Here is a 127,457-nt window from a genome sequence, read left to right as displayed (position 1 = left end):
TTTCCTTGCTTCATTGTTGTAGGCCTTTAATTAGCAGCCTCCTGATAGACACCATAGCACGGACACAGTGCTATAACTCCAAGTGTGTGTGTGTGAGTGTGTGTGTGTGTGTGTGTGCGCACGTACATACCCATATATTTAGTGCTTAAATGAACTGTCTTAAAAGCATAAATAAAAATAAAGTAAAAGCATGTAAACAGTGACATGCCACCCCCGCAATTTAATATATATATATATTATATTTACTTGTATTATTCCTAATACTTCTCAGATTTTTTGATGCTATTGAGAATTAAACTGATGTGGTGAGAGTGCAGCTTATCATCCTCCCAAGTAAAGCAGAATGATAAAAGCTGCGTTCAGAAACACTTACCTGCTCATTACGTAGTTTTAGTTCACCCCTTTTTTTTACAAGGAGCTACCAGACACATTAGTATCAATTATCTCATATTGTATCATTAAGATGCATTTAACTTGTGGCTTTATGCCTTTCTGGAGAGAAATATCCACCCACCAGGACAAGTGAATTTATATTCTGTGTCTTGTATATGTAATCCATGATTTACCAGAATAACTGCACTCAACTGTTCCACAGATTAATGGTACATTTCAAATTAATTAGCAAAAGTGGTACAACTGTGCACAGCTTAATGTCTTTCTCGTACTTTGATGGTGAAAAGGCAGAAACATTAAGCTCACAGAAACCTAATAGATTTTTTTTCCAAGTAATCCACACAAATGAATAAATGAATTATATATGTTTTAATTGTGTCCCATTTCTCTTGATGAAAACTCTACTGTAGATGCCTCCTTCAACAATAACAACCAACAGAGAGGACTGCCCCCTAGTGCCACCAACTGAGTGTGACAGTGCACGGGGGGTGGGGTGGGGGAGAGAGCCTGCTTTGCTTTGAGGCATTAGCAGAATGCCAGCTTTTGAGCACCATCCAATCAGAGAGCGCCTTGGTAACGCGTTCATACATCCAGTGGAACTAGGTGGCGAATGCAAATGCTCCAGAGATCAAGGTTTCTCCTTGGCAATGGTGCAGCACTTGTTTCTCTCCTTTCATGTCCGAATGATGATGGTGATAATAAGAGGGGAGGACAGGCCTCAGATTGAGCCAAAGGGGGAACGGGAATCGATGAGATCTTTGATATGGAATGCTGCATCATATAATATTTGTGTCATTCATGTGGCAGTTTGATTGACAGTTTATTAGAAAAATTGTGAGAAATGCACCATTGTCTTCATCCATTTTTCATGTTTGAATTGCTGACACTTTGATGCACTTTTTGGCAAACGTGGTGCTCAAACTAGGACAAAGGGGCTGCAGCCTACATCACGTTTTCTTCTCAGGTTTTTTTTTTCTCCTTTCTATTCCAGAGAAATAATTAATACAGTAACAAACATATTTCTATAATTGCTTCCTTTGTGGTTCTACAATCTAACAAATGCACTTATATAAACATACACATATCAACACGCAGGCACACACAGGCAACCGAAAACCTGCATCATTTTGCTTCAGGGATCCTGTTGTTCTGCGTGCCTCAGGTCCGGCAGACTTAATTTTCATTGTTATATTCTATTAGGCTGATGATTCACATTGCATTCATGGGGAACTTCAACCTCCAGGTCCTCTCACGCATTGCTGTAAAGCCAGCCTATGTTCCTAATTAAGACAATGTAACTCTGTGCTGTTTTCAGGAAATGTAAAAGTGATTGGAATGAAGGTGGCAAATTCTGAGCATTACTCTGGAAAAAGGAAGACATTTATTTTAAACCCGTCAATTAGCTTGTACCTTAAATATGATGAACAGTTTCTGCATGACTGTATCTACTCTCCTTACAGATTCACTTCCAATTCTATTCATATACATGCAGTGTAGATGTAGAGATATTTCTTTTGGGAGATTAAAAAAATGGACATGTTTTTAAGGAACAATCACAGAGCATTGTCTTTGTCTTTCATTGGTTCTTGATGGAATATGGTGTAGTAATAAAGGGACATTTCAACAATATTATCCTATATAACCGTATTTTATGTTTGTTTTCACTTTAATTGTTTTTACCGTGACCTCCAGTCTGCTTGATTTGACCTAGTGAAGAGAAATAGAAAACATTCATTCATTATTATTTATTAACATTAAATGCATTCACTTGGCCTTTGTATATGTTCTTGGATATATGCAAAATAAGATCTGTTATATCTTGTCAGCAAAATTCAGGATCTAAATAACCATGGATAAGGTCACTTTCATAAAATTAGTAATCTTTTCAGTCCTTCAGCCAACATTCAAAACATGACCTTGTTCAGAGAGTTAATTTCCTGTTTGATCCTGTTTGTCTGTGGGAAGGTCACATATTGACACCCTGTTGCTTCAAACAACCTCTGACCTCTCCCTGCGACCTGCCGGAGCCTATGCCGACCACCGAGGAGGCCAGGAGGTCACCGGAGTCATTTAGAGTGGTCCCGAGGGAAACTGGCCCAATCCCTGGACACTGCTGGCCTCCAGCTTCTCTCAGTGCAGACACAAACACACACACACACACACACAAATACACATACTGTAGCCCCAGTCTCTTCTATTACACTGTCTGCCAGAGAGACATTGGATAGTGAACGTTAAAAAGAGAAATAGCTGTTTGTGACTGAGACATGGAATACATATTTATGCTGTATGTGCATCAAGAGTGGATGTTTTTGCAAAAGGCATTATTATTATTTGTGCACGCGCCTGCATGTGTGTGTGTGCGTGTGCGTGTTTGTTCCTTTTTTTAAGCCAGTTCTATACACACTCAGGAGACATACCTATGTGAAGAAAAAAAAAAAAAAACTTTTCTCACCCTGCAATATTTCACTTGAGAATATGAAAAAGGGTCTGCTATAGAAAACCTAGAACACTTTCATCATTATCAATTTTGTTTCTAATGAAAGACTGAGAATTATATATCACTTTTAGCACATTAGGGAGAGAATATAACATAAAAATGCTCAATTCCTTTTGAAGGTATTTCTTTTATTCTCCCTACAAAAAGACTATTATCTGGTAGGGTGTATGCATATTATGCAAGAAAAGCAACTATCATTCATCTTCTACAATGCATAGCTGTAAATTATGGCATTATCTCAGCTGGCATAGAGGGAAGACGTGGAGGAGAAAAGAAGGGCCAAGGTGGGGAAGAAGGAGGGTTGTTGAAAGTAAAGAAAAGGGTGTGCAAAAAAAAAAAAAAAAAAAAAGGACAAACCCATACACACACCCTTCAGCCCAGAGTCAATGAGAAAGATTATGCTCGGCCTTATCCAGTAGGGCCTGTCAGATTTATTTCCAACATCAAGGGGCTCTCTGCTGTCTCTGGCCCCATCCATCAGTGCCCTGTCTGGGTTTCTGTGTGGTCAGAGTCCTGGATGGAGGCTGGGAGCGGCGAGCTGAGGCAGGATGGAAGTGTTGTGTGCGTATGTATAGAAGGGTGGGGGGTGGGGGTGGGGTGGGGGACTTCTGAAACAGGAATGGTTGCCAGGGCACGCAGGCCCGTGGCATTCTCCACCGTCTGGCATCCCAGGGTGCAATGGGAGCACTAGTCCTCGGTAAGTCACCAGTGGAGGTGAAAGGCACTGTCACAGAGATGAAAGGGGGCTTCCCCCCGTCCTCTGATCTGTGAGAGAAAAATGAAAAAGACAGACGAATATGGGAAGAGAGCGAGGGAGAGGGAGAGAGCTAGAGAGAGTTTTAGAGAGCGTAAAATCGCTCTCACTGTATTTCATGTCAATATGTCTCACATTTGAAATCCTTATTATAGATTGGGTGTGGAAAAAGGGATGTGCTTTCATTGTTCAGGGACATGTCCCCTCTCTCACACACACATACACACATAGACATATACTCACACACACCAACACACACACACACACACACACACACACAACCACCATTCCCTCCGCATGGGCGCCTGTGCCACACCACCCACCCCTGTCGTTCTGCACGATGTAACCTAGCAACTATTTAATTAAAATAGCATCAGCAAGGATAGAGGCTTTTTTCCCTCCCTTGCAAGGATTTCCTCCAATCTCAGTGCTTTTCAGCACATCATGAATCAAAACTGACGCCGTGTCTGCCACTGTATTGTGCCCCTCACATCCCCTTCTTTGTTTCTACATTTGATTATTTCCACAAAACCTATAGCTTGCATCGTTGACACCTGATTGGTAGAAAGTACCTGATGTCATATATCTGCTGTGCTGGCACTAGATCTATGCTTTAACTGGCCAGAAATTTAATGCAGGACATTATTATGCCACAGAGTTGTACAAACAAGGCCATCACCTCTCTGTCCTTCAGAGTAGTCTATCAGGAATAATAGAATGCCTCCTCTTCAAACCCCTCTCCTCCTGCTGCTCTTCTTCCTCCCCCACCTCGTGCCTCCTTTTCTCTTTGTATGCCAAATCACAGCACCCTCTGTTTCAACCTAAAAAGAGGCGCCTCTTACCATGCTCTACATGTGTGCCAAGCTCGGGCAATACGGAGCAATTAGAGGAAATGTGAAGCAGCTCCACATGTCAGCGTACATCGGACTCACTGTCACTCAAACCACATCCATGACTTCTCTGCTCTGAAAAAACAAACAATGGAGCAGTATTCTGGTTCAGGGTTGTCAAAATAGAAGGCCCAGTCTCTCTTCTTCTCTCCCTCTCTCTGTCTTTTTCTCTCTTTAGTGCTCTTTCTGCAGCTAATGGATACCCTGATGTGTCATAGAGCAGAGAAGTTATCTGTCCTTTCTTGATTTCCCGTAATGTAACATTCTGTATAGTACAGGTGCAGCAGAAGGATAGACATAGCTCTTTTCAGTTGCTCTTGATAGGAGGACCTCTGTCATTACTTAAGAAGCAGCGTAGTGAAAGTCATGGTAAATGGCTTTAATGATCCTCCTTCCAAATGGGTACATTATAGGGTTGACCTCTGCTTCAGGTACTTTCATGCTTTCTGCCAAAAATGACATATTTCTACCTCTTACGTCCCTCTTCCCCTCTTTTCTCACGCACACTATTTCCATTTCTGCAGAAGCGCAAAACCACTCCAGATATTGCAATTCAAACACAGACATTTAAGACCAGTGAAAGACTTAAGAAATGTAAAAGAATAAAATCACATATGCACTTCTATCTAACAGTTACTGAGAAAATCACTTTAAACCCAATTTAAGGGGGTACTGGCATTGGACCATTAAGTATGATCTTTTCAATAAGAAGTATCAATGGAGGAAAATCCTCTTAACTTGAAGAATATATTCAAAATTCAGGCATGTGTCTGACTGACTTGAATGGGACTGGAGGCCAAAAAGATTTAGATTCAGTCATATATCTATTTGCTTCAAATTCTGATTTAAAGTTTGGATATTTTTTTAATTTCTATTTTTTGTGTAAAACCTTCTTCTTATATTGAGGAATTAAGACTAAACAATAGTCACTTTTTGAGCATAAGAAAATGTAAATAAGAATGTTGAATTTGAATTAATCAGCCTCTGTACAAGAATGAAAAACATTTTCTTTTTTCTTTTTTTTGTTAAAAATGACACATGTTAATGCAGTGATAATGTTTTAACCTTCAAGGGCAGATGTAAAATATGCCCCCATTTTCACAAATGTACATACGCACTATGCATCTCTAAGATTAATTCTGTAATCATCTGAATTCAGCATTGCCTGTAGCCCATATAGCCTATGTAAATCTTTGAAAGTGTGTGTTCACATGGTGATTTGCATAATGGCACATGATTTTGACAGGCAGGACGAGAGAGAGGGACCCCTTGACATTTTTATAATGGCACTTTACAGTGTGGACAAGGTTGGGGGTAGGGTAGGATATAGGAGGCAGTACTGATGGAACAAAATATAGGAATCTCCAGTGTATCTCACTCATGAAGCGAGACAGTGACCTACAGTACGTTCTGTTATCCAGCACACTGTGTTTCACACAGAGGCAGCTGCCTGAAGATGGACGTAGCAGAACTGCATGCAGTTTGTTGCCATCAGCAGCTGGAGAGTCTTTTATATTACAACAGAGAATTTATCTGCACTGCATCTACTGTTAATATTACTCCACTATTACATCAAACTTAAATTTTTGACTTTGTCATAACTTTTACTTGTACAGAAGATGAAACCTTAAACTGCACAGACCACACTCAAAGAGACTGTTAACAATGCATATAAGCTGATTGATGGAAAAAAGTAGAGCATATTTCATTAGTGTATCACATCAGTACTGGGTCACATCCACTGAGATATTCATGTTGATGCTGTAGAAAATCATTTTAATTCTTCAAAGATGACAATTTCACATTTCAGGCATAGTCATTATTTCCTCACAGGCCATAACCTCAGAGCATTTAACCTAATTTAATTGTGTAAAGAATATTTTCATGTGTCGGTAAAGCATTTTATAACAAACTTCTACTTATGGATTTTCCTCCTGGGTTACATCAGTCAAATTGAATCCAGCAAACATGTCCCTTGTCAATACCGATGAGATTGATAGAGTCCCAAATCACAGAACGGGGCATGTACGGCTGACACAGAGGTCTGTGGGAGAGGCCACCAGCAAATTAAAAGGTCATGGACTTGGATGGCTCTCCCTTTGCCCTGACACACGCCCCTACGTCTTGTCTGAGTGACACGTGCAACAATGCTATTTTTTTCTTCTTCTTTTTTTTTATCTTACCCAAACAGCTCAGACAATGCTGCGGCCTAAGGCCATATGCTGCGCCTATGGCCATCCACAAGTCCCCCACCACCACCAGCCCACCCCCATCTATTCGTCCGTGGGAACGCAGGGTAGACAGAGAGGGGCTGTCTGGGGTGAGACCCTTCACGGATCTTCAAAGATAATTTTTTTGTCAAATAGTCTGGGACATGACAAGACAAGAGCGCTGATAAACAGCAGTCAATGCGACACGGCTAGTCATGAGAAAGTAGATTCAGACGGGATTGTTTCCACCACGCAATGTTCGAGACAGTGCAGGTTGCAACTGAGGAAGTCCTTTTGATTCTATCCTTTAATGAATAATACTAGTGCTAATAAAAGTGATTAATTACAGTTTTAAGTCAAGATAAAATATACAGACTCTGCACACTTTTGGGGCTTATAACCAATGTAGAATCTATAGTAGCCCCTGTGTTGTTTTATTTGTACATTGTAGCTGAAAAACAAAAACATCTTATTATAAAGAGCAGATCTGAGTTAGAGTCTCAACTTCAGGTAATTCCCAACAAATTATTTCTACCTGGATGCATCTGCTGTGTTCTGCACTCTTGAGCCCCTATTTTTAAACCTGGTCGAACATCCGTCTCACTCCATGCTTCAAATCCCTGTCATCCTGACACGCATACACACTCTCACACGTACACAGACACCTCATTAAAATGCATAAAAACCCTCACTCGCACGCACACCCCTGCCGCATGCATTAATTAGCACGCTGGTAACAAGCTAGCCTCTCCATTCACACCCTGAGCCTCTTTCATTAGCATGACAGTGGCTAGCAGCGGCCAGGGGCCCATAGGCTGCAAGGTTCTCTCCTCGGGGCCTCTGATTAATGGGAGAACCCCCTAGGACGCAAAGCTCTCAATTCCTTTCATCATTGCACCCATGCAGCGTCTCTCAGATGATCCCCGGACCGCAAACTGTCAAGTGTACCTGTTTCTATGGGGCCGACCCCCTTCCCATCTCTTTGACTCTCTTCTCCATCTCACGACACTCCATCCTTCCTCAACTCACTCTGACCCACTCCAGCGTACTTTCTTCCATCTCTATCTAATTGTCACCTCCTATCTCTCCCCAGACCCTTATGGGCTTCTTTTTCCTAATACATGTATGCAAAAGGGGGAGGCCTGACTGGTGTCGGTCTTCTTCTTTGCACATAGATGCAGATCACACAGGCGTACCATTTCAGGTCGGCTCTTGGATTCACAATGCCAGCCCCAGGTGACCCAGAGAAGGGTGCTCATTTCTATGAAGGCTTATCCTTATTTCTCACTCCTATAGAATACCACCTTTCCCCTTCTCAGTGGCAAGAGATCCAGACAGCCTTACACCTGATGAACATGGCGGCTATCATCTCCAGGCCTCGCCCATCAGGGTCTCCCACCATCCAGCCTGGATTTCAAGGCAAAACGTCTCATTAGCTGTGGTCCTTGAAAGAAGGGCACTCAATTTCAAATTCAGTAACACATTCCCTTTGAATGGAACTAGGAGGCAAAGGAGAAGAGAGAGGGAGAGGAAGGAGAGAAAGAAGGCATGGGAGACGGTCTCTGTCGAAGGCTGAGGCCTTGGGCCCAGAGGGAGGGAGAGCAGAGAGGGGAATAAGGTCTGCTGAGGCAGCCATAATTTCATGCCATCATTACCTCTATGGGCTGGAGATTTATGCTAATGCCATTTCAGGAAAGAAGTGCTGGACAAAATGGGTTAAGGGGGTAAAAAGAAACCTGTGTAGCTGCTTGGCCACGGCACAGGCCTGTTTTTTTTTTTTTTTCTGCACTGAACATGCATGTCAGTATCTGGCTTTCAATTTGTTCAATTTGTATTGTTGACCATTTTAATTAAATTCAATTTCCACACTAACTTACTGTTAAGCAAGGATGTGCATATCTTGGTATACATTAAGTAAGATTAATAGGGGAAAAATGTGCAGAGAAATTTTATTTTGTACACTTTATTTTATGTAACACACTGGCAGAATTCCATGAGTGCAGTACCTTACCTAAACTTACATCCATTTTGTCACCCCCCCACCCCCCCACCCCCCATGACACTGCACTTCTCAAGCCAGTCAAAACTCCATCATAGCTTCACACCAGTCTAGACAGAGGTGAAAATCAGATTTGGCTCAACCTGGGTGCTCCTATCCTCTCCCCCCACAGAGCTGAGAGCTCAGGCGGATGTCTTGCTAAGCTCTATGGTGGACCAGGATGTGCTCTAAGCTGAGTGTTGGAGGATTTGTGATCTGGACCCCACATGGTTCCTGGGCAGCCACCCGGAGCTCAAGAATTCTGGTCTGAGAACCTTGTGGCATGGCAGCCACATGCAGCACTGTCACACTTTAATGATGGTTGTATGGCAGCGGCTGTGTGCAGCAGGGGGCGAGTTGACTTTCTCCTAACGAGGAACTGTCTCACAGAGAGGCAGGTCAGGGGTGCGAGGGCCAAGCGGATATTGTAACATAACACATCACATGAAGATGAAGAAAATGTCGTCGACCGCCCCTCCAGCCAGAGCGGAACTAATAATTAGGATTACTTGATGTTACTAAAGGCAGGCAGGGGTCCTGGCATCCTGCAGGGTTTAATACTTAATGACCAACATGCAACAGCTGAGAGGTTGCAGTGCAATAACATGGGAATCGATCTGCACTGACCTTTGGGCGATTCCTTATTCTGACCCATCGATTAGGACACCTATTGATCTGCCTTTCTGCTGTGTTCTGTTGCAAGCGTGGACATCAGAGATGAGATCAGTGGTTGAGACTTGCACCATGGAGAGATGGAAGGGGGTGGACGGATAGTTATCATCAAGCCCACCTGTCATTCCTCCAGCCTTCCTCGACAACCTGATCAGATCTCTCGATAAACACCACAGGAGGTCAGGCCACGGTAATAATAAACCAGTTGAAAGGATAAGGACACAGACAGAAAGGAAATAGGCTCCAACGGGTTTCACAAGCAAATGGCAAAAGCACCTGTGACAATATCAAGTGAGTGCAATTCTTCCATCTTATTAATGCAGCGGTTCAGATACACCTTGACAGTACTGGGTGATTATATAATATTGATCGTGCAAAGGGCGAAGGCATCGAAAAAATAAGATAGAGTAATACAGACTATGTGTAGTGACATGTTTCTGTAAACACTAGTGTTTAGCAGCCCAACCATGTCATTGCTTTTTACTCCACATGTATAGGTTTTGGTGAATAGTGTGCTCATGTGCTGATATTTATAATGACAAGGCTTGAGCTTCTATTCATTACTTCCCAAGGGTGGAAAAGTACCAATATTCAACAGCAGATTGCATTTAGGGCAAACCTACAGGGTCTCAGTTAGGGAGGATGAGATTATTCCACCAGTGCACCCCCACTTTGTGACTTAGGCCAAAATAACTGGCATATTTGAAAAAAAAAAAAAAAAATGTGTAGCTTTAGATTTTACCAGAAAATCTGCTTCGACTATTTTAAGAACACAGAGAAACCTTGGATAATTTCCCTTGATGTTTATTTAAAGTGATATTACTTCTGTGCACCTACTGAATAAAGCTATCCATGTCAGTGACAGTTTCCTTGAATTCATTTGTCAAATGAAATTTGATTGCCTGTCAGGGAGCCTGAATTGAGCACTAAGGATGTCTGCACTCAGTTTTCAATCAATGCATGACATTTGGCTTCACGATCAGCATGTTTTACTTACTATATTTCTTAGCTTTTGCACAACCAAGTGCCAATCAAGATGAGGCCATACATTAAGTAGATGATGTGATTTCCAGGCAAGAGAGTGCTCTTCACCTCCAGACACTGATACAAATTTGTGAAAGTGAGCATACTTTAATATAATGGCTGTCAAAAGTCAATTTCTCCCTCCTTAAGCCATCTCTCACTGCTGCAAATTGAACTGTGCCACACAGATACAGAGTGTAGAAAAGAGTCGCACACAAATGGTGAGAGCTGGGAGGAAACTGTGTTGGAACTGCACCAGGCAGCTGCTGTCTGTTAGCAGTACAGGAGAGTGAGCACTTGTGCCCTACGGCACACTGCAGGGGCTAAAACGTTCCTCCACATCTATGCAGGCAGCTAAGAGACTGGAGGCATACATGGGATTACATCCTGTGCTATTGCCCAAGGCAGTCGCCAGGAGAGGCCCTCACACATACAGTAAAAGCTGCATACACAAACACATGCAACACAGTAGCAGTGCAACCACACGCATGCTCACGAGCGCACACAGAAGTGCTAAATTGGTTGCTTACTGTATGCTACTTACGATGCTTTTCTCTGAGATACAAAGGAAATATCCACTTTCTGGTTTCTTTTGGTCATTAATGAAAAACTTAATATCACTCTCTTTCCCTGTGGCAGTCAGCAGGTTGCTAACTAAAGGAAACTCTCAGTGGAAGCAATGAATCTGTGAGTGTTAAAGAGGTTTGTTTTTATCTGAGAAACAGTTGATGCAAAGTGCAAACAGTCATTTAAATATTGTGAAATCTAAATAATCAAGTGTCAAATTAGGAATAGTTACTGTGTCTGCATACAAAAAAAAGTATGTTTCCTTTCTCTGTGCCCAAGGTGACATATCCCCCTCCTTTACCACTAAGACAAACACCACACACACACACAAATACACATGCACATATGCCCTCACACACACACACACATACACACACCCAGCAGGATCTCTGTGGTGAGCAGATGAAAGTGTCTTGCCTGCACTCTTCTTGGCATTGTGCAGTAGGACCCAGGGGGTGTTCTCGACAGTCTGGTACACATACAACACTCCCCAGACAAGCGCACATACTCGCTTATGCACACACAGTAATGTGTGTTGCATATTCAAGTACAGGAAAACTTACTCACAGCAAGTACTGAAAGGTCACATAAGGGCAAGAATGTGCTCCAGTTGCTAGTTCAGTCTGGAGAGAAAATTCTGCTCTGTATTTTAAACATACAAGCATTATGTAAGAAACTGTTCCCTGCAGACCATAAGATTAAAATCTAATGTAAAGTTTAAATTTTTTGGCTGTGATTTCAGGTACAGTTCAATATTGCACACCTTTGAAATCAATCCCCATTCAGGTTTAGGTTAGTTTATGCTTCACCTTACACCTTTTGATGTATTCTCATTCCAGCTCAAAGGGATATAAAAAGAAATGTCAGAAACATTTCTCTTACTCTTTCAACCCTTGTGCCCATTAACAGTTAGTGCTTGGAGTAATTGTGATTTGAATGTAACCCCAAATCTGTTTAATGAGAGCAATGATCCATAGAGGGAGCACAGGTAAAGTGCTTTTAACGAGAGGGCCCTTATTTTACCAGCCGAAGAGGAGCAGAGAGGAGCCGAGCCGCTATTTCACATTCAGCTTCAAAGCAGCGCTTCAAATTGTGCCGACGAGACTTCATTTCCTCTTATCTGCCAGTGTATAGGTCCTCTAGAGTGAGAGTGCACAGAGTGAAAATGTGGGGGAATGGTGGGTGAAGATGTATAGAGCACACAGCACCACAGAGAGACGGGAAGACTCAAATTAGCCGAATATGAGAAGGAAAAATGGAGGAAGTTGTTAGACATTACAGCTGCGCGCTCAGGAGTGGGGGCTCTATAGTTATGTCCTCCTCCAGACACACCTTGAAAGACACTTTATAGTGAGGGGGAAGTCCACGTTATTCATTTCACAGAGACACTGCTTGCACTAGTACTACATAGCCTGTATATCATAACTGCCTGGGCTCTGCTTTAAGTTTTTCATGCTTCTTAGCATCCCAAATAAACATGCTTTGTGTGTTTATTGGATATTTTAAAGTAAAAGGTCAAGGAGGGAGTGCTATCATGAAGCTGAAGAAGGCTGTATAACAACCTTCCTTTGCAAACAAGTATCCACCCTGAATGACCATATACTGTGGGTCATTTGCTCGTACATTCAGATAAGACCAATATGAGTGTCTCTTAAAATAGTGCCCCTGCCACGGTTACAATAATAAACACGAGGTTAAGTGTATGGAGCGATCACAGTTTGGTTAGGGTAAGTCACAAAAACTATGTGGTTAGGTTTAGTAAAAGATCATGATTAGAAAAAACAAGGGCCTTTGTCATCACCCCAACCTCCTTCCGAAGTGACTTGTAATAACTAACAATAGACGTTAACTATGGGTCATAATAAACTGCTAGCACAGATAATCTATAGGCTCTTTTTTTCTTTCTTTGAAGTAAATGTAAGTGAAAAAAGCATTTATATAAAAGACACAACTCCACTGGTCTACTAACCCTTTATATGCCTTAAAGTACTACACTTGATGTTTTAATCGGAAAATTTATATCTACAATGGTATGCATTATGCTTGGAATATGCTTTTACTGAAATAGACCCATTGTGGAAGAGTTTAACTAATCTCTGAGAATTTTACTTTGTTCTTTTGTATTTAAATCTATTCCTCACTTCATCAGCTGCTTCTCTTCTATAGTTTGCTTATTTGTATCAAATTGTAAGTCTGGCAAATCTGTCTCATCTAGTCTGACATTTATTCAGTGCCTACAATAAATGGTTCAAATAAAGTATGCTGGGTGATTTAGTAGCATTAAAGCTGCACAATGGGAGATTAGTTTGAATTGCTTTGCCTTTGTGGTCACTTTACCAGGTGAACTCAGTGGTTTCCCTCACTGAAAAAGCTACTTTGTCACTAATTCTTACAAAGTCTTTAAATATACTGGTAAAAGAAAACATTCCTGTTGAGCTTTCATACGATGTGATGTTTAATTTACAATCATTTAAAGTGTCACACAGCTGCTGCGACTTCATCTTAATATGTCATTCTCAAATAAATGTTGAGTATAATGGCTTTAAAATAAAGGGCTTCATGACATACGTTTTCTTCAGTACTGCAGTTTGAGTTTATTGTATTCGCTGCATGCAGGAGAGACTTCATGATACACAAAGAATTTAATAGTGCTGCCTCTGTGACATGTCAGATGTACCATAACTATAACCTGCATTGGAAATTCCATTGAATTTAGCTTATTGGTCATAACTACATGTGGAACCTGTGAATTTTGTGGCATCTGTGCAGAATCAACAATCCTCAGCTATAGATAGACTGAAAAAAAATATTGGAATTGATTGTAGATTATTGATTGTAAAATTGTAAAATGAAATTAGATGTGAATGCTGCATCAGCTTAGACAGGACAAGAATTGCCTCCCTTTGAATGAAAAGCTTGAAGCTATACTGACAGAAAAAAACCACAACGCAACTAGCAGCTGTGGCCTCTTCTATAAAATGCAGGGGGAAAAAAGCTTTCAAGCGAATAAAAAGCAAAACCAGAGTGACACAACCTGGAGGAAACCTGACAGAGTTAACCTTGTTTGACAGTACAAGACCCAGACTGAGTTTGCCTTCTCACTACTGCTGCTGTTAAGTTACTGATATAATGATGAAATCTGTTAGAGAAGCTTTTCAGTCAACAGTTTTTTTTTTTAATTTTATGACTGGCCTGTGGATTTTTAATCAGTGCACAATACAATTTACTATCTTTGTCATGTCCTCATAGCCACAAGCCCACATAGACTTAAACACTTACAGTGAATTTGCTACATTTAGCACATCAGGGGCAGTCATCTTCAATCCTCAATCTCTTCTCGATATTTGGGCCAAATAACAGATTTAAGATTTCCACCTCTTTTCATTTTCACAATTAAACTCTTAGAAGTGGGACATTGTTACTTTAAACTGCAAACAGAAAGAAAATCAGGCTACTTCTCTATGGTTGGTATGCATTTTGTGTTTGCTAGAGTAGAGGCTGGTATGTTTTAATCATGAAAGATGTTAACAGTCTTATTGCTTCACATCGACTATATTATCCAACAAACCAATTCTAGTGTTAGAGGTCAACAAACTTAGATATTTCATAGTCCCAGATCTGTAGTATACATGTTACAGCAAACGGGTTTTTAAGATCTTATGAAGATGGTGTAAACACTGAGCTGCAGTGTTGCCGAGTGACTATGGTTATGACGCAGTTAAGGTGAGTACACAAATCAGCCATCAATATCTAGCTTTGTATCTGTGAGTCCAGCTTTAGAAAAAGGAAGTAAATTGGAGCAATCTAGTCACCCAGGTCTATGCTTTAGTAGGCAAGACACATATAAAAATATATATTTTGTCGGTAACATCCTTGGCTAAATCTCCTGGTGTTCCATTACCCAGTGATAGAAATCCTAGTGGGGAACTACAGTCAACTTGAATGCCCCCCCCCCTCTCCCTCTTCCATACAACAAAGCATCTTGGACTAGAGAAATACTGCTCCAAACCTTTGAGGTTGGATTGAATGAATGAAAAAAGAGAAAATGTCATCTTCGAAGATTTCAGATAGAGAGTCTGACAATGAAAGTACATCAAAGGGAAATGCAGACCCCACAGTCTTCAAAAGGCACAGTGAGCAGCACATTCAGGGTTATTAAATAGATGAATATTGACAGGGTCTTTCCTATTCGAGGTGAACAGCACCTCGGCTATCTCCACAGATCCAACAGGACCGGAGAGGTGGCAAGCACAAGCGGGCGCTCTCCACCTCCCAGCCATTCACAGCAGCGTTAATTGACAGGCGAAACCCTACAACGGCTCTTTTTTTTTTTACCCCCACCTCCCCCACCCCCAACTCTCACCTCCTCGCTGCTAACTTTGCCCACTGGACCGAGCTGTTGCTGAGCCAATCAGGGGAGGTTTTGTTTGCTGAACTCCGATACGTCCTTCAGCACTTTGGCCCCATTCATCTCACCAAACAATCCCCCTAAGAATTTAACTGGTGGGCAAACACACAGCACATGGGTAATGACGGGGGCACCTTGGCTGTCTGTGTGAATATTTACCCTGTCATCAAAGGAGGGGCATGCATATAAATCTATGCCTGCACTCCCAAGTTCAGGTTCAGGCTTTGGGAGTGCAGGAGGCGAAGAGAGGGAAAGACAGCAAGTGAATAGTCCTCAGATCTAACAGCCTGTGGAACGTGATAGAGTCTTAAACCTATGGAATGTGGTAGAAAATTAGCTTGCTTTGTAACTCCGCAGGCACGCAGAGGTTGTTTAAAATGTCAGATCCATGAATAAATACATTTGAAAATAAAATGACACCCTCCCACGCATCAGAGCTATTCGACAAGAGATGTGTGGAAATGCTGTAGTGCATCCAAAGCACCCAGGACTCTTTTTTTTTTTTTCAGATCGAAAGGTTTAGTGCCCTCTTCCAGCAATGAAATTGAAACAAAGTTTGGTTTTGAGTTTTGTTTAAAAAAAAAAAAAAAAAAAAAAAAGTTGTGACCTTTTGCACAATATTCTATTCTGTTGTTTAACACCTGATAAACCATCCCTATTCCATTGTTCAACACCTGATAAACTCAATTCGTAAGGGCCAGGAAACAATTCTGCTAAAGAGAGAAGCAAGAAAATAGCTGCAATCAGCCACTAGATTGCAATGTTTTGTCTGCGATTTGGAAGAGTGGAGAGATTCTATCAGGCTACTTCTTGTGGCTGATATGCTACTGGTAATACGTTCAGCCCAGGTAAACTTACAATGGGATGAATAGACATTTTACTGAAACTTTTATATATAGCACTCAGGAGCTAGCACGGTCTATTGGAGACAAACAAACCGTGCCTCTCCGTTTTTCTCTGTGTGTAAAAATTCCAATCTCTGCCAGTGTTTTCCTTCTTTTTTTCCCCTCAAGCTTGAGCAGACTGTAGCTTTATCATTACATTGTGTCAGGGAGAGAGAGAGAAAAAACATGAATTAAATGCAGTTAATGAATAAGAAATGATGATTAACAGGAAAATATAACAAGAAAAGGAAACAAATCAAAGTTCAAGGTGTGTGGATTTTATTTCTATTTATCCTGCTCCACAGGGACGACCACAAAAAATGTGTGTGAAAGGGGCATAGGGAATCTTTAATGCATAAAAACAAAATGGCTGCCATTCATCACCACACATGCAAGCTGCACCAAGAGGAGAGAAATGGCACAGATCCTCCTCTGCACACACTGTACACCAGAGACCGCTTCTCCCTCAAGATCCTCTGCTGCTTCCAGCTTTGCACTCCACAGGAACAGGAGTAGTGGTAGTGGTGTGTGTGTGTGTGTGTGTGTGTGTGTGTGTGTGTTGGGGTGGAGGGGGTCTCTCTCTACCATCATCTCTCAAGACTAGCGAGCGCTCACCCCTCTCAGATCAACAAAGCCCCAGTTGCACATTACTGTACATGTCGATTCTGCTGCAAAAACAGACTCCTGAAAACCTGTCAGAGACCCTGAAGATACGAGCAGGCTAACATTAAAAAGGGATGACCTTATTATAAGTAGGAGTGCAGGTTATTTTATTTTTTTTCTGGCATGTAGACAGAGAAAAAGGTGATAATGGCAGGATGATATGTTTTATTTATTCATTTTGCTGATGTCTATTTATTATTCAATAGCTCAGTGTGTTAGCTTCAAATGACATCCTAGGACTACAAGAGGCAAAATGTAAATGCACATCTACTTAGTGAGGAAATGTGTAAGGAAGAAGGAATGTGTGTGTTAATATTGCAAGATCATGCTGTGATATAAATAAGCATATGGCATATTTACTAAAACAAACACAGAAAAAGTGTAAATGAATTATAATGAGAATATTCTCCATATTAGAAGTGTTTTGCCTCGTAAAACGTTCCAGCTTCTACACCAGTGATGGTGATTAAACTGGTTAATGAATCATTAAAGAAATGACCATGTGTAGCACAGTAGTTTTGTCTCGCAATGTAAATATTATATACTGTGACCTTTGAAATGAGTTCTCACATACAGAATTATTTTTGCTTCTTTGCATTCTACTTACATTATGTTGTTCTTAAATCACAAATGAGCTAAAATTATGTGACCGTCCCGACTGCTTGTCAGCAGCAGTATTATTGAATCACTCATGTTCTGTGATCACACACCTTGGTCAGTTTTTTTTTTAACACTAGTTGCTGCTAAAATCACCATGACATTATTCAGCTTCTTGCCCTTTGTCACAATTACTTCTTAATTAAAACAGAGACCAGAATTTATAGCCAACATATAAAATAATCATTTTGATACTCCTACAAACCTGCTGAGGTGTGTAGTCAGTCACACATCTCTCTTTCTTTATCTCTCTCTCTCTCTCACATACACACACACACACACACACACAAAGCCCTTTGTACCGTCTTCCACACCAGCACTCCTCCAGGGGCCAATACCGTGCTCCAAAGCTCTTTAGAGGGGCAGCAAGCCGGAAAATGACCCCATGCTGTCCCCGCTCGCCTCAGCCCCGCCTGGTTACGCCCGTTTCCCAGGGACCCGCTGAGGGTCCAATGCCCCTAGGCCTCCCTCTCACGCCACACTACCTCCCAGGGCCAAACGTTAACAGGGGCTCCTTGCCGCGGACAATGGGAGCCGGGAAACGTGGGAAAGAAATGTCACAAGGCTCTCTGACAACCGAAGTTCGACCCCCTGACCTCCAGGGCTGGTCCCACTGGGCCTCTTTATGTAAACACAGGGTGTCCAAACAAAAGCAAACCCTGTGTTAATCAGATTCATAACCTGTGTGAAAAGATGTATAGAAGCCAAGGTGTGGAAAGCTTGGATTTAGACCAGTCACTGATTAGTCACCAAAATTAAATTACCTATATGTATTTAATGTTTTTTCTTGCATTTCTATATATTTTTTAACATTAAAAACTGCTGGTGAAAGGTTTCATAATTTAGGCATTTACTGTTTTATTCTTTAGTTAATATTGCCATCCAGTAATAATTAAAATACATTATAGTCTTTGGTGGAGTCATTAACAGACTGAGGACAAAAGTGGACAAGTGTCTGCTGTTTGAACTCCCCACTGCCTTGTAAACAGTCCTGGTCATTTAACCCCTGACCTTACAACAGTGTCTCCTCTCAATCCGTCCACTGCCTCTCTCCATATGGGAGATGCAGGTCAAATGAGGATATGGTCAGCCACGCCGCGCCCTCCAAGGGGTCGGGGGTTGGGGTGGGGCGTTGCCGCACTGGGTGGACACAGGCAAAGTGGTTACTGGGCAATGGCAGGGGGGCAATTTGTTATGAAGTGGGGGGTTAACGAGGGAATGATTGGCACTGAGCAATGCTTGACTTAACCCCAGACGCAGTGGCTTTGATTGGTTTAGCTGGGATTAATGTGCGATTGGTGAAAGTCATATTTTAGTTTGTTGTGTGTTATTTTTTTAAATGCTATTTTGAACCACTGGATGTTACACAATATTATGTATTGCTTTATTTGCAGGATACTAGAAATCATTTTTTAGATTTGGCCTTAAACATGGCAAAAGCAAGAGCAAGAGCAGCCCTATGTTAAGTAAAGTATGTGTTAAATATTATGATAGGGCCAAAAAAAAAAAAAACAATCTTGACAAGTGATTCCTTTAAATGAGTATGATTACCACTTGATCTCCCAGTAAACTAGGCCTTGTGTCACTTCTTCTTCACGGGTCACATAATTATAGTGATGGGCAGTGAGGCAGCTGGTCATCCTATTTACAGACAAAGGGCCAAACCTGTTTGCTCAAGCCCCTTGACAAGGTCCCATTGATGACCTCATTGGTAGAAGAGCACATGTGCAGGTCAGACCGCCATGGTCACTAGAGGTCAGAGTTCGTGAACCAAACACTACGACCTCATTCCCAGGAGACTCTTGCTGATGGACTCCTGTGCTAGTTAGTGGACATCATTAAGGAATTAGGCTGGACAAGTGAGGGATTAATGACCCTGGACGTGATGAGCTGCTAACCTTGCAGTCACAGTTATGACCAAAAAAAAAAAAAAAAAACATGGCAAACCAGCAATAGTGATAGCAAATAATCAGGAGGTTATAGTCACAAATGCATGGAACTTGAGTGTATGCAACAATACCATCACACCAGTTGCACATATCCAATGGTAATGACAACAGGAACTATCAGTGACCTTGATATACGGTTATGTCGTGGTATAGGCAAATACATTGAGTTTGAACAAAGAGAAAGAATAAGGCCAAATTGTAGTCAACACATTCCCAGTTCAACACCTGCCAACATAAAGCACCATGATAGAAAGCATTTTAGTTTAAAAAGGGGGCAGAAATATGCACGGCAAGTCATTAACAATGCAGAACTGTGAGTGGAAAATGATAATTAACTCTCTAGATGGGGTCTTTAGAGGGACAGTCTTTGAGGATTGCATTTTCCAGTGTTGAGCACAAGGTTAACTACTCTGCATGGAAATAAGGGGCCAGAGGTGCAGCATTTCCTGACCATGAGCTACATCCAGGATTAGCATGTTAATATGCGTTTTGTATCCATATGAGCATTTGCATGGCGGTTTTCATATGAATTAGCACCGACTCGGTTGGGTTCTATTATCCACCCAAAAACATCATAACCGCAACCTCTTGCATAACAGCTTACTCGTTGCCCTTCTCCACCTTATTCCAGCCTCCTTATATTCCTCCACCTCCTCCTCTTCATCATCACCCTCATCATCACCATCATCACCACCACCATGACTGCATACGAACCTCAAACCTACATGACGGTCCTATTTATATGAGTACAGATGAGATGCTGCATTGTCCCACATCTCCTTGTAACCCCCATGATCATAACTCTGCCTGCATGGCCTGTGATCGTTTATGAGCACTTTACATGAAGATCACTCTCACAAACAGCGCCCTTCAGCCAGTAATGAAAGCCAACCGTCAAAGCTGAGGACCAATGTCAGGTTACGAGATTCATGACAGGGCCTGCTCGTATGCAGATGACCCCAACAGTAAAGAGGATCTCCAATGGTTCTAGATAGGGAACAATGTGGGATGAAGTGCGGTCCATTATCGTGGGTGACATTTTGCCCTATTAGATACTCAAGAAATGGCACATGAACACCTTTCTGAACTGAATTTCAGGTTCAGACAGCCAGAGAAAAAAGAGGGAATGGATAGTGTTGAGTGTGAAGGGTCATTCAAAATGATCTTAATTCAACATCCTTTTAGCATTTTTCAGACAACTGAGCAAACTCCATCAACAGATGAAGATCATGAGATGCGGCTGAAAACTCTAAAAAAAAAAAAAAAAAAAAAAAAGACTTGTAAGAGAAGTTATTTTGTCAAAAAAAGAGAAAACAACTACTCTAGAAAACTATATTTGTTTTGAAAAATGTGCTATGATTTGCTTAGCTTAAAGCTAAAAAATAAAATTTCTTGTACCATTTTTTGTTTGTCTAAATATACTATGATTTAGAGTTTTAAAAAAATGTTATTTCAAGCTTTAAAACTACCCATCCAGAGTAAAATGTGTGTCCAGGACTCGATATTGGTAAACCTTTTTGAAGCCACAGGCAAACTGAAATAAGCTGAATCCTCTGACTGTGACACTCAGCCAGTAGCTGAGGTCAAGGGTTAAATGACTGTGAGGTCAGAGAGTCTTGAACCTCTGTCGAGGGACCTCTCAGATCAATGAATGGGTGTTGAACATGAGCACTCATAATAGGGGATTGATTAGAGGACGGACAAGTGTCAGAGGGGTTGATTGGTGTCTGGTCAGTCTTACGAAGAATAGTGCTGCTTTCCTATCTTTATAAAAGAAAGAAAGGATCACATAAAAGAAAACAATAAAATGTCTCCACTGACTATTGAAAAAAATTACAAAATACATCATTTGTAATTGCTTTTTAGAACACATAAATGCATTTTCTGATCTGACGCTCATATCACTAAGATGACATCATCTGTTTTGTGGCCATCGAAACTTTACAATTCCGTGTCATCATGGGATAAGGCTTGGTTATGTTTTAGTAAAGGTCATGGTGTAGGTTAAAATAAGTTTTTAGGCAAGGTTGAGGACATATTGTGATTTGGGTTAAAATTAATATTTGTAGAGATAAAGGGCCATTCATTGTTTGGGTTGTAATAATTACAATAATTGGGATCAATACGATTGTGGTAAGGATTTTTTAAAATAGACAAGGTGTTGTTGGAAAGGGGAAACGCACCTTGCTGAGATCCGATGTCCGATGCTCTATAATAATGTCTGCCATGCTAGAGGGCTTCATCACTTGAACGTAAACATGCTGTATGTCATTTTTGGGAACTTGCTGAAACAACTTGTTTTTCTTGGAGGATGGTGTGGAAAAAACACCACAGAAAAAAACTAACTAACTTGACATTTAATACAGAAATACCTGTTCCACTTCTTCTGCCTCCTTCAAAACCTTGACTGCCTGGCGTTGACCTGATGCTGCGACCAGACTTTGGCCCCGGCTGTGCCCAGGCAGGTACCAGCTCAGATCAGCGCCCCAGCTCTCTGGCTTGGGCCACAAATTAAAACACGTCTCCCCCTTTGCCTACTTTCATCTACTGCCAACTGTCCAGCCAAGCATACCCTATGCCTCCTCACCCCTGCCTCCTCTTATCCTCTTCCTCCTCCTGCCTCTGCTTTCTCTCACATGCAGGAGACCAAGAGTGGCATGCAGGGACAAACCTGAGACCTTAAAAAAAAAAAGAAGAAGAAGAAAACGGGAGGGGACATTGAGGGGTGGGGATGGTGAGGAAGAAAGGAGGCGAGGAGAAAAAGAGAAACGCACATTGTACTTTTCAAATGGATGGGAAATGATTCGCTGGGATTTGCTGACAATTATACGGTGGGGTTTAATCAATTCGGACCATTCACAGCGTGGAGAGGGCTGATCCCCCAGTACAAAGGAACAGACCGTGGGAGGGCGGTACCTGAGAAAGCGCCGGCCTGGTGTAAGTAACATGAGGCAACACTCCCCTCCCCACACATTGCACCGCAGCATATGGCCCCTCTCTGAACTTATTAGCTGGCGGATTAAGGCCAATCGCAGAGACCCAAGGGCCTGTGGCTGCCTCCATCGCACCCTCCCTCACCCCTCTTCACCCCTAGGAATGAGGCTGACTGACAAGGGGCATTGTGTTGGGCACCTAGATCGCCACACCCCTCACTTACCCTGTCATGTGGTGCAGTTTGATGAGGTTATTTGGCAAAGGGAACGGCATCTGACCATTAACCTTACAGCCACAGAACACACTGTACATACGCTTAAAAATTACTACCTTGTGCTATATCAGAACAGCTCCCTTCAAACATGTCTACATCATAATATTTCATAAGATAATTTTACCCTTTCCCCCTGACCACTATGGTAATTCTACCTGCAAATTAGCAAGCTGCTCAGCTATGGAGTGGATTAAAAGCACCTGAATGTGAACACACAGATTAGCCCTGTAGATATGAAGTCTAATTAGCATCTCATTGCAACTCGACATGCGAGCTCAACATGAGTGCAGACACGCTGAGAGAAAAGGCTCCATTGGCCAGGGGTTGATTATAGGTCCATTATGCACACAGTACTTAGTGATGGGCTGAGAGTAGGAATTAAGAGCTTGATGGCTACTGCGAGGGGACCTGGGCTGAAGTACAGGGGTGTTAGCAGTCAACAGGGTCTCGGGTCTACAGGAGGCCAAGACAGGGGGAGGCTATACAGTAGTCCCTGGCCTTCCTGAGTATTCATGGAGAGAGATTTGACAAGAGAAGAGCCCCCTATTTAAGCCCTCATTTGATCTGGCAAGCGGCAGGTGATCCTCTGCCTCTTTTTGTGTCAGACCACAGGGGTTTGCCGACCCCTCGTGACCCTGTCTTACCTGGCGCCCTTCAGGACACCTCATTTAGAGAGGAAGAGAGGAGCTAATTCAGTCCTAGGTATCCACCCATCACGGATCTCCACCTGGCCACAGGGCTGCAGGGTCAGCTCCACGCTGAGACAGCGGGGGATGCTCGAGGCTGGCTTTGCTAATCCCCTCACATACTAGGGGGTTTTGGAGGACCCAAAGGTCAGAGATGGAGCAGAGGAGCCATCTTCCAGGTTTCTTTTGGACGGGATTAGAGGCCCAGCAGGGGTGGGTCTTCAGGAGCAAGGCCTCACGCTTGGGAATCATGGAGGCATTTCTAGTAGAAGATGGGGCAGCTTTGGTCCTCTCTCCTCCTGAGACCACCTGTGACCTATGACCTCAGGAGACAGCACTTGTCTCTCCAACTTATGCTGACGAGCACAGCAACGGTGAGTTTATGGGAGCTACTGAATTGACAGTTGCAGTATCACCTATTGTGGAAAAACTCTTCTCCTCTTTATGGTTCTCACCAAGTGAGTGTTTGTTTGTTTGCTTTCAAGAAGGAGTTCTCGTTAGGCGAGAGCCGAACACTTGATCTTTAATGAGAGGGGAAATCCTCTCCCCCTTCCCCCTGCAGGATGGTTCTCTATACCTTATCTTGAACCCCCCCCCACCCAGTTTGCTTTCATGTATGTCTCGTCATTCTGGGCCGAGTGACTGCTCCTCAGAGAGACTGTGTCTTTGAGAACCAATGATTAATGCTCTTTGAGGGTGGGAGGTGGGCGGATGGGGGAAGTGTGTGTGTGTATGTGTGTGTGGGGGGGTATGTTCACTGCACCTCACCAACTTTACATAAGAAGCAAAATACCCGCTTTTTCCTACACAAACAATGACGCCACAGAGAAATTGCTGGTAAGAGAAACATGCACAGGCAGCCAGTAGACTTCATAGACGTAGATATAATTCGGCATTCAAACAGTCAAATCTTCTTCTCCCAGATCTCCGGAGAAACCTACCTTGGCCCAATCAACACTTCTGCACTTTGTAACACTTCTGCACTTTGTATCTCACCATTTCACTCTCTCACCTCTGAAAACACCCCAGAAGCTCGGCCTCTCTCATCAAAAGCTTTTCTCACAACAAAATTAGCCACAGTATGGGCAAGCGAGAAAAAACTATTTGAAGGGTGAATATACCCAGTGCTAAACAAATATAGCAATAGAGATGAACATCCATGAGACAAGAAATACCATTAAACAAATAACACTCATAGGTAATTGGGTTTGGATTGCATTTGATACATTTCCTTTACTCTTTCCTTTAATGATAATAAAAATCAGGGAACCCTTTCAGAATGAGCTTATCGGTGATCACAACACTAAATGCTCGTAATGCTCAAGAGCATTTAGCAGAGGCTATTAGATAACCATAGTGATAAAACCTAGAATAGCATCAATGCAAGGGCAACTGTTAACATTTCAGATTAGCTCCGTACTGAACCTTGGGGTTCATTTGGTTACATTTGCTTCCATTATCAACTGAATAAGCAGATGTGGCTGGCAGAGATCCATTTCTCTCCACACACTGTAGCACTCTATCTCTGTCTGAGCCCACTCAAATCACGTTAGCCAGTCAAATCAGGTTAGCTCCTCTTTAGCGTCAAACGTACTTTTAATTCAAAGCATCACTTCATCGACACCAGACGTGTTGGCATGCCAGAGCCTGAGTTGTCAGTGCCTCTGCACTGATCCACATCCACCAGGGTCAGACAGATCAGGGTACTGAGCCAGTCTGTGTGTGTGAGTGTGTGTGTGAGAGAAAGGAGGAGGTGGGGGAGGTTGGACTATGAGATATTTTAGGGTTGGATGAGAAGAGTTACTGACAATCTGGCAGTCCTTCACACTGACATGTGTGTTTGATGGTACACACGGCCCGTCGTCGGCCTCCGTGACCCAGCGCTGTCACAGAGGGTCGAGTGTGTGACAACGTGCTGCTGTTTTGTGCCGCGGAGGGGACCACAGTTTGTTGAGGGTGGGTTGGTGCGGGCAAGGACGAGAGTGGGGGTTGGAGCTTGGGACAGAGGTGGTGTCGAGACTGCCAGTCTCTGTGGTTATTGTAGGGCATGGAAACACACACACACACACTAAAGTGTTTTGCCACTATCCTGCCTCCACATTGATTTGCAGATTTACCCCAGAAAACACATAAATCAGAACAATGTAATAATTTACACAGAGAACTTCTTATTTTTGAATGAACATGCATGAGAGACAACAGATGTCATTTTGGTAAAAATACCAAATATAGAGACAGGGAGCACAATATTGGACAGTACAGATGAAACTCATCAAAACTGACAGTTCTTATCCATATGTCACTCATCGTGTGTACTTTGTGATTCTTGTGATTGTTCACCTCTAACTCACTACAAATCCACACGAAAAGCAGCCTTGTAGGAAGAGAGCAACACTGTGTATTATCAGCAGGGTGAATGCAGAGCAGCAGCTGTACTCAGAAAAAACACTGCTTCATAGCTTTTCACTCCTAGGGTTTGGTGTCGACATTGTTAGAGTCCGTCTACAAACCAGGCTGGATTTATCAACAGACCCCTGCTCTTATCCTACTTGCTGCACGTCCATTTCTACAAGCAAAAAAAAGAGGGGGTTCCAAAGAGCAACGAGATGTACAAGGTGCAAATGAAAGAGAGATAGACTCTCTGTTAGAAGTAGAATTTTCCCTTTTCATGTGCCTGAGGCCACACTTGCCTCATGTAAGACTAAATAAGACTCCCTGACCATATATGAAATAAAAAAATCAGAGGGCTTAGGCTGAGCTGTGAAAAGGCTTCAAGTTGCAAGAATAAAAGCAAAACTCCTATAACTATATTTAAAAGCATATTGCACTGTGTGCTTTTTTAAAACCATATTGGAGATTTTATGATTCCTAAAGAACCTCTAATGACTTCAGTGTCTTAGACATTTTACTAATATCTAACTAATGTCTTTCTCCTGCACCATTTCTGTGATTTTACAGCGGCAATTTGTTGCACGCCACACACGCACCAAACAATTATGCTCTTGAAAATAAGCGAGACTTGCAGGTTGTTCTGACTCATATGCATGCCAGGAGGTGGAGTCAGGTAGTCTGATTGTCTGAGGCTAATAACAGTAGAGTGGGAGGAAGAGGTGCACACAGAGGAGATGTTAAAAAGGCTATAAGGCTTACAGTGGGTGTAGGCGGATGTCTGGGTCTAAACGTGTGTGTGTGTGTGTGTGTGTGTGTGTGTTTGTATGAGGGCACGGTGTAAGTGTAGGCACAGTGTGGTACGCTAACCCTATTCTGATAAATGTGTGGGATGTAAGGATGGTTTGCGGAGCCCCTGAGCCAATCTGCCCAGGACCCTCACTGTAGCCTGAGGGCCTCCTCAGTGCCCTCCTCTACCTGTCTGTCTCTATTTTTCACTCTCCTGCTATTCAAACACTCCTGGATTGTCTGAATAAAAAGGTTTCTCTTGATGTTTTGAGTGTGTGAATTTGTCATTGTTTTGCGAGGAAATTCCACAACTTTTTTTTTTTTAAAATCAACCAAATTATTCTGAAAATTGGCCATGGTTTGAAATATTAATGAATAAATAAAAGTTTGTGATTTGATGTTATGTTGCTTCTATTTGACTCGATTAGCTACAGGTAAAAAAAATATAATTAATCCAAATTAAATTCACACCAAACCAACTGTTCTCGAAAAAGTAAACCTTATCAACAATCAGCCAAAAACGATCTCTAATTAGACTTTTCCAGGCCGTTATTTTTGCTGACAAGTCCATCATTAAACGTGGCCTACTTTAAGCCAAAGGCATAATGCTCTCCTCTGTTGAAACTGCGAATTAGCTGCTTCGTTACAGCACAGTACAGAGAGAAGCCTCACGACAATCACTCTGCACCAACACTGTAATAACTGTGCTGTGCATCAACAAATAGACATTACAAAATGTGTGAAATATAGATGACACAAACACTTTGTAAATGTAATTTTTTGCATTTGAACTGATGAGTGGCGTAATATACAGAGCCGGAATCAAATAAAGATTGTGCGAGGAGGAAGAAGAGAGAGTGATGCAGAATCAGTGTGTGATGGAGCTGAGCAGCAGACAGAATAAGATGGTTTTGATCAGGAGTGTCTCTGGGATAATTGTCAGGATCTGCTGTTTGGAAGATGACTGACAAAAGGAAAAATATGACAGTGGAATTTGTTGAGGAAACATGAAAATGTGTCAAACATCCGTCAAACAAAGAAATGCAATATTTATGGATTCTTGAAGAACCTCTCTCTCTCTCTCTTTCTCTACACACACACACACACACATGCACGCATATTGTTAAAGTCTTCTCAGCGCCTTCTCCACAAATCATTTCCCATGTCGTCATGCGTCTCCCTAACGTTCTCTCATAAAAGGATTAACATGCAAAAAAGGCTGTTTACATAACAATGACAAGAGTGTTTAAAAATCCACACTTCAAAACATGATTATGATAAGCATGTGAAAGTTTCAACAGACCTCAAGCACACGGGAGAGGATTTTTATTCTTTTACTGCACATAATGGCACTGATGATTGAAAGACTACGGGTGTAGTACAATGCAAAATAATATAAACAGAGAATTGGACAAAACTGCAGCAATCCAGTTCAAAGGGTGTTTTTTAATATACCTTTTTTGCAGAAACTTGATTTTTTTAAAGAAATTATTATTATCAGAGTATATATAAAGTATATATAAATCCTGATACATGGTTGGTAAAAACAAGAAAAATACAATTTATTTAACCAATATCTTAGTTAAACGGATGACTTGATATATGCTATTAAACATAAATAGAATCCTGTATTTGTACTTAGGCCAGTTTTATTATCCCTGCTAATCAAGCTATTGACACATAGCACGCAGACATGCAAATGCACACACAGACATACACTCATTGCTAATAGAAATAGAGAGAAAGAAAGATTTTTTTGTTTTTTTTCTGTTGATTAATTAGAGCTATCTGTCTGAAGACCTCCTGGTACGGTTAGACAACCTCCCCTCACATCTCTCTCACTTTCTCTAACACACACTCACTCACTCACACACCTACTAAGAAAACAAAACCCCACTAATCATTTGAAGCCTGCGCCTTGTAGGTGGGGCCCAGTCATTATCAGGCCTCAGCAGTGTGGGTTTTTGTTGGTTTTAGCTTTGCATCCTCAATCAATCGCTAACAGGAAGAGCTTTAATCAGGGTTTTAATGCAGCTGTACAAGAGGTGGGCCGGCCCTTTGTCTGGGTCTGAAAAGCTGATCGGAGGGGAGTCCTTTCGCGTTTCTTTACATTCACCTGCTGGGCCCTATTGGGTCTCTTTCTGAAAGAAAAGGACAAGGGAAATGAATAAAGAACACAGGCAAAGTGTGGGCCTGCTCAACCAGCCTATGGGTTAATCAAGGAGCTACTTGTCATCTCCACAGAGCCTCACAGTTCTGGTAGTTAAGCTCTCCCCTTCTCTTTCCCATGCCAATTCAGACACACTGAGGAGCTGGGCTGGGACGAACAACAGCGGGCCATAACACAACCATGAGCTAATGATATGCTACTTTGAAATGAATGTATGAAGCAGGACGGGGGTGGGGTGGGGTGCTGAGAAAGGAGGAAGACAGAGGGGAGAAACTTTATGAATCGTGGCGAAACACAATTTTGAGAGTCTGGATATAGGGGAAAAAGAATGAAATGAAATCCAAAACAGATTCAAAAATATTGTACTGCAGGGAAATGTATTTTTGTTTAATACAAACACTAGTTACATGCCTGTTTAAACTGCAGCAGAAGCTCCATATTGAGCTTGCAAAACCACTAATGCAATCCAACACACACACACACACACACACACACACACACACACACACACACACACTGTATATATACATATGGGCTACTGTGTTCTTTTTTGTTGTTTTGATTTTTTCTTTGTATTCTTTCTCTTTGGTTTGTATTGCTTACACCCCAGCCACGCACATAAACAAACTGGGGGGCGGGGGGGGTCCTCTTCAGACACCTCCCTCAGAGCTTTAACACATGCACAAGCTGCTAAGGTGGCATAAGTTCATACCTCACCAAGACCCTGAATTTCTAGAAAATCTAAAAAGAAATACAACGCAGTTTTATCAAGAAATCGTTGTTTGCAACGGTGCAGTTGGGCAACATCTACTCAGGTTCAAAGCCTGGTAAATGATGCACTTACCCCATCTAGTGAAAAGAGAGAGTAATTCACGTTATCCTCACAAGTGTCTGTGTGTGTGTGTGTGTAGCATGTGGTTGTGTGTATTATATATATATATATATATATATATATATTATGCACTTCTGATTATATTAATTATATATTTGCTTCCCTTTAATATTCCTCACACAAAGACCACAAGAGGGCATTATTTAATCAGGGCACTGTGGCAAAATCTATTACAGATTACACTGCAGTTAAAAAAAATTAATATATGAGGCTTTAACCTGTTCAGATAAAGACTATAGCAGATAAAAACTGTGTTCAGTGACTGAAAAATAATCTGTTCCCTCATAAGTATTATTATTATTAATAGTAGTAGTATCTTATTAGTATTAGTATTGTTATTGTTGGTAGTGATGGTGTTGGTTATATTTCAATTAACAGTCATCGATTGATCACATCTCAGGAAAGCAGTAAATGTTATTTCATTACATAAAATGTGGTAAATATGAATTTAGAATTAGAAGTCCAAAGTCAACTTTGAAAAAAAGTATTTAAAAAATATTAATTGCCAAGCCATGCCAGCACCATATGATAACATTAATCATTGGCAACAATTACATGTATTTATTTATATATTTTCTATTCCCATTCATTTGTTGAAATCAGATTTAACTGAGCAAAGGTCCAAATCAACATTTTCTATCATCTGTTAAAAAAAAAAAAAAAAAAAAAAGAAAGAAAGAAAAAGAGAAAAAAAAATCAACGTAACATTTATGACATTTTCAGGATAAAACGTGTGCAATTTGTGGGGCACAGAGAGTGCTTTGGAATTATGCGTGTACTTTAAACGTCAGATTTGTCAGAGACAATGTACACTGGTGACTAATGGCTGATCCATCTGACAGGGCTTTTTGTTGAAGTCCGCAGGAAGTCCACAGGAAGCCTTCAGTGCTCTCCAACAGGGAGTGATGCACTTATAAGAATGCTCTCTAACAAAAGGCATGGCAGCAATTAGGAAAACAAAAGAGGGGAGGGTGCCAGTGATTATAGCAGGAGCACTCCAACAGCCAACACCCAGCTTTCACACTGTCAATTAGAGAAGCCATGAGGAGCATCAGAAAATATCCCTTCTAGTGGTTAATATTTGAGAAATATGTTTCAGTAAAAGGTCTGTGATTATATGTAGAGAAAATATGAATAAAAACATTACTCATTTAAAATATCTATTTGGGTATGATTACTGTACCAAGCTGGATGTTATGTTTATATAAGAAACGTGGAGAGAAAAATGTTTTGATATTTTTTTCCTTTGTCTGTTATTATATCTGCCTGTCATTATATTTGGTTTTATTTCCTGGAATAAACGAAGCATGCAAAGTGTGAACTTCTCTGAGTAGAAAATTGAGAATGAGCGTCGTGTTAAATTCATAATGACTGCGTTTAGACTCACTTAAGCATGCTCAATTAACAGAATTCCAAATGAGAGACTGTATGCACATGCCGGTTTAATTTTACACACTTAAATTTTTCACAAGATCCATTTTAGAAGCTTGTTTTGGCTGATTTGCGGTGTCTGAGTGTTGATTTTGACAAGCACTCACAGCAGAAGGTCAGCAATTCACCTGTAAGTCGAGAAATTACCCTGCCTAATTTTTGCTGTCCTTCAGGTGCAGCCTGACAGCCTCCTTTGCATTTTAATGCAGACAACCTGATTATTAAATCTTACAGGGCTTTTTTTGTTTGAAATAAATGGTTTGGGTTGCCGGGCAACCTGACTTGATCAAACACGGTTTCCCCTCCCCCATTTTGAAGCTCATAATTCTTCGTCTATATTCAGGCATCTAGTTCTTAATTAGATTAAGATGCATAACCCCCCCCACTGTGAGCAAATTCAGACTGTACTAATTCAGTACGAATCTCTCTCTCTCACTCACTCACACATACACGCGCACACACACACACACACACACACTATATATATTTATATATAGCTTTGCTTTAGTAACATACACACCCATTAAAAATGTAGCTTTCAGGGTGAAAGTGCAGATTTTTGGGGGTATCTAATTTCGAAACTAATTACTACGTTTGTAAAAAAAAAAATGCATTTGTTTTAAATGTAACATTTATGCTATAATGTTTTGTACAGGACATTGTGACATTAAAGATAACTTAGTATCAGAATTTCAATTGCAAGCAGAACTTTACTCTTGCAGTTCTGACAGAAATTATATGAATATAACAAACATTTCGAAAGGGGAAAAAAAAACCTGCCTCACAATTAAACAACACAACATACAGCCCAAATAGTAGGACACATTCATGTTACATTACACACAGTCCAGCTCTTTGGCAAGAAAAAGAGAACAGTGCCAACAGACCATACATTTCTCTCCCAGCAAACCACATGCACCCATTTCACCCAAATGGCCCGTCTATTTAGAAAGGTGAGGACATTGCATGTTGATATAAAGGGTCATTTGGAGGACTTGTTGGAGCTTTGTACTGTGAAGGATGGGATTTTCACAAGAATGGCTGCACTTTAACACCATTCTATCGGCCCTTCTCTGCATTTCACTCAAAGCTAAGGCTCTCCGAATGATGGAGCATGACGTGTGTTTTCCACTCTGCACTGATTTAAATCCTGGCAACCGTTTACAAATGAGCACAAATTACTTTGTTTTCTAAAAAAACATTTCCATCTAGACTCAACGAGGAGTGGGAAAAAAAATCAGAAACATTTTTGCACTGTTTGCATTTGTCTTCAAGGTAAAGTTAAAATGGGTCATCAAATTTCATCCAATTCTCACTGGTCTGACTGTGGAGGAAGAAGTTGTATGCATATAGCAAACCAAGGACAGTTGGATTTGCCATAAAGAGCATGCCATTTTTGCTCTCCCTAGAGCTATGGTTTTGATTGAATCCTGAAATGAGTTGAAATGTCACAAATCCCTACCAATATGCTAGAAATGAAAATTGGCCTTGGGGTTTTAAGGTTCCCATTAAAGGTGTGCTTAACACATTCTGTTAAGTGTGGTTGGAGTGCATCAAAAATACAACATAATTATGTGTCTCTATGCACTCAAGCAAAATGTCCCTAAAAATTCCTCGACGCTGAAGGAGGCTCACTGCCGCCGCAGAAGTGCAAAAGAGCACGGGATCAGGCCTCGACAGGACTGAAGCCAGAGAACAGCCGAGGGGCAGCCGGGTCCAAATTAAACCTGGTGATGTTTGAGCAAATTATCACGTCAGACTGCAGATTCTTCCTGCAGAATGTTTGTGATATGAACTTAAAGAAGAATATCCGAAAAAAAATCAGAAGCCACATTCAAATTGGAGCACCAAAACACTCATGTCTGAATACACACGTCTGTAAACCTGGCTTTCATCAGCAAATTCATTTGTATATCACAGTATATCTGCCTACTTTTATGTCAAATTATAGTGTATGATACCTTCTGCAATGTCTTGTTTCATTATAAATAATAAACTCTGCCTCTACATTGGCATCTCCTTTCAGACTGGTAATGCCTGCCTCGCTCTGAATGCACTGATTTGATACAACCGCCCTCCTTCCTCTCTATCCCTCATCTCTCAGGTAGCCGTATTTTCAGGAAACAGGAAAATGATTCTCCTTGCTGCTTGCTATTCACGTCACGTAAAGTGGGTCTGTGTTCCTCATTTAGTTCTGTACTGTACAGCTGGGGAGCTGTCCGGCACGGCGGCAGTATGCAAATGAGCCTGGATTTGAATGGAGATGGAGGTAGACACAAAGCTCAATTAGAGACAGAGAGACAGAGAGAGAGAGAGAGAGACGGTGGGGGAGCGTTGAGTGTCTGGAGGGAGGGGGGAGGGGGGAGGGGGAACTAAAACCCTGGGCTGTTTAATGCCAACCTGAGGAAACCAATGTACGGACACATTCAAACACAAAGGCACACGCAGGATGTGAATGCACTTAAATAACCAGACAGATTTCTGAATTCTGAGGCTGATCTCTGAGGGGCTCAGACAGCTCAGCTATGTGATGCATTTTGGTCACACCAATCACAGCGAGAATATCCCACATCATCCATATCACACATATCATCAAAACAAAAAAAGGGTATCAGGCAAGAACAGGTGCACTTCCTCTTTTGTTTAAAGCTCAAAGACAGACTCTCCCATGCGGCAAAAAAAAAAAAAAATGAAAAAGAAAAATGAAAGAAATATGAGGGGGCCGGCGGCCATTTTGTTCTTGGGTGTTAGTCGGTGCCCAGCAGCAGTACATATCACCTGACCCAGAGCCTGCATGAGTGTCCTTGGAGGAGTCTCTGACATCAGCACTGCCACCCCTGGTTGCCACAGCAACCACAGCACAATTGGGGTGGGGGAGGTGGGGCATTTGTGCAGGATGAAGGGCAGAATAATTAATATGCACATACAGGGCATTTGAATGAGGATTTAATTGTATTTGTTGGTGTGTGAAGCTGGAAATGGATTGAACGCTGCGGCAAAAAAAAAAGAGGAATATCAGAGAAGGGGAAAAAGAGATTAAGCGAGCTCATTGGTCAGAGAAATCATTTGCATCATCGTCAAGGTTATTTCCAAATTCTTTCCTTTCATACAAGAAAGTAACTTCGTAGATGAGACGGCGGGGAGGTGGACCACGGGGTGGGGATTATCCTCCTCCAGCTTCTCCCTCTCCTCCTCCTCATCCTCCTCCTCCTCAGCATTATCATCATCATGAATAGTTTACAAAGCTGTGTACAGCCAAGGTGATGCTTCACACAGCATAAATCTGTCGGTCAACGGTTGAATTTTAGCTGACTTTGTGCCCAAGAACTGCAATCGTTTTCCCCGTGCCTGCAGAGGTTTTCATATGCAGCTGAAATGTAACAGACAGGAGTGCAAACTTAACTCAAGGAGGGTGAGACTTAACTTGATCAGGGAGGCTCAAAGATCATTCAGCTGATCGGGTGACGCCACAAAATCACCCAAGTCTGATTTCCCATAAAACACTGCCTGTCAGATTATATAGGCAAAATCTTTACTCACAGTGACACACATGCCTGACTTAACATTTTGTGTTTCTCTTCAAAACCCCTCACGCACAGAAAAAGAGACTTTAATTTGCTGCCTCAGTGTCAATAGCATCCAAGCATTTTTCCTGTACTGCTGGTTGCACAAAGTCTCATTACAGCCAAAAATATAAACAGTAAATTCACCCCAATGTAACAAAAGAGATGCAGAGGTTATATGCACCACAATGCAGAATTATGCGAAGTAGCAGAAGGAAAGGTGTTTGGTTAGACTGACAACACAGACGTACATGCGGTCAGTCACGCACGCACGCACGCACGCAAGCATTATACGCCCTATCAACGCGCGCACATACAGTAAACGTTGCAATGGTCTCATCAATAATGCATTGGCACTTCATGTTTATGCAATTTACAGGGCAAGACCGAGCGATGGATACTGTAGATGTAGCCTGAGCCCGGCGCACACTGACTGAACGTATAGCATTACACAAGCCTATCACAGACACAGCTTCAGACATAAAAGTTCAAATCTTTTCCGCCCGTAGAGAGAAGAGATTAAGATAATAAAACAGTCCCCAGCACATACCTGTTAAAGCATTATTTCTTTGATTCTGGTTTATGCAGGCTTGAAGGGCTTCATGATAACACCGCACTAAGGAAATAAAACTGTAGCTGTGGTGATATGCAAATTAACGGCTCCCGCTGAATGCAAGGGCATTTATTATTCATAAATTACTCATGTTTATGCAAATTACGGTATACGGAAACACTGGTGGGGGTTGAGTGGCTCCCTCTAAACATACTGTGTGATTCAATTTCTCTTCTGCTTTTCCATCTAAAATGATCTAAATCCAAGCATTTGAACAACATGGTCATAAACCAGCTCAGTTATTCTGAAGTTTCATCCAGGTTTGTCAGGCTGAGGCGAGGGAAGGAGGGGGGGGTAAATATAGGAAAAACCCTGAAAACTAGTCGATCATGGACGGAGCACGATAAACAGTGTAAGCCTGTATTTGTTCATAAATACCGGTATTTTTTTGAATTTATGTATTTATCTATCTCTTTTATTATATTCCTCGAGACAACGCTGACTATATGGCATAGATAGTCTCTCAAACTGTGGGCACCCCATGGGGTCACTTGTGCAAAAAGAATCCACGTTGAAATATTTAAAAAAAAGAAAGAAAAAAAGTATTGTATATTCCAGTTAACTATGTTTGACATTTACAGACATTTCTACAGGTTCTAACAGTCTTGGATCCAGCTGCCTTTGAATGAATCTGAAAATTAATAGGCTACCGTTGCTAGCTACAGGCAAATGCAAATGCCTGTTTAAATATCAAATATTTATGGGGTATTTAGTTCAAAAAAGAACACAAAACAAACGAAAACATGACTGTGTTATTTCAGGTATCTTGTGTGTGCGTGTGTGTGTGTGAGAGAGAGAGAGAGAGAGAGAGAGAGAGAGCGAGAGAGAGAGAGAGACCTACCGAGAAGCACATTTCTTTTGCGCGATGTACCCTTAATTACGGTAGTCATCAAAAAGGGGCGACGTTGACGTAAAAGAGTGGCGACACGCACCGACTTTGTTATTGCTGGAATTTGCCTACTTAGAAACCAGTCATTTCACCGCCGTGGATGGACTAACGTATATTTAGACACAATAAAAGTAAGTTTACTGGTGCTATCGTGAATCTGTCACACTGTGAGCAGTAAACTCAGTCTTATATCTGTTATTGTTCATATGTGCCCGCCAGCAATGTTCCACAACAGCTCACAGAGAAAATACTGGATTTTTAAAAAAGAAGACGAACTCGAGCATATGAGATGCAAGGCCAATCAGAAATTCCGTAACAAGATACTAGAAAGTGGGAAGGTAAGTAACGCGTACATTTGAAACCCGACAATGAACGCAAGCCACTGTGTGACAGTTTAGCTCACCTCCTTCTCCTCCCGCCTCTCTCTCTCTCTCTCTCTCTCTCTCTCTCTCTCTCTCTCTCTCTCTCTCTCTCTCTCTCTCTCTCTCTCTCTCTCTCTGTGTGTGTGTTACTCAGCCTGGGTTGAGTGAGTCCATGTTCCTGGAGCGTCATGAGGAAGACGTCTTATTTAGACACTATGAGAGAAGGCTGCTGGATTTCTGCAACGCTTTTAAACCCGCAATGCCCAAGTCTGTGGTGGTATGTACAGTGTGTGCTCTCTTTTCATCTTCATCAGAATATCATGACCTTAGTGACAGAGGACGTGTGAACCATATGTGTCTCACCTGTGCAGGGTACAGCTATCATGTACTTCAGAAGATTCTACCTGAACAATTCCATTATGGAGTACCACCCTCGGATTATCATGTGAGTAGAGCTAATCAGGGTATGAAATAGGCAGAAGTAGACCATATTTAATAACAGCGAGGCGAAGAGTTTAAAATGTTGTGTTTAAGTGATGTGCCAGTTCCCAGTATTTTATCAGTTCTTCAAACTGAAAAAAATGCTTATGTATTATGGTATTTTCAAAAGCGGTGTTGTAATTTTACCATACAATACTATATGTAGCTTTTAGCCCAAATAAAGCAGCTCCATTTATGAAAGAAACCCTTACTGATGCAAATGAAAATGCAAATAGAGTTGTAGAGTGATGGTGAATTATGTCAGTTTAATACTTGAACATGACTCTCTTATTCAGTCCATACTTTCCCATTAATCCAGGCTCAAGTGGTGTTTAGAAAAGATTAAGTTTCCCATGTCTGCTTGTTGCATAAGGTTTGCATACATCACCAAAACTGCTGAAAAAATTGTTCTTACCAGTCTGTACAACATATTTCAAAGTCACCTTGTCGTTTCAGGCTCACTTGTGCGTACCTGTCTTGTAAGGTGGATGAGTTCAATGTGTCCAGTACCCAGTTTGTGGGCAACCTTTTGCAGGAGACCCCAGCAGGACAGGAAAGGGTTCTGGAGCAAATCCTGGAGTATGAGCTGCTGCTCATCCAACAGCTCAATTTCCACCTGGTGGTCCACAACCCCTACAGACCCATGGAGGGCCTGCTCATCGACCTAAAGGTTGGCAGACTCCTGGAGAGCTTTAAATGTCACTCTTGAATTCATACACTATTGTGGTGCTCTTTCTCATTCTCAGTAAATTATCACCTTTTCATTAATTTTATCTCTCAGACTAGATACCCCACACTGGATAACCCAGAGTCACTGAGGAAGAGTGCAGATGACTTTCTGACACAGGCAGCCATGACAGATGCAGGGCTGATGTTTCCCCCTTCTCAGATCGCTCTGACAGCTATTCTGAACAGCGCCTCAAGAGCCGGTCTGAGCATGGAGACGTGGGTTTTTCATTTATTATATCTATTACTATTAAGGAATCTGATGATTTATAGCTTTCTTCACTTTGGTAAAACAGCAGTCATATTTAGTTTTTTTTTTTTAATTGTTGTGAATATCAGTAAGTGCAGGCACATTCAGATACAGTAAGTTGCTAATGGAGAAACTTGACTCTTTTGAATTGAAAATTTCATATGTGAAAAGGTCCTGAGAACCAACTGGTTGCTTAACTCATTTACATGTGTGGCAATTCAGTTAGAGCAAAAAGAAATGTTTTAGTGGAAAACAGTCCCCTTTGTTTGTTGTTTCAAATTTCTAGCTACCTGACTGAATGCTTGGGACTGAGAGAGGACAAGGAGGCTCTCTCAAAGATGTACGACTCGATGAGAAGTGAGTGAACTGCGCCTTCAGTCTGACGCCACAAGATGGCGACATTGAGCTCTGTTTTGCTGTCTTGTGGTACGCAGCACAGGTCTTGTGTGAGATTTAAATAAATGTTCTCTCTTTCCAACCAGGGATGAAAACCCTCCTGAAGAAGTATGAACTTCCCAAACCAGAGGAGGTGAATGCTTACAAACAGAGGTTGGAGAGGATTCATGTGGAGTTTTCCACCTCAAGCAAGTAAGAAGAAGAAGTGATCTGTTTGTGTTTGTTTTAGGGAGATTTTTGATAATCAGAGTGCAAACAATATATTATCACATTATACATACACATTATACATTATACATATATATATATCATATTAAAAGTCAGAATTTGTGATTTTATTGTGGTGCTCAGAAATCCTAAGAACACTTAAAACCATAAACAGATGATCACCATCAGTCCTTTATCTGCCCCTCATATTAAGATGCATTTGGACTGGTGTCATTTTAGGTACATTTTAAGTTTCAGTGTGATACCACTGTATAACTTTTGTAATTCATAGATTGAACTTCTATACCCCACACCCAAGTGATCAACTCGAGATTTCCACTGTCATATGTAGTAACAGTTTTATTTTAGCCAGGTTGTCGTATCTAAGATGCAAAAGGTTCAAGGTTCAGTATCAGGTAGAAAAATAAAAAGGAACACATCATCATCAGCTGTATGAAATACAGAAAGGAAGTACAACAGCACGCCACATTCCTACCTACATCATCCATACCATGAAGCACAGCTGATACTGGTATCGCTTGATGAGGAGACCTTTAGGCTCGTTTGTTATCGCGCGTCTGTCGCCAGCTGTCTGTTAACACTTGGTGAGGTCGGTGAGGTCCGTGGTATCTTAAGTGCAGCTACAGTAAACAGTCTGGTAAACTTCTTGAGCTATGACAGGCACAGATTCAGACTTTTTGCAGCTGCTTGAATCATCAGGAGGCACGCGAGGCCAACCTTTACGACCTAGTAAGTTTGATCGATCTGTGCATGGCATGACTTTTCTTCGGGGGATGAGTCTACATGGAAACAGTCGGTGCAAGAGAGGGGTACCGAAAACAAGAGCAAGAGAGACTGCAGATGCATGAAAGCTTTTGTTTACGTCCCAAGGCAAAAGAGGGAGTTCACGTGGTGTTGGTTAGAGCAGCATATATGTAGGCCCACACACTATAGCAGGATCCATTCAGGATTAACACATGCACAGGAAAGGTTACAGATATCTCCTACAAACTCTTAGACTATCTCTCAGGTCTGTTCAGCTATATCATACACAAACACCTTTTACTTCTACACAAGCCTAAGTATATATCAACAAACAAAGCAGCATATAAAAACGTAACAAGTGGTTCCAGTGCTGCGTGGTAGTTCATACACAAAGATGGTGGAAATGGGTTTTGAAGGAAGAGCTTATCAGAAACTCAGGTACAGCGTGAAGAGAGGGAGTTAAGGCTTGTGTCGTCTTGGAGAGAGGTGCTATGTTTAAATTCCCTGATGACGGCAGAAAACGCTACTTCAATGCTTTGGATCGCCTCCCCTCTAATGTCCTCACAAAGTTTTATCCAAAAAAAAAAAAAAAAAGCTGTGGCTGATCAGAGCGCCCACACACACACACACCTCGTCTGGCTCCATGTCAGTCACCAAGCATTACATGTCAAACTTCTGAGGGAGCGGCAGGCATACCAGAATAAAAGAAGTTCAGACAATCTCTGCAGTTGACTGTATCTCAGGTCCATCTTCATAGAAATCATCTCTTCAAGGTCTTGCGTGACAAAGGCTTCTTGTCAAAGTTTAATCAGTTCAGCACACTGTCGGTGTCTGAAGCATTTTGGGAAGGGCTTTGGAAGGACAGTATTCAGATATGCAGCAAGTGGTTTCCCGTGGAGAACAGCAATATTGCGTTTGAACTGCCAGGAATCTAGGCCACATGCTTATAAATACAAACTGACTTTAGTCTTCGGTCGGGGACCTCGTGGGATGAGGCCTCACTTTGGCTGGCTGGCTGTGTGGTCTGACTACGACACTTTGATTCTCAGGTGGAAATCCGTAAAACTCACATTACCTGGATGGCAGCAGCCAGTGACATGATGGTGCACTCGGTCCTGCAAGATAAAGTGATATTGTTTGTGACAGGCACATTCTTATGAATCACTCAGTATTGGTGTATATTAGAATGCGTCTGACAACAGGGCTATCAGTCTGTATGTAAATACTCCCACATGGTTTAAACTAGTCTAAATGAAGCCACAGCAACTAAACATGATGAGACAAGGGGGAACTACAACTACTAATGGTGATCATGAAGGTGTAGTGGACACTAGTTGTCACACTTTAACTAAAGTGAGTGTTGATAATGGACTTCAAAGGGTTGGTTACAATAAACACTGAATGGAACAGTTCACCACCAGTTACGGCTTGCAAAGACAACTTGTGATTCACAGCTTTCTTTACAAAGCTCATTTTACACTAAACCTCTCACAATAAAAATATCTGTGTATTGCAGCAAACGAAAAAGAGGATATGAAGAAGACGGCCATGTAGCAAAAGAACCACGTTTGGTAGAAGAGGTGAGACAGTTCACTACAGACTGACATTCAGGCAGTTCTTCCTAAATCTGCTAAACTTTTGTCTCTTTTCAGGAATGGACAGATGAAGACCTGATGTAAGCTCCATGTGGTTGTGGAATCAAACAGAGTTTTAAGTTATTATACTACTTAACTCCAGTATTGAGCTGTCAATGACCAAAACAGAAGTATCTATCATAAACAGTTTGCAAGTGTGCATATTATATTTACTTTTCTACAAGACATTGCAGTCAATCTTGTGTTTGCCTTTGTTCTGCAGTAAGAATAAAGATATTTTTCTACATACTGTGTCGTCATGTTTCTGTGGATTAAAGACAGAATGGTAAAATATTCCTTAAAAGTAACAAAGCCACATGATACTATGTGCATACATTTCTCCACCTTTGTCAGGAGACAATGAAAGACTCCATAATCTACTTTACAAAAACTGTTTAATAAGTGCATGCATGTCTGATACAGTCTGTACTATTCCAAAAAAAAATTACTGCTGTAAACACTTTCATTTTACTTGGTTTCTCTGATTATGTGTCTTGTCTGGCATTCAGAAGTTTCAAAAAAAGATTTAACCAAATAATCAAAAAATAGCTGATACAATTGGAGGAAAAAAAAATTCAGCTCATCTCTCTCATATACTCATGATTCCAGCAAGAGAATTTATTCTTAATATAAAATAACCATACTTTTCTGAAAGACTTTGTTCCAATCTAGAAACCAAAGAAAGAAAAAGAGAAAAAAAAAAACAAATAGACAGAAATGCTAGTTTCAGCACTTTGCGGATATTGTCACAACCTTAAAATAAATCAGTCACTAATTACAGTATAAAAAGCATTATCGCTCATAATCCAGTTACCAAGAAAAAGGGGAATGAGAGAACTAGCTTCTTCATGTCAGTTTCCTCATATTGAGCCAGAAGGGGGGTGGGGGGGGTACACTTTGGCAGCCTGTGCTATCAAAACACATAGTGGGTACAAAGAAACCGCTTTTGAAATCTTTATATTTGGCCCTCATGATGAAGGGAATGAAATGTACCCAAGTCAGAATCATGAACACAGTTTATGAAGGAAAAATATTTTTCCTTGTGCATACAGCTGTCAGTCACTGGCGCAAGTTTTATTTTATTTTATTTTATTTTTTTTATGTGTTTAAGTACTGCATCAGTTGTACTCAGCCGCTGTTGTTGCATAGCTCTCTTGTGGTGAACGGGACAAGATGGCAGGTGGGTGGGGATGGGCGGGACTATCAGAGGAGGACATGATGGAGGGTGGAGGTGGAGGGGTTGCCATGGTGATGAGGGTAGAGCATGCTAGGTCTCTCCTCTGTGCTGCACTCCGGTGGGGGAGACTTGACGGAAGGATGGGAAGATGGAGGAGGAGAGGAGGAGTGCAGTACTACCTGTTGCTGTTGGACATGGCATACTGAGCCTGCTTCTGCTGGAGGAGCTCTGTGATGGCCAGCAGCTTTTTCAACACATGCTGCAGAGAGGAAAGAGGAATTAGAGCAATCTTCCTAAACAGGATGGCATAAATCGTCCTTTGTGTGTGTGTGTGTGTGTGTGTGTGTTCGTTCAGCTGTGATATTGTCACTCTCTGACCTGCTGCGCTCCCCTCTCATTGCTCAGCGTCCGGAGCTCGTCTGAGTGTGTGGCACAGACCTCATGTAACGCAGCCAGGTCCCGGGACAGGTCCGTCCTAAAGTGCTCTGTGGCTTCAGGGAGGTCAGGGACGTTCTAGTAACAAAAACACGATTTTATTAGGTTCAGTCAGGAGTAACGGTCTACATTCGAGCTGCAACTTGTAATTATTATTACGTATTATTATTATTGATAATCTTCTTTATTAATCAATTTGTCTGCAAATGGAAGAAAATAGGGAAATAAATGTCCATCATGATTTCCCAATATGACATATTTCAAGTCAATTATTTGACTTATTTAACCAACAGTCTAAAATCAAAGACACTGAATTTCCTCTCTAATGGCAAGAAAAAAATTTTGGAATCTCCATGTTTAAGAAGATGAAAGCAGAGAATGTTTGGTAGTTTTTCTTGTAAAGTTAGTGAAACTATCAATTATCAAAACAGTTTATTTTCTTCAGCTCTGAATAATTCAGTCAAAAAGCAACAAGTTTGACTCACCCCTAACTCATCCAGAAACATGATCATCCTATGTTTGTTGTTTTTGATGAAAGGGTTCACACCCTCCATGTAGGGCTCCTGTTTGAGAATAGAAAAACAGCTGTGAAATATCAACAATACTCCCAAAGTGCTTTGCTGACATGTCTCAATACTACCGTTTCCAGGAGGGAATTCATACCTTAGCACCAAATTCAACCAGGTTGGCCAGGTTTTGGACAGACTTGGCCACCAGTGTGAGGGTCCTGCCTGCTGTTGAAGATGGAGGGTCTGCGAGAAGAGGTGGCAGCGCAAAATGCTCATTGTAACATGTCACATGGCAAACGGGAAGGTTTTGTGTGTGTGTGTGCTTTTCAGTGGATGCTCACCAGCAATTATGTTGAACATTCTGGGGTTGAGGATGGCAGGACAGATCAGTCTTAGAAAGACAAAGCCACTAGAAAAAGAATGGATAAGGCTAAGTTGGACAGCATAAGAAAAAAAAAAACAATGTATCACATGCTAAAATTAGAGATGGTAGACACAGGAAAAAGATATGCTGACTGCTTTTAAACTCTAAAAATAAAGGCAGTGTGTTTCGCATTGTACATAGGTGTTTGTTTACCTTACAACTCTCGTCCGCATGGTGGTGTTGGTAGGCCATTTCTGCTGAACAGACTTCTGCAGACAACCGTAGATGAACCTCAGTGTCCTGGATGGATCATAAGGAGAAAATGATGCATTATCTGGGTCTCTTGGACTTGCAGATTTGCATTTCTGTTGTAAGCACTAATTGAAAAGATTTACTGACAAAGCTGGACAACAAAGCTGTGTGTTGGTATATATGCTTACGGTGGTAGGATCTCAGCAGCCATGAAGATCTTCTCCACCAGCTCAGACAGGATGTTGAGGAGATGAGCCAGGTTCAGGTTCACATCCTCATTCTTTTCCAGTTTGGATGGGTTCAACTGAAAACAAGGATGGATGGAGAGAGAGGGAGACAGAGGGAGAGAGATGGGGGAAAACAGACAAACAAATGAAGATGATTTATTTAAATATACTACATATAACTGTGAGTCATGAAATAAGAAACCTTTCATCTTGTTCATTCATTATCCTACAGTAACAGCAACTGAGGTAGAGATTCAGTGAAATATATATTGTTTATTGCATAGATATGGATCAGCAATTAGTAAATGCATTTGTGATATTTATCATATTTAACTTGAACAACACCAGAGAAGTTAAGAAGCATAATAAATTGAACACAATAACTTAGACACTATGAGACATTCATCTCAGTGGGTCTGTGTACTCTTTAAGTACTACATGTACTGAAATATTCATTGTGGCATTAAGGCTCAAAGAGCAGCCTTTGAGACCTCAGGCATGTTTATGCTGTGTAGCGCTTTTATGTTTTCTTTGCATCTACACAGCAACCTTGTGGTAGCGGCTGCACTGATAAGACATAAATGCCATGTTCTTAACCTTGTACCACAGATAAATGCAGTGGGATCTAACTTGAAGACTTTTAATGCGGCGAGCGTGAAAGCCTTTGTAGGTCTTTACCTCACAGGACTGTTTGCTCTCCATGATCTTGAGGATGGTGTCCTTGAGAGCGTGGTGTACAAAAGGGGTGGCTGTGGCCTTCATGTATTGCTCCATCAGAGTGCTGGCTAGAGTGGTCGCTCTGAACAATGTTGTGGCCTCATCTGGTAACAGTGCACAAACAGAGGAGGGTATGGAAAATGTTTGAGCACATGGTTGTGCATATTTCTGAGCTGACACCACTCAATGAACAAAATCAAACACTGCAGTCTGAGGTGTTGATTTGCAGGAGAATTGTCAGTTATACCCTTTCATATTACATGAGTCTTATCTTTTGTTTATGCGTTTCTCACCTTCCATGTTAATCTCTCTGTCATTGAGTGTCCTGAGTAGGGGGGCTTCAGCCTTCTCGTGTCTGAAGATCCGTAGGAGGAGGCTCGCCAGTAAGGTGCGGTCCTGACCACACACGTGGGCCAGAGCATAGATGACATGAAACTCTTTCTGCAGGATCATCTGCAGAGGAGACACAATAATGACATTGTTGTAACAGAGCTGACAGTGGACAGCGCAATTAAAACCACTTTTCCTTGGATCAGACCTCTTTGAACTCGCTATACTCCTCTTCGGGCATGATCTTCTCCATGGAGTAGCGGGCACGTACGCGTAAGGAGCCTGGCTCGATTCCCTTCAGAGGCACGTGGGAGCTGAGAGGGAACCACTCATCAATCATCTGGCCCTTTTGCAGACGGTTCAGCTGGCAACGCATGAACACTGAAGGGGGGAGAGAGATTGGGGTGTGGAGGAGGACAGAAAGAAAAGGTGGGAGAGATGTGAGTTTTGAAATGAAAGAAAAAGATGAGATGAGTGCAGACACTTACAAAGATGGTATTTGCTTTTAAAGAAATTTACTTACAGATGTCACTTTCTTTGCTCTTTTTCGTTTTGTTGCTCAGGCTGATTTCAAATCTGTTGATTTCACTTGACAAATCACTGAAACAACAAATAAATACATTTTATAATTCTGCAAACTAAGGGAGAAAATGTCTGTTTCAACACAAGATGGATGACTGGGAATGTGATGATAAAAAAAGAGAGGGTGGAAGAATCTAAAGGAGGAAAACAAACAAGGAGATAGGGTGATACACTCACTCAAAGATGAACTCCTCTGTGAAGACGGGGTTCTGCCCTTCCCTATGGTGCGTCTTAGCCACCTGGACGCTGTTCAGGTAAATGTTGCAGTAGGGGTTGGTAAAATACTTCACCGGCAGCTTGTGGGCCTCCTCCACATACAGCATTAAGCTGCTCACCTGACAGAAAATTCAGGTTTTAGCACACAAAACATATGCAGCCGTGGGCTGTAAATCAAAATTACAACAATGTTCTTAATAACTATTCCTTCCTTTTGTCTATTAGTTTATAAGATGTTCAAACCCACCTCTTTTCAGACTTTTAAAAAAATAAGATACACATAGTCCTTACAGATTTTTTTACCTGACAAATATTAGCCATCTGTGGAAGATGTCAACCAAAAAATTACTGGCTTGACTTGGATTCAACTACCTACTGCTTTACTTTGTCTACAGGCACACACACTAGCTGATGGTATATTTACCTGTCTAAGCCTCTTGTTAGAGGTGGGCTGAGTGGTTTTCCTTAGGTTACTGCAGAAAGTTTGAAGGCATTTCATCCAATCCTGCAAAAAGAGAACACGGTCAGAGCATTTGTAAGACACAGTTGACATGGGCTCTTCCTCTGTAGGAACTCACTGTAATCTGTTCACACCATTCGAACTTATTCCTTTCATGAAAGAAATAAAATGACACGCTCTCAGGATCTCTGTACCCAACTACCCAGCAGTCCCCTGTATCAAATGAAGAACCGGTTAAAACTAGAATTCTTTTTTACTTTATATAAAAGAAAGGAGCAGTTTACATCATTGAGAGTCCTTTTGGAGACATGCAGTTTCACTTTTTTGTACTCAGCATCTGGACAAAATAAATATGCACGTGCTTCCACCCTAAAAGATGAGATAGTTATCAGTCATAGGGAAATGATGACTCTCCTATTACCTGTGCCTGCTCTGGAGCCTCTCCCGCAAAGTAGAATATGTACTGTTCCTCACTAAAGTGCTGGACAACAATCTGGAAACAGTTTGGCCTGAAAAAGTAAAACAGAATGGAGAATTTAGATTACTTTGCACCATATGAGTCCTAATTAATCTAATTTTCTTCCATGCAGTGTCTGTGTAACTGAGCGTTCAGAGCTGAGTGTCAGCTTTACTAAATTAGACCAAGAGCAATATTCTGACATCTCACCTGCCAAACAGACTGTCATGCACACCATACACGGAGCACACACTTAGGTCGATCAACCCTTTGGGTTTGGTGGCTCTCTTCTCGCTCTCAAAGTAGATGAGCTGGGCATCGTTACCTTCCAGGATAAAGTAAAGGTTCTTCCACCGTTTGCCTTTGCCTGAAGGTGAGACAGACCAGAGAAAAAATCTGTATGATGGCAGACCCTGACTGACCAGACCACAAGACAAGACTGAGATAATATTATTTATGTTACAGAGGTCTAACGATTGATTTTATTAAAAATGCATTTGAGGACAGATGTTACATATACCTTTGTTGAACAGGAGGTAGCCTTTCTTGACAATGTTTTTGTAGAAAGCGTCTTTTGTTTTCCGTCTGATAGTGTTATAGATTTCTCTCCCATCCACTGTGTCAGTAAGTACTTGTTCCTGGTGCTACAGTAAATACCAAAAGCAAATCAAGCCATCACATACTCACAAAGGCAATATCAATCCCATTAAAAGGGCTAGTTTTCATTACAGTTCCTTTTTTTCATCATATTTTTAAAGTGAGTGCTATATCTGTTGACCTGGAGAGATTCTAGAAAGTCTTGATTTTGAAGGAAACAAAGAGGAAAATGTCTAATTCTGTATATTTTCTTAAAAATATACATTTAGTGTTCAGCAACATTTACTCCCCTTTATCCAAACTAGTAATGGTTTGATAAAAACATTTGGATACCTTGTATACATTAAATCAAAAATCTAAAATCGAACAGGCTCAGTAATGCGAGTGCACAACTGTACCTACCTGCACTGAAACTGGTTCTTTCAGGTTGTAGCCCTCAACAATCTGTTCCTTCTTGTAATGCTCGATGATGTCATCAACACTGCCACAGAGAGAGAGCAAACGAGATGCAGCACGTTAGTAACCGCAAGTCAAAATATGCAAAACATGCTGGCTACAACTTCAAAAATGTAGCATATAATTTTTTTCCTTGTATTGTATCAACAGCTGCAGGGAGGTATATTGCCACACATACCTGTTGTAGTACCTCCCTCCCATCATGTACTGGTTGTTAGGGGTGGGGGAGATCTTAAACCTTTGGATGTTTTCATTGGTGCGAAAAAAGAGGGAGTAGTCCCCAGGTGTGTTGTCTGATGGCCGGACAAGAAAACTGCACACCTGGCCAACTAGGAAATGAGAGGGAGCAGGAGAATTGAGAGGGGGAGGAAGAGAAAAGGTTTTAATGCATGCTCAGCAGTATATTGTGATAAATGAACTTTGATGTGCAGGACTTGTAGTCTTGACAAAAAAATAATCCATGATAATATCACAAGTGATTAATAACTTTGGCCTAATGAAAGGCAAAGAAGAATGGTACCTGTCATCAGCAGGTTGTAGGCTTCTTGCTTGGTGATCTTTCCGTGATACCAACTGTAGGAGATCCAACAAGAGCAGCAGAAGGAAGAGCGACAGACAATTGAATCAACTCAATCAACAAAATGCAGATGTTCAGCTGTGCCTACTGCAACAATACCATCTCCCAACACTGAAATCTTTCATAAATGGCATATCTGATGGGGACATTCATCAGAGTAAAGTGACCATCCAGTGTGTCCAGTGTGCAGAAGTCAAACTTGAAGATTTGCCATGATAAGTAAGGAGACAGTGATGACTAATATGGTGCACACTGGTGCTGTCATGCTTTTCTGCTTGTTAAAGTAAATATAAAATTGTGATTTATATCTTGAGGATAAGAGGTCAAACTAACAGGGTGGATATTATCCTGTAATGATATATTGTATAAAAGCATACAGTCGCTGTGTCATAGAGATTTGTAAGTAAGGTACATTTTAATCAACTACGTCCTGCTTTGAAATTTTTACCATCGATCAGATATTGGACACTAAAAAAGTGAGTTCAGTGCAATACAACTTACACTTTTCCCTCATGTGGATCCTCTTCTCGCCCCTGAAAAATATCAGAAATAGACAGATGTCAACACAGCAACTCTAATGGACTAGTAACTGCAGTTTTTCTGTCATCTATGGACTGTCATGGTGTATTTTGATGTATTATATCACAACACTTGCTGCTATGCTGATGCTACTTTGTTATGACATACTGTAGTCACCTCACATTTGGTCCTCTTTATCTACACTACACTAAGTTTAAAGATGCCACCATCACTTTTGCTTTGATCCTATGTAGTTTTCTTTGAGGTGTCGGAATATATCTTGTAAAAGATTTCATATAGCCTTCCTATCTTGTGCTGTACTTACCACTTCCTCCACCAGATCCTCCACAATGAGGCCCTGCTCCTCTGTACGAACGTTGGTCACCCACATCCAGCCGTCTTCCAGTTCATTGTGAACAATAAACATGTCCCCTTTTAGGAAGCTGCAGATATATTGAGTCAAGAGAAAACATTTTGACACTGTGCAATATCATACTATTTCTCTCTGTCACACTGTTGCGTAGTCAAGGCATTGCCATCTTGATAATATGTAGGAAACGTTGGATCAGCAGAACTATAACTATATCTATTTTTTTCTCAATTCTGAATAAATAGTTAAGTGTCTGTCTGTTTATTTAATGACAATTGTAATACCAAAGCATTACCAGCAGGTGTCCCCTCTGAATCATAACATTTGGGCTAAATATTGCATGCCCGTCTGCTCAGTTAAGCCTGTGGCTCACTGGCAGACTCGGGGTTGAGGTTGACTTCAGACAGATGTTTATCAGATTCAGGAAATCAGGGATAGCTGGGATCATCAGTGTGTGTCTACTGCAGCTTAATGACAGGGACAAGACTGTTTTTCAGTAACAAGTCAGATGATGTGCTTTCAGGGCTGCTACAAAGGGAAGAACAGACCTATGACATGCCAAAAACAGAACAAAACAAAAAAATAATACGGGGAAACTAGGCAGCCATGCAATACAGTCAGATACTGTATTTTTAAGCCCAGGAAATCAGCAGTGCTGGTCTGTGTCTCAAAGATTATAGATCATGTTTGCTGTTTGTGAGAACACTTTTAGGGAAGGGACTGGTTGGATATAAGAATGTAATACTACACATGTAAGACAAGTCTCTTTTGCACAGATATACACAGATACTCACCTGATCTCATCAGTATCTGGCACTTTGGTGTATGGAAGTATGGCCCTGACTCTCCTCCTGTCTTCTACAGGCTGTGAAAAAAAAATACGAAGAAAGAATAAAACATCTAATTCTTAGTCTTGACCTTCCAAAACCACATTGATGTTATATCCCCCAATTATTTTACAAAATCAGGTATTCTACTACAACTCCCTCTGGGAGAAATCACACTCGGCTGAGAAAGGTAATTAGCATTAGCTTGAGCCTTGCCTTAAACAGTTCTGAATACTGCCTGAAGGAAAAAAGAAAAAGGGGAAAAGAAAGACATGAAAAATACTCCCTTGTACACTGAGCAAGTGGCTGAATAAAGGAATCAAGCCTGACTTCAAGTTAATTCATCAACCCATCCGTTAACATTGTACCAGGTTAAAGTACATTTCAGGAGATAAGTTATAATTTTGCATATCTTGCTGTTGATCATCACACTTTGTGTGCATTTGACATATTTAAAAATGAATTCAGTCAAATTCAGTTTTGCTAGATCTCTGAGGAAAGTTCTTCCCTATTAGATTTTGACGAGTTGCATCAAAATGCTACTATCAAGCTATAAAGATTTCTGTTTTAAAAGAAGTAAAACCACACTACTAACATGCTCTCTGTCACAATCCAGTCACACCAACAGAAAAACCAAAACGAGAAGCTTCTAACACTATGTATAGTCTTTAAAATGAAACAGAAAGAGAACATTTAAAATTACACAAATTCAACTCAAATCTAATACCCTTAACCTACTGGGAGTACTCAGAATATTTAAACAAGGTGTATTTCACAATATTTATTTTGAGAAACAACTAAGACAAGGGAAAACAAAAAACACATATCAAGTAATGTCATGTAACAGAAGCAACAGAAAGAGTTTAGAATAATGTACAATTACAGGGGAACACAGCAAAAAATCAAATATGCTGGAATTGACCCTTAAAATTTGGAATTTGTTTGCTCCCAGCTATTGGGTCAGTCTCACCTCTGGGGGCGCCACTGGTGATAGCAGTTTCTCTCCTTTTAACAAGCAAGACACATAGCTGTAGTAACCAATCAGGTCTGACAGAGAAGAAAACCGCCGCCCACCAATGTAATAGTCCCCACACATGGCGATAATCCTGTTGAGAGAAAACACAACAATTAAAAAAGACAGCACAGTTATTTTTAAACACAGGCTAATCACTGTGCAGTGAAGGCAACAGAAAATGTTCAACTTTTATTCCTTTGACAGTAAAATTATCTGAGTCAACATTGTTTTTCATTAGTGCTCCCACACTGCAGATGAAACATAGCTTATATAAACCATGATAAAATAAGACTGTAAATATCTGTACCACAATACTCCAGAAAATAGTAATTATCTTTCTCAAAAGGATTTCAGATAGTGAGAGAAAGAGGGAGATAGAGGCTGCCTTGTTGAATCCCACTATCATGACAGTGATATTTGTAATTTGTGAGTCAGAAGAAAAATGAAAATCACTCCAGTGAGTGATTACAATAGTATGGGAAAACACTGTTCTGAACCATATCCTATTGCAGAGTTACTAATCCTAATTCTCTGCTCATCAGTTGAGTGGATCTCTGAATGACCGTTTATAACAAATGCTCTGTGCTATTACTCATTTGCTGTCTGCACAATCTAAAGATATCAGCCTTTTGAAGTGTAGGTGTCACGCAATTAACCTTATGTTCATATTTCCCTTACAGAAAGGCTCCTTCCTTCCAGCATTAGTGACATCATGAGTCCACACTAAACCAATGTGAACGAAGGAGATGATGTCATCGTTACTCAAATACAAAAAATGCATTTCTGGAAAAAATGTCTGCGATTTCCCAGAACACAAATCTTTGTATGGCGTAATATTAGGACTAGTAGGTCAAACATGCAGTTAAGTATTAGAGTGAAATATTATAAAATGCACAGCTTCCAGTTTACTTAAAGGTATGTCAAAAAGTAAACAAGATTTAGAAAGAGAAAAACCTAAACATTTGAAGGAAATGTGCGGTTGTGCAATGAGAGGCAGTGTACTTGAGAAAAAGAGGTGACAGGGTGCAACCAAAATAAGCGAAATGGTGTGGATAGATATGCACCGACTCTCATCACATGTTCATCTAATGTCTTTAAGCACTTACAGTTTGTATTAAATACACACCAGGGAATGCTGAAACTTATACCAGTACATATTACACTTCACTCAAGGGAGCTCTAAAAAAAGGTGTGTTCAATTTTTTGAAGCAGAGAGCCACATTGACCTTGTGAAAGAGCGCATCTTCACCTTTTATGTGTGAGCTGCAGGGTTAATGGAACTTCATACTGAATATAACATATCCACCGAGGGGGAGGACAGATTGTAATGCCTAATCTGTCTTGTTTTATTGACTATAGTGTTGTAAAATACCCCAGCTAGACAAGTGTGCTGTCCTCTTTCTTTCACCTTAGGTCCACCCACTCGCATTGCATGAGAGATAAAGTCTTCTGCGCACACACACAGAGACACACAGAGTCATGGGTTTCAGAAGTCATCTAAGCATTCAAGTTGGTATGCATTATAAAAAAAAATATATAAAAAAAACACTGTTCTAATGTACAGTGTTTTAATTATTGTCTGCAATGGCACAACAGGCCACCAGAAACCACTTGTCAAACCTAAACATTCTCTTCAGTATCAGCTCATCTCTGAGGTTGCCCTTTTGTGTGCATGGCTTTCTGTCCTTTTGGTTAGCAGGTAATGAATAACTTCTGTAGTTCCCCTATCCTTATCTTTTAATTTAGGGTGACATGCTGTCTGCATATTGTGAGATGACATGCTATATTCTATTTCACCTACAAATAGGACTCTCTAGACAACAGACATGAAACAGTTCATGTCAACCAAACTATTCAACCCACAAAGCTCTCTCAGTTCTAGGCTGTTAGTAATACCATGATAGACAGGTTAGCTAAGTCTGGGTAACTTCTGTAATTGGTATGGTGAACACAAATGAGACCTACCATTTTGGTTTCCCAGCAAATTATGGCAGCAATGGATAAAACAAATAACTGGACAAAAAATATCAGCTCTGTGTTGATAAGGTTTTGTGAAGGAGCCACCTGAGCATCCTGCTGCAAAACCGTACTTCTCCCTTTGGTATTTACGCCAGCTCTTGATGCCCCATCACTGAGATTAACTTATTTCTGCCTGTTGCACATACCTGAAGTGGTTGACCACATTGGTCATGCTGAGGAAAGACAGGACAAAGGAACCGGGCCGGCGGTCACTCTCCCTGATGAGGTAGCTGCCAGGGTTCCGGGCCTGGCGCAGCCGCTCCTCAGCAATGGTTCGGTCTAGCTTGCCATGGTACCACCTGAAACAGACAGACAAGGAGGAAATAATAAGTCATACTATATTAAGATGTGGTTGAAAGGAACCATGTTTGTAAAGTTATACTCCTGTTAAACAGGAAAGTACACATTTCTCTTAAACAGTGAAAGCACCTTAAATGCAACTGCTTGATTGACTGAAGTAATGTAGTGCTGGGCAAAATGGCTGAAAATGTTAATATTTATTACAAGAATTGTGGCAATATAACCAATAACCTCCTCTGAGGTAAATATAATGTGAGAAAGAAGTGATGTATTCTTTTGAGAAACTTACAGACCCTGGAAACATGCAAGTAAGACATGTTATGAGTGAAAAACACAATGACTTCACACTGTTTAGACACCATGTCTCCCCTGTCAAATATCTTTATAATGATACAGAGCACTGAATTCTTCAGTTCTTCACAGTCCAGTTTTTGCAATTTGCAAATTGGAAAACTGGACTGATGTAATCACAAATCGAAGTATTACAGAGCCACAAAACTTGAATCATAATAGACTTAATATACATCAAACAAGCACATTCATCAGTTTCCTGATGTCACATGTTGTACTTAATAAACTTCCACTTAAACTTTGACAGATGCTTCTTTTCATTTCCAGATCAGTTCTGAACTTGTTAAGGCAAGTAAGTAAACAAGTAAAGGCATGTTAATTATTGATGGACTTATTGATAACAAAATCAATATTAGACATGAAGCTTTATTAAATTTTACTGCCTACTTTCATAAGAGTACTGCCCAGACAGAATGTGCAGGTCATGTATTATAAAACAAATTGAGAGGAGGCACCTAACAGCTCAAATCCATAAGCTTTTATTTTTGAGTTTCTAGCACACCATTAAAGGCTTGCTTCTTTCTGAATTAAACAGAAGCCTTAAGAACAACACTGGTTAAAATTTCAGCAGGTGAGGCTAAAGTTGACAGGGCCTTTCCAGCTGGGGTAAAAAATTAACACGGTTTTCCAAATTTAGGCCACTGGTGCCTCTCAGAATGGAGGGCAGTGACTGGAAAAACATCCAGCGGTGAGAAGATGAATGAGGTCCGGCAGTAGCTCTTTTCACAGGAGACCTGAAGGGCTCCCATCTGGTTTAGGTGAGGAGAGGTTTCTACTTGTAAGGAAAGCATGATCAAGTCTGCTATCACAGAGAAAGCTGGAGAAGGCTTGCTGAGAAGGAGAGGGAGAGTTAAGTGTCCATGAGGGGGCTTTCAGGGGATTTGAGTGATAAGAGAATTGGAGAGGGTGATGGAGAGTGGTGGGTGAGTGAGGCCAAGCAGCCCTCAAGGGGCTGTCGAAGCTGGAGGGAATAATACTGCAGAAGAATAGAACTGAGGGTACGAGAGATGACTGCTAAAAGAAGAGTAGCTGGGCACACCATCCTACAAGCCACACTAGCGAGGTTCCAGTTATTAGAGACAATAGTTTTTAGGTAGTTTATGCCCACACCAACAGATACACACACCACCTATTACACCTTGTATATAATGACATGAAAAGCCAAATGAAAGACATTTGGGATACAAACGTCTACTGCAACTAATCCTGAACCAGGCCAAGAAAGACCCTTAAAACCAATTTACCCAAACCATAACATCTACAAAAACAAAATTCGGACAAACTCGCCACAAAACAACATAACAACACTGCGCGGGCCGGTTACTGTTTCCATGGCTTTAAGCTATTCTTAACAACTAAACAAACAGAGCAATGTCAGGCCTGCAACTGGGAAACAGGCAAGGCACAACATGACAAGGATCATGACTGACAGGAAGATGCTGTTTCTAACAACGGCCTCTCCTTTCTGTCCCCGTTCTCGTTTGCTCTCTTTACCAATTCCAAAACCCACTTCTGTTGTACAAGCACCAATTAGAAAATTAGAGGAATATGTGTTTTATCTGACAGACACCCAAGTCTTTAGATGACCGTTAAATATTCAAAAGAAAAAAAACTCATTAAAAAAACAACTATTAACCCTAAGCCAGACATTAATCTTCGCAGCTATCCATACACAATTGTACACATACTCTAATTAGTTGTGACCAATACTCGGAAAAGGTGTCAGTTGGAATTAACTCATTTTCATTACAACTCAATCAAATAAAGGTGAATAAACATGTCACTTAATGATTTTTACTTTCAGATTCATCATGGCCTGGTGTCCAGCACACAGGCATTTATCAGAGTTTATGTCCCTAGCTGTACATGAACTTGATTTAACAGTGTTGGCTGCATTGGGAGGTGGGATGCACTCAGGCGGGAAGCATTGTGGTGCTTCCATAATGAACTCTGGGAGCCTGTGAGTGCATGCCTCAGACATAAGGAGTCAAAGCTTTTTCTAAATAAAAACAGGCATGTGGTCCATCAACAGCTAAGAGCACGTACTGATGCCAACACATGTACAGGAAACTGGTGTTTATACTGTACAAGCAAATGTGTGACTTTGGGCCTCTGGTATCACGTAAAAGTTACACTAGGCGTTATTAACTGTAATTAAATTTTGATTACATGTTCCTATTTTTTCATTTCAAATATGAAAAAGTATAAGAAATTATAAAAATACTAACATAAGAGAGGTATCCACCGCACAGTCAAACCAAGACACACCAAGTCTAACACCTGTGTGTTAGCTTTGTAAATGCATGACTGGGAGGAAGAGAAGAAAACAGGGGTGTAAAAATTCTTGGGCTACTGTTTTCATATCAACCATTTTTTATTTTATGATTCTCTATCTTTAAGCTCTTATTACTCCTCTCGCCACGCACATACCCCAGATGTCTGAAAAACTAAACCTGGGTGAAAAAAGGGTGACGAACTCAAGAAATCACCTCTGCCATTATTCTATAACGCCAAGCACAGTACCTAAACCTGTGAATAACCACCAAACAATTATTTTTTTTCTTGATTTAACTAAGAAATAGTAAAGGGTTGAGTGTGGTGGTGACATTGAAAAGAATTATTCATAGCCTCCTAAAATGAAAAACACGAACAAGTAAGTAAGTAAATAAGAACAGACGCTTTATTATCATACTTATTATTAGAAAAAGCTGAATATGTAAATGTTGGCCTAATATGTAAAAGGTTCCTAGCAGAAGGTCATTACATAGACCTAATTACCACTGCATAATTATACTAATAACTTCTAGTAAAACTAGAGGAAGCTCATCTTCATTTCCTGGTTACAATTCTCAGTTCAAAATTGTTTTGCTATGGACAAGGAAGTATTAAACTACGTTTATTACTTTTATCTGAATGTTTCCTTTAATGTATGGTTGACAGGTAATTGATTACTAGGTAGACTTGGTAGAATGGAGACTTGCTGACCTCTTACAGGAGAAGAGTCTCCATTTGGTTTGATATTTCCACCATCAAAATTCCAAGTAACTTTTTCCAAGTGTGGATGAAAAAGGACATTTGTTTGCATTATGCATTTAAGCCAGGGTTCCACACAAAACAGTGCTTTGTCTTTTAGCACAGGCTGCGGGGGAGCCGCATTGTTGATGTTTCGTAGAGGTCAGTGACGGATGAGTTTTCAAATTAATTATTACATGGCAGTGATTTGTTATCTCCCACATTTTACAGTTATAGCTCTGGCAGAAATTTAAATATAATATTCAATCAATACATGACACTGCCCATAATGACATGGGGTGTGATTGGTTAAACCAGATAGAAAGGGTGCTATAATAAACAGACTATGAGCATAAGCCATGACAGTGGTAATAGGATACAGTTCTACTATCAGCTTGAGGAATGCCCTGTCATGTACTAACATGACAGGGCAACAGTAAGCAGCACAATGACGTCTTGCCTCTCTCCTCTACTGACACTCCACTCAGGAAAATGTATCTTTGCAAATACAGTTCCCTCACAGTCAACTAAAACAGGCCAACTAATACAAAGTGCTATAAATTAACATTAACCACGCACTGATCATAGTGCATGGTGTTGTGTCAACTCACATGAATAGCAAATGACTGTGTTTACCACACTAACAAAGTTTCAACTACCTGTTAGTAGCACCACACCAAAATATATTTAAAACTGCCATGGTGCATGAGCAGGACGAGTCAGCCACAGTGTCACCTTCACCACCTCAGTGACCACATCCTGAACCTCACCTTCACACATGTCACCCATTTAGTCACTTCATTAAGAGACAAGGGGCAACTACAATCCTTTCAGCTGTTCTTATGAAATTCCGAGTTAGAAGTCTTCATGAGAAAGAGAGGGGTACTATTCCCAGAAAGCAATGAAGTAAAATACTTAACATGCTATCAATATATATTCAGTTGCTTTTTCAAACCTGAAATTCTTGTGTGTGATTGTTTATCTTAGAAATCAATTGTAACACAACTAGTCTCATTTGTGCAGTAACAGCAGTGACTGTAGTAAAGAAATATGTGAGTGCATATCACACAACTGACATTTTAATTAAATGTGTAACCACTGTTGCAAACAAACATGCTTTTATACGGCAAGGTAAATAACCTCACAGCTAAAAAGCACACAGTGCTTTCACTGGGTTATTAATGTGTACTCAACTCTCGATTAGGGCATTTTAGACAGCACTTGAAGACAGCCATACCAACACATGCATTTTGTATATTCCTGACAGAAAAAATTAGGCAATTACTTATAAATGGATACAAAAAATGACCGCCAATTACATCAATAGACTGATCTGAGTTTAAAAAAAAAAACACTCCTGTCCATGTCTTGTAGGGAAAACAAAGGATATTTAAATTCTCTGGGGTGATGTGTGTCATCCCAAGGTGGAATTATTGCTAAAATAGCACATATGTTGAAGCAGTGACGAGCTACTGTTTGAAAAGGACACCAAGTCTTTGGAAAAATTGTGCACAAAATGAGGACACCGCATACTCTACTGACCTAAATCATTCAAGCATAACTATTTTTAAGAAGTAATGAAACCCAGACTATGTTTGGTAGGACTTGACCATCTAATAAACCTCAGTTAATGGATTGCTAAAACACTTGAACATTATCCATTCTTTAAAATACTGGGCTGATATTAAAATTAAGTTTAAATGGCAATTTCAGGTAAGCAAAAACTATACTTTAATGTGACCACATCCTCAAAAAAAAATCTGCAACAGCTTGCTGTGACTTGAGTGAGTTGGACTCTGTCTCTCTGTCGGTCTGCCTCATTAAGCTCTTTTGTGAGCGCTCTCTCTCCAGCTTATGTCTCTCTTCTTCATCTCCTTCTGTCTTGATGGATGTGGCTGTACTCAAACATCTCCACAGACGTACTGTCAGCCCTCATCAGTATCAAAAAGTAATGAAACGTTGCATTACAGTACATTAGCAATGCGCCTCAGTGGAGCTGCCGACTTTCTACAGGGGACACTGAGTGTAACATGTTTTCTACACGCAAATTTAACGCCCAGTAAACACTCCACTAACATTATTAAATAGAGCCAATGTACTCCATTAGGTGTCTTGACGTCCCATATTACAATGTAGTTACAAATATAATATGACCTTTCCCAATTTCCATGTGTTTTCAAATATGTGGTCAGACAAAATTAGCACATTATAGCATTATATCATAAGTGTGTGACTATAAATATGTAATAAACAATAAACATTTTTCCAAGCAAAACAGCAAGGAAATGAAAACATTTTACAATGAATTTCCTGTGATATTGTAATTGAAAAGTCAGATGATCACGACTGGCTGAAAAAGTCTCACATAGAAGAAAGTCCCCAGCATAATATTAAGAAAAATAAACTGCACACAGGCACGCATGATTTACCTTTTTTAACATAAATGTTTTTGAACATGTATAATAAAATTTGGATTCCTAAACAAAAAAAATAGCTAATAAACTCTGAGTTGTCAGCTCTTCCTACTAGCCCATTGTTGGGCAGGTGAGGTATGAGTTGCGGGGTGATTTGATGCCCCACTTACGACGAGTTCGCCCTCTGCTGCATCTCCCTCCCGTGTCCCGTGGTCTCACAAGGTGCACCCACTCCACTGATACTGCTGCTGGCCAGACAAAAACTGTGAGCTCTGATGTGGAAAGCAGAGCAAAGGCAGCTCTAAATCCGTAAAAGGCATGATGATGTGACCCTGCTGCCGCCCTGGTACAGTCATCTCCCGTCACTTGGGTCAATGAGCAATATCCATTCAAGTAAGATGAACAAGAAGACACAGAGATGCAGACCGTTACCCCTCATGCATTTAGCTGTGCTAACTAATTTGAGGAAAATTGGATGATCACGTCTGGTTCGGTTATCTTGTTCTGCAGAAGAAGTTGATCTCTCAGAGACTGAGACAGACTGTAGCCCTGTAGTCTTTGCTCCCACTTCACCCTCCTCTGACTTTCTCCTTCTCTTACTCTGTGCTCTTTCTCTCTCATAAAGCCACGCATCACGAGCATGCTGCCTATTGGTTTTTCAAGCAGTGGTACAGAAAGGGTAGGGAGTGGCATCTCTGCAAACACATGGACATTTATGTGCTACCCATGAACGCTGAGATACACAGACATGCATTAGTGGAAACAAGCCACATAACGTGGCCTGCACTGGCCTTAGTGAGAAGTTTATACACCTGGCTTCAACCATGCTTCAAGATCAAAACACGCAATGACGTGAAGATTGTTCACCCTGAAAACGTCAGACTGGTTTCAACCCCACACAAAGCATTCTTTTAGTAAATGAACAAACACCTCAGCTTGTAAACTGTATGAGTTTATGCACAAACCAACTAACAACTATTATGCAAATTGTGATCCCTTAACCATTTACTCATATTCGCAAGCTCAAGTTTCCACAGTGGAAAGAAAGTAGGTGGAGAGCTGTGGAGGACTGACAGCAGCTGTGAATTGGTTTTGTTTTGCTTTACACATGGTGGACTGCCACAGCTTATTACCCTCAGTCAGGGCAGGAGAGTGACAGCACACAGGAACAGACCTTAACTATACAGACAGAGAGATAGGGAAAGGCCATCCATGCATCTTCAGCCTTGCTCAGTCTGAATGCTAACCAACCACCATCATCTTAATGCCCAGCCAGGCACATGGGGACCCAAGTCGACATCTCGGCTTTCCTGCTGTGAATCAGCCTCCCTGAAATAAGATCATTACATCAGTGATAATAGGCCTCACTGTCATCTACCCATGCAATACTCCTCCCCAGTTTCTGATTTCTACAAGTCAGGGCATCAAGTAAGAACATTCTCTGCTGATTTAAAGCCATAATTTCTTATCTAACTGAATGTGGAGTAACTGATACAAATATCCTCTTCTCAATAATATATAACTGTAAAACTAGCTTTCAATGCTGTGGCTGTCCTTTTGTACAAGTAACAATACAGCAACATCACTGTTAAAAGAAACACTTTAATTATACTTGGTTCACAAGAAGTCTTCTATGTAGTACTACAGCACTTTAGCCTAACCTGCCAATGTAACACTTTGTACGCAAAGTCCCCAACCAACCATTCAGCACTCAGCATGGAAAAAGTAATTCAAATCAAAAAACCTGGAGATTGTCAAACTCAACTGAAATGCTTCTGAGGATCCTGTTAATGCCACAATGAGTGGCTCAGAAGTCTTGAAAACAGGATGTACGAGAGAAAAGGCAGGGCAGTGTGGGTATTGGAAGGGCATGACAGGACATTGTGTCACACACTGAAAATGCATAGAAACCATAGGCTTTCCCTTATCAATGCACAACACAGATCTTACACTAATAGAAAAAGGACTGGTATTTCAATCAATAGGTCTAAGTAAACCAACCATAAGCATGTGCATTCTTTGTGACAAGGTGGAAACACTGTTTAATATTAGTTACAATAGTCTATATAGCTTTCCAGTGAAGAGTACTGCTTTAATTTCACAGAGGTACAACAGGAAATCACAGGCTTAATACAAATTGCTGGGCTCACCAGTCATCAAAACCATGTAATGACTGATTCAATCCCATTAATAAAACCCTGCTTTGTTGAGTGCTGTAACATTTTGTCTAGTGGGAACGGCACCCATCAGGGAATAACCTAGTTAAGCTATGTGACATGATCCCAGTCCCATTTCAGAATTCCATTGTCTCTGCCACCCTACACAAAGGGCAACTGGTAATGTGGGTGTTCATTTAACACTGCAGTTAGAGAGATGTTTCCACAGCCAACTGCTAAATCTGGTAAACTCATTCACACAGCCACTGATCTTCAAATCCAACTTTTCTTTCCCCTTTTTCTCCTTCCTCCTTCCACCACCTCCTCAGGGAAACCCTTTATGACTTAAAATCCTCTCTAATCTTTGTGGAAACTCAAAATCAACGACTCATTTCCCAACGAGCTGTTTGTTTAAGCCCGGGCATTGGGCTGGAGTCTCTCTAAGGGCAGCAGGAACACGCACTGTGAAGGCCACATCTTTGTTGTTGCCTTTTCGTTAAGCTATCATCAGTGTGAAATTCTTATTACAGTGCTGTAGCCATTGTTTATGAATGGCACACTGCTGTACAGAGGTGTGAATGAATGTGACTGCTGTTTGTCTCACTCTCGCAAACATTTTCACTCTACTGCACTCTGCAAATGTGCCGAGATTAGCTTCCACAGTCACTGTGCAACACACTGGGACCACTTTCAACAGTGTGGAAGTTTTCCACCATCACTCTTCCAGTGTGCACTTTGCAGGCTGCTAACATAACTCAAAGGAATACAAGATCATCTTGGAGCCCGATTACAGAAGGCATACACAGCTAGCTGTGTATAACTGAGGGGGCAGGGTGAGATTCAGAATCACTCAGGGTAGTGTGGGTAGTCAGCTGTGAATGTAACACCCATTGCTGCCAATGGTAGATTTGCCACTGTCCAATGCTATTATAGACACTGTGAAAAAAAGTCAAAAAATAAATGTATGCATGTTATGTATTAGACTTAGACTGAATGTTCACATAAATAGCACTCACATAAACAAGATGAGTTGATTTTATGGCATTAAATATGGCCATTAGGTTCACAATGTTGCCTGCAGAACAAAACTTCAGCTACATGCATGACTGTGCTCTATTTTGCCTCAGTCCCTGTATATTAGATTAGGCGCCATCTATAGCACAGCACCACTGGATGAGACAGTAACCTCGCAGAAGGTCCACATCTATCACAGTAGATCAGTGACACATTGTGCAGGAGTGACATAAACTTGTTTTAACTGGGTCATCATTACATAGCAAAGGCACCACCTTATAACTTGTGTGTTGTAGAGAGTCATCCGCTGCCAGACGAGAAGATGAATGGAAGCTGTGTGTCTAACTCTTAGGAAAGCCAGTGCCTGGCCTTGCTATTGCTATTGCTACTAATGGCAGGTGTTCTCATGATGAGCAAACAAACATACATTCAGCATTCGACCTCAAGTTTGTTTGTTTTTTTTAACCAATTGGTAACTGCTAAGTTGATAATGCTATGTTATTCAATTAAAAGATGCTGTCAGTAACAGTATACATTGTTTATTCAGTGTGTTTTTCAAGTTCAATGTAAGGGCCAAAATGAGTAGGTCTCATTTTGAAAAACACTGTCATGCACTTCACAAAACTATTAGGAAATTACAGGCTAATAATAACCAGAAGATTTAAAGAAATGTGGTCCAGCTTTCCGGTGCACCACCACTGCAAGCGATTCAGTAAAACCACAAACCCAATATAGGGGAACACAGCTTGTGTTGTGTATGTGCCTTGCACAACCTGGTAGAATAAAGCATCTCAGAGTGGGCCAGACAGTGTGTGAGTGAGTAGATACATTTTGACTCTCACCAGCGTATTAATTTGTGTGTGTTAGTGAATGTGGCAGATACACATTTGACTACAAGTCACTCATTGTGAACCAAGCAAGACCAAAGAAAATCAATGCCATTCATGCACAAGTGAGAACTGTTCCACTGCCTTACTGGCAACCCTGCAAGTTGATCAACAGGAATGCAAGTGCAAACCCGTGGAGAAGTCCATATTCTATTGGCAAAACATCTACTTCCACAGTAGTACTATATGTAAGAACTTAGATTCGAGTGCAGTTAATTCCATTTAGGACTGTTTATTACCAGTACAGGCAAGACTGGTGAAATGCTGGCCTTCCCCTTCCCCTGTAATCTGACAGGGAGATATAGGGTGGCTCCTAAAATAAGAGCTGAATCCACACTCCAGGCCCAGTCACTTCCATATCTCACAGTATGAGGGCCAGAAATGACAAAGCTCAGCAGTTCTCTAATGAGACTGTAACAAATGGGAGGGCTGTATTTAGGTTATTACAACACCAGCACACACACGGGTTTGGGCATGTGCTTGTGTGCATGCCTGATAAATTCATAAAAATGCCTATAATTAGAGATGCAAGTCTATAATACAAAAGCTTAAGATGTGTTTTCCATGCTGCAATCAAAAAAAGGTTTACAAATAGCCTCATTCAGGCTTGTTTCACTTTAATCACAGACAAAATATTAAAGCCCATTAACGTCTGAAGACTGTAAATTGGCTGTAAGTATGAAATTGTGCAGCAAAAAAGAACAATTTGATTTTTCAGCAAACCCATTTCTATTCCCCATGTAGCATTTTAGAACACAATCCTTCACAGAAAATAATTAGGCTACTAGTGCAGTGACATACAAACAGGTGTTTTATGGGGCTGCAGAGTGACACTGTACCAATCACAATTCAGATATAAAAGGACTGCTTAACCTTACTTTAGATAACAGATACAAAGGGGTAACTGCTGATCAATTAAGAATTTAGAACATTAAAATGTTGGTAAGGCACTATTTGTGCATCTCCTAAATATCAGGCATGTGTTTCCCAGTGTAACTGTGTAACTGTGATTAGAGTCCACGATGAAGGCATGACACATATGGTTTCTGATACAACAGGAAAGGCGCAGATAAAGATTCTGCTTACCTAGATGACATGGTAAATGGACTGTACTTGTATAGCGCTTTTTTAGTTGGACTGACCACTCAAAGCGCTTCACACTACATGTCACATTCACCCATTCACACACACACATTCATGCAGCATTTATTCTAAACACAGTGCTCTCTAACACATTCACACACATCAGGGGTGATTTGCAGTTCAGTATGTTGCCACGATCCATCAATCCACCGACCTTCTGGATGGTGGGCAACTGCTCTACCTCCTGAGCCATAGCCACCCCCAGATGACACTGTCCTCACCCATGCTGAAGTAAACATTTGTCATCTGCAACTCTACATCAAACCAGATCACTTTACCTACATCCTTTTACCATCCCTTTATGGCAAAACTGACCTGCTGACTTTCTCCCTTATGAAACTGATCAGCCAGTTTCTTTATGGTGAAAAGACTGCATAATTAACTCCCTACTGCTACATGATAAGGGTGTTTGTATGCAACAGACTTTTGGTGATACAAGAATGAGTTAAGCTCGGATTTGAGTGGCTTGTACCCTCAGTCTTCTTTTATTAATGCAATCCAAAAAAACTTTTTTAGAATTTTTTTAGACCATTTTCTGAATTATGATAACAGGATCAGAAGCAAGGGAAGCAATTTGTTGAATGACATCGTTTTGCTTATTCATTGTTCACTCATCAAAAGTATTTGTGTTAAGTATTTACATACCTTCTAATTACTTGGGTTGTGCGGTGAAAGTAGGTCATATCAACTGTAGAATAAGATGCACTTCCATACACTTTTTATATCTAATCAATTATTGTTCAACAATATGAATAACAGAAAATGATTAAACTTGGCATTCATACTCTAAACGCGTCATTCATTTTGAGGTTCACAATATCAATTGTAAAAGTATGAAACAAACATTAACACTGTCGTAATGGCTTCATTTAAACAAGGGTTTAACAACTGAAAACAAAAACAATTTGACTTTAGTTTGGCTGAAACCAAGGCTCAATGTATGATCAGATGCACCAGTTCAGCTCTGAGTCACTGTGGTTCTCCCGAAGTTTGCAAATGTTAAAAACATACATATTAGATACAGATTTTGTTTAACAAGAATTATTTCATGGCCATAACTGTTCAAACTGTTCAGTTATTAGGTTATAAAAGTCCACAGTACATGGGCCAGTGATTGTGGAGTATAAATGGAGATCATAACCAATGATAGCTGTCAGTAGCACAAGTCATTCTCGAACCTGCACGAGTCAACACTTCAGTCACATACAAACCTCAAATGTATGACAGCAGGAAGGAAGTGAACCCCACAGAAAGTACAGGATGCTTGAAAATGTTGATTTCTAGTTGTCAATGCGCAAGACGTAATTTTCACTGGTGGTATACTTACTGGTTCGTGGGAGGTGCAGAGAGGGGGAACACCACCTCTTCTTCCTCGTATTCCGGTCCATCCTGCATGTCGCTTTCATCCATAGTGCCGCCGAGCCCCCCACAGCCTGGAGGGGGAGGAGGAGGTGGTGGGAGTGGGGGGAAGACAGTGGGCCCATCCGGGCCGGTTGATGTGGGTGAAATCTGACTAGCTGGACCCTCGGAGGTGGGAGAGCAGCACATGCCGCCCACGGTCCCTGAGCTTGTTCCTTGGAAAACTGAGTGTCCACCTCCTGCTCCGCCACTCCCATGTGCGGACAGCACTGGTCCGGACATATCCCCACTAGACATGGGGTACATCATACTCATGTCGGGAAGTGAGTCCGGCGATGTGTTTGAATGTTGGCGGAGGGTTGGTGCAGGTCCTTGTCCCAAATCAGTTACTCGCACTCTGCCCGACTTCGGATAGTAGGGGAAAGGGGCCGTCTCCTGGCCTCCTCCGCCTGCCACCCCTGTCCCTGTCGTGACCGAGCCCGTATCCTCACTGCTGACCTCCGCAGCCATCATATTAGGAAAATACGTAGAGGGGAAAAAGTCCAGAAGGGAACCTGCCCTTCCCCTCTGTTCTTACAATACTCCTTCAGTGTTTGGGCTCCGGGCAAACAACACCAAAAGTTTCTCGAAAACGCGTTTAGCTAGCCAGCTAACGTTAGCCGATAAGCTAACTTAGCTTACTTAGCTGCACTAGCGGGCGTTAGCTTTACCTCGCATTCGCTCGCTGCAAGATAGCCACGCTAACGCTAGCGGGATGGCTAGCAGCTTCGAGACACTTGATGAGTTCTTGCTTGCTATGTCTTCATTGTTTCCTGAGTTTAAAGTTCACACAGAAACGCTATCTGGAAACTAACGTTTACGACGTTTCAAACTGAATATCACTTCACAAATATGTCCTGTTTTTGTTAGTCGGACTTCACCCTCGGCACCAGACAGACCACTTGTCGGGGAGTCTTGTTTTATTGTCACTGTTGTGTGTAATCCCCGTCCTTTTTCCAGTGTTGTTGTTGTTTTCTTTCCTTCTGAGTTTCCAGCCGTCTCGAGTAGAGTCCACAAACGACCCTGCTTTGTTGCCTAAGCCCCCGGAGCGATACACTGTTCTGTGCGAACTACCATGTCGTAAACCAAAGTAAATTTATCTTGCGTATACAAGCTAAGTTCGCCTTTTTTCTAGGTTTCAGAGCTGGTGGCTTGTCCGCTGCTACGCTGCTCTTTCTCCCCTCCCTCTCCCACTCGTCTCCAGTCACCGAGCAGACACAGCCAAGTGAACACAGAGCGGTACAGCACCGGTTCAATCCATGACATCTTCAATCAATACTATGGGACTTCGATTATAATTGATTTTAAACGAGATTAAACGTGATAGTGCTTCGTTTCCTTATAATACACCTTCCTAGTTGTTTTTTTAGAGTCAGAGAGGCACTGCAGGAAACAAATCTGCAGCAGACAGGCTTTCAGACAGGCAGCACAGATGTTTGTCTAAACCAGACATCTTGATAGTCTGCTTGCATTCAAGTACTTTCCACGTCGAACTACCTTATATTTACAGTACATATGATCATTTCACTTTTGATCAGTTGTTTTGAGGCAACCAGCCATGAATAAGTCACTTGTGGTTGTCTAATGAGTGATGGGTATACAATAACAAGAAAATAAGAGCTGGGAAATGATTAGGCAATAAAATTAATTTGCAATCTTCTCTTTTTAATCCGCAAGTGCTGTAAATCATAATTTTAATTTATTGTGCTCGTTATTCTGCCGCAGTCCAAGGATTCTCCCTTCTGGCCCATCCACACAAAGTTTATCAGCCTACTGGACTGGCATCATTCAGTCTTCCCTGCCTGGCAGTTTCTGTAATATTTATTCTTTGTTTCTGACGGCTTATGACTGAATGAAATATGTATATGGTCTAGCGGGAGTTTTTAATTAACACTTTGACACACTGCTGAAGACAGTCTGAATATAGCTCTGGCTTGGTCTGTTAATTTCAGCTGCACAGAATATTTCACTTTCATTTAACTCATTTGGCCTCCACATCCTGCTACATTGACTGACACAGATACTGAGCAGCTGCTTACAGTGCTGCCAGAAAATATTAGGACTATGGTAGGTTTCTAATTGTTTGCAGTGTTTACCTTCATTTTGGGAGAGCACGGTGGGATTGTACTTATTTGCATACATAGTTGCCTAATTGTTGGACAGTGAAGCTAGACAATCATCCTGAACATACAGACAAGGCAACCGAGGAGTTTTTTCTTTTTACAGGCAAACAGTCAAACACTTGACTGGCCATGTAAGATATATGGCCACAATACAACTAACAACCAGACTGAAGACAAAAACACCCCCTGAAACAGGCAAGAAGTGAGGATGGCAGGAGGCAGCAGCACAGGCCTGTCAGAGCATCACCAGGGAGGATGACAAATGTCTGCTGATGTCTGTTGTTAGTAGAGATGGTTTCAGGGACCATAAAGTAAGCATAGAACAAAACTGTGCTCCAGTTTTTAGCTAATATTTCATAAAGATGAGAGAAAAGGTGGACATAAGACCATATATATATATATATATATATATATATATATATATGTTTTGTTATAATAAGCCACATTTTACACACTTAATTCGCACAGTTTGATAACAGCATATAAAAAGCATATAAGCAAATAAAAATTTAAACTTGAACACCTGCTCTTTTTAAAAGAAAATGGAAGGGAGACACAAAAGTGACAAGCACGCTGACCAAGGAATACAAACTCTGCACATATAAATCAGGCACATCTAGATAAAGGATGGCAAAGTTGCCCTTTTATGTAAATTCTGATGGGTCAGCATTAAATACCGCTTTTAAACATATGTCACTTTGCAGGTTGGGGAGGTTGATTTGTAAGCTCCAGTGAGTCAGCCACAGACTAACCTTGACCTGATAGAGCTTACATGGTACTGAGCAACTATAGCAGTGAGCTCACTGTTGTTCTCCGCCTGCCATCTCCAGTCATGCCCTCAGGGAAGCTGCCATCACCATTCCACCTCCACACTGATCCGTCTCAGAGCAACTGGCACTATAAAAAGGGATGTCTGGATGTCCCTTCCATTTTCTCTTTGCTCACTGAAGTAAAGTACATTTATGAACTCTCTATTCTCTTTTTCTATTTTTGTACTGTGATTTGACAGTCTTTTACAGTTCCTCTGTTTAGATTAGATTAGATAGATAGATAGATAGATAGATAGATAGATAGATAGATAGATAGATAGATAGATAGATAGAAGTTTATCCTAACCTCTTCTGATTTGCAGTGTTCTCTGATCTAATGTGTGAGTGACAACCCATCAGTAGCCTCTCCCTCACTCTCACCATTCTCTGAGTGCTCCTCTCATGGCAATGACGAATGGCTCCTGAGATGCACTATGACAGAGGCGAGCGGGCCAAAGGTGCGAAAATACCATACTGCCACTCAGGAGGAGGCACACCTTACATTCCCGTGGGTTACTGAGAGAGCTGATGCCTATATTCTTTGCTAAAGCACAGGCTTCCCTCAAGTCCTGTGACACAGAATGTCAGTGAACTGTGAAATCTTAACACTGACACTGACTTGACATACAACCATAAGAGCTGCTCCACATGAAATGCACAAATAATTGGTTGTAAACACGCAAGCAAACATGCACCAATAGACATAGTCATGTACTCAAGCGTGTATGTTAAGCACATAGGACACTCCAGTGTAAGAGGCCTCTCGAAGTGGCACAACAGTCTTTTTTTCCATCAAGACTCTGTTGCCCCTGCATTTACTGTATGGCCATGCTGGAAGCTTCATTGCTGCTTGGTCCAGTGGTCTCAATTCCTCATTTTGCCTTATATGGTGGTGTAATCTGGAAGACTGGGATCATCCTCGTCTCTGTGTGGCAGTGTGACTGTGTCCTGTGGATCCTCTCAGACTGAGTTTAATGAGATTGCAGACAGGATGTGGATAATTGTCCTTCCGAGGCAGACAGTAGATATGAGAGGGCCAGTTTCGTACCTGCTGAAAAGGTGTAGCAACCGGTGTCCACCATGTCTGATATCAACCGACTGTGTGTGTGAGAGGGTGTGAAAAAGGAGATTTCATACTAGGAAAGATTATATGATCAAGTCCAAAATGTAACCTCAAGAATTCAGTCCATATGCGCATGTGTACTTGGCGATTTCGTCTGCACACCTTCATGTCTTTGTCTTCATCTCTGAACGTGTGTCACAGGAGTGTGGGAGGGTGTGGGGGGTGGCTGGCGCTGACAGACTGCCAAGGGGAGGAAAAGTGTGTGAGAGACAACGGCAGGGCAGCCAGGCTGTTCTGCTCTGTTTCACCATAACTGCGTTGTCAGATATGAGGATGGGCACTGATTTGAGTACCACGGGAGCCTGACTGGGCGTTGACTGAGGGCTCTCATCCATATTCATTGTCATATTATCATAACACTTCATTGCCCTCAAAGACAGCACATGGGAAGATCTACCACTCTCCCACGTATTTGAAGACAGTGACGTTTTTGTCTTTGCTTTTGCTTGTGCACTTACCGACATGTTTTTTTTTTTGTCAATTGAGGCAGTGACATCATGCCTTTCAATGTAATTTATAAAATAAGCTCCCTTGCTGTTTGAAATGTGAGGCTAAAAACCAGCCCACATTGCTAAATGAGGATGAATTATCTATTGCAAGTGGTCATTGGTTCTTGTCTGTGTTAGTTTGAGTAACAGGATATTTTTTCTAGTCTTTTCTAACTGACTGAGTGAAGTGGGCAGACCACTTCAACAACCATGGCTTGAGTGTGTTTCAGTCATCTTTCATTCTGTGTGGTTAGGATGTGAAAGGTAAAAGTCATACATTAGATACAAACTGTAACATGTCAGTGAGCGTAAATGCACGTAGACATCCTTTTTCAGTTTCTCTTTCTGTCATCCTCCTCACATATAGACCACACACACACACACACACACATACACACACCTCTAAACCTTCTTTCGCACAATCTTTGTAATGTGTGTCAATCAACAAACCCCTCGGTGTCTCATTTAAGTGCTAAAGTGGTGAGTATCTGAGTTGAAGTACACACATTAACACACATGCTCCGAGGTCCTGGATCAGCACACAGCCCATTTCTCTTCCCCAACTCAATCAGAGCAAACTTGTAGGCACATCAGGACTTGTGTGAATAATTCACCAGATTAACATAAAAGTTTAAAAAAAACGAGAGTGAGTGACACGTGGATGGATGGCGTGAGCAAAGGTCCTCGGAGGTTAGGGGCCTGGTTTTGCAACATTACTTTCATGGGATTTATGAAACCTTGCCCATGCCATGTCTAATGTTAACCAAGATGCTGAAATTTTAATGTCATGTGTGAATTACCAATGTGAATTTCAAGATGCGACATGAAACTTTCAGCAGTCATCTGAAAAGATAACTCCAACGAGTGCATTTCTGAGAATATGTCTCAGATCGTGCCAGGATGTACTGCAGTGTTCACTGTTCATACACATACATTAGCTCACATGAAAATCTATTTCACGCATTAAAGCTGCATGGAGTGATCTCAGGCAAACCTGCACAAGACACTATGCTGATTATAAGTCATGTTTATGTCATGTTTTTGTATAATTTATCTATAACATTTGAGTTTCATATCATTAGTGCACCACAGCACTGTTGGCTTTAACTTTCTATTGGTAGTGAATGTTGCAAGATTTAAGACAGACCTTAGATTTAAGGTACTTTTTATGTTACATCTAGTCTGTCTAGTATACTAACAATCCACATGACTTCACTTCCTCCTTCGCACAAGATGGGTATTATGCTGCAGGAGGCAGCATGTCCTTCTGCTGCTGAACAGATTTGGTGTGTGTGTGTATGTATGAGGTGACATTTCATCGAGTGTTGTGGTGTATGTAAAACAGTGAGTGCGAAAAAGTATGAGGCCTGCTGCATGTCTGTGTCTTTGAGTGCAGCACGCTCTTGGGTTTGTTTCCCGGCCTGCCCTGCCTGTAATATTCTAATTGGTGCCGGATGAGACTTCCTCTGGCATTTGCCTCAATATGTGCAATATGTGTCTGCCCAAGCCTCTGTGTGTCAGTGAGTTGCTAATGTGTTGAGCAGGCTATGGCACAGTCTGCTGCTCCACACCTCCTGCAGTCCCCAAAGGGGAGCTGGGAGAAGGCAGATGGGGAGGTCACTGTGGCGCTTTATTAGTAGATAACTGCAGGGGGTGTGTGTGTGTGTGTTAGAGAGTGGTGGTGTGTGCGCACATGCATATGATTAATGCATTTACTTAATCGCAAAACAGTGTGAAATTGCAAAAAAAGAAGAGAGAGAGAGAGAGACTTTCCGTCTTTACAGATAAATACTGATGACAGAATCCTTGCAAATTACTGGTTTACTGTTTTCTGCAACAATAGACACTGAGATCCTTTTTCTCTTTCCTTTTCTTTTTGTTTCTTCACTCTCACTCTCAGCCAGTGGCAGCCAGACATGGTCTGACCAGAAAAAGCTCTCCTACTTTCGCTGTGGTGTAGAGGGCTGTTTTTCACTTTCTTTTTTCAGAGGGCGAGCGGGGGAGTTTGCAGCTGCCACTCGAATGCACATATGGGCAGAGTGGTGGTGAGATGGGGGTGTGGGGGTGGGGGGCAGTGGCAGAGAGCACATGGCCCCCTCAGTCACACTTTTAAAGAGAAGAAGCTCTGTGCATGCACAACTTTTCAATTTCTAATACGAGGGCAACTTTGACAAAGAAGGCCGAGTGAGAGTAGAATTTGTGCTGTGGTAAACAATGCATTTGACCACTTGAACCGTGAGAGCATGACTCTAGATGCAGTTATATTCCTAGAAAATCAACACTGGTTCTATTGCACTGCCCTCATTTTTTAATCTCATATTTACTGACACAGCAGCATCAGCAGCGACTTCTAAATGTCATTCTGATGGTTTCTGGGGGTGAAACGTGGTCACAGTTTTTTTTTTTTTTCTTGCTGAGAACAAAGAAGTTAACATTGTTTTTTTCCGTCTGTATTTCTCACACTCACACACACACTCAGATATTAACAGACATTCTTTAATATCCTTTTTAAATTTATTTTTCAAGAGAAAATGTGATTTTTTTTCAGAGAACTGGATTGGAAAATATATAATCCAGTGTGTCCCCATGGAACCACAATCACATGCTTTATTTAGTTTCTTGATGACTGTGTTAGAAGTGAAAAAAGGGTTAACTGGTACTTATCTCATCCTGTTTTAGCAGAGATTACAAGTCCCCTGCTATTCATTTATGTACTTAGACATGATTCTTTAATTATTTTACATGTTGTATCAATCTGAGTCTTTGAAATTCTTTCTGTAAATGCATTGGCATGTCATTTCCTCACTACTTAAGACTAAATTATGCTGCAACATGTTATAGATAAATAGATGTTGATTCAAGAGTAATTGAAATGATTGCATATATGTCCAGCGTGATGCCCGTCTCAAAATTTTGCATTTTAGTGCCTTGTCATATTGTTTGAAACGATGCTTGTCCAGATGGGCTCTGGAGGGAATTAAGAGCACTCAAGCACAAGTAGAATGACAACTGATACTCCACAGACAGACTACTATTACAACTAATGGACTGCATCAATAAGAGGAGATACATTCAGCTTGAGGTTAAAAAAAAAGATTTTACTGATTCAAGTTAATAAGCCTAATTTACTTGGCTTCCATTCAGATATATAACGCCCACAACTTCCCATTTTATATGACAAGCTAATTTCACTTGTTCTGCAGGATCAATATTTGCAGAAAAAAAGGCCCTGAATATAAAAGGGGAAAGTGAAGGATGAAGACCTTCCACTATATGAAAATGCACTGTGTGGCTCGGAGCCCATGTTTGAGGTTGATGATCAGATGATATCACCCTGGCACCAATGGGCTGGGCGGTTCCTTTTCCCGTCTGGGGTTGCCATGAGAGATGGACAGCAGCTCCTTTGGGGCCAATGAAAAGGGGCTGTCATTAGAGGCACTTCCTGTAAAAAGTTACTTACAAATATCAGACTCATAAAACACGGAAGCGTGTGTGAGCGTGTGTGTGGGTGAGAGAGACAGAGAGAGAGAAAGATTTAAGAGCACGGCCTCATCCTGCAAATAGCCGTTGTATTTGAGATATTACATGCACAAGCTCATACTAATCCACATCCAGGGTTAATCCTAAGACAAATGGAAACATTTAGTATGATTATAAACATGCAACATGCATACAGTGAAAGAGCCTGGGCCGATATATAGATATATGCAGGAAATTCATCATCCATCAAAATCCAACATTCACGTCTGTGACCTCAATACCCATTAGTCAAATTTTATCACTTCACTAAAACAGGAAGGGTATTGCTGGAGTCTTTTATCGCCCACTGCTGCTGTGTATTGGTTTGCTGCATCAGGTGATGAGTCAGAGCCTAAATGAGGTTATCCCATCCATCCGGACATGCAGACATGCTGACACCAGAAGCTACTCGCTGCCCAGCCTATTTGAGCAACAGCTGAGACATCACACACCCCACTAACCGTCCACTGAATGCATGACATCATCTTCACTCCTGTATTTTATATGCATCAGTACGGGATTAATATCTCTCCGGCTAAATTAAGACTGCTGTTGCTCTTTTAGCTATTTCCCTCCTCGGTCTCATTGCAACCTCCTGAGAGAATTCCTGTCAATCCTGTTTGCTTCCTGCTCTTGTCTATATCTCTTTTTTTCTGTTGTATCTTCGTTCCCCTGCTTCACAAAATCTTTTTTATTCCCCCTCTACTTTCTCATCTCCCTCTTCCCCTGCGTGTCCCTGCCTCACCTCTCTCCAGCCCCCTCGGGCTGCGGCGACATGTGCGTTGCAATCTGCAGCCCTAGCGCTCGGCTGTCTCCTCAGGGCCTCCCCATCGCCCTGTACCCTCCCCTAGTGCTTTTAGGCCCCTCTGTTTAATTCATGAGCTTCCTGTGGCTCCTGTCATGTCTCATCGGGGCCACACGAAGGCACGCTGTAAATAATGGAGCATCCCCAAAGATGCGTTCAATGCTGACTGTCACAGCAGCCTGCCATGTGCTACCCACAGAGAGGACAGGACAACAGTCTGTGTTCCTGTGCCTCTCTAACACATATGTCATGCTCATAACATTATTTTTACACATATGGTGAACAGAAAGGGTAGTTACAGAAAGGGTGCTACTAGCATGCATAAGCACATACTGTGTTGATGTACCACATTTCCCTTCCCAGACATTTTGTACTTTGCACAAATAAATAAAAATGTGAAGAGATTGGAGTATATTTCATCTACAGTTATATGCACAAGTATCAGCATTGCACTATAGAGCATATTTTTGCTTATATTTTTTAATAAATAACACTTCCTTTTTGTGTATTCACACTACACTTGTTTTATTTCAATGGGCTATGCAGTATATTCCTCATAAAAACAAGCTCAGGTTCATTTATCAGACAAACATAACATTCTCCCACTGCTAGAATCTTTGCCATTGATCACCTCTGGGCGTTTCATTGGCATTATTCACAGCAGAGGTGGTTCGAAGCAACATCCCATCAGTGATCTTTTGCGGAATCCTCCCTTAAAGCCCCATAACAGGATGCACAGATCAATACTGTTGTGAGACAAAGTAAGAAATCAGGGGCAGCAGTAAGGAGGCAAAGCCCTCTCCTAATTCTCACAGGGCAGTCTTTAGAGGCAGAACTTTAAGATGATCTGCTTGTTAAACATAACCAAACAATTCCTCAAACGCAACAAAGACCCCTTTGTCCTACTCAGATGTCTACCTTAAGGATATTTTCTCTGTGTACATCAATAAAGAATGGATCAGTGCAGGGGACTGAGCTTAGATGGGGATAATAAAGCTCCAGGAGCCAAACATAGCGTCCTTGTAATTTGCCTTCTTTTTCTTTGCAACATCATCACTCACCCTGCAGGTTTTCTCCATTATCAATTTTCTGAGCATCAGGCATGTTTATGACTTACTATAAATTGGACAAACAAGCCAGTAATGTAAAGGGGGCTCAATATTGTGATGTACAGATAGAAACTGAGTCAGCTGTGGAATAAAAATAAACTGAATCCGCCTTCGAGCTGACCACAGCTTTTCTTTCTCTCTCTCTCTTTCTTTCTGTGTGTGTGATGGAGCAAACTAAAAACTTTTCACACCCAGTTTTCATATCTGTAGGGGGTGAGTGTTTCAAACAAAAAACAGATTTGAACAGATGTGTGTGTGTGTGTGTGTGTGTGTGTGTGTGTGTGCATGCATGCATGGTTTACAGTGGGCTTAAGCAAGGTTGTTTTTGTTTTTTCTTCACTGAGTTAATAAATGCAATGACAGTTTCCTTACAGTAACATCTCCACACAGAGCTGACATGAGCACATATCAAAATTTTGTTTCATTTTTGTACACACCTGTACACACATGTGTCTCCATATGTGTCAAGTAGAGAGTGAGACAGTGAGACAGAGATGTAAACGTCACGGCAGTATGATCAGATCAACACAGGAAATCTCCTGGGTGGTAATAGCCCGGCTGCACACCATGTCCTTATTGATCTGTGCTATGTTCAGCAAATCTGCCACTTAGGCTGACTGTGTTTTACAATCACCTGTGTAACCCCCCGCTGTTCGACACCATGTTGTATTGTTTAATTCTGCTTGATCTGGCTCCCCATGGCTGTTGGTGCAGCACATTTTGGTATGTACATAGTGGCACGTGTGTGTATGTAAACACATGGCACAGCTCTGATACAACTCATGTGATACTTCTGATGTTATACTGTTTCTTTACCAAAAGAAGATCTGGTCAACTAATGTTGTACTTCACTCAACATTATATGGTCCATAATCACTGTTCATTCACACTGATACTTCATGACTTTTCAAATGAAATAAGAGTGGTTTAAGACATGATTTTGAATTGATGTTTCAGAAGTCTGCCTATGATGCTTTAGCTTTGGGGTCTCAGAGACCCCAGCTGTAAAGTATGTTTAAATGTTAAGTAGTTCCATGTGTGCGTCCACCTGCCCTTAAACATAAATAATGGATAACATAATGTGCCATCATTTGCCTGTGAACAACTTCTTGGCAAACAGAAGGAATATATATTCATTAACATTTAAATTTTGTTTTACTCACTTCCATTTATTATTATTTTTTTACCTTCATTAAATGTGCAAGCCCCCCACCCGTAATATAGCTAATTCTTTGCATTGCTGCCATATATCTACCAAAGTTGCAGTGGCAGGAAATAGGAGGAGGGAACTGTTAAGATCAAGGAACCTGTGCATGCCAAGAGATGAAGTTTACACAGCTGGTTGTGACATTATGATGGTAGCTGTTAATAACTTACTCACTGACTCTTCAATCTGGTGACGACATTTTCTTTGATCACTTCAGCAGTGAGGTGATCAAAGAGCAAAATGGCCATATACTTAAAAAAGTATAAATGGATATTTACTACTCCAGTTTCTGCCTGAAGCTCTTTATGTCATTCAGTGGTTCGATAACAAGCCAATTAACCCTCTGAAAAAAATAACATTCACACATGAATTATGCAAAACAAATGTAAATAGATTGCATTATAAATCAGAGTGCTCGGAGGCAAGAGGTGAGTGCCTGTCTATTTGGCGTAATCCTCTTCCCCAGAATGGATGTCATAAAAAGTGTTTTACTTACAATGTGATGAAGTTGGGTCTCAACAGAGCAGCTCCCGTGGGCTGCCTAGAGTAACACTGTAGGAAGCTTTGTTTTGTGTTAAGTGGAAGAGTGATGGTGGATTAGACGCCGGTGTGAAAAATAAGGGCACTGCAGGTGGGGAAATCTAGGACAAGCCATTAGAAGAGGAAGGATATTCATCTTCTGTGCTTAACCCGTGCGTTCCAGCAGAAACAGGCACGGAATTCCACCTTTATTTAATGTGAAGCCACTTCTACTGCTATTCTGTTCATCTCTTCACTTGCCAATATTAGTCTCACTGACCCAAATAATAGAAAATTACTCAATATATAAAACTACTCTACAATATATACTGATATAAACTATTTAGCAACTGAACCATGCAGCTGAACCTGTGACCTCTCTGGCACCCACTGTAATGATCCTGGGGCTGATGTTTAGACAGAATTCAATTTGACTGAAAAAGGCCCCGCAGCAAGGAGCTTGTATTTTCACCCATAGCAATCTACTCAGGGTCTCTTGAAAACAGCAGGCACACCTTTTTTTTTTTTTTTTTTTTTGCTAGAGGGTGAAACTTGCACTGTGATTAATTAAAGAGTACTTTATCCCCCGCTTTTACTAGATAATGTTCTTACCACTCTTCACAAAGTCACACATATAAACACACACACTCACAGCCTCTGTCCTCCAGCTGCAAAGCCGCTGCGCCTCCTCAGCAGCCATAATCAGAGTGCAGAGTTTGTCCCACCACTCTCGTTTTAAGCCTTGAAGTGCTGCAACTTCTGTTCTCCTGCCTCACCTTGGGATTTAGAGATCAAAAATTAGGGTTTAAGACAATGCAATGAGCCGCTTCCTGTAGGCCTATGCTTTAGTGGTGTGTGTTTTGTGCATTATTGAATAGGCAAGGGGCTCTTGATGTTGCTCTTGGCTTTTTGTCCTCAGAGGAGATGAAGGTTAGATTCCAGATCAGCAGGTATGGTTTTATCATTACTGGCTAGACAGGAACTATTTTTAATCCGTCCCTTTTCTTCGTTGCCTTCCAAAACACTGTAGAAATGCCTCCAGACACTGAATGCAGCACAGTACAGTGAATGAGGTGGTTTTTGCTGTTCATCATCTCTCACTTTCCACAACAATGGCAGCTTATGAATTCATAATCCAGGACTGTGCAAATAAACACATACTGTATGTTGCAGTACAGGGTGTAAACTAAGGTCACAGTTTTTTTTTAAGACTAGGTAGGTAGGTAGATAAATAGATAGATAGATAGATAGATAGATAGATAGATAGATAGATAGATAGATAGATAGATAGAATCCACTGTGTGAAAGTCAGTCCTTTATCTCTGTGCCATGTTTGTCTTGTGACTGGCATATCCAGACTCGCTAGTCCTGTTCTGCTCTTTCCTCTTTCTGCTTCTTTATTTTTCTTTCTTTCTCTCTTTCTTTCTTTCCTTTTTTTTTCAACTTTTCTTCATGGACCTCCCCGGGCCAGCGGCGTCCAAAAGCCTCTTTATGAGGACCATAATGAGAAGTAAAGCTCTGCATTCACTCGCACTGCCTCGGGGGCCTGTTGCATTTCTGAGCTCAGTTTCATGTCCCATCCCATTCAAAAGGGTTGACAAGAGGGCATGATGCACAAACAAAAAAAAAAAAAAAGCAAAAAAAAAGCAAACAGCAGGCTATTCTTAGGAGGCCGGCGCTCAGCCTGTGATGTGAAGATAAGCACATTTAGATTATATTGGTCACCATTAATATTAGTTATAAATAGATGCTATAAGTGAATGTAGCTGGTTATGAGTAAAGTCACAGCTTTAAATGTCTTTACAATATACCTTTACTGGCATAGAAGCTCTTATCAAAATAGAAATGCTGATTGATTTCTGTTACATATATATCATAACTGATTTTAAGTTTATTCAAGGTATCGATTTGATCTGATGAAAAAGGTGACTTGTTGGTCTCCATGCTTTGCCCAACCCCACTCAGAGGAAAAGTGTGGCTAAAGCCCCCTCTCCTGGTCAGATTTTGCAACCCTGAAACAAGAGATGTTTTGTCTGAATAATGCAGGGGAAAAAAAAGACACAGTGTACCATTCATCTGAAAAAAATCCAACTGGAAATATACAAAAAGTAATTGTAATTGTAATGACACATAATGCACATGAAACCTTTTTTTGTCATGTATCTTCCGGTAAATGTGATGTGATTTATTTTGAGAGTGAAATATCTACAGGGATGATGTGGTGTGACTCTCGCCTCACAATGGCCGTGTTGATGACACTCAACATCCTCCCGAAGTGACAACAATGCCAACAGTCACAACGCAACTGTGTGAGCCTGCCACATGGCAGAGAGCCAGCACACACAGACACTGCCATGTGTTCAGATGGTTTGACACAGAGATGGGAACAGTTGTCAGAGAGGACCTCCGTTGTTGTCGAAGAAAAACAGGCATGGCACACAGAATCACATGTTTTTGATTTATTTTCTGTGCCAGCAACCGGCAGCAAAATGGGGGATGTTTTTAGACTGGCCAGTAGATGGCACTGTAACATCAAAGCTGAACTTAATGCTCTTATATTGTTGTATGAAAGAAGCAGGAAAATACAGCACCATTATAGGGCATGTCATTGTTAAGTCAAATTAAGAAACAGGTGGGAGTGAAAGATGTGTATTAAGAGGAGATGATAACAGAAGAAAATGCACAATGTCTGGATATATTTCTAGCAGCAAGTGGATTCTAAGCTGTGTATTGGACATTTTAAATTGATCTTTACATAGCAGATATACCCACCATCCATATCCCAAAGTCGAGGCTGAGATATAATCCGAAACTGACTTACAAACTAACTATAATTAATATTCCAACACAAGAGCTGATTTGCAATAAATGTAAATATGAAGCTCCACAAAACAAAACATGTAGCCTACATGCTCAGGAGCGTTGTTTTCATATCTTGGGAACAATGAGAAGTAAAGGACAGAAATTACGACCTCTCTGTTTGGCTCACACTGCCATGAGTTCCCCATTGCCTGCTTCATGCAGCTGTAAATAAAGGTAATTGTACAAAAGCGTAATTAAATGACATAAATCCTGTTTACGATGTCTGGGCTTTACTGAGCCACTGAATCGTGGGAGGAAGGAGGCCTGCTCTGTGTGTGCGTGCACGTGTTTTGTGTACAATTTCTCTCTTTTCCTACACTCCCTCCCCCTCTACCCACCACCCTGTACGTGCTTTCCCTTTTTCATACACACAAACACACACACACACACACACACACACACACACACAAACACTTAACTACACAGTGTATGCGCAAAGCCTAATGTCCTCTCCCTTCCCCTCTCTGTGTGGATATGAGGTACAGCTTTATTGTGGCTCTTGCTAACGTCACCTTTCTGTGAAACTCTGGACACTCAGACCAATAATTCATCTGTTTCATTAGAGCTGAGTGTGCTGTGTGTGCGTGCGTGTGTGTGTGTGTGTGTGTGTGTGTGCATGGGGGGGAGGATAGTGTGGCTGTCTGACTGGTACTCAGGCTGGGGCTTCTCTGGTATTCCACACCACAGACAACTCAGACGGCTCAACCCAGCGTCCATGATCCCGCGACCTGATGAGAGGACGTTTAATGAGCACAGGCAGTGAATGGAGCACGCAGACAAGGACATCCCCAGTTTAAAGAACAAGCAAATATATTTATGGGAGGTCAAATAGAGTTCATACTTGTAGTTGAAAAAAAATATATATATCACAATGCAAAGGCAGGCTATATGGGACATTTAGTCAGTTCCTCAATCAGTTCACACTGTTGAATATATAGTGGCTACATATGTATTAGATTGAACTGGCTGGCTTTTGTTTCAGCACCATTGACTTTAGCAAAGAACTGCAGCCGAAGATTACGACATTGATTGCATTTCAATTTTTAATGGAAAGCGCCAGAATATCCCCAAGTTCTTTCTGGTGGGTTCACGTAGAGTGTTTTGCGCCATTAGCGACCCTCAGAAAGACAAATTGGCTGCGTTACCAGCTGCCTAATGTTCATTTATTATTTGTAATAATAAAGTGGCACGTATTTGTGCTCTCGTGAAATTGATTATGTTGTACAGCACACCATTCGTGGAGGATGATGCTTTCCCACAACCTCATAAGTCATTTGAGTCTTTGTGGCAGTTATTAATGTGTCCGTGTGATGAGGTGCCACTGAATCAACTGTGCCAGCTCCTCTTGGATTCAGCTGAACATGCAGTAAGACATACAGATCCCAATGTATGTGCCTTATTAGCAGGCCGCCTCACACCCAGTCAACTGTGGACCATTAGATCTACGCTTGGTGTGTAGCTGATAGGGATTTCCCACATTCTGGATAGATGTGCACGGCAGGGATGATGATTAGAGGTGATGCATTAGGAGCAAACAGGTGATGGGTTTTCAGGGTTTGATAGAAGTGGATGAACTCTTTAAAGCAGACTGCTTCCATTTATCAAGCATCTCTAAGCCAAGTTGGAAGAAAAGTGGGAAAAGAATGAATGAAGATGAAAAGGGAAAGAGTGGCATGCTGCCAGTGCTTCAGATAAAAATCATTCAGTGTGTGACTGGGTTTGAAAGAAGGATGGGAATGTCATCTGAAAATGCTGAGAGTTACCTGCATATAACAATGCAACATGTTTTTTTATGTTGTGCTCTAAGGTGGGCCTGCATCATAAGCAAAAGCTCAGTTAAAAGCACCCATGACAGAGTTGGCTGTTAGATTAAACAATCCAAAGAAAGATCTAAATCATTTCTACAGTAATGTAACAGATGAATAATTCACTAGTAGAAACCGTACTGTTCCCACCAATACATCTTCAGTTTTCTCCCTGGCAGACTACAGTGAAGCAGCCCATAATTGTTCAGGGCATGAAGTAGTACTTAAAGCCCAGAACGATGTAGATCAGAGTGCAGTGCACACTACACTGACAGGCACCACCGCTAACTAGTCCATCATGCTAACCTCTTTACTGCAGCAGATGAAAAAGTTAAGGGCCCCATAATGCTGCAATGCTGCTTGCACATCACCGCAGGCCATATCCCACATGTACTGTATGGCAAAAAAAAAAGTGCGGAGAAGAGCTTTTGAATCAAAGGGATGAGAGTTATAGCACTAGTTAGAATTTAATGAAGGCCCATAAAATGGAAATCTCAATGTTCAAGACCTCAGTGAACTGAAACTGGTAGCTGGGAGGAAAAAAATTTACCCAAAAGCACCAAAGGGAAGATTTTTGATTTTCCAGCTGGAACAAATCTAAACAGATTTGAGCATTCGCAGTCAGTGCACTGTGGCATCCTGGTAATTTTTTAAACTGCAAGATAAATGAATTCTCACATAATCATCAGAGCTCTGAGACCGAGAGATCAAACGCCGGACGAGCACGTACAAGTACAGAACTCCACAGGAGTGCTCAGGCCTCCTCCATCCTTTCCAGTCTTATCTGCTTCAGCAGCATGTTGGGAGAGTCTAACTTTCTCTGTGGCAAAAGTGAAAACCCCAATATTATGGCCCGGCTCAACTCCACCCCACCCCCTCCCCAGTGGATTGTTACTGTATGTTCGCTATTCACTTAAAGGTCAAGAGAAGTGATTTGTCTCTCCGCCGCTCTATATACTGTCTCTCACTCCAAATCCCTGTGGGTGTCTGGGTGGAGATGATAGAGCAGTCTGTTCTTTCCCTCCCCTGACCCCCTCCCTCCCTCTTTCTCCTACTCCCTCAATCGGTCATTCTCTCACTCAAAGTCTCTTAGTCACTCAATCAGTCATTTGGCACTTTTAATTAGAAGAAGGCACAGTTGTTCACAAAAAAAGCATTGTGTGGTACCATTTCATAAAGTTTAAGTTGTTGCATTTCTCTCATGATAATTCAGCCCAGGCTACAGCCATGCATGTTTAATAATACAGCTTAGCGTCATGATGGAAAAGAGAGAGAGAGAAAAAAAAAAAACTTTTTTAGCAAGTTTTTAGCAAGTCTAATAAGTGTCTCTCATGCACTGAGAAACCTTGGCATACTACCATTTATGCATTATTTTCTCACTTTATCAAAAGCAGGTCTTCTCTTCTACTTACTCGTTTATTTATTTTGCTCCCAGGCCACCACATCTTACTTTCTCCTCTTGCAGCTGGCAGTGCAGATTTGATTCAGCACTTCCAGAGTTCCCCAAACTCCCTGTTGCTTATTCTCTTTGCCTCACTCGCAGATGGTCGCTGAGTATGCTCTGGGGGAAAACTGCAGGCTAGTGTGGACTGATTGGCTGGATACTCGGCCATAATACTGTATGTATTTACCAAACCCAGCAGACACCTCCATTGTTCTGTTCTCCTTCCCTGTCCCCTTCCTCACCCTGTGCTTAAGAGTCAATTCACTCTCTGAACATGTGCAGGAACTTTCAGCCATGTGTTAGTTATGAGAGCGACTTTCTGAGGATGAACTGTGAAACTGTAGTTCTCATAATTATGGAGTAACAAATATTTAACTCTCACTTGTGCAGGCTGTAATTGCCTCGATGTGATAACCTCTGCTTAAGACTGAGGCTTTTGTGGTGGGCCGACCCATATTTTTCACATTTATGTGTCCATGAATAAATGGAATATAAATCAAACCTGTTCCATGTGAGTAACTCATTAAAAAAAAAGTCAGAGGTTAACTTGAGTGGTCGGGGGACATTGTTTAATTAGACCATCTTGCCTTGCTCTGTAAGGCAGGCCATTCACCTCAACTTTAAGAGACCTTTTTGGGATATTACTAGGGAAAGCGAGTTAATGAACCATTGAAATTTTCAGCCACTAAAAGAGGGGCCCTTTAGTGTGAAATTCAGTGAGAACATAAGGCCAATTTAGTGACAAAACAGAGAAAAGAACACGAAAACGAAAAATCTCTCACATTTCTTTCTGACAGTGTATAGACGCCTGCTTATAACCCAGATTCCATTGCACTAAAAATACAAAAGTATTAATTTCACCTTGCAGTGAGGTATTTGACAACAGGGCAGCCTGTGAGTGGAGATATAAGCTAGGTGTCATAAATGCCCGTTTTATACTGCTGAACAACACTGGCTGAAAATGCAATTAACTTCTAAGAATAGACATTCAGAACAAAGACACTTCAGAACAAAATCATATTTAAAGTCAAAGAACTAAGCTTAATTGTGTTAGCAGACTTTGAAGGTAGGCGAAATTCAATTTCAAACTCTAAAGGACCATAGCTGCGTCGAATTAAGCCAACACACTTTGTTCAATTTAGTCCTCTGAAAATTACACCAAAGTAATGAAATATTATGATATAGCCATAGGGGAAGCTTTCCAAGGATAGATGAAAACATTTATTCAGAATAAGGGCACTCTATGATATGATGACATTGCATCAAGATAATACTGCTGAGGATGCCTTCTTTAAGAGCTTATAATGATAGGTTAAGATCTCCACTGCAAATGATGAAACAACAGTGAAATTCTGGTAATGTGAGGCTAAGGTTCTGTCAGGGTTTTTTTTTTCTTCATTAAACAAATACTATCTCCAACTTTCATGAATCACTTTATTACCTGTGCTCTCTAAGGTTATCATTCTCAGAGATACTTCTCCACCATCTTTGTTTCGAATATTTTTCTTTTCTCCACTTTTGAAATGCACCATTCAAGAAAGCTCTGGAGTCTTGAAGCCCCCAGGAGCCGAAGGGCTACATGTTCTATTCAGAGTCACTTTTCTCAAAGTTTGAAAAGAAGTCTGCCTGCCGTCAGTTTGGATTCATAAACCGAAGTGTGAGAGATGAGATGGAGATAGCAGGATGTGGATTGAATGGGAAAAAAAAAAGAAAGAAAGAAAGAAAGAAAGAAAGGAAGAAAGCAGGCGGGAATATTTCTCAGTTTGCTGAGGCAAAACTGCCGTCAGTGTCTGGATATGAATTTAGGAACAGTGAATGTGCTTGAGCATCGTCCAAAGCTGCTTGTCAGAGTTGAGGCTGATTTTCAGTCCCAGTGAGGTGTGCGTGTGTGTGTGTGTGTGTGTGTGTGTATCTATACTACATTTTGGCTATTTATGTCTTTTTTCTTGCAAGCTCAGAACTTTTCTTTGCAGAGTGGAGAGTCAGTGGCTTCTGGGGTAGAGTCAAGAGTGATGCTTTTGATTGTGTATCCATGTGGGTGCTCTGAAATAGAAAGAGCCACATGTCGCATCAGACAGCCGTTCGCTTCATGTCCTACTGCTCTGGACTGAGCGGAGATAAAATGCTGCTGACAGTATTATGTCGTTGCGTAACAAACACCGAACGCCAAACTATGATTTTTGACAGAACTGGAAATGTGGAATGACACAAAGACTCATTCCAGCGAGGCAGTTAAGAGGACTTATTCAGCCCCAGGTTGTTGCAAAAGTTTTTGTTTTTGGTCTTTTGTTGCAGCACATGGTTTTCCTCCTGAAGTGGTCTGATTGTTCCCATTACAGATTCAGCAAATGTTTTATTTCTTTTATTTTGCTCAGTCAGCTTCCTCATTTGCCATGCAAGCTGAGCTGTCAGGGGGCCACAATCTCTTCCCTCAGTCCTTATCACACTTCCTCTCATCCATCCCTTCTCCTTCACCTCGTTTTTCCCTAAGTGGCCACCCTGCTATGACTTTGTTCAACAAATTAACCGGTGCACCTACTGTGATTGGACCAGCCAGTGGAGAGTCAACTTTAACCTCTCTTATTAATTGGATATCTTGGCCTCTCCAATCAAAGTGAAAGGACTATGGAGCAGTGGGATAGTTTTGTTTGTGTGGACCTCCGCACGCATATTAAAACCAGCAGGTAACAATTTCATGATTGAAGAGGCTTTTTATTCTGTATCTTACGTCTTTATAATTGCAAAGAGGAATAGGGAAACTCAGTAATTCTTAGCCTGCATGATAAAAGTTGAAAGATCTAATGAGATGAATAACTTACCAAACTCAGAAGTGGTCTATATCCCGTTGGAAAGTGAGAGGTAATTAAATTTATATAACTATGAGTAATTGCTGTAAAAATAAAGTTTTGCTCTTCATCAAACAAAAATTTAAATGGCTCATCACTGACAGCAGATCTGAGGGATCTGGGTTCTGAAAGATTTTTATTTGCTGAGTTATTTCATGCTAGAAAGTACCAGAGGGATTACGTCATGCAGCGGTGGACACAAAATATCATCTAATTTGTACAACAAATGTTTGTGCCTTGTTAGGATCCAAAAAGTAAAAGGATAAACAAAGTATCTGAACCTTTTATGTTTGCAATATTGAGTTAGTCTAGTGGGGCTTTGTGGCTGAAGTCCTGGGCGCCATGTGGTTCAGCGGGGGCTTTGAAAGGCACCATTCACAGACCCATCTGAACTCAGGCCAACCTGAATTGTGCTTGCTTGTTTCATCCAAACATCTGTGATGTCCAAAGAACATCCTGGAAGAGACTGGTCTGCAGAGAGACAAACCATTCTGGGCACCCCTCGTGCCTTCCTCTGCCCCCAGTTCTCCCCTCCCCAGTCTCTGTGAGACACAAGCCTTTCATTCATGTTTCCCCCTGCACTGTCAGTTCTGCCTTTGTGACTTGTATTGCATCTCTGTTGGTGCTCTGTTCCTGTTTTCAAAGGAAACAATTATTGTTGCATCCCGCCCTCTGAGCAAACACTCTGACAAAAACTATGTGAGATCAAATTGTGTTTGGACTCTTACTGTGCTGCTCTGAGCCTTATATAATGAGTTTGTCAAAGTTTGACCTGCCCTGACTTATTTCTCATTGATATGAATGTGTGACAATCAAAGGTCACGCGTATGATAACGGAAAACAACTGAAAACTTGTTTAAACTATAAAGGGAGTTGATTCCAGCAGAGCAATTCTGTCATTATGCGGCAGCTGTAACCTTGGCACTGACAAGTATTTCAACTCAACCAGAATTTATCACACGTTACAGCCTGATAGTCTATCTGTGTCCAGATGGGGGAGCTGTCAGGCTATAACACCACAACAGTGCACCACTGCACAGCCTCCTCTACCTCTGTACCTCTGCATCTCTGTCCTGAGAGACTACTGCAGATCTACATCAAGAAATCTTGCAAATATGGTAAACAGAGCTGCAAAAACTATAAAAGTGCTGACTCCCAGACTTCAGGACAGTGTTTGTTCCCAATGGGGAACAATTGTAGAGATACGATTCCTGTACCTGTGCAGCCTCCTCGCCCATTTCTGTACTGTACATCCATCGATACTGTATCTCTCTGTTGTCTGTCTTCAACCCAGCTGTCTGTAGAGTGGGTGCAAACGTAAGATATATTCAACATCCCCCTACCCCTATATTTATATAGTGTGTATCTATAAAAATGAGAGACTTTGGAGACATTACTAGCCTGCATATGTGGCACTGTTTCAGCGAAAGCTGCTGATTGCACAACTGCTTGGTTTTCTCTCTTAATTTATGCAAACTTTACATAAGATAGATGCACTCCAGCCTTAGCAGCAATATGACATATTTTTGTTCGAAATTGTGCGTGTGTGTACTGTATACATATTTCAGTAGTATTCCTGCGGATGTACTTGAATAATGTTTGTGCATCTGTTTGGGGGATTATACGTGTGTGTGTGTGTGTGTGTAAAAATGTGCATGTGAATATGCAGGTTTGTGGCAGATGCCTCTCAGTGTGTGAAATGCCGTGGGTTGAGTCTCTCCAGCGAGAGTAACAAGGGAGAGAGACCACTGGAGAGCAACAGACACAGTTTCTGGCCCAGAAAAAGGTTCAAATATTTTCTCTCTGTCTGTGGGAGGAAGGGAACCCATGGCAGAGAAAACAACAACAAATGATCAACTGCACCTCCTTTTTTTTCTCCCTCCGCCATCCCTCTCACTTTCCATCTCTAGTATAGTCTCACATTGTCAGACTTTATTCCCACACTACATTTGCACCGTTCCATCGCAGCTGAAAGCATCTCTGGAGATGCTTCATTAGAGAAAAAGATATCTTTCAATGTAAAACTGAGAGTTTGTTACAGCGGATAAGCCCACTGACATTTATATGTAGCATGGATGTTATGGATGGCTTTACAGTCATAAAAGACATCACTAATATGCGGGTATATTATGATAAATAACTTATGTTTTTGTGAAGTACAAGAGACAGAAAACAAGTTTTTATCACCTGGTGTTAATTCACAGGGACTTGGAAAGGAGACAAACAAAAGATCCCAAAACCTCCTGATTTAAATGGGTATGTTATGTGGCAAAAAGTATTTTAGAACTCACAGCTGGTAAACTGGAGGATAAAAATATATGCTTTTCTCTGAGAGGGAACAGAGCTAAAACCAAAATGCACTGTATATTGTATGAAGCAAGAGAGAAAAATGCACATGCATCCATATCCACTCTTTCAGAGGCATTAACATAAGGCTTGAAGTGGGAGAGCGCGGACTGAAGTGGGCATGATTATTTAAAATGAAAACTTTTCCACCTTCAAACTTGCTGCTATTAACTCTGGCAGTGAGTAGTGTTACATTATTGAACTGAAGACTGTTCCGGGGTCTAAAGTGGGCTGGAGGGGATGTAGAGATTATGCCAGTTTCAGATCTCGACAGGGGTCCCTGCCAGGTCTCTGCATCTGTTACTTTCATATCAGGCTGAATGTGCGAAAAAATCTTAAGTGACACATGCTGGTGTTTTTTCTACTTTGGCTTCACAACCTCTTTGTGACCTGTCACTGATTAAAAAAGGTGGGCAGGCCTCTTTAATGTGCTTAAATGCATGTATTTTTCTCTAAGCAAAGGTCTTGCAACATTATTGAATTATAAAGGCTGCAGAGCGCAATATGTCCTGTAATAATGTGTGCTGCTGACACTGTGGCTTGTTGATATACTCAGTATTCTTAGAATGAGTGAGACTGACCATTATTGGAAACTGTTTGTTCAGTGCCATCAAATGTTAAAGTCTGCTCCCCTACAACATACAAAAATGCACACATACACGCATGTGAGTCGATTCGGTATCCTGCAAGCATTCATCTCCTATGAACAGCCACCCCCTGGAGGTTCTGGACTAATTGTGTTGAGTTCCAGGCCGAGGCAGTAGAGCCCTGCTCTGACGAAGTGGGAGGTGCATGTACACTTCATCTTCCTGCACTGACAGTTCCGCACTTCTCCACTACTCAGCATCTTTGAGGTGGAGTGTGGTAAACAGAGAAGGTAGGGAAAGAGGATGGGCTTAGCAGAAAACTTGGGGGAGTTCAGCGTGTCCTTGAAACTTTATTGACTGACAGTGCAGTGTCAGGGTGTTGTTCAGTGACTAGAGACAGCTGCTTTCACCTCTTATTGTCATCATGCTGATATGATGGGTAGGCCACATCCAGAGCCTCCTCCTCGGTATTGGATGCAATACATTGATTGGGTGCTACAATGAAATGCTGCTGTGCAAGATGTTTACAACAGAGTGCTTATTAGAGCTCATCCAACTCACCCAGAGGGGTAATTTAGTCCGTGGAGTATTTGTCAGGAACCTGCTCTCATTCAGAGTAAGTAAATGTTTATATAACCATCAATCACTATTGAGTCCACTCACACCCACTAACAGTTACAAACATAATTGTTTGACTGTAATACTGTGGCTGGATGTGAAATGTGCCTCTTACTGAGTCTTTTTATTAGATGGCTGGGCATGCTTTACACCAAGCTAAGCCCACTATCTTCTCCTCTGAAGTGCAAATGAGTCTATAATTAGATTCCACACGTGAGATGCAGAAAAGTCTATTATTGAATAGTCTAGAGAGGCTGCAATGAATGGCCACAAATACTGCAAAAAGTTGATTTACATATCTGTGTACATATAGAACTGTTTAATTTTGTTGGATAAAAGGGGAAATAAAAAATGCTGTATCTGTGATATTACTATTCAGTAAAGGCTGTCACCTTTGTAGTTGTGTGCATTGCAGTAATAGCAGGTAACCTATTCATTTCATTGTCATGCATCTGCATGGAGTTAAACAATCACTGAGTAGTGATAAGCTGGTATAGAATTGATCTTTAATGACTACACTTTGTTTTAATTAGTGCCTGTAATGCCAGGGAATGTAAAGCATTTGGGAAGACAATTACGATAATGAATTTATCATGTATTGGCTATAATGAAGGCGTAAACTCTGGCAAACCACACAAAAAACTACACACACACACCACCCCCACGCCCCCACCAAACACACACACACACACTTACATACTAAATGAAGCATGACAAACTCCTGCAAGAGACTTGGCATGCTGGCTGCGTAATCCTCCTGTAATGTATTCTTTTTCTGTCTCTCCCCCTCTGCTCCCTTCCTGCAACTGCTCAAAGCGCCACACAGTGGAGATTCGGCCAGCCCATCTAAAATATGTGATGTAGACTTCTATGGGCACCGTAGCACCCCCCCCCCCAACACCACCAACACACACACACACACATACCCCACCCCTCCTGCAACATGCCCCTGTGCCAGCACACCCTTATGTACTTTTCATAAGTCGCCAGCACTGCACTGCAGCTTGGTCCTTGTCCAGATAACACCATTGTGTCTAATTGGTCCTCACTGCTGGAGCTTGGCATCAACTAGGATTCTTAAAAGCCCCTGTTAGAGTGGATAATGGCAAAGAATAGATCAAACATTTATGACAAAAAAGAGGAGAGGAAAAAAGTACCCGCTGCTTAGTGCATGTTTTTTTACTCTGGGGTGCCCAGATAACGTGACACTCCTCTCAGACCTGATCTCTCAGAGTGTCAATGCCATTCTAAATCTGTACTTGAAGGGGGGAGCAAATGCATGTCTTCTTATAATCTCTCCTTTTTGCTGAAGAGTTGAAATGCTGGGGACATTCCTAAATTAGCACTCTGAGAGCTAGAGTGTACTGTAGCACCCAAGTGAACCATTTGTAAAATATGAAGTAGCTGCTGGTATTTCTGTTCGATCAGTGCCATACTGTCAAGAGCTCAAGGCACAAAAGGGAAGCTTTCAAATGTTTACTGTGGTAATAAACTGGAATCAAAATGACCCACTGGACTGCAATGATCTCGCCTTTTAAGGACAAAAATAACTCTGCTCATAACAGGCTGCAGTCTTCTAATTGGCATGCTGGATGTGGGGAATGACGAAGCTAACTTTTTACAGCCACCTTTTAAGCCAGAAGGGCAAGTGTTTGATACTCAAAAGATAAGACTTTGGATGGAGTATCACTTCAAAGAGGCTTATTTGTCTCTAATGGCACTTGAGAGCGCTTTCTTTCTCTGCGAACAGAGCCAAGTGATCTTTGAGGTGCCCTCAAAAAGACGAGTCAACATGAAGTATGGTTCATGTCAAGAGCTGGAGGACTTCAGCTAATGCAGGCTCGCACACTTCATCACTGTGGTTTATTACACACTGATAAGGACCATTCTGAGAAAGAATTATTGTTTAAGGCTGAGGTGGGCTGAGCATTTTCCTTGGTAAACTGAAAAAAAAAGAAAAAAGTACTGAGATATCACTGAGCAGAATGACAATTACAAGCATTATGCAGTTTCGCCACCTTACTTTCTTAAATGTTTTGGAAATGATGCTCTACCTGACCCCCTACCTTCATTTGCATTACCACCTCAAGGCGCATGTTAACAGAAAAAAGTCTGTTAGGTGCTGATGAGGCTGCTATATTTGTCTGTCATGTATCTTTGTGTCTGTACAGGTGTTAATTATGTTTGTGCATTTAAAAATGTGTGGTGTGTGTAGAGTACTTAGTGTATGCACACACTTTAGTAAGCAGTGATAATGTGGGGTGTCATGTATATGTGTTAAGTAGTGTTTTTAACCAGAAAAGCCTCTGTCTCTCTCTCTCTCTCTCTACCCTTGAGCTACCGACAAAGGTCAACCTATTCTAAGTGCCGACAACACAACGCACCTATGAAATATCGGCTCCCACTTGTTGACCCCATTAAATGTCTGATAACTTTATCACCACCTAGCAAGAGCTGCACGACCTGAATGCTCTCCCATCCAGGAAGCCCAGAGGCACAGACAGTGTCTAACATCATTACAAATGCAAGAGAACACAAAACCACCTGACAGGTTTACAAGTTGCTGAGAGTTGTGTGTGTGTGTGTGTTAAAAATCGAGGGGGGGATTACAAAGGGTATCTGCCAGGTTGTTTCTCATGTTTACAGCTTGTTCCCGTGTGCTTCTCCTTATGTCTTTGGGCCAACCCAAACACCTCTTTGCCATACAGTGCAGGTGAAATGAAAAACTAACCTTATCAGACTTCTAAAAATGACTTCAAGCACAGAGTAGACCTGAATAGAGGTGCACGGGAAAACTCTTAACTTCTACATTACCCTTCTTCACCAACCGCGCAGCCACTTTTTAATATTGTCCTTGGATAATTATAGCCAGAAGCATAGGGTTAATTGAACGGAAAAAGGTTATTCAGTCGAGTTCAGCTGAAGAGCTGAGCTAGAGTGGGTGAACAATACCTATCAGAAGAGTTGAAAAAGCAGGAGGACTTCAGTACAAGCCCTCTCACACAGATTTTCAATTTTTGCTTTATTACTGGCTTCAGGCACTGTGTTTATTTAAATGTACTTAATTTAACAATTTATAGGTTCACAAACAACAGGCCCAAACATATATCTACATATTTTATGAATCTTTAGAGCTCTACTACGTGCCTGAATAAGGATGGAGTTATAGTATTTTTAAACATGGTAACAGCATTCATAAATCTGAAGCTCCACTACTTTTTGTGGCATTAAATCACACTGAACACAGCAGCCCATATTTAGCCAAATACTGAATGACTGGTTACTTTAAAAAAGAAAAGAAAAAAAGCTTGTATGTTTCATCCTCTTGGACCTGTGCCTTAATATGCCTTTATCATGCAAGGAACAAAAAGAGACAGGTTCATATTTGAGGAAACTTTATTTACAAACACAATTAAGAGATTTCCATTCTTCTACAGGGACATGACTCTGATGGATAAACATGTTCCAGCTGATGACCTGCAGGGAGAGCAAGAAAGTAGGACAAAAAGTGATAAGATGACTTGCACACATCTGATGACAGAAAAGCAATTTCTAGGTAAACACCAGTGAAGATAAATGTGACAACAACATCTCTGACCTGCTCCCACCTGATAGACATCAATGTCTGCAATAGACTGTCACATTAACTTGCTAAAGTGCAAGCTTATCTAAGCACCATAGCAGCAATATGAACCCACATGACATTTGTTACTGTCACTCTGAAACATACAGGTAATTTAGTTAAGATATGCCGCTGAGCAAAAAGCTAAAGACAGGCATTGAAGGACTGTCATTGTCTGAGGTCACTATTTGAATCAAGGCTGAAGTAAATGCCACATCATTCTGACATTTTAATGAAAGCAGATATGCTAGGTAAACATGGCAGTCATAATTACCTTGAAGGCTGAATAATAGCACTGAGCCATTTTACTTCTTTAGGATCTGGTGTCTGACGACGATGAAGGGGAATGTAAAACCACTGCCAAAGAACAACACCATCATTCCCAGCAGACGCCACTTGTTGTCCACGGAAAATGGCAGGTTCTGTAGAAAGACGAGTATTATGACTCAGCGAAACCCAAAGAAATTTAATGCAGACCCTTTGATTTTGTTATTCACAACTAAACACGTTTTTATTTTTTTTGCTTCTTAAATTGCACAATGTAGAAAACACAAGATTTCTACATTTGATACATTATTTGGCAATTATTAGTACTGTGTGCAGGACCTATGTCCAGCTTTTTACATTGATCACTGTGAATTCATACAATACTCTGGATGTACAATTTTAGATATCTTAAGTTCAACACTTTTCATTCATGAAATAAAGCAAATTATTTATTAAAAATTACTATCAGGATATTAAGGAGCCAGGATCAGTCACCAAATGACTTGGCTTACATGAAAAAATGTATGTTGTATGAAACCCGAGGGAGTACAATGCAATTAGGACACAAAGATACAGTTTTAACGCTAGACTCCATTATAATTATAAAAGTTCACATTGAAAACATTAATGATGTCCATTTAATTGTTCATTAAGCAGAAGTGCAGCATCATTAACCACTCTTTAATATCTCATCCTGGTGGAGGATCTGTGCAGTGTGTAAGGGGTAACAATTTTAAAATCCATAGGTCATGATTTGATTTTCGATGTCAGAAAAATCGGAGGCATTCTAAACGGGGTATAAATAAACAGCCTAAAGTAAGTAATCCCAAAACGTCAAGAGCAGGTTCACCTGAAGTTAAAGTACGCTACAGCCGTGACCTTAGGTTACAACCGGAAGCCCAAAACGACTCCGTTGAGGAATTATTGTTAATTATTGTAAAGATTTGTAAACGTACTTGTGTCTTAACAATAAATCTGTATCACGTTAAATATATGTCAGCATGCCAGATATCTTTTGCTATGTATGTAGCGCTAATGTAGTTAGCCAATAATAAACTACATCTGAGCTACAAAGCTAATGCTAACCAACACGTCGCCTTTCCAGTCTGTCCACCAACAACTGAACACCGGCTATCAGACGTTTGTCCTTATTCTTAAGTGTTTTGATATCGTGTAGAAGTTGAAATTTTACATGCCTCTGTGCGTGGCTACTTATACTAGCAGCCCCTGTCAAATGACGGGCATGACCTCCAAGTTAACGCTAGCTAACGTTAGGTTGTAGATACAGACTAGGCCGCGCCGTAAAATATCACATCAGAAACAATAATACCGCCTTAAAGAGGTAATCTCACCTTGCCTGGTCCTTCAGCATAGTGTGAAGAACGAACAGCAGACGTTGTGAACCGTCTCACAGCTTGTCCCAACATGATTTAACACTCCGGTCTCTTCTCTGCCTCAGTACAACGGTGCTATGTGCGACCTTCTTGTTTCTGTGAGAGATGGGATGGCGCAAAGGGTTCTGGGAAAGGAAAGGAAAGGAAATGCGGATATAATGTATGGGAAATGTAGTTCAAACCTCTCAGAAGCGACTACGGAGTGAAAATGCGGCAAATGAGATTAGATTGTGTTAGATCTACAATGGTGATGATAAATGCATGAGAATGCGTCTGTCTACATAAGAATTAGACACAACGGTGTTGAAGACGAACTGATTCAGACTGTGTGCTGAATCATATCCAGATAATGGCTGTCAGAACAACTGTGAACAATTGAAGACTCCCCATTTAAGAACTTCATACATTAACCAATCATGCTGAAAGAAGTGGAGACATGCTGGGTAAGGATAACTGTTAAAGTGGGACAATAATCTCCTTATTCCATTACAAAATACTGATAGATAAGAGTTCAGGGACTAATGCATGTGTGCTTCTTCCACTAAAAAAACCTATGGTTTGACAAGCTATCTGCATTTCCCAACTTTAGTCACAAACATATCACCTCTATGGAAATAGGGAGAGCAGACAATGACTGATGATGTGACCCTCCTTAAGTGCTGCTGCAGTTTCCCTTTCATTGATTAACACTTGTTTGCAAAACTGGGCTTTACACCACTGTCACTTTAGTGGATGTTTAATTTATTAATTTATGATGCAGGGTGTTGTTTATTCAGAATTAATGCAGATGAATACCTATTTGTAGGTTTCAATGTCATGAAAAAGTTTTCCAAAGGAGTCTCAAGTTAAAACTCCAGCTAGAAATATGTTGCAGCTTGCCCATTAGGTGATGATCTGTGCATGTGTGCATGTACGTGTGTGTGTGAGTGTGTGTGTGTGTTTGACAGTCTATGTCTGCTACTCTTCACCTGACTTGTTTTTTATTCGTCACGTTGCCTTTTAAAATAGCTCACATCTCACTGTCATGTATTCACTTCTGCAGAGTTTGTGTACGGCGTCCTCTCCGGGTCTGTTTGCATTCACAGTGATTCTTGCTTTGAAATGTGAGTACACATCTCTTGTGTTCTCCCGGGTCAACTAAGAGTTTAATAAAACTGCCTGTTCCTTGTTTTCAGCTCATCTGTCACTCATCTAATCGTAAGCATGAACATTGGCTTGACATTTTGTGTTGTCAGATGCCTTCGTCTGATGTTTTTATAAATGAGTTCACAGATGTCAGATAAAGTGATTTTTGTAGCGTTATCGCAATGCCATGAGAGAGCCACATGGATTTTGCAAAATGGATTTCACAGGCAGTATGGATTTGTACACACATGAGGCAACACATTATATAAAAGTAAAAAAGAGTGATGATCTAGAGAAGGATATTGACTGTGACAGCATGAGTATGGTATCTCTATCTGACATTTCTCTGCAGTGACTTAATTGGAAAGAGCAGTGGTGCACAGCTTACCAATCAGTTAAAGCAACATTTTCGGAAATATGATTATCGGTTTTCTTGCCGAGAGTTTCATGTAACTCTCAGCAAGAACACAAGTGAGTATATTTCTCAAAATATTGAACCATTCCTTCAAATGTGCACTTGTCCTTTACCATTACAGAATATGTAAGACACTATACATTATCCTCCTTGTTCATGTCTAACAAAACAATTGAGGCTTCAAAATGTACGTACATTACTACCCTTTCATAGTTTTCAACTGCACTTCTTAGTCTTCCTCAGTGACAGGAGCTGACTCAGCTGTCATAACAAGTATGGATGGAAGTATGGCCATTTCTCGTGGATGGCCCGTGGTGTTGGATGTAAATGACCTCGGTCTTTCTCCAGCCAAGCACTGACTCTTGGTTTATGACTTTGACACCTCTCCACTCAATGTTGTGACCGGCTTTGGTCTGGTGTTCACAGATGTTGTTTGGTTCTTGTGGTTATTTAGTCAGCTGAAAACTCAAATCAATATGTATTATGTCCTAAATCATGCAGTAATTTAGGAAATGGCTGTGGGAGTTTTTGCTTTATTTCAACAGTCGAAGTTAAAGTCAAGGAAATAAAGGACTTTAAAGTTCTCAACTTTTCTCAAAATGAATAGTAGTGATTAATCTTTATCAGCAGCAAGGCCATTTGAGATTGTTTTTTGTCTTTACATAATTATCAGGGATAAACCAATTTCACAGGGCTACCCTCGTGTCATCCTCGCTCCAGATTGCTTTCTCAATAGTTTTGTTGACATGTTGCAGTTTCATACGTTATCTAATGGTAGCAGTACAGAACACAGGACAAAAAAAGAAACTCAGAGAAATTAACGAAGAAATCACATCTGATGCTTGCAACTGGGACTAACTAGGGATCTAATGAACAAGAAAACCCAGCATTTCCTTCCACTCCTTCTCTAATAATGAGCCACAGACTATTTATATGAATTTTATGTATGAATCATTTTCATTTTTTCCCCCACATCTGATTGCCTGAAAACATTTTGCGAATGCAGAAAATTTATTGCAGAAAGAGGAGCGAAGCGCTCTCTGTTATGAATGAGCTGGCAAATGCATGATTCATCATGGAGCAACTTACAATAGTTGTTCACAAAATTTAATCCTTTGAGTTTGTTCGCATCTTTGAAGTCCACCTTGGGAATACTTTCAAAAGTGCTTTTTTGAGTATTTTGAGAAGAAAGTGAAGTAGGTCTCTTTTTACACTTTTGAAACTACTCAGATTTTTGGGTGAAGAAAAACATTTCTATGTTCCCTTAACACTCACCATAAGCTTTGTCTTTTATACACAGTCAAAGCAGAGAGAGTCTCATGTTGTCTTGACCTCATGTCAAGTTAGAATATTTGGTTAAATACTATATATTGCATGTGTGATGCCTGGATTAGTGCCACAGTCAGTGGTGGCAGTAGATCATGTCTTAGTACAAAGTGAGTGTTTTTGCAGTGTTGTCAGCTGCTAAAATACTGCTCTCCTAACAAGTCACGGGGAGGCAGGCGAGGGGGGGCTCTGACATTGTCTGCTATGATGCGGACAGCCGTGGCAAGCTGGTTACCCCTCGTCATGGCTGCCACATCCATCACACGCAGGGTCGTCACCTGGCCTGCTGCCACGTGCGCTCTTGCTCTCATTGCCAGCACAATCTGTTAAAAAGGAATGAAGGATTGGGAATTATCCCGGGGCCCCGGTGTCCAACCACAAACAATGTCACCAGACCTTCTACTATAAATATTGATGTTATTACTTGTCACAAGGTTGGTGGCGCAGTCCTGAAATCCATCCCGTTTCATGGGTCTCAGATTCATCCGTCCATCCTCGCTCATCCATAGGTTTGCTTTGTGTGTGTGTGTGTGTGTGTGTGTGTGTGTGTGTGTGTGTGTGTGTTTTTTTTTTTTTTTTTGGTTTGGTTTTTTGGCTGTCTTAATTTCCCGCTGTTGACTTTTCCCCGGCTTATGAGGGGAGGCTGTTTTTACCCAGAGTGCTCTGTAAATACCCATGTGAGATCCGTAGTGTGAAAAAGAGCAGTGCAAACAGTGTGTGTACACAAATACACAAAGCTGCCATCTTAAATAATAACCCACATTCTCATTTAAGGCTGCCAATTAGAATTCAGTGAAACCGAAGCTCAGTCATATCTGTAAACAAACCTTTCATCAACCATGTACATGACTTTGCATAATAATATAGCAGGCTGTGTGCATAATTACAGTACATGGTTACATTATCAGTAGCTTGATTCACAGAGTCATTACAAATTAACCATAGCTCCATGCAGTAAACATCTGAATGTTGGATGACTATAAGATTTATTTATTTATTTTTCATTTTATAAGTAAATGCCATTTGCAGTTATCAAACAATCTGCTATGGTGTATGATGAATAACAGGTTAGACTGCCAAGGTAAACAGCTTCCCTCTCCCTGCCCAGATTTGCAATAATGTTCCACAAAGGAGTGGAGAGGTAATGGATAATGTTAATCAATGAGGACAGTTCATTTTGGCAGCAGCACTCTCGAGTTTAAGGCGTCTTGCATCACTGCCGCTGACAAGCAGCTGATTCACACAATACAGTGTTTTGTGGGATGTGAAGCGAATTCTTATTTATTTTTCTGTTTCCATAAGAGCGCGTGTCATCGGTTCTTTCTCAGTTGGGTCTGGTTTGGATCTCAGTTCGGTTTGAGCAGTTCGTCAAGGGACTGAAGGGAAGGACTGTGCGACTTCCTTCCATTTCAAGACTTTGCTGCTTTATTTCTCTGAATCTGTGCCCCTGTCAGTCCGCTTTAGGGTCAGATTGTGTCCTGGGATTTTAGTCAGAGTGTAAGTGGGATTCCTATGTGTATGCACAGGCACACACATGCTTGTGAGGCTGTAAAGCACACACACAGACACACACAGCCTCCAGCTAAGTCACTATGGGAGTTCATAGCATGCACAGAGTGGCATGATTTGACATTAATCTTTAAAGTGGATTAAGGGGAAATTGCATGGACTTGTGGGCTGACCCAGCCCTCTAGGGATGACTAACCTATGTCCCTGTGCATTCAGGGCCAGGTCTCTTAAACAACAAGCATCCTTACCTAGATTTGTCTTCATCCAAGATCTCTGTTCCTCCAAAAAGCGCACTGGGTATTTTAATACACTCAAGTGTCATGAATGGGCTTTCACTCCCTCCCTCACTCTCTTCACCATCGCTGTTCCTGAGAAATAAAATGGTTGCTGATGATTGGATTCTACATTAAACCTGCCGGGCTGGAAAGAAAATTAGATAGAAAATTATTCTGGAGACCAGAGGTAAACATGACAAATTTGAGTCCCCCCATCATGCACCAGTCCGATCATAGCAAGCTCTTTATGAGGTCCATTCTTGAGGTTATGTGAGGTATGAAACAACCTCCTGCCCTCTTGCCCCCCCCAACACACATTGTACCTTTCACTTCTAATATGACAAAAAGCACATGTTTGTTATACTGTAAGTAAAAATGACAAGTTATTTAGTGTTGGTTAATAATGTGATAAAAAAAAATATTAATTTGATCAGTTTTTGAATTTCAAAATATATAGTATACAGTGCTGATCCATACTGCATTCCACATCCCAAAAACCCATATTCAACAACAGACAAAGACAGAATGTTGTTGACACAGTGTTTCCTCCACATCAGTGGTTATTTTGATAATTAAGCCGTCCATCTAATCAATCTCAAATATAATGTTTTTGATTAAATTCTGTGAATGCTCCCTCTGTTGCAAACCCTCAGACTTTTTCAGGTCAAAAACAGAAGCCAGAGATTTCTATTACATTCTGTTATGCTGATATGACTGCAGGCTTTTTTGAAATAAATTCGCCAATGCACAGTGATGGAAAGGATGATTCTGTTACACAGAAACTCTAAGCACAGTTAAAGATTTTTTTTTTCTTTCTTTACAAGGTCAGTCTTTCTCACCGTTTGACTACATTTACTCTTTTTTCGTTTGGTCCACTTCCACTTTTTTTTTCCCCCTCTCAGACTATTTGCCTGCACAGGATTCCCACTGACTGTATTACTTGTAAGCCCCATTCTATTTTACCCTTGAGGCATTGCAAAAACTTCAAAAGGTGTGTTGGAAAAATCATTTAACTTTCATTCAGTTTAACATAACTTTTGTGCCTCTGGCATTGATTTTTTTTTTCTTTAGCTGGTGAGGAGTGAAAGTGAGAACTGAACTTTTGAGCTTTGTGCCGTAACAAATGACAATAGCTACAGTCAAAAAGCAAAATTTGACTCCAAAGTGAACTTGCTTTGATTATGTGTGTGTGTGTGTGTGTGTGTGTGTGTTTTGTGAATGTGTTTTTAAGGCTGTGTGAATGGATCTGGTGTGTACTTGCATTTCATAGAGCATGCACTGAATGTGTCATTGCTCATTGAAATTGCTTCATAATAAACATAAACAAAAGAGATTCTACTGTGGTATAAATATTAACTATAATATTATATTATTATAATATCTCATTTATTTATTTCTATATTTTTTACTGTATCTCTGTAAAACCTACAGGATTCATTAATTATACCCTACAGTATTCATGTCTGTGAAATATCTAGCGTCCTTGGCAATCCCAGCAGTCTATTGAAGATGAGCTCCTGCTTTGCCACCCTGTCAACCATGAGACAGAGTGCCACAAAGCCACCTGTCAGCGGGCCGTTAAGCGAAGCTCCAGGCTGACCAAGGACTGACCGGGAGCATCTGTGCCACTGTTTGTGTCTAATACGCTAATGAGAGCTGTCAAGCTGTCGAATTCACTCCCGTTGCCCTCTGGCACTAACAATAGCACCTTCAATTTGGCTGTCTTGAGTGACATTAACAAACACAACCACAAAGAGAACAGACGTGTGCCAGCGACAAGGCACGCTGACACGTTCACAAACAAATACAAAGGCAGGCACACGCACACACAACACACGCAAAAATACGACCCTAACCACACATACAGAGGGAGAAAACGAAGGGGGCAGAGAGATTTGTTATTTTTAATAATGGAGTCTGTTTTTTTTTTCTTTTTTTTTTTTCGTGTTGTTAACTCTTGTTCCTCTAGTTGCCTATAGAGGTCAGTGTTGCTCAGTCACTGTGATGGAGGATCCCCTCTACTACAGAGTAAAGAAGCACAGAAATGTGTAACGATGCATTTATCTCAGAGTAAAGGCCCAAATGAAAAACAAGTCACCCCTCCCCCCTGCTGTATCACTAATTTCATGTGAGCCTTCTCGATTGATGCCACGCACCGGGCCAGGAAACCCTTCACCACCTCATGAAAAGAGCAGCACACGCCAGTCAATGGCAGGCAGCATGTGCGTGAGCGGTCTTAAGGCGCTCCACTCTAAAACCTGCCAAACATCCATCAAATGCATTCTGCCTCCTCTCAGCTCTCTTAACATGTTCCCCCTGAAGTATTCTGGGTACTGACCTTGTTCCACAACAGCAAAATCTTTCTGGTGAAAAGAAAAGAAAGAAAGAAAGAAAATGAAATAAATAAACTCAAAAAACACAATGGGTCGGGCAAACAGACGTCCACTTTGGGATGCTGGCTGAAATGCTGCATTCTCAGGCAACAGGAAATAAGTTCATCATGAAAGACTTTCAGAGCAATCACTGCGCACTGAGGCGCTGGAACTGTGCTTGTGCTTTTCCATTCTCAAAAGCAAAAAAGATATTACAAGAACACACATGCAAATGCGCTATCCTCCTAATTGTTTTAACACTGACAGTTCAGAGTCAATTTGCATAGAAAGGATTTGCATACAAAAGAAACATTAATAACACTGCATCAATCTGTTGTGTGATCTTAGGCACCAATAATAAACCCTGTCTCAACCACAACTTGGTTTAAAGTCCTGATGGAATTCACAAGGCTCCTTTGATGGACAACTCAACTTAATAATGAGAGACAAAAAGGAAACACTTCAGAAACAAGAGGGAGAAAAGAAATCTAATCTCAGTTTGTTGACTTCAAAAGTGTTTCTATTCTTTGTTTTTACTTTAACTTCGAGCTAAAGCCAGTCTCCCATGCCTTACCAGTGGAAAAAACCCAGATCAGATGGTACCATGCCTTTTCCAGAACATTTATACAATTCTAAATTAAATTATCTACCATTATTCAACAAAATGAACAATTCAATACGTTATTTAATGCATCTATGAAAGGACAAATTCTTACCACACCCATATACAGATGATAATGATTTCTCCCTTCACTGCAGGATTTCAATCATTATGCTCTTCATATGATGCTAACAAGGACATCTGATTCAATGTCAAAATATGTTCAAATATCTTGGTGACTTTTGATAGCATAAACAATTATCTGTATAAGGCATCAGGCCTAAATATATAGCTGAAGGTCAGGGCTTATTTTAACATGTCCCTGAATACTGCTGAACTACAGTGCAGGTATAAAAAGCAGTATGCAGAGACATCCAGTCTTATGTCGCTTTGTGGATGTTACTATATGTGCCAGGATTTTATAGTGTGAGTCATACATTCGTCAGCATAAAATGTTCCCACGTGTCAGGCAGTGATAAGAAGTCTTACGTATAATGTATGTGCAGATATGATATGCACATAAGGTAGAGATTTGTTTTATTCTACCCTATTCTACGTGTTATAATATGTGGTGAATCTGATGCAGGAGTTGATTTGTGCATTTTCGGAAATGTCATCATGCGCATGCACAAAGTATGTTTTTCATGTGTATGGTGTGTGTATATTTATGCATGATGTTGCTTATTTGTAATAAGAACCAACAGAATGGTTCGATTCCATTTTGGTTAGTGTGTGTGTGTGTGTGTGTGTGTATGCCTAGGGGTGGGGTTGGGGATAAACCTTTTTAAAACCAGTTTAGATGAAGGTTTGTGACCAAAGAAAAAAAAAAAACTCTAATATCACATTCTTGCACATACTTTAACTGTATTTCATATGGTGCATATACCTTTTTCCACACATACATCTCAAATCAATTAATTAAACATCACATACATATCCTGCAGTGGAAACATATATAGCTCATAGAGCGAATTTTCCAGATTCAGAATATGAATTAAACTGTTTGATGTGATAAGTTAAAAGGATGAGTTCACTGTTTTTCTACACAGGCCTTATTAAAAAGTTGCCTGCATTACAGCCAAGGTCATGCAAGGTCTTGCTGTTTTTTTCTCCACTTTGAACTTTTATAGAAGATTTCTCCTCTGCCCAGTGTATAACCTGGTAATGTCACACTGTTAGTCTTTCATGCATATTGCAGTTCCACTTCCTGATTCTCCGTAGTCCACACTTTAACATCCCTAAGACATTATTCATGTTATCCCTTTGAGGATGGCCACATTTCCTCAGTATGTGAAGGATCATGTTGGTTACACAGTTCCAGTGAACAATGCAAAGGCAAAAAAGCCAATATAAAAATCAGCATGATAATTGAGTTACAAAGACAAATTAATATTGACTTTTACAGCCATTAAGAAAAGAAATACGGCTTGTGCATGTGACAGAACAATGCATGCAAAGCTAACCTCAACCTCTCCTCATGTCTAATGCTTATGAGTGAAAATATAGAAGTCCTACTCAAATCTACAATCAAAAGCAACTTTCATCAGCAGGCTCATTAGTAACTAGAAGTCTAATATGGGTGAAACCCCCCCACCCCAGCCAACCCCACTATCAGCATCACCCGGGGAGAGCAGGTGGGTGCTGTGGGAGTCTGATTCTTTGGAGAGCTGCAGCCTGCCAGGGAGCTGACAGATCCCTTTTTATTCTGCCAGAGATCAGACTCTTTATCTGGGCATGAGAAAGAGAAGCGAGTGCCTGGTGAAACACAGGTGGAACTGTCACACACCTGCTTTGGCACTGATTTTGATCCGTTTGCCTTGTTTAGCTCGGTTTGGAACGGTTGGAGCACTTGACATACGGCGGGGACAGGTGCATCAGAGACAACGGAGGTGAAAAGCATCTGCGTGCAGCTCCTCTTTGCCCCTCTAATGATGCTTGGTTGACATTCAAAATTCATTCACGAAATACATTAGCATCATCTGAGCTCATGACTCACGGACTGCTAATGGTGTAATGTATCTCACAAACCTAGTTAAGCCCCCAGTTCAGTTTCACTAAATGAAAGTCAAAGTGAATCCTAAATTTTACACATAGATACACATGTAAGCAGAGCTGGCAATTAAGCTCCTTTTGCTGCAATTTGTTTATCAGCAATACTGACAAATATGAGAAAATAATTAAAAAACATTCTCACCAACATGCAAATTTAATACTTGATCCATGTTTATCTGTTCAGCGTAAAGGACTAAGACACAAGGCAAATGATTTCCAGCTGCAACAGCATACTTCAAAGAGTCCAGGATTGTTGTAATTAAAGCAGGCATAGGATTCATTATTATGCTCATAAATCTCTCCTTGATTTCCCCTTGCTCAACATAAACCAGCACAGTTGTTGCTCCATTCCCTGAGTGGAAAAGCGCTGCTGGCTCACAGTTAAATATCGAACCACAGAGTAACTACAGTACAGTTTTGCTCATCTGTTATTGTAATGATGACTGGAATAATACAGATATTCACACGAGTGGGTTTGCAGTTTCGTGATGGTAGCACCAATAAGAAAATTGCTACTAGAGGTCAGTGAGTGACCCTCTGATCTCAGCTGGGAATATTTGACAACTGTGTCTCTGGAAATTGTGCTCAAAAAGAATCGCAGCGATAGCACTTTTATAATTTATTCTCAGCCAGAGGCGTGTAAATGTTGTTTACTTACTCGGTAAAGTTAGTTAAATTCAACCCAAGCACCTATATCATAGCTATGCTATGGCTCATCCTATCTTTATGATATACAGGTAGCCAGTATTGATGTTACAATGAAAACATTTGGTCAGCATTTATTTTGGGATTTATGTTCATCTGCTGCGTGCATTCATCATTTTAAATGTTCATTCAGTGGCTCGGGCTTTTCTCCATCCTGAGGGCCTGATGGATTGTTGACCTTCATCAGTGACTTTCTGTCACTGCAGATGTCTGCCGCATCCATTCAGCGCGGAACAGTTTTTCGGCAGGGGTGGGGGGGTTGGTGGCGGGGGGTCGGGGATGGAGTGGGGGTGGTGGGGGGTGGTGGAGGCGCACAGAGTCATTCAGCCAGTGTAAGCACTGTGTTGCTTGACTGGGAAAGACACAAATATTTGATGAGTCCCCCAGCTAGCACTGCATTAAAGATGCAGCACCGTGTCCGACACAAACTCTGCAGCAGCTTAAGGACCAGTTTACTCTGAGTCGGCTGTGATCAGTGATCTCAAAAAACAGAATACAGGAGCGAAGCTAAAAACTTGTGCAAACAATTCATATGCAACTCAGAAGCCGGAGAGGTTCAAGTGTGAGTTCATCTACGAGACTATGGCCTCAAAAGCAAGCAAGAGAAAGCCCAAGAAGTGGAAACTTTCTGTACACTGCACATGCAATGTGTACATGGTTAATGGACCTACTATATCTATATAGATACAGATAGATATAGATAGCAATTTCTTATTTGTTGTTCAGTTAGTATGAAAAGACAAATTGGGTCATGAAGCAACAGGCCTAAGGCTACGTATGACTGTCTGTGCCATGAAATATAAGTCCCAATATCCCGGGCCCTAACTTAGCCTGGTAGATGTACAGTAAAGGTTGATTAGTGAGGCATAAAATTGCAGCAGTCATGCAGTAAATCTAGCTGTCTTTACTGGCTTCCTGATAGATATTTTACTCCAGGTCTTTAAAATCACACCATGGCTCCAATCATGCATTCATGTTCTCTGAGGACGAGTCCCTTTCATCCATAGGTGACACGTGTAATCACATTAAAAGTCTGTCCAACCCTCTCTCAAAATCCTGGCTTTGGGTCTGCGACTGTAATGTGTCTGATATTAGTAGGAAAAACAGCAGAGTAGATAAAGAACAATGCCTCTCATTCAGATGCTCAGCCCCTCTCTGCTGTAACTAATGGCATATATACAGTATTTATTTATCAGTAGTTAGGGTTAAATCAGGCAATTGCATGGTGGTCTTACCCCAGCCTAAAGAGCCAAAAGCTGGTAGAATAAAGTGTGAAATAATTTGGACTAAGCAGTCTAAAAGCATTTTAAGATGCTGTGGGGGGAAAAAAAGCAGCTTTGCAAAAAGGAAAAGATCAAGACTGCAGCGTTAGGATGAGGCAAAGTCCTTATCTGCAAACAGGGAGGAGAAAAAGGAGAAAAGAACTTCACACCCATATTTCCAACCTGTGCTGTATTTCATTTCACACAATTATGCCCAACCATTTGCCTGCAGTTACATTCATTGAAAATCCATCCCTGCGTTAATGGAATTATAATGATGTAGTGTATGCCGTGGCACCTAATCAAATGGAATTGATTTAAGTTGCTTTTTGGCCCAGGGCCCTCGCAGCTCAAGGGCTCTGCTTGTGTCTTCTGTTTCTCTGATGGTCCCCAGCTTCAGGGAACAGACTTGATAGACTGAGGAATATGTACGTGTCTATGTGTATGTGTGTGTATCAAAGAGTGTTAACAACAGAGGTTTGTAAGCTAATTCTTTTCAATGATCTATGGTATGCTGGTAGCTTTGGCTTTATGAGTTTAGCACAAACTGTGTGTGTGGATGCTAGGAGGGTTGTTGGCCAGTAAAGGAAAGCATAGTTTCTCTCTCAGTACACACACACACACACAAAATGATGAAAAAACAAGAAAGCCATGCTAGCAGTTGTGAAGCTGTACCTAGTCATAATAGTGCTTTTAGTTAAACTCTCACATTAGCATACACACATGCTCAAAATGACAATGCTAACATGCTGATGCTTAACAGGTGTTAATTTATTGTTTTGTGTGTTAGCATTCTAACATTTGCTAATTAGCACCAAACACAAAATGCAGCAGAGGTTTATTATAAAGTTATGTAGTGTTTTTGCAGTTATTTAGTAAGAGCACGCAAAGTTCTGGAAAAACTGACATTTTTACACAATGATGGCACTAGATAAATAATAAAATAATCATCAAAGTGACTCCAAGTGTGGGGTGGTTAGAATGTCTACACCAAAATTCATGGAAATCTAGTTCTCGAGACATTTCCCCCTAAATCACAAATGTGAACCCCATGGTAGAGTGGAAAAGTTGGGAGATCACCAAAGTCATTAGAATTCATCAACTCAAGTGTCTGTACACAATTTGTGTCGATCCACAAACACAACTGTTGTTGGTGCTAGATTAAAAGTCAAGAGATCACTAAAATCACTCAAAATGATGTGGGCACCAGGGACATCTAGAGTAAATTTAACAAAGATTCATCCAATAGATTTTCACAAAAAACTAAAAATATCAGCCGCCAGGTGGTGTTAAAGGTAAAGTCAGAAGATCACCAAGGATAGCAGGCTCCATCCTCTGGAGACCATGACATTTCTTGGTAATCCATTGTTGCAGAGATATTTCAGTCTGGACCAAATCGATGTACGGACTGACTGACTGACCAAGAGGCTGACCGACATTGCCACAGCTGGTGCCAAGTCAGTAGCGTGGCTTAAAAGCTGAGCAACAGTAATCTTACACAAAGAAAACACCTCCTACATAGAGTACAGATACATATATTTTCCCCTTTCTCAACAACACTCAGCAAACCCAGGACTGACAAATGAAACTGATGACTGAGGTTCTCTCTGGGCTGCTTGCAAAGGTCAGGGCCATGCAGTCCTGCTCACATTACATTCTCAGCTTTGCAAAACTGTGAAGGGAGTCAGTGAAGCATGACTAAGGTTTAACCATCGAACACTGAACTTAATCTGACCAACAACCACCTCACTGCCTACAGAACTGCTCCACAAACCAATTTTACATAGAAGAGAGTTACAGGTTGTATTCACCACACTGACTGGCCTTTTGTGAAAGGGCTGCCAGCCTGACAACTCTTTCATATGGGCTGCTCCTCCTCCGTCAATTAAAGATGTCCTTGTAAAAAACTAAAATATGTTTCTCAATTAGAATCTCATTCAGCATGGACACAAGACAGTTGCAGAACTACCGCAAGAATGAATTGATTCAGCAAAGTGTTCGGTGAACTGAAACAGAATTTTTGAATAAGTTGCTTGTGAAGGTGTAGCTGAGCAAAAAAAAAAAAAAAAAAAGGCACACACACAGGCAAAATGCACTGCGGATGGAGCAAGAGTTTTTGCACATTCACAAAAGCTCATTCTGGCAATTCTGCAATCAGATTCTCTCTGAGTCTTCAGTGATGAGGTGGAATCAGATAAAGCACAGACCTTACATGAAAACACAACCTTTTTCCTCTGCCTTCTGAAAGCACGCAGCCAATTGTGTATGACAAATTGAGAGCATTTTGCAATGCCCTTTTGCCAAGCTTGTGCAAAATTAGTTTTCCCTGCCTCTTTCTCCTGTCTCCCTATCGTGGACACCGAAGTCTCCCATTTCCTGCATGCCTTGCAAACACAAAGGGAAAGTAGTGACATTTATTGGGCCCGGGATTATTTGTATTCCATCTCTTCCTTCACTACATGTCGGCTTTTATGAGCTCACTCAGGCGAAACATTAAAGAAGCTCATTCTTTATTAATCCTCACAATGACAATTCAAAGCTTCCGACACACCGACTTTACCGTACTGTGCTTGCACTTTCTACTTTAAGAAATCAGGTTACTGTCATTATTTTTTAAACATCCCGTGGTTGTTGGCGTGTGTAAAGTTTTGCACCATTCGGGCTTTTCATTCTGGCAAATGGGACAAATAAGTAGAATTACTGTACATACAAAGAGTTGAAGTAAGTTGTTTCCACTTACAATGTTTGATAACCTTGCCCCGTATATTGTTGCATAAGACACTCAGCACTCAGCTGGTGAGTGATTTGACCTTGTTATGCAGGCACTCTAAATCATCTTGTTTGCCTCATGTTTATACAAATTCATTAACAGGGAATTTATTAACAGCAGATGGAGCAAGGCTCATGTTTTTTCTCATTTTTTGCAACATTTTACCCAAAGATTAACAGCTGACCCAAAACTGATTTAGTCACTTTGCATTTTGCAGCTGCCCTGTGCTCAGTTTTACAGTTCAACATCTGCGCTAACCCCGAGGAGTGATAACCAGACATGTCAGATATCACAGCACTAATGTGCTAGGGGGCAAAATTGACTTGAGTTGTCTGACATGCATTTAATTAGATGTAAGGCCATTTTCAGATACACACAACACTGCAGAATTGCTGAGTCGTTTGATGTTGTGTTTAAAGATCAGCGATGCTCCACATCAATAAAGGGACTGTGATAACATTTTGGGAATGATGTCAGATGTTAATTAACAATACCTGGTTTTGTGTATATTTAATACAGTTCACAGTTGAGTTTCAAAACATCAACAGTGAGCTGAGGGTTTCAATATGGTATTAAGTATTAATATAACTAGGACACATCTCATCATCCTGTACTGTGCGTGTGTGTGCAACCCTTTCTCCATATATAGGGGGAAAAAAAAGATGTGACAAGCGCACTGTAAACACATTCACCACAGTTCTACAGTAAGTGAGACAAATGAGCTGAAACGAACAGCATCAGTTTTATTACACTGTCAAAATCTAGTAAAGTTATGATGAACATGCTGATAATTTTTCACACATTTTAAACAAATCTGCGAATGCATTAATTTCAAATGATAACATGAGAGTTGGAATGTCTCTGGCAGTGGTGAGCCAAGTGTTGCTGACTGAGGAATTTAAGGAAACAAGGACTGAGGCAACATTTTGTCTTAAACTGTGCTGAGGGAACATTAGGCTGAGCAGAGGTGGTGTTATTATAGGGAAATCAATACTTCCTTATAATCTTGACTTGAGTTGAGGGAGCTGAAGTCTCTCAAAAACAGTCATTTTTTTCTTTGAAATGTGCATGCACCAAGCAATCAGATAATTCTTTGTCTAATGTTTTTTTTTCTTTTCCCTCAGCTTTATCAAATAAAAGCCCAATTTAAGGCTCGACTGTGAAATTACTGACAGCTTCTGATGTACAAATGTTATTTTACTTGTGTTAACATTTGTCAGTCATCACTTCACATCACTCAATCTTTTGATTTTTTTTATTTTATATCTTATTTTTTGGAAAACTGCAAAAAAAAGGACTTGTGATTACAGGAGGCTTTTAACCCACTGCATTACAGAATCAGTGTTGAGAATCAAATCTTTTGGGGACAAATAAGACTCCATGCTGAGAGGGTGGCAGAAGGACAACAGCACACAGATAAAAGCCTCTAAAATAGAGGAACAAATTGGAACAAATGTGGTGGTGTTGGGGAAGAGATGTGAGGAAGTTAAGAGAATAATGCAAGAAAGGAAGAACAGCAACACTCTCTCTTCATTGACAAAGAAAGAAGAGAACTTATGTGGATAAAACTGATATTAGTAGTCAAACTGTTCATCTGTAAGAGTTGTACATGTGTACTGAGTATCAAACACAGCGAAAGACACAGCCGCAAATTGCTCAATGCAACAGCAACATTTAAACCTATTCAGGAAAGTTTCACTGATAGACTCACACCATCAATGACTCCGCGACTTTTAATGTTTCAATAAAGCCCGCTGATAATTCAATACAAAATAGGGTGTGTGTGGGGGAGGGTGAGGGGTTGGGGTAGCCCCTACTTCAAGACATAATGATGGATTATGACCAAACCAGACTGCATGCGGAAGTGCACAATCAGCTAAATGCAAGCCAGGGGCTGAGATTTTCATAAATATGTATGGCATCTTACATATTGTTAAGAGCTCGCAGTGAATTACAGATCAGCATTATCAATCCAGAAATATAATTCTGCTGAGGTACATTTCAAAAGTGGCTTAGTTCATGCGATGCAAATATGACAAAATAGTCTCAAAGAGCAGAAGAACCTTAAGTGCCTCACTTAACTTTCAGGTGCATACAGAATGAGTCGGAGTGACATTTTGTCCCAGTAGTTTTTCGCCTATCAAAGTACAATTTAAAGAATCCTTCTCCAGGGAGACTTCATTACACCATGATAAGAAACTTGTAGAAGAAAGTTTGCAAAGTCCAGGGTTGATTGTGGAGGGAAGGGGGGGGGGGTTGGGGAGTGCACAGGGCAAGAACTGCAGAGCAATATCTGCAGCGGTCCCTCTTACAATCTCGTTTTCAGTTTCTGAAGCAATCACGGGCCAGCAGAGCACAACTGCACTGCAATTAAGCTGTCTGTGATTTTTAATTAAAACTAAGAGGCGTGATCCGTCTAAAACTTTGTTTGCCTTTCAGGCAACACAAGTTATCATCTTCATAATGGATACGATTATAATGTTGTATGAAAAATGATCACATTACTGTTCACATTTTCAAATAATATAGGGCAGGCAGAGAGAGACAAACTAAGTTCTTGTTTTTTCCTTCCTTGCAGTTTGTCATCTAAACATTGTTACAATTAGGACAATAATTGTAATAGAGACATGAATTATTCAAAGGTGTGAAGCAGCTGTACCCAGTAGGCACAATCAATACGCCATCTGATGCCTTCACCAAGGCAAAGTCCATTACAAGTTCTAATGCATCTGAGTAGCTTCTGAACCAAAAAGCAATTTAATGTTGATATCTCCGGGGACTGCACGAGAGAACTTGAGAGAGACAAATAAACAAAACCGGCACAGCAGCAGTGAGCACACACAACCCTGAGGGATACAAGCCTTTACTGTACAAAACTGTTGACTCTGACTTTCTTTATTGACAACTCAAACATCAAAACTGTAGCTGTTTTGAGGTCTAGTCACAGGATAAAAGATCGAGAGAGGCAAAACACAGACAGTGTGCACGAGTACAGACCGATAAATTTCAGACGCACCAAACTGGTTTCCTACAATCCCCCTGGCAGAAAAAAAAACTATACTAAACTGGTATATTAACCTCTCTCCATTATTATATCTCTCCTTCAGTTTGCCTCATCTTTCATATTTAGTGGGGGCTTTTATAAAGACACTTTGGTTGAGCAGTGCAGTGCTAATTCACATGGAGTGGCCAGTCCGGGTGGGAGTAGGGAAAAACAACTGGGGAAGCTTTATGTTGAGGAGAGAAACATACAGTAAGAGGGTATAGTTTGTCTTGTACACTAAAACTAAAACATATACTACTACATCTGTGACTATAACTTTGCTTTGGAAATCCATGAGCAATCAGTCTCTGTCTCTACTATGCCTTTAGTCTTATTCTTTTTGACTATGTTAGCTACAGACAGATATTGTGGTAAAACAGTGTAACAATAACTCACAGAAAGCTAAATTGCTCCTTATACTCACACAAGTTAATTAAAGCTTTGGCAGGTATGAGTATGTGTCTCATTGATTTTTAAAAATCTTTTGTACAGCACTAGGTATGTAATATGTAACGATCCAACGCTAAATGAAGTCCAAACAGCATATACTACAGAAAAAGCAGTTCAATTAAATCAAATTCTTAGGCAATCCTCTCTCCTGCCCCCACAAAGTAAAACTCAAACCCAGAACTTTCTGGACTTTTTTTTTTTTTTTGTTTTAACTCAATGTCCAAGGTGCTGTCTTTTTCCCTCCAGGTCTATTTGGTCGACCTCACTTGCTGAAACCAACATTTCTGTCAAAACAAAAAATAAACACAGGAGTCGGTAATGCTGTTCCTCCACGAGGAAAGTCTGATAGCTTCAGCCGGGGGGGGGGGGGGGGGGGGTGCTGATGGGTTGCTGCTGCTCCACTGGGTAAGAGAGGTGTAACATAGCAGATAGAAACTGACCACGGAGGAAGACGGCCAACATTTCCACAGAGGTACGCTACTCCTGGAACAACAAATACATTTTTATTTACTGTATGAAATATTACAGACGTTTATGGATGCACTTTTCTATACCAGACTGCTCTCGGCTATTGTATTCTGTAGATGATGACCTAACTAGTTATCTAGAGAATGTCCCATGGTTTTACAGTGGACTTTCATTATGACTGATTTCATACTACAGTCACAAATCAACAACACGTTCAATGCAGTTTGCACTAGCTTATGTCAGCAAATGACTTCCATTTGCTGCAAAACACCCAAGATTGATTTATTCTACAAAGAGGAATAACCCTATCTGAAATATTCTAATATAAGTTCTGCCCTGGAGTAAAAACAATCAAACAGATGTATTAGTCAGTGCTACCTCTCGTCTTCCTGCAGGTTTGAATATACTTCACTTTTTCCCTTATTATTTCCTTTTAATTCTCCAGGACTCCTGGTCTTCCTCGGGCCCTTCAGCTTCAGTCTGCTGCGGGTATTAGAAACATGTTAACAGAGAGATGAAATGTAATTCATCAGGGCTGACACCAAATCTCCAAAATGACAAGGCGTCGGCAGGATCTTAGACTTTATTGGTCGGGAGATGAATGGACCGGAGGAGTAATTCAAAGTGAAAAATCAGTCCCCTGAGAAATAGATCCTCTTATTCCAGGCACTGTGAAAAATTCCCATTAGAAAATAGAGCGGTTTTTCTTCACCACCCTAATTTACAGTTGGCAGTTAGGCGACACACTATACCTTAAATGTGCAATCCAATTGCTCGGAACCAGATTGATTCTGAAAGTAGAAAATAACAATGATAATTCCTTCACTGTCGAGGCGAGTGTCGGGTCTCTCTCCTGAGACACTTGAACCTGAATCATTAATTAGATAACTGGATTTACGGCCTTTGAAGTTTTAAGTCACAGATAAGTTAATTCCTTGGGACAAATTATTTGAAAACTACAATTTAAATAATTAAGGCCTCTGACTTGCAAAGAACAAATAGGCTTCATCACCAAAAAGACGAAGAAGTACTCAAATTAGAAACTATTATGAAAGGCTAATCTTACACTGTTGAAAGAATATAATGAATTGCAGCAAACACTTGAAGGTCTTTCAAGATGCTTTTAAACCTTTAAAGTTTTGGTGAATAAACCGAGATATTTCCTTTTTTCTTAATTGTTCCTTAAGATACACTGTTGCTCATTAAATATTTAAAGTGAATATATTTAAATTGTACTTAAGGGAGCAGTGTTTTGATGTACCTGCCTGTAATTTATCTGCGTTGTCAGCATCTTTCAGCAGTTTTATATAATTACATCCCACATGGATTTGTACATGACAAAATAAAGACATCCAGTACCCAGTAATAGTCAGTTTTCATTATATTACAAACATCCATCACTGTCCTTTTACCTCAGAAACTCCCTCAGAAGATGGAAAAAAAAAATGTTTTAAACATGTGCAATCCTTCCATGTCTGTCATGTTCCATCATGTGCAATCACACTGTAACACTGTTGCAGTTCCTTTTTTATAATGCATCTGACTGTCAGTTCTCTTTGCTTTTTAGTGGCAACACACCAATGCATGATTTATTTATGATGATGACATGATCACTTACTGGGGAGGTTTCACTTTCTAATGTCATAAATATCTGGGAGAAGTTAAATCTCAATTCATATATCCAGAGATAGAAAACACTGCCAAGTGAGAGGGACTCCTCAGTTTGCTATGGTTAGTGTGATGAATTTTAGCCCTGTTACGCTAGCAGTTGAGAGGTTTTCATTCCCTTACAATGGAAAGTGAAGACTCATGGGTCCCAGCGTAATGTAATGGTCTGCGTTCGGGGTAAATGAGGGATGCTCGTATTTTTCAGTTTAAAGAGGGAACATCATAAACTCACCATCATAGTTGTCTGGGCTCAGATCCAGCATTCTTTAACCACTGTAAGTACAGTATAAGCAGTGTAGAAAGGGTTGAGTGTATGCCACATACACTAACTGTTGCGCACTTGGGCAAATATTACTATGCAAATGATTTCTGACAGTTTAAGTCCCACCATATGGTCTCAAAATTTCAAATTGTGACAGGAGAAGCTGTTGCATTATATAGTGTCTGCATGAACACAGCCATAATATAAAGGCATGAAGTACTGTCTGAAGTATTTTTAACATAACAGCATCAACAAGATGAATAGCGATTAAGTTTGTGTTCCTTCACAAAGGTTATAAAACATACTGTGCAAAGGTAAAGTAAGGATGCTTTCAAAAATAACACCATGAACAGTTTTGCTGCCACTGCCGTTTCTTTCATTGCATAATTGCTCGCTGCCAGGTTGATCTTCTCAACTACGCAGTGAACAATTCCATATCATCTTTCCTTTTTTATCAAACCGTGTGAACTGAAGTCTTCACTAGGTCTCTGATATGTGAGACAATTTAGTTTTAGAATGATTTCCTTATTGTACAAAACCTACAGGATATGAGTCCTTAGACCGTGGGAGGAACCGGAGAGAACTCACGCATGCACAAGAAGAACATGCAAACTTGGCTCTGGAAACAAACAGGGGTTTGAACTTGTTACCTTCTTGCTGTGAGGCAACAGTGCTAACCACTGCATCACCATGCCATCCTGATAATGTTCACAGATATTCTTAACCAGCTGTAACATAAGATGATGCATGAAAAATTTGTAATTTCTTTCATCATCATCATCATCACATGTCATCACATGTTTATTCTGAGTAAATTTAACATCCACAGAGTGTCAGGATATCTAAAACAGAAAGGCCAATCAAGAGTGGCTGAAACATTTTTACTGCCTCTTGGTGCTTCATTAATGTGTTAGCTGCTTTTTTTTTTTTTTCCTTGCAAAAGAGGAATCAGAGGAATGAAGGATCATCATTACTTCTTATTACTCTGTGGCATTTGGGATACAGGAGGACATAATCTTCATATGCTGCGTCTCCTTGTAATCACCTTTTCCCCAAGATTAATGACAGGAAATGGCTCTTTAGGCGGGGATGAGTCACCTAGGCAGGGTCAGCCAAGTGGGAGAACATGAAAATGGCATTTTTAAACACTGGAAATCATAGCTGCCGTCCATGTGTTTCTATTTTCAAAGAGCCATTAAACACTGACGGCAGAAAGGGCTGCACTTTAAACACCCTGTGTCCTCCAGTATTCCGGTTAAATAGCAGGTATACGTTACCTGCTGTGGGGAAACAGTGAAGCTTGTAATAGGTACACACACACACACACACACACACACACACACCTCCTGCTGAAGTGACCTGCTTGTCCTCTTGGGTGCCTCCATTTTCTCAATAGTTTCTCACTCTTTTAGTCATTATGCTAGAGCCAATACTCTCTCTAGGCCTTGGTGAAGGTGGATACAACCTTTCTATTACTGGAAAAAATGTGGTTAGTGGAATAAGTTACAACCATTCTCTCATATACAAGAACAAAATTTTGTTTGCAGGTTTATTTGATAGAGATTTTGTTGTTTCTTTGTACAAACAAGGTTGATACAGATACTACAGAAACACAACCTTTGTCATACATTCAGTCTTTCTTAGCAAGGCCAGTGACTTATTGTGTCCTGTATGGTATTTCTGTCTCCTCTACTCAGTTTTAATGTGACAGACAGACACTTCACTAAGCACAGGATGCGCGTAGAGCTGCTCAGACGTAGAACACAATGTTCATTTTCAATTTTCCATCGAGTTTCAGACAATGCAATTGTCAAAATGTAAAGATGGTGTCAAACCCGACTGGTTAACAAACTGAGAAAGCAGATCAAGATGAGCCTGCAGGGAGTGTGTCCCTTTATGTTTTTTTCCCTGGTCCAATGAGACCAACCTGTGACAGACACAGTCTCTTTGCATTTTGTTATATCTTTGTCAAGAAAAATGTATTAAAAAATCAGCAGAGCACTGTCTACATCAACGCGGTCTGTGTCACACTGTATCAGCAGCACGCCCAGAGTGAAAATCCTCTTGTCACCTATCACTCGTCAAAAGTCTCCCTGCAAGTGTAATGGAATTTGCCCAGTTCACGTGAAGTTCAGCTTCTTTTTGAATTAGTATCAGACCGCCTTGTCTTTCCATCAATGATTCATCAGAGAACCTTCATATGACCTCTGTTCGTCTCTTGCTGTAATCAACACCGCCACGTGCGCTTGTTCACCCCGCAGATGTGGTGACAGAGAAAGCAGCAGCGAGTGCCCCCGGGAGCCCTGGGGTCAAAATGACTCTGCCCTCCATTTTATTCTGGATTTTTGTACTTTTCTTTCACATTACAAGGTTGATTTACCTTGGTCTCTGAGGGGGTTTAAAACTATTATCCAGAGCACTTTGTGTGATCTCAAAGACGAACTCAAAGCCAAAGATTGTAGACTGCTTATAGAGCCTGGTTAATGCTCTTTTAACTATGTGCAATTTTCAGTTAGGAAGCTACTGGTTGAAACCATAATCTATATGTCGATTTTGCCTTGTGAAAACCCTTAGCAAATCAAAGACCAGTAACATAATTTAAATAAAGCATTGGCCAATCATATTAGATGAAACTTGACTGAACCCCAGTGCTTCAGGTACACAATGAAAATCAGAAACTGCATCAAGCAGTGCCATAAATACATGTAGTCTATTCATCTTTAGTTGTAAGTACAGTAAGTAAACAGTGACATAATTAGTCACTGTATTTTGTTTTAAGTATGAGTGAGCCCACTTAATCCAGATTTGTCATGTGATTTATCCACATCAAAGGCTCTGCTGTGGACCCACACAGGTGTTTTCAATTACCAATTGTTGAGAGCTCCAGTCAGGTTTGTGATGGGTGGAGCTATGATGGAAATAAGGTGATGTCACCATAGTCAATGTCCTAGTAAGAATGACGACAGTGTAAGTTATACCATTTAAGCAGGTATAACAGATCCAACAGAAGAGAGAGTGAGATGTCAGGGCACACCCACACTGAGAAGAGGTCTAGGCATCATAAGGGAAAATGCCCATGTGGGTGAGGTATGGGTGTGCAGGGGCCTTAAATTCTGGTTTACCATTCTAGCAATTTTTTAGTACTATCCTTGTCTACGGCCTCGTCACCTCCTGCATTGATTACTGCAACTCTCTCCTCTTTGGCCTCCCTCACAGCTTCATAAGCTTCAACTGGTCCAGAACTCTGCTGCTCGCATTATCACCACAACCCCCTCCTACCATCACATCACCCCCATCCTTCAGCAACTCCACTGGCTCCCAATTAAACAATGTATTGAATTCAAACTCTTCCTGCTTACTTTCAAAGCCATGCACAACCTTGCATGCGTAGTCAACTAGCAACTTCACAGGAGTAATCTATTTTTACTTTTACTAATTCAGCCAAACTCATTTCACTGTAGTAAAACTGCCACCCATCCATCCACCTATCTATCCATTCATCTGTTCATTCATCCATCCATCCATCCATGAATCTCCCATCCAGCTCTTCCTGAGAGCATTCCAAGGAATTCTCCTCTGGATCCCCACTCACCATGAATCGCTACTTTATTATCTATATTTGCCATATACATGATGACAAGATGATGACTGTTCTCTTTTCACTCCACTAGTTATAATGAGTTTTTTGCCAAGTGAGCTCACACACTTCCTGTACAGCGATAACATATCTCTTCACACACAGACACACTGGATTTAAATAAAGTTTGCTGGTGTTGTGACATTTCTGGCAACATTTGTAACACTCCATTGCAGCCAAAGGACAGAAGGCAAAGAAAGGGAATAGCCTCTTTACCAGGAGGCGGGGTGGAGATCTTCATACCCACATGTCCACATGTCCAGGCACGCGTCCACACGCTTTGCTGTGGGCTGTGGATCATTAGCCCTGTTTCTCTGACATCTTGAGCAGTAAGGGTGGTGAGTCACTTGGCAGCTATAGTGGATCTGACTTACTCAGGAGTAGCGCAGGCGATGGCAGGTTTTTGACTCACTGAGCCAAATGTTTCAACACTGAAGGTCTTGGAATAAAGATGGTTGTTACTTAAAAAAAAAAGTGATGACAGGGGTCACATCTTGACAGGAAACTGGAGAAACTTGTGAATTGGTGTAGCACCAATTTCAGTCAACAATTACTTTCATTCATAACTATTACTGCAATAAATACAATCACATAGGAAAACTACTGTTTGGCTCAAGCAGCTGCCAGAGAAGTTTCTCACTCAGCTGGTGACACTACAAGGAAAAACATATTTTTCAGTTGTGAGAATGTCAACATGTCAATACTCCATCCAATGAAAAAATAAGACTTTGTTTGGGAGGGGACCTCCAATATCACTGTGTGTACCAGAGCATTCAAGCATCATCTGACCAGTTAGCCTTCTCAAAACAGTTTAACCTGCAATGGCTTTTCCCCCCATTTCCTTTCAGACCAAGCAACGATGTTCTGTATGATTTGTCAGGCAGCAGGTGAAACATTGGCGAAGGAGACTCCCTGCATAACACGCAAACCCCCACCCCGACCCCACCCCACCCCACCACCACCACCACGTCACAAACACACACACACACACACACACACACACACACACACACCTTTTTCTTTAAAGAAAAAAGCAGGACAGCATTTCTAAGAATAGCATGTCAAACAGACAGCCCACATGTGGAGATGCAAATTCAACAAAACTCAGCCGAGCAGCGCCGGTGCCATCCCTGCTGCTTGCGGGCAGGCAGATGACAAGGATTATTGATAGTGTTCTTATAGCACTGTAAAAATCAAAATGAACATTGTGCACTGGCTTGCAAAAGAGGAACTGCCCTTCATTTAATTTGGGTCGCTCCTCACTCCATAGAACGTTATAGAATGGTTGCGATGTCAGGCCAATTTGACAGAAATGCTACCAGCTCACCTCAGGGCAGATCAGATCATCAGGGTTATGTATGTAATTCAGTGTAACGCCACATGTTTTAAACTACGCTGACAAGTTTGTTTTCAGCACTGCCACCTGAAAGAACAAGCATGACAATAATGTTGATGTCTCAGACAATTATAAAATGCAAAAAAAAACTTTTTATACTCTGTATGTGTTGTATCAAAGGGGAGTAAATGCTGGCTGGCAGTGTGATGAAAGTGAATTAAAATCCCGCTCTTCCAGAGTTGTGACTTTGTTTGTGAGACAATCAAGGTGAACGCAATCACAGTGGGAATAAGTGGAGTTCATTAACTTTCACTGTTCTTCTGATTCTTAGAAAAGAGATGCCCAATGACACAAACACGTACATGCACGTTAAAGCACTTTAAACGCAGTAGGGTAATTACAGATTGAACATTAGCCACAGACAATATGTTTTTCTGCCATCACATTTATGTGTCAGTTTTTTACCACCAGAAAAATGACATAAAAGATGTTTGGCTGTTGCAGAAGCAACAGTGTTTTTATATTTGCTCCTTCCCTCCTCCCACGCTCACATGACTCCGTCTTTACTGGGGTTATATGTTTGTACGGCGTGGTCAGTAATGGCAGCGGTATAAACAAGAGACAGTGAGAGAAAATGTCATCTGCCATGTGACTCTCACATCACATCACGCTGCTCACAGCATGACTGCTTTTTAGACCTGTTGGTTTTTGAAGCCAATTAGCTCATGCAAACCAACTGCAAGTCCTCTGGGTTTGGAAATATGAAATGGCCGTTGTCATGGAAACAATATTGAAAGAGAGAAAAAAAAAACAACAACACTGGTCAAGATAGAAGGTCAAGATTAGTTTGCAAGTCTTGTCTGAAAGCTGCCTGACAATATGATTGTCTTGAATGGGTAAACAGAACGTTTGGTGCACATGGTCACAGCACAGTAACTACTAATTAATGAATGTTGGAAATGTTCTGCACAAAATTTAAAACATGTTTTTTTCTTACTTATGATGGAAAACTCTAGTACAGTCAACATTTTAGAGAGTTAGCTTCATGAGCTAACCTTATACATTCCCAAGCTGTTACAAAAAAGATTCTGAAAGACATCGGTCAGTCTGAAATTTTTATTTCAATTCCAGAGAGTTACAAATTAAGGAATAGATAAAAAAAAAAAAAGCATAAATAAATAAAGGCAGTGTGTTAAACCATTTAAATAGGTGAATGTCCTTGTGTCATTAGTTTGTCAAATAATAGATGCGTGTTGCATAGAGACCAAAATGGAGGCTTTAATTTTTTAAGCCAGAGAGTGTGCTGCAGATGTCAAACTGAAACTGTGGAGAATAATTTAAATTGTAGTATTTGCTTTGTTTTCTCACACAAACTAGTGGAGATTTAAATCAGTTTGGTATTAAGTAAAACATTCTGCCTTTTAATGTGTGTTAAAATTAATATTTATTGGATTTAGTTGGAGCAATGGCAAAAACCATCAACGTTTATGAATTAATTAAGCAGAAGAATTAACAGTACTTGCAGGGATGCAAGATTTTTGGTTGATTTCTGGCTTTTACCATGTTGTGTCACATGTGAAAATGTCATTTGTAAATAGTAAAATGATTTGCAAAAAGCCTAATATTTACTTTATAATTGATTTTTGGATCACCACCAGCCCACAGTAGGTGATAGGCTTTTACAAAATGGTTAATTCCACATTAAAACCATAACATAATACATGCTCAAATGAATATACTATTTTACAGCATGCACTCATGCATTTCAAGAGGAAATATTCATGTCAGCTTTTCCCATAAAACAGGCTGTACATTCTGTTCCTGAAATCCAGTGCTATAACATCATTTAATCAGCAGATCCATCTGCACTGGCATTAATTACACTCCTAATGAAAAAGGAGAGAAAAGTGGCCTCCAACGTCTCTCCATCATCTCTTTCCTCAATTACCATATTCAGATGTAGCACTACAAGGAGTATGAATTCTTAGGAAATCTGTGGGCAGGAGTGATGAATTTAGGTGTCTTATATTATGTGTTATGAACTCTAGTTTAGGACCCCAATGCAGAGAACACACACACACAGGTAGGTACCAACAGATGGCTCTTTAATCAGGCACTGATGAAAAACACAGGAACAATAGGCAGGCAGCGTGGCAGGCGACTGGCTGACTAAAGAAAGTACTGAAGACACGAGGAACAGAAAACGCTGCCACTGGAGAACACAGGTAGCCACAGAGAACAGGAGAATCCAAAAACACAGGTAGCGTTGAGAGCTTGCACACTGGATACAGCAAGGAATACTCTGGCAAAGGGCTGGGGTGAAGGCCGGGCTTAAGAAGGCGAAGAGAGAACGAGCGGAGTGGAAACAGGTGTGTGTAATCAGCCAGCAGGAGGAGACAGCCACACCCCTAGCAACACACCAGCTCTGCAACCAAACAGAAAAAAGGGAAGGGGGAACAGAGAGAAAAAGCACAACACAAAGACAAACTAACCCGAACCATAACAGTACCCCCCCCTCAACGGACGCCTCCTGGCGGCCTACCAGGCTTGTCGGGATGCCTGGTGTAAAAGTCATTAATGAGTTCAGGGTCCAGGATGAGTGAGCGAGTGATCCAGGAACGTTCCTCTGGCCCGTACCCCTCCCAGTCCACCAGGTATTGAAAGCCCCGACCCCGCTTCCGCACATCCAACAGCTGCCGGACAGTGAACGCAGGGTGGTCATCGATGATCCGGGGGGGTGGAGGGGGTTCGGCCGGAGGGCACAGAGGACTGGTGGAGACAGGCTTGAGCAGGGAGACATGAAAAGACGGGTGGATATTGAGGGAGGGGGGCAACTGGAGTCTCACCACACTGGGGTTGATGATGCGGTCGATAGTGTATGGGCCGATGTATCTGGGGGAGAGTTTGCGGGAGTCAGACCTGAGAGGAAGATCACGGGTGGAAAGCCAGACCTTCTGGCCGGGTTGATACAGGGGAGCAGGAGTGCGGTGACGATCAGCCAACCTCTGGTTCCGAGCCGCAGTACGGGCTAGAGCTGCTTGGGCTTCACGCCAGACTTGGCGGGCACGCTGGAGGTGCGCCTGCACCGAGGGAACTGCCACTTCGGTCTCCTGAGCAGGGAAGAGAGGAGGCTGAAAGCCATTAGCAGCCATAAAAGGAGACATACCTGTGGCTGAGCTGACCAGGGAGTTGTGAGCATATTCGATCCAGGGAAGGTGGGAAGACCAGGAGACTGGGTGATTAGAGGCAACACAGCGAAGGGCTGCCTCCAGATCCTGGTTGGCCCGCTCAGTCTGGCCATTAGTCTGGGGATGGTAACCAGAGGATAGACTGGCTGTAGCCCCCACAGCTCGGCAAAAAGCCTGCCAAACTCTGGAGGAAAACTGAGGTCCTCTGTCGGAGACGATGTCCTGGGGGATTCCATGAAGCCTGAACACATGCTGAATGAGTAGATTAGCAGTCTCTAGGGCAGAGGGAAGTTTAGAGAGCGGGATAAAATGGACAGACTTGGAGAATCGGTCAATAACAGTGAGAATGGTGTTGTTACCATCAGATGGTGGCAGTCCAGTGACGAAGTCCACGGCAATGTGAGACCAGGGACGATGGGGTATGGGAAGAGGGCGTAGGAGACCAGCAGGAGCACGATGAGAAGACTTGTTCCGGGCACAGACTGAGCAGGCAGAGACGAACTCCTTAGTGTCAGCGGACATGGAGGGCCACCAGAAACGCTGACGAAGCAGAGCCAGGGTCCGGTGAAACCCAGGATGGCATGCCACCTTGGAGGAGTGCCCCCACTGGAGCACAGGGGAACGGACAGGCTCTGGGACAAACAGGCGGTTGGGAGGACCACCCTCCGGGGTAGGATGATCAGACAGGGCCTCCTGGACCAGCTGCTCAATCTCCCACCTGGCAGCTCCCACCACACAGGAGGAAGGCAGAATGGTGTCCACCGCAGGACCTTCAACGGGGGAAGAGAACTGGCGAGAGAGGGCATCAGGCTTGGCGTTCCTGGAGCCTGGCCGGTAGGTGAGGGTGAAGTTAAATCGGCCCAGGAACAAAGCCCACCGAGCCTGACGGGAGTTGAGTCTGCGGGCAGAACGGAGGTAAGACAGGTTCTTATGGTCAGTCCAAACAATAAAAGGGTGTGTAGAACCCTCCAGCCAGTGCCTCCACTCCTGGAGGGCCAGCACCACTGCCAGCAGCTCCCGATTCCCCACATCATAGTTCCTCTCCGCAGGTGTGAGACGGCGGGAGAAGAACGCACAGGGGTGGAGTTTCTGGTCAGAGGTGGACCGTTGAGACAGGACCGCTCCCACACCAGAGTCCGAGGCATCAACCTCTACAACAAACTGGACAGAGGGATCAGGGTGACACAACACGGGAGCAGAGGAAAATAAACTCTTTAACTTAGTAAAAGCGGCCTCAGCCGCAGGGGACCAAACAAAAGGTGATTTGACAGAGGTTAACTTAGTAAGAGGTGCAGCCACTCTACTGTAATCGCGAATGAATCTGCGGTAGAAATTAGCGAACCCAAGATACCGCTGTAGTTGCTTCCTGTCGGTGGGAGTGGGCCATTCAACCACTGCCTTAATCTTGGCAGGGTCAGACCTGACCTGCCCTTTTTCCACCACAAAGCCCAGGAAACTGACTGAGGGGACATGAAACTCACACTTCTCGGCTTTAACAAAAAGACGGTTCTCCAAAAGTCTTTGCAAAACTAGCCGGACGTGTTGTACATGTTCATCAGGGGTGCGGGAGAAAATCAAAATGTCATCCAGGTAGACAAAAACAAACCGGTTGAGCATATCACGGAGGACATCGTTGATGAGACATTGGAAGACAGCAGGTGCGTTGGTTAACCCAAAAGGCATGACAAGGTACTCAAAATGACCGAGAGGAGTGTTGAATCCGGTCTTCCATTCATCCCCCTCCTTGATCCGCACCAAGTGGTAAGCATTACGTAGATCCAACTTGGTGAAGATGGTGGCCTGGTGGAGGGAAGCGAAGGCAGAATCGATCAGGGGAAGAGGGTACTTATTCTTAACAGTGATCTCATTAAGTCCCCTGTAGTCTACACAGGGCCGAAGAGTCTTGTCCTTCTTTTCTACAAAAAAAAATCCTGCTCCCAAGGGCGAAGAGGAAGGACGGATGAGACCTGCTGCCAGAGAGTCAGAGATGTAGGTCTCCATAGCCTCCCTTTCAGGCTTGGAGAGGTTATAGAGCTTGCTGGATGGATAGGGGGCTCCAGGGAGCAGATCAATACTGCAGTCATAAGGTCTATGAGGAGGCAGAGACTGAGCCCGGTCCCTGCTGAACACCTCCTGGAGGTCATGATACTGCTGGGGAACTGAGGAAAGATCTATGGGTTTAGGGGTTCCAGGAGCAGAGATGGTGGTGGGAATGGCCGAGTGGAGACAGTGGGAGTGACAAAATAAACTCCAATTAGTAATGGATAGAGTGGACCAGTCTATGTGTGGGTTGTGGAGCTTGAGCCAGGGAAGGCCTAATACCAGAGAAGAAGATGGTGAGGGGATTATGAAAAAGGAAATATCTTCTCGATGATTGCCAGAGAGGAGCAGGGACACAGGAATAGTTCGGAGAGTGACATGGGCCAGAAGGCGACCATCGAGGGCAAAAACGTCCTTGGGTTCAGGAAGGGGTTCTGAGGGGATGTCAAAACGGGAAACAATACCAGAGTCTATGAAATTGTCGTCCGAACCAGAGTCCACTAGGACAGGGAGAGGAATGCCCTCTTTAGACCAGGAAACAGTCCCTTTCAGAGAAAAACGTTTGGAGGATGGGGGAACAGCAGAAGTTCGGCTCACCAACGTTCCCCTAGAGGTTGATGAGCCAAATCTTTTGGTCGTAAGGGACAGAGAGCGAGGACATGACCCTCACCACCACAGTAGAGGCACAGTCTCTGGAGGAAGCGGCGTTGACGTTCAGTGGGGGTGAGTCTCATCCTCCCCAACTGCATAGGCTCCTCTCTGCAGGGGGAGGAAGAGGCAGCTGGGGGAGATGTACAGGCAGAAGGTGGCTCCGGAGGAGGGCAAGGTACCATGGGACCAGAGGGTCGAGGGGATTTTGATCGAAGGGAAGGGGCCCTAATTCTGACTGCCCTTTCCCTGCGTCTCTCGCTAAGGCGATTGTCCAAACGGATAGCCAAGGAGATTAGCTCCTCCAGAGAAGAGGTCTCATCCCGAGAAGCAAGTTCATCTTTGAGTTCCTCACTGAGCCCTTGCAGAAATAACCCTTGTAAAGCCCCTTCATCCCACCCACACTCGGCAGCGAGAATGCGGAAATCTACTGAATAAGCAGCTACCGTGAGGGATCCCTGACGTAGGGAGAGTAGCCGGTTACCAGCTACCTTGCCCCGGAGTGGGTGGTCGAAAACTCTACGGAACTCACAGCAAAAAGAATGGTATGTTTGCCAAGCAGGTGAGTTAGCATTAGCTGTGGCTACTGCCCATGCTGACGCCTTCCCTGAAAGTAAGCTACTAACAAAAGCGATCTTGGACCTGTCGGTTGAGTAGGATAAGGGCTGCTGGTCAAAAACTAATGAACACTGGTGGAGAAACTGACTACAAGACCCTACTTCTCCTGAATACCTGACCGGAGTGGGGATAAAGGGCTCACGAGGAAGGCTGGGCAGGGTAGGAGAAGTAGTCGGGGCTGGAGGATGGACTGGTGGAGCCGAAGAGGGAACAGGAGCCGCCAGAGAGGTAAGCTGCGTGGAGACCTGGTCCAGGCGGGCGTCGAGTTGGGTCATGCTGGAGGCCAGGCAGAGCAGCTTGTCCGTGATATCCTTCAGAGCATCCTCATGTTGGCCCACCCGTGCTCCTTGAGAGGT

At 41.4% G+C, this 127,457-nt stretch overlaps 3 protein-coding genes across 4 annotated transcripts; 1 reads left to right on the top strand and 2 right to left on the bottom strand.

Moving 5' to 3' along the window:
- The first annotated feature begins 36,202 nt into the window (after nt 1-36,202).
- Nucleotides 36,203-41,304, top strand: ccnh (cyclin H). 2 transcript variants are annotated; one of them, XM_018669307.2, is made up of 10 exons: nt 36,203-36,368; nt 36,457-36,575; nt 36,754-36,876; nt 36,971-37,044; nt 37,536-37,749; nt 37,861-38,024; nt 38,342-38,412; nt 38,538-38,643; nt 40,940-41,003; nt 41,076-41,304. In XM_018669307.2, the coding sequence occupies exons 2-10, from the start codon at nt 36,459-36,461 to the stop codon at nt 41,100-41,102; spliced, it is 960 nt and encodes a 319-aa protein (XP_018524823.1). In that variant the 5' UTR covers nt 36,203-36,368; nt 36,457-36,458; the 3' UTR covers nt 41,103-41,304. The 2 variants fall into 2 exon arrangements, with proteins under 2 accessions (XP_018524823.1, XP_018524821.1); XM_018669305.2 differs by having other exon boundaries at nt 36,239-36,575.
- Nucleotides 41,305-41,435: 131 nt separating this feature from the next.
- On the bottom strand, nt 41,436-67,047 carry rasa1a (RAS p21 protein activator (GTPase activating protein) 1a). The gene is made up of 25 exons (XM_018669304.2): nt 65,768-67,047; nt 53,310-53,462; nt 51,100-51,235; nt 50,097-50,167; nt 49,258-49,375; nt 48,915-48,946; nt 48,357-48,409; nt 48,015-48,165; nt 47,783-47,861; nt 47,304-47,427; nt 46,994-47,150; nt 46,748-46,835; nt 46,291-46,371; nt 45,828-45,985; nt 45,592-45,668; nt 45,277-45,449; nt 45,032-45,191; nt 44,700-44,842; nt 43,983-44,098; nt 43,756-43,842; nt 43,520-43,587; nt 43,333-43,421; nt 43,155-43,232; nt 42,613-42,747; nt 41,436-42,493 (listed from the first exon to the last, which is right to left on the bottom strand). Exons 1-25 carry the CDS (start codon nt 66,310-66,312, stop codon nt 42,410-42,412), a joined length of 3,156 nt encoding a protein of 1,051 aa, XP_018524820.1. The 5' UTR covers nt 66,313-67,047; the 3' UTR covers nt 41,436-42,409.
- Nucleotides 67,048-93,426: 26,379 nt separating this feature from the next.
- Nucleotides 93,427-95,464, bottom strand: LOC108878002 (cytochrome c oxidase subunit 7C, mitochondrial). Its single transcript, XM_018668284.2, has 3 exons — nt 95,290-95,464; nt 93,945-94,092; nt 93,427-93,525 (listed from the first exon to the last, which is right to left on the bottom strand). The coding sequence occupies exons 1-2, from the start codon at nt 95,362-95,364 to the stop codon at nt 93,976-93,978; spliced, it is 192 nt and encodes a 63-aa protein (XP_018523800.1). The 5' UTR covers nt 95,365-95,464; the 3' UTR covers nt 93,427-93,525; nt 93,945-93,975.
- Between the last annotated feature and the right edge of the window lie 31,993 nt (nt 95,465-127,457).

Source organism: Lates calcarifer, linkage group LG13 (genome assembly GCF_001640805.2).
Source record: "Lates calcarifer isolate ASB-BC8 linkage group LG13, TLL_Latcal_v3, whole genome shotgun sequence".
Lineage (NCBI taxonomy): Eukaryota > Metazoa > Chordata > Actinopteri > Centropomidae > Lates > Lates calcarifer.
This window is presented reverse-complemented; position numbering and strand designations above follow the sequence as displayed.

Coding starts and splice junctions, on each gene's coding strand:
- LOC108878002 (XM_018668284.2), bottom strand. CDS start 95,364: ATGTTGGGACAAGCTGTGAGACGGTTCACAACGTCTGCTGTTCGTTCT. Junction 94,093..95,289: donor ATGCTGAAGGACCAGGCAAG/GTGAGATTACCT, acceptor GTCTTTCTACAG/AACCTGCCATTTTCCGTGGA.
- rasa1a (XM_018669304.2), bottom strand. CDS start 66,312: ATGATGGCTGCGGAGGTCAGCAGTGAGGATACGGGCTCGGTCACGACA. Junction 44,843..45,031: donor CAGAGAGATTAACATGGAAG/GTGAGAAACGCA, acceptor CACTGTTACCAG/ATGAGGCCACAACATTGTTC. Junction 43,422..43,519: donor AATGTTCAACATAATTGCTG/GTGAGCATCCAC, acceptor CTCTTCTCGCAG/ACCCTCCATCTTCAACAGCA.
- ccnh (XM_018669305.2), top strand. CDS start 36,444: ATGTGCCCGCCAGCAATGTTCCACAACAGCTCACAGAGAAAATACTGG. Junction 36,576..36,753: donor AGATACTAGAAAGTGGGAAG/GTAAGTAACGCG, acceptor TGTGTTACTCAG/CCTGGGTTGAGTGAGTCCAT. Junction 36,877..36,970: donor CAATGCCCAAGTCTGTGGTG/GTATGTACAGTG, acceptor TCACCTGTGCAG/GGTACAGCTATCATGTACTT.